Genomic DNA, 144,179 nt, shown 5'->3' on the forward strand with positions numbered 1-144,179 from the left:
CATGTATGGTGCACGTGTGTGTGCACCAGAGAAGTGTGTGTTTGACTTTGAAATGCCATGGATGCATGTGATTTTGAAGGCAACATCTTGGTTTACAGGGGCCCTTGTACATGGGTGTTGATGTTGATTGCAGGCGCCGGGAGTGTCTCTGCATGTGTGTTGCATGCATTGACCCATGTGTTGTGGAAGGACAGGATGGAAGTGACATTTGACAGTGCCACTCATGTGTTATTGCTTCCTGTCTAGGGTATTTTGTGCTGTACCCTGATGCTTGTGTTTTATGTCTCCCTCTACGCAGCGTCAAGTGAAGAAGAGGGCGGAGATGGCGCTGTGGAGCCAAGCGGCGGGGATGCCTCCACCGGGCGGCGACGCAAGGCCCAGCCACCCTCCCAGGAATTACCACCATCCGGGAGCGAGGGGGCTGGTGCCGCGTCTGCCACAATGGCTGTGGCGGAAGGGTCGGGTGAGCCCCCACGGGGGCTTCCAATGGCGGAAGACGGTGTGGAGACATCCAGGTTGTTGGTCTTCACAGAGGAGGAAGAGCCCGCTACTGAGCCGCACATGGGGCCTGGTGGGGGTAGTACCACTGGTGCAAGTGGTGCAGTCCAGGGCCAGGGTCAGGAGGCAGCACAGGTCACCGCGGAGGGGCCTGTGCATGTCGCTGTCCTTGACCCTGTGACTGTACCATCATGCACCAGCAGGGAGTCCCTGTCCCAGGCCCGTCCGCAGGTAGGGGAGAGTGCCATATCACCTGCTTCTCCACTACCTGGGGCGAGGGGTCCTGCGACCGTATGGGATCCGTCCTGGTGGGTGTCGCGTTACGCACGCGTGACATTCGTGATGACGTGCGTTGTTCCTGGGCGGAGAACGCATGCCATCACGAAGAGCAGCGTCGTGACGTGGCACTGCTGGGAGGGGCCCTGGTCGGTGGGTCCTAACATGTGACGTGCACTCTGGCGGACATCTCCTCCTCTGTGGAGGCTATGCGCCGGTCATTCTCCACATCGTCTTCCGGCCCAGATTCCACCAGGGCCCCCTGTGGACCTGGCCTGACCAACACAGCCAGCTTGGTGGAGATCCCATCCCTGCCACAGTCGGGAGTTGGCGGTCCAGCAGGGGTGGACACCACAACTGGAGACCAGCAGATGGAGGATGTGCAGGCACCATCGGACAGGGCACATGGACAGCAGCAGCAGGAGCAGGCTGTAGGTGGGAGCAATGATGGCTCAGGGCCATCAACATCAGAGGGGCAGGCATCGGCCATAGGGCAGGAGGACCCAGGAATGGGAGTGTCTTCCGTGTGGCTGCGGTTGGGCCAGCAGATAGGTGCGGAGCGGCGGCGGGCGGAAGAGGCGCGGCTCACGATGGTCAGGGCGGAGAACTCCATGCGTAGGGCCCTGAGGCGGGCCGAGTGCCTCGAGGCCATTCGCAGGGACCTGGAGATCCAGATGTCATTGTCCCTGTGAACCCTTGGGGCCATGGAAGTGGACCGCCTCCGGGACATCGAGCAGGAGTTCGATGATGCCCTGGCCCGGGACATCAACAAGTGAGCTGTTGGACTTGCCCGCTGCCCTTGCAAATAGTTAGTTAGGTAGTATTAGGTTTCCTTTCGTTTTTTCTTTATTTTGGACCGCTTGGACAATGCACCACATTTTTGTATATAGTTTTTTTATTAGGTAGTAGTTTTTGGTAGGTTTCATTCCTTAAGTTGGGCTCATGGACACTGGATTCTTCAATTGTACATAGTTCTACATTGGATTCATCTCTTTTAATATTTTTTTAGTGTTCACCATGGAGCAATGGTTTTTATTTTCCCTTGGATTTGCTTTTTTGGACTGTGACTTTGGACAACATTTCTTTTTGGATTTCTTTTGCTTATGTTTTCTTGATTTTTATTATTTATCGGACATGGACCATTTCTTTTGTTATTCCCATTGTTGGGTGTTTAATTTGATTTACGTTCATGTTATCTTTAATATATATTTTTTTATACTTGCATTTGTGGTATTATCTCATTGGTTTCATGCATGTCATGATATGGGTTTTGACATTCACTTGCACCCATTGTGTGTGTGTGACGGACTGGGTTGTATTATGTTATTGGCATTTCTATGTGGGTGGATGCAATACTTGGGTGGGTCTTTGGCCTGTGGAGGCTGGCCATAAGGGCCAGGGATCTAGATTGTGATGACGTGTTGGCTGGGGGACATGTGTCGGGGCCTGCTGGCAGGTGCCCTGCACTGCTTGGGGGTGGGGGTGCAGGGGACATGTGTGGGGGCCTGCTGGCAGGTGCCCTGCACTGCTGGGGGGTGGGGATGCAAGGGGACATGAGTGGGACATGAGTGGGGGCCTGCTGGCAGGTGCCCTGCACTGCTTGGGGGGTGGGGGTGCAAGGGGACATGAGTGGGGGCCTGCTGGCAGGTGCCCTGCACTGCTTAGGGGTGGGGGTGCAAGGGACATGAGTGGGACATGAGTGGGGGCCTGCTGGCAGGTGCCCCTCAGTGCTGGGGGGTGGGGGTGCGTGCTGGGGGACATGAGTGGGGGCCTGCTGGCAGGTGCCCCTGACTGCTGGGGGGGTTGGGGTGCTGGGGGACATGAGTTGGACATGAGTGGGGGCCTGCTGGCAGGTGCCCCTCAGTGCTGGGGGTGGGGGTGCTGGGGGACATGAGTGGGAAATGATTGGGGGCCTGCTGGCAGGTGCCCCTGACTGCTGGGGGTGGGGGTGCTGGGGGACATGAGTGGGGGCCTGCTGGCAGGTACCCTGCACTGCTTGGGGGTGAGGGTGCAAGGGGACATGATTGGGACATGAGTGGGGGCCTGCTGGCAGGTGCCCTGCACTGCTTGGGGGTGGGGGTGCAGGGGACATGTGTGGGGGCCTGCTGGCAGGTGCCCTGCACTGCTGGGGGGTGGGGATGCAAGGGGACATGAGTGGGACATGAGTGTGGGCCTGCTGGCAGGTGCCCTGCACTGCTTGGGGGGTGGGGGTGCAAGGGGACATGAGTGGGGGCCTGCTGGCAGGAACCCTGCACTGCTTAGGGGTGGGGGTGCAAGGGGACATGAGTGGGACATGAGTGGGGGCCTGCTGGCAGGTGCCCCTCAGTGCTGGGGTGTGGGGATGCTGGGGGACATGAGTTGGACATGAGTGGGGGCCTGCTGGCAGGTACCCCTCAGTGCTGGGGGTGGGGGTGCTGGGGGACATGAGTGGGAAATGAGTGGGGGCCTGCTGGCAGGTACCCTGCACTGCTGGGTTTGGGGGTGCAAGGGGACATGAGTGAGACATGAGTGGGGGCCTGCTGGCAGGTGCCCTGCACTGCTTGGGGGGTGGGGGTGCAGGGGGACATGAGTGGGGGCCTGCTGGCAGGTGCCCCTCAGTGCTGGGGGGTGGAGGTGCAAGGGGACATGAGTGGGACATGAGTGGGGGCCTTCTGGCAGGTGCCCTGCACTGCTGGGGGGTGGGGGTGCAAGGGAACATGAGTGGGGGCCTGCTGGCAGGTGCCCTGAACTGCTGGGGGGTGGGGGTGCAAGGGGACATGAGTGGGGGCCTGCTGGCAGGTCCCCCTCAGTGCTGGGCGGTGGGGGTGCAAGGGGACATGAGTGGGACATGAGTGGGGGCCTGCTGGCAGGTGCCCCTGACTGCTGGGGTGTGGGGGTGCTGGGGGGCATGAGTGGGGGCCTGCCGGCAGGTGCCCTGCACTGCTTGGGGGTGGGGGTGCAAGGGGACATGAGTGGGACATGAGTGGGGGCCTGCTGGCAGGTGCCCTGCACTGCTGGGGGGTGATCACTAGTGCAAGGTGACATGTGGCTTGGCTGGGGGGGCATGCCCATGATGGATGGGCTGCCTGCGGGACATGACCAGGGGTGCAGGGTAGTCCCCTGTGGTGTGGGCTGCCTGCAGGGGCCGTGGAGGGTGTAGAGGGAACACCTGGGAGGACCCACACTGGCAATTCACGTGTAGGACTCCCCTGCACCCCCGAAATACACGTACTCCACTTGCACAGGGTCTATCATGTGTGAAACTTCATGCGCACCCCAGTAATACACGTACCCTGCTGAAATCGCGTGTGGAACTTCCCGCGCACCCGAGTAATACACATACCCTGCTGAAATCACGTGTTAAACTTCCCCGCACCCCAGAAATACACGCACCCTGCTGAAATCGCGTGTGGAACTTCCCGCGCACCCCAGTAATACACGTACCCTGCTGAAATCACGTGTTAAACTTCCCCGCACCCCAGAAATACACGTACCCTGCTGAAATCGTGTGTGGAACTTCCCGCGCACCCCAGTAATACACATACCCTGCTGAAATCGCGTGTTAAACTTCCCCGCACCCCAGTAATACACATACCCTGCTGAAATCGCGTGTTAAACTTCCCCGCACCCCAGAAATACACCTACCCTTATGAAATTGTGTGTGGAACTTCCCGCGCACCCCAGAAATACACGTACCCTGCTGAAATCGCGTGTGGAACTTCCCGCACACCCCAGTAATACACATTCCCCGCTTGGCGTTTGCTGTTTGGCAGCCCTGTATACTGGTCCAGGGTTAGCGCAGCCCTTTGCGCTGAATTGGGAATTTTGATGGCTTTTCCTTGCGCGAGGGCATTCTTGGGGGCGTAACTGGCGCTGCTGCAGGGTCGCTGCGCCACTCTGCACCACGGCTGGTTTTGGAGGCTAAAATCCATGAATACGCTGTGCGCGGAAATTGATTTTAGCGCACGCGGCTGGCGCAGACGTTCGCACGCACACACTGTGCGCCAGCCACGTGCGCCACTTTTGTGCGAAATTCTATAAATTACCCTGAAAATCCGTTAATTACACAAGGCTGTACATTCTACTAATAGTTGACGTAGGTTCTCCATTTGCGTTTTCGTTTTGCAAAATCGGCAGAATTGATTTGTGGTGAAATAGTTTTGCATCTCAACAATATTTCCTGGGTTGGCCATAAATTAAATCTCAACCTTAGAAACTCCGATCTATGTTGTTGAGAGGGGCATTTTATCAAATAGGGTTTAGGAATGATATATTTCTTGTGAATAAAAACCGCACCATCAAAGTCTTTGTATAGAAGGCAAGTCGCTCGGTTTCTAGCCCAATCCCATTGGAACAACTTTGTTTTAACATGCATCGGGTTATGCATCAGATTTTCAATTGTCACATCAGCATAGGCTAAAGCATTTATAGCTGCATGTCGCCAATTGCAAGCAAACCTATCTTCGGAAAGAAGAATATGTTGAGCAAGGGTACCTATAAGCATATTCGATTTTTTTGCTAGAAGACACTTCCTACATAGAGATATTAAATGCCACAAGTATTGCGCATACAAAGATATTAGCCCTAGCTCATTGTGAATCAGAGCAATAGGTACGCAATTAGGGAGACCAAGAATTATATTCCTGAATTTGGTTTCGAATTTACACCACACCGATTCAGGCAAAATCAGCAATGTTTCCGCTCCATACAACATAATTGAAGTCACCTTTTGCCGGAAGTATGTCAAAACTGGATGAATCGAACATTATCCATACTTTGCCTGAATAGTTTTGGATTGAGAAATTGCCATCTCAAGTTTTATATTCAAATTGATCATTTGGGCTTCATTCTTAACACCAGAAAATATAACCCCCAAGTGCGTAAATTGTTGTACACTCTCTACTTGTTCATTTTGTATGGACCATTTAATGTTCTTAATTCTTGAGCTCAAGCTTAGATTACATGCCATTGCCTTTGTTTTATCCAGATTGATAGTTAACAGATTTTTGCTCACATAAATGGAAAGAGCATCTAACAGGTTTTGTAGACCAACCGGTGTCTTGGATATAAGCACAAGATCGTCGGCATACAGTAATGCCGGACTTTTTATGGTACCTAATCTCGGAGCATCTGATATAATATCACTGAAGAGCTTGCAAATATCTGCTATAAAAAACTAAACAATGCAGAGGCCAGAATGCAGCCTTGTCATAACCCTCTGTAGTTCTTTATAGGTGGTTGGAAAGAGGCCTTCTAGGTTTAGTCTAATTTAGATACTAGAGTGAGTATAAAGTGCATTAATTAATGCAATGATGTAGGCAGGACATTCTTCATAGATGAATTATTCTAACAACAGCTCACGAGAGACTGAGTCATAAGCTGAATGCAGGTCAACGAACACGATATACAGAGGTTGTTTTTACATTTGATGATGTTGTATTGTAAGTGATTTCAATCCAGCACTCCAACTAAATCAATGCCTAGTATGGGATGCCCAATGGGAATCCTTATTTATATATTTTTATGTCAAAGTTCTTTTAATTCTGGATGATATACCCTTATATAACGCCCCTCTCTTTGAATTCCCCGGTCTCACTGAACCAAGAAATAGGTTTGTTTTGCAAATTAAAAGGTGTATTTGAAGAATTGAACAATATATAGATTACGCTTTTATGAATATGAATAATATCTGAATATCACACTTATGAATATGAACAATGATCAGTAATGGGTAATATTACAATATCAACAATCTCTTTAATCAGTTAGGAGTAGGAATAGGAAAAATAATATATCAGAGAATACTTTGTATGGTTCAAGGAAATGCAATGATAGGAAAGAATGCACACAGAAATAAAACTTGATATGACTTCAATCAAAAGACAGTATAATCACTCTTTCCCCTGTTATTACTCACTCCCCCAGTATGCAAAATGAAGAGGTGGAAGAGAGCACACAGGTTTCAGGAATAACAAGCAACAATTGAAATTTCAATCCCACTTCCCCCCCAGCAAGCTTAGAGAGAACAGGTATGATTTAAAAACAGGTCAAAATGCTTTTGAATGTGATTTGCAATGAATGGGAAAATGCTAAAATGACTTTAATTCGCTAAAGAAGATTCAGAATTAGTGAAAGTTACTTTGGATTGGTTCATGTCAACACTAGCAATGATGTATGAATGATTATCAGATGGAAAACAAAATTCAGAAGTTGAAAGCAAGAAATAGCTGTTTTTCTATGCAGTGAAATTGAGCCAAATGCGAAATTGCTGCAACTTTTCCGCGTGCGGGAAACGTGATTACAGAAAAACTATAAGGAATTGGAATGTCATTTCTAGGACTTATGGTTCAAAAGTTACAGAGGGTTTAGTGAAGGTCGATTTTTCACAAACAGAGTCAAGATTTCTAAAATGAAAGATTGCTCTTTAAAGATTCGGAACCAATATGGACGTATACTAAGGGGCTATGAAAGTACAAGATACCCAACGGGACAACCACCAGAACAGGGCGCCTTCCACTCTGGTTGTTGTGCGCCAAGACACTTGACTTTCTTTAAAATATCAGCGCATAGATGGTTATCTCTACAGTTATCACAGACAATATAATGAGACGAATTCAGGATGGACACAAGATTCTATAATGCAGTTCTGGATAGGTTGAAATGGATTGAATAGGATTACTTTAAACTAAGAGATGACTATAGACAGTTCTATAATAAATACTCACTCCTATGACTTTGGAATGGAATGGACCCGTCAAAGAACTGGTCAAGTGTTTGGCTGGGATTCTCTCGCCACCGGACAGGTCTCAGGCACTGGGTTCTGCTCTCACCAAGGCCCTCTGGTCTGCACGGCCTCTTGGACTGGATCTGACAGGTTGGTTCTGGGTACAGCTCTGCTCTATAGGTCTGGATCTCGGTTCTAGCACGGGGTTGTTGGCCAGAAGCAAAACAGCTCAGCCAGGCTGTTGAATGGTTTAGTTAGGCTCCGTGGAAGTTTAGGGGTTAGAATCAGGTTGCAAAAGATTCTGAGGCCTGCTGAAAAAGGGTTCAGGTTCTTGGGTTAGGCCTCTCTGCTTCAAAGTTCTAGAGTTTGGTTCTAGAGTCTGGTCTCTGGATCTATGTCTGGAGCCTGGATCTTCCTGCAGGGTGCTTCACCAAGAAATCAGTTGAGGAGTGTAAAGTGTGTGTCTGCCTGTTCTCAGCAGTCCCTAATTATGTATTTCCAAAGTGGGTGGGGAGGCTGATTATCTATGCCCAACCCTCTAAGGATCTCATAGGTCAGAGAATTTCCCCTCTCCTGATTTGAGAAAGGAGCAGTGTGTCATATGTGTCAGAGTGACACAGTGTTTATGGCCCAAAGGAAATCCCTCCCCTTTACTTTTACATAGAAACTCTATTTTTGCCAAAAAACATATTTCCAAGATACTGTCATGCGCCGTCTCCCGTGGACATTATGGTCCAGGGTGCGGCTTGGGGGCCGCCATTGCAGCGTCCCACCACGTTTTCGGACGTCGCTGTAGCGGTCTAGCGTTTCCTTCACTGCGAGCTGGGAAGCTTAACAGCCACGCCCGCCCCGGCTCACAGTGCGTTGCAAAGCGCTTGGTCAGCTCCCTGACTGCTTTCTTTTGGTTGCTGTTACGCTAGTCTCTTTCCTTTTTCCTCTCTCTCCTCTGCCGCCCCTCGGGCCGTTTCCAGCCTCCCTGTTTTTTCCCCGGTCCTCTTGTTTTCTTTTCCCTCTTCCTCCTGCTCCCTTGGTACTCTTCGTTGTTTCCTCCCCTTCTCTGGCTCCCTTTCTGTTCTTTCTCCGTGCTGTTGACTTCCGCTGGCCGTCATTATCGGCTACCTTACGGTTCCTTCGGAGCCCACTTTCCACCCGGAATCCGTACGACGGACCTCCGCTGCTGCTGTTCTGCCTCGGGGGTTTTTTGTGCCGACAGGCTTTTTCCCCAGATTGTCCCTCTCGGAAGAGGGGCAGCAGGTAGTGCTATTCACAGCAGTACACTGTGGCTTCCTTTCGTGAGAAAGACACTTTCCCAGAAAAAAAAGAAAGGAGAAAGAAGGAGAAGGATTATTGCGCTAGAAGACCACAGATATCATCCATTCAAGACCAATCTTCAGGTGAGGAGGAGGAAAGGGGAGAAAGGTTAAGGGTGGAGATTGAACAGTCTCAGAGGGCTGACAGTTTGCAACGCCCAGTAGTCAGGATGGCGATCCCTGAACAATTGCAAGAGATGGTGGCTGCTGTTCAAAACCTCTCAGCAGAGGTTCGGAATTTATCTATGGAAGTGCAAACCTTAAGGACTGAAAATAACATGTTAAAACAACTGGTTTCTAATTGTGAACTCAAATCAGTGGACTTGCCTCCCATGGCACTCCCATCAGGGAAATATGACTAGGCTTCAAAGAAGCTCAAGGAATTCTTGGAATCTTGTAGCATCCATTTCGCCTTTAGACCTCATACATTTCCCACCGGTCACACCCGGGTGGGATTCATGATTTCCAACATGTCGGGTAATGCCCTGGCCTGGGCCACTCCGCTAGTGTTGGGAACTGATCCCATACTGCAAGACTACGAGGCTTTTGTAGGCCGACTGAAACAAGAGTTTGAGAGGCCTGAGATTTCGTTTTCCGCAAGCGAAGACCTGTTAGACATACGTCAAGGCCAGACGGATGTGCACACCTATCTTACCACATTCAAATGCTTAGCCACAGAAGCTGGTTGGCAGGAGCAGACCCAATATGTCATCTTCAGAAGAGGATTGCGGGAAGATATTAAAGATGAGTTAGCCCGATCACCCCGGCCTACATCCTTTCCGGAATTGACAACCTCAGCTTCACAAATTGAATATCGACTCTACGAACGCCAAATAGAAAAGCGACGGAATCGGAATCCTACCTTTCCCGCCCACATTCCTCCTCCTCCAGTTTCAGCATCAGCACGATCAGAAGAACCTATGCAGATTGGAACCACACGTTCGTCCTTAACTCCAGAGGAAAGAAAGCGAAGAAGAGACTTGAGGTTATGCGCCTATTGTGGATCCGACCAGCATCAAATAAAGAATTGCTCCGGAATTCCTTCACGAGGAGCGGAAAACGAGAACCCTCGGTCCTAGGAGGGACGGCAATCCGAGGGGAAGTAACCAGTCCCTATGTGTCATTATCAGTGGGTCCAGTGAATCCACAGGAAGATTCGAGGCTAATGGTATTTAAGGTACTATTGTTTATAGACCACCGCAAGATTGAAGCATTGGCCCTACTGGATTGTGGGGCCGCCGGCAACTTTGTGGACACCATCTGGGCCGATTCCGTCGGCTTACGACGGATGGACCGCAAGGAGGACCAGAAGGTCGAGGGGGTGGATGGTAGTCCCCTCAGTTCAGGCCTTATTACGCAGACTACTGAGTTTCTTCAAATGTTCATACAACAACATTCAGAAACCATTCAGTTCGATATCATCCGTGCGGCCCATTTTCCACTCATTTTGGGCATTACCTGGCTGCACAAACACAATACGCAGATTAATTGGTCCACCAACAGTATTACCTTTGAATCAGGGTTTTGTCGACAGACCTGTTTAAAGGACCTACGGTTTATGGAAGCCAAGGCCCATACCGTTCCTCAAGCCAGTACCGTGGGTGTCCACTCCCTTCCCATGGACTTCTCGGCTTTCAAAGATATCTTTGCAGAAAAAAACCCTTTGAAACTACCTCCTAACAGGCCAGAGGACTGCGCCATTGATCTCCTTCCTAACGCCCTAGTTCCTTTTGGTCGAATGTTCTCCCTATCACAAACAGAAAAGAGGGCCCTCAGGACTTATTTGGACGACAACTTGCAGAATGGTCTGATCCGGCCCTCCAAGTGCCCTGCAGGAGCTCCCTTGTTTTTCATACCAAAAAGGGATTCTCCTGAACTCAGACCATGTATCGATTATCCCCTTATGCCCCTTATCTCTGACATAATATAGGCTGTACAAGGAGCTACTATTTTTTCCAAATTAGATCTACGCAGTGCCTATCACCTTTTGCGCATACAATCAGGGGACGAATGGTAGACGGCGTTCCGTACACCATTCAGGCTATTCGAATACCATGTTATGCCGTTTGGACTAGTCAACGTGCCGGCAGTGTTTCAGAGATTTATCGACCGGGTCTTCTCAGATCTTATGTTTGTTTCAGTTATAGTCTATCTGGACGATATACTTGTTTTCTCTAGAGATTCCGAACAGCATCAGAAACACCTCACCGAAGTCTTAATACGTCTGAAGACACACAAGCTTTTGATAAAGAAGGAGAAATGTCTGTTCGGGGTCAGCACCGTGCCCTATCTGGGGTATGTACTCTCATCACAGGGGGTTCTGAAGGATCAAAGAAAGGTGGACGCCATTCTAAGCTGGCACTCTCCCAGATCAGTCAAGGAAGTACAGAAGTTTCTGGGAGTAGCCAATTTCTATAGGTGTTTCATTCCCTCCTTTTCTGAGGTTGTGTTACCCATTACTCAGTTGCTAAAAAAGTCCTCGTTATCATTCTTTTGGAATGACCAAGCTGAAAGAAATTTCAAACACTTGAAGGAACTGTTTTGTCAAGCTCCCATTCTGCGGCACCCAGACCAAACTAAACCCTTTATCCTAGAGACTGACGCCTCTGCTGCCGCCGTAGGAGCAGTCCTACTCCAGGAACATAACGGAAATGAACATCCCATAGCCTATCTCTCACGCACCCTCACTTCCAGTCAACAGAATTATTCGGTCATTGAGAGGGAACTCTTGGCCAAGAAACTCGCGTGTGAGGAATGGCGACACCTGCTGCAGGGAAGTAACTGTCGGTTCACCATTCGAACAGACCACAAGAACTTACAAGTCCTTCAGTCTATGGACTGTGTCAATTCTCGCCAAGCCCGATGGGCCCATTTCTTTTCCCAGTATGATTTCCGCATTACGTACATCCCTGGAAGTCAGAATCTTCTTGCTGATGCACTATCTCGGAAGGGTGGATTGGAAGTATCCCATTTACCACTGACAGAAAGACTGTTTCCCAGAAATCGGGTTTTCCTGCATGTTATCAGTTTTCTCCAGCAGGTTAAAGAAGCTACGATTCTGGATACCCCCAAGGAGAAGGTAGCTTTAATTGAGAGAGAAGGACTTTTGTTTCAGGACCATCAGTAATTTATTCCCCCAGGTCCCCTTCAATGACAAGTCATTCAATGGGGTCATGATCACCAGACGGCCGGACATAGAGGTCAGGCTGGCACACTAGATCTTGTCAAAAGATATTTCTACTGGGCCGGAATGCAGTCCGGAATCAGACATTATGTCCAATCCTGCAGGATCTGCAACAGCAGTAAGAATCGCACCACCAAACCTTTAGGTTTACTTGAACAGAGTGCAATACCCTTACGTCCGTGGAGTCACATCTCCACTGATTTTGTGGTGGACCTACCAGTTTCTAGTGCTTGTACCTGCATCATGGTAACAGTGGATTATATGTCCAAGATGGCTCATTTCTCCCCTCTTCCCGGATTGCCCACAGCATCAGAAAAAGCAGAAGTATTTCTCAAGGATATTTTCCGTCTTCATGGTCTCCCCGACAAGATTACGTCAGATAGAGGCAGCCAAAAATGTCTCCAAATTTTGGACAGCCTTATGTCATTGGTTGGGCATTGAACGGGCATTGTCATCCGGTTTTCACCCTCAGACCAACGGGAAAACTGAGCGATTAAATGGCACTCTCGAACAATACCTACGCTGTTACATAAATCAGGAACAGGACAATTGGGTGTCTCTTCTTCCCACGGCAGAGTTTTCCTACAACAACACTCGTCATTCCGCTTCTGGGCTTACTCCATTCTACTGTACCTATGGGTTTCATCCTCGCACCATTTTCCCTGTTCTCTCCATTGAATCCAACCTACCCGCCATAGAAGGTGTGTTGTCCAAGATTCAGGAGGCTCACAAGACTGCCCAGTCCAGTCTTTAGGACAGTCAAGTGGCAAATATAGCTCAAGCGGATCGACACCGTCAGACGGTGCCAGAGTGGAAGGTGGGCACCCGGGTGTGGCTTTCCACAAAATATCTTCCCCGGTGGACTCGTCCCTCCAAACTTTCCCCCCGTTTCATTGGACCTTCTCCTATCATGTCTAAAATCAACCCAGTGGCTTTTCGCCTGAAATTGCCTCCCTGTTTGCACAGGGTCCATCCTGTCTTTCATTCCTCTCTTCTTAGGGAGGCTCCCTTGGGATCCTCTAACCATTCGGTTCCACTAAGTCCACCGCCCCGGGAGGAAGCAGAGTTTGAGGTATCTCAAATATGTGATTCTCGATACAGGCGAGGTCGCTTGGAATACTTGATACACTGGAAGGGATACTCGAGGGCGGAAGATTCATGGGAACCCTCTACCTTTGTTCATGCTCCAAGTTATTGTGGAAGTTTCACAGGGCTCACCCTGGAAAGCCAGGGGGTTGCAACATTGGAAGGGGGCATACTGTCATGCTGTAACGCTCACCTGATTCCCGTAGAGGCGCCGGTCTTGACTGGGCGTATACCGTATCTTCAAAGGTGATGTGTAACACACGGCTGGCTCTTTGGGCTAGACCTCTGTGCACTGTATGTCTGACTCGAAGGGTAAGATGTCTGCAGATAGAAAATATGGATTAAGGAACTAGGTTATTGAATGTCTCTCTCTTCTTCCCTTTCTCTTCTCCTGTAGAACCCCAAAGGTTAACGCTCTCACCTTAGGTAAGTGAACGCCGTGCTCTCCATCTGCCTCGGGGCAGGGTGCTGTAACCAGTTTCTTCACTGGATAAGGGGAGCAGGCCTCTTGACTTCAGAGGACTGCTGTCCGTCGTTTACTGCACGAACGGTAAGTTTCGAGTAATTCTAATGTCTTTAAAGTCTTTAGTAATGATGTCTCTTGTTTTGCAGGGTTCCGGCGATGGCGGGTGACGGGCTGAAGTGAGTTGAAAATGGAGCCTGTGTGATGAATAGAAGCGCCTGGAAGCAAGTAAGTGAGCGCTTGTTGCCTGCTTCCCGATGCGCTCTAACTGTCTTTTTATTTTGCAGGTACAAGTTCGGAGCGGCTGCAGGATGCCGGAATACCCACTGGGTTAGATGTGGAAAGGAGTAATGGCACGTGAGTATTAAAGTTCCCCAATGTCTTTAAACGCACCTTGTTTTGTCTTTCAGATGCGGGATGCAGCGCCGAAGGCCTCCGGAGCGTGCGAAGAGTTGGTAAGCTTTTGTCTTTCAGATGCCGGAATGCAGAGTGAAGACCTCCGGAGCGCACGAAGAGTAGGTAAGCCTTTGTCTTTCAGATGCTGGAATGCAGCGCGAGGCGTTGGTGACAGCCGATGGACCAGGTAAGTGGAGAGCTGTCACTGAAGACCGTAATGCTAACCTGTTCTTTCTTGTCTTTATAGGTGTTGCTGAAGACTGGATTCAGGATGGTAAGCCTTTTCCCTTAGGCCCAGGATCAGATGCAGAAGACACGATGAGCGTTCTGCTGCAGAGGATGCAGAATAACGCAAAGCAAGATTCATCCATCGGGTGTGGTTTAAATAGCCTCCTGTAGTGCTTAGGTGTCTCCTTCCACAGCCACGCCTAGGTAAGAAAAGAGTTCCTGCTTTCCAGAAGAGTTCCAGTGTTCTGAATCTAGGGAGTGGCTCCTGCCCCACCCAACAGGAAAAGTAGTTCCAAACAGAAGAGAATCAGAGGCTCAACTGGCAGGCAAGTAAGCAGCATGGTCTGCTGCAGGTAAGTCCACCCAAGCATTATGAGCCCGGCGCTTCCAGCGCTGGCACTGGGCATATTTATGAGCCTGGTGCCACTGGCGCCAGGACTGGGTCCAAAAGGTCCCAATTGGGACTGGTTGGCACTCGGAACCTGGGTTATGGATCTGCTTCCAAGGGAGTTGGGAAAACCCTGACCTTTTGGAAGCAGAGATCATGACAGTACCCCCCCTCAAGGCCCCTCCCAAACCGGGCTTCTTCGGGGGTTTTGGCTTGTCAGGAAATGTTCGGTGAAATCTTTTGATTAGGCGAGGAGCGTGGACATATTCAGCAGGTTCCCAGGATCTCTCTTGGGGGCCGTAGCCTTTCCAGTCAATTAGGTAAAATAGTTTAGATTTGGAGATCTTGGAGTCCAGAATGCTTTTGACTTCAAACTCGAGTTCTCCATCAACTAGGATAGGTTTTGGAGATGTAGTTAGTCGGGTTTGAGGTTGCATGGGTTTTAATAGAGAGACGTGGAAGACCGGATGTATCTTCATGTGCGGGGGCAAGTCCAACTTGACCGCTACTGGGTTTACTATGGTAGTGATGGAATAGGGACCAAGATATCTTGGGTTGAATGTGCGTGGCCCTTTTAGAGGTAGATACTTGGTGGATAACCAGACTTGATCCCCTACTTGATATTGAGGGGCTTCCTTCCGATGTTGATCTGCTCCTTTCTTGTATTGTTCTTTAGCCCTTTGAAGGTGAGAAACAGCTTCCTTAAAGGCTTGGGTGATTGTAGAATGCAGGTAGTCTACTGCTGGTGTTTCAAGATCTTGGAGGGGATCCAACTCCGAGGTTCGAGGGTGACTGCCGTACAAAAGAAAAAACGGGGTTTTCCCAGTTCCCGAATGGACAGAGTTATTGTAGGCATATTCGGCTATCCAAAGGATGTCTTTCCAAGTTTTTTCAGTTTGTTGCAGCATGTAGCGTAAATACTGTTCCAGAGTTTGATTGGTCCTCTCGGTTTGTCCGTCGGTCTGAGGGTGGTGACTGGTCGATAGTCTCACATCAATTTGAGCCGACCGACAGCAACTTCGCCAAAAATGAGAAATAAATTGACTACCTCGATCCGAAATTAGAACCGAAGGAAAACTGTGCAGTCGGACGATGTTTTCGAGAAATTCTCGGGCCAGAGTTGCTGCTGTTGGCAAGCCTTTGAGCGGAATGAAATGCGCCATCTTGGAGAATAAGTCCACGATTACTAGAATCGTATTGTATCCGGAGCATGGAGGTAGATCGGTGATGAAGTCCATAGAAAGCGTATGCCAAGGGTGAGGTGGGATGTCAAGGGCGTAAGAGGCCTGCTGGTCTTTCCTTTTGACTCTTGTTTTGGGCGCATACTCCACAAGACATTATAAAGTCTCTGATATCTTTTTTCCAAGACGGCCACCAGAAGTAGCGTTTGATCTTTTCTGAGGTCTTGGCCATACCGGGATGTCCTTCCATTAAAGAATCGTGATAACAAGAGATTACTTTTTTCTGTAAATCTGTGCTGGGTAGGTATAATCGTTCTTGGAAATACAATAAGTTGTCCTTTACTGCAAAGTCCTTTCCCTGCAGATGCCAATTCTGTATGTCTGCTGGAGTTACAAGTTGCCTGGCTTTATCCTTAACTTCCTCTATGGATTCTGTGGCGATTACACCCAGAATTCTTTGTTCGGGAATGATTGGTACAGGTTTAGGGTTGATCAAGTGTTCTTCCACTCCCATCCGAGAAAGGGCATCAGCTTTACCGTTCTTTGTACCAGGTCGATAGGTAATTATGAAGTCAAACTCGGCAAAGAATAATGCCCAACGGAGTTGTCTAGAGGATTGGGCTTTTGCGGTTTTCAAATATTGCAGGTTTCGGTGATCCGTAATCACAGTAACGGTGTGTCGGGCCCCCAGCAGATAATGCCGCCAAGCCTTAAAGGCAGACTTGATAGCCAGAAGTTCCTTGTCAGTAATCGTGTAATTGATTTCAGGAGGCGAGAATTTGCGGGACCAAAATGCCACGGGATGCAACTGATTGGTTACCGGGTCCTTTTGTGATAGAACTGCCCCCATGGCAAGGCTTGAAGCATCAGTTTCCACGATGTAGGGGAGTTCGGGGCGAGGGTGTTTTAAGATTGGTGCAGAGATAAATTTAGTCTTCAAATCCTGGAAAGCTTGTTCCGCCTCGGTAGACCATTCAAAACGTTTGTTTTTCTTTAACAAGGCAGTGATGGGCTGGACTATTCGAGAGAATTCGGGGATAAACCTGCGGTAAAAGTTAGCGAAGCCTAACATGCTTTGCACACCTTTTACGGAGGATGGTGATGGCCATTTGAGAACTGCATCGACCTTCTTTGAATCCATACGCACTCCGCCAGGTGATAATATGAATCCCAAGAATTCAACTTCAGTCACGTTGAAAACACATTTTTCCAACTTAGCGAAAAGTTTGTGTTGATGCAATCGTTCGAGGACCATTTTCACGTGTTTACGATGTTCAGATTCCGATGAAGAATAAACGAGGATGTCGTCAATGTAAACAACAACACACACATCTATGAGCTCTCTGAGGACATCGTTCATAAAATATTGAAAGGCGGCCGGGGCATTGCAAAGTCCGAAGGGCATGACCTGATTTTCAAATAGCCCATACTTGGTGCGGAAGGCCGTCTTCCATTCATCGCCCTCTTTTACTCGTACCAAGTGGTAAGCTCCTCTAAGATCCAGCTTTGTATATATGCATGCTTTTCTGACTTGGTCCAGGAGTTCAGGGATCAAAGGTAACGGATATCTATTCTTAACGGTGATCTGGTTCAGGGAGCGATAATCTATACAAGTTCTAAGGTCTCCTTCCTTTTTTGGAACGAAGAACAAAGCTGAAGAAGCAGGGGACTTGGAAGGACGAATAAACCCATTTGCCAGGTATTGATCCAGGCATTGTCGAAGGTGAAGGTTCTCAGGCTCGGTGAGGGCATAAATTCTACTACAAGGAGGAGTAGATCCAGGTATCAGGTCTATCTGGCAGTCATAAGACCTATGAGGAGGTAGAGAGTTAGCCTGATCCTTCCGGAAAACATCTTGGTATTCTAGGTATTCGGGAGGTAACTGGGGAGTCTCTGAAGAAATTGCTGCCAGTGCAACACCAGGTGGAGGATGACAAGTAGAGACACATTCTGGAAACTGGACCGTTCTTGCTCGCCAATCGATCAGAGGATTGTGTTTCTCTAACCAAGGTATTCCTAGAATAATCTGAAACTGAGGGGCCTTGATCACATCGAACACGATCTTCTCATGGTGTCCATCTTGACTTACTAGCGTCACTTCTTGAGTGGTATGCGTTACTGGCCCGGAGGCTATCTCCGTACCATCCACCGTAGTAATGACGTCCTTTACAGCCTTGGGACAAAGAGTTAGATTCATCCTCAAAACCATTTCATGATCCACATAATTGCCGATGGCACCGCTGTCGACGTAAGCTTCAATTGCATGTAATCGATCCGGATTATCAGGGCTAATGAGGACCATAGGTATCACGAAATGCGAGGTCACGGAACTGGTTTTCACGCTTGTCGGGCGAGGTCGTTTCCCTGCTCAGAGTTTGTAACTTTGGTAACTGCAGCTCCTACTGCCTTCTTGGCAGGTTTCACCGGACAGTCTCGAAGAAAGTGCCCTGAGTTTCCGCAATAGAGGCATAATTGCAACAGTTTTCTCCTTTCCCGCTCCTTTTGTGTTAGAGGACCTTTCAGACCCCCTATTTGCATGGGTTCCCCGGAGTCTACTCCTTTGGAAGGAGTTGGCGGTTTGGAAAATACTTGAGCATCAAACTTGGAACGATCGGCCTTCCTGTTCTGCAGTCTGTGATCTATTTGAACGACTAAGTCTATATAGTCCGAACAATCTTGTGGGGGATTCACTACTTGGGCTAACACATCTTTGAGCTCTTCACGTAGACCTCTATAAAACAGCGTAACCCTTTTGTCCTCAGGCCATTGAGTTTCCACTATCAGTCTGTTGAAAGACGCAATATAAGCCAAAAGGTCTTGATTACCTTGTTGCAACGAAAGAAGCTCATTGTCCAAGGCCTGCCCCTGTGAATGTCTTGCGAACAGTTTTTCCATACTGAGCTGAAAAGCTTGAAAATCATGGAGGACCGGATCATCTTGATTTACTAGAGGGATCGACCAGTCTGCCGCATTGCCACTAAGGTACGAAAGCACGAAAGCTACTTTAGCTTGATCAGTTGGAAAGGCTGCTGGCCGGCATAAGAAATGCAACCGGCACTGATTGATAAATACTGCAAACCTCTTTGGGTCACCAGAAAATCGTTCGGGCGGAGCCAGAGGTACATTCCCAGGTAGGTTGATCTGCACTGGATTCATAGAGGATGTAGAAGGAAGATTTCCCCCAGATGCGGGTAACGGGGTCTGTCCGGCTTGTGACTGTAGCAATTGTCTAGCGAGATCATCTGTTCGCTCCTTGGAAATAATCAGTTCCCTTCTTAGAGCGTTCGTTTCCTGACGGGCTGCATGCACTTCTGCCCTTAGTTCCCCAAGTAACTGGGCTAGCTGGTCGGTATCCGGGGTTTCCATAGCGCCTGGACGGGAGTTTTGTGGTAGGCTTTGCGTTCTGTAACGCTCACCTGATTCCCGTAGAGGCGCCGGTCTTGACTGGGCGTATACCGTATCTTCAAAGGTGATGTGTAACACACGGCTGGCTCTTTGGGCTGGACCTCTGTGCACTGTATGTCTGACTCGAAGGGTAAGATGTCTGCAGATAGAAAATATGGATTAAGGAACTGGGTTATTGAATGTCTCTCTCTTCTTCCCTTTCTCTTCTCCTGTAGAACCCCAAAGGTTAACGCTCTCACCTTAGGTAAGTGAACGCCATGCTCTCCATCTGCTTCGGGGCAGGGTGCTGTAACCAGTTTCTTCACTGGATAAGGGGAGCAGGCCTCTTGACTTCAGAGGACTGCTGTCCGTCGTTTACTGCACGAACGGTAAGTTTCGAGTAATTCAAAATGTCTTTAAAGTCTTTAGTAATGATGTCTCTTGTTTTGCAGGGTTCCGGCAATGGCGGATGACGGGCTGAAGTGAGTTGAAAATGGATCCCGTGTGATGAATAGAAGCGCCTGGAAGCACGTAAGTAAGCGCTTGTTGCCTGCTTCCCGATGCGCTCTAACTGTCTTTTTATTTTGCAAGTACAAGTTCGGAGCGGCTGCAGGATGCCGGAATACCCACTGGGTTAGATGTGGAAAGGAGTAATGGCACGTGAGTATTAAAGTTCCCCAATGTCTTTAAACACCCCTTGTTTTGTCTTTCAGATGCGGGATGCAGCGCCGAAGGCCTCCGGAGCGTGCGAAGAGTTGGTAAGCTTTTGTCTTTCAGATGCCGGAATGCAGAGTGAAGACCTCCGGAGCGCACGAAGAGTAGGTAAGCCTTTGTCTTTCAGATGCTGGAATGCAGCGCGAGGCGTTGGTGACAGCCGATGGACCAGGTAAGTGGAGAGCTGTCACTGAAGACCGTAATGCTAACCTGTTCTTTCTTGTCTTTATAGGTGTTGCTGAAGACTGGATTCAGGATGGTAAGCCTTTTCCCTTAGGCCCAGGATCAGATGCAGAAGACACGATGAGCGTTCTGCTGCAGAGGATGCAGAATAACGCAAAGCAAGATTCATCCATCGGGTGTGGTTTAAATAGCCTCCTGTAGTGCTTAGGTGTCTCCTTCCACAGCCACGCCTAGGTAAGAAAAGAGTTTCTGCTTTCCAGAAGAGTTCCAGTGTTCTGAATCTAGGGAGTGGCTCCTGCCCCACCCAACAGGAAAAGTAGTTCCAAACAGAAGAGAATCAGAGGCTCAACTGGCAGGCAAGTAAGCAGCATGGTCTGCTGCAGGTAAGTCCACCCAAGCATTATGAGCCCGGCGCTTCCAGCGCTGGGACTGGGCATATTTATGAGCCTGGTGCCACTGGCGCCAGGACTGGGTCCAAAAGGTCCCAATTGGGACTGGTTGGCACTCGGAACCTGGGTTATGGATCTGCTTCCAAGGGAGTTGGGAAAACCCTGACCTTTTGGAAGCAGAGATCATGACAGTACCCCCCCCTCAAGGCCCCTCCCAAACCGGGCTTCTCCGGGGGTTTTGGCTTGTCAGGAAATGTTCGGTGAAATCTTTTGATTAGGCGAGGAGCGTGGACATATTCAGCAGGTTCCCAGGGTCTCTCTTGGGGGCCGTAGCTTTTCCAGTCAATTAGGTAAAATAGTTTAGATTTGGAGATCTTGGAGTCCAGAATGCTTTTGACTTCAAACTCGAGTTCTCCATCAACTAGGATAGGTTTTGGAGATGTAGTTAGTCGGGTTTGAGGTTGCACGGGTTTTAATAGAGAGACGTGGAAGACCGGATGTATCTTCATGTGCGGGGGCAAGTCCAACTTGACCGCTACTGGGTTTACTATGGTAGTGATGGAATAGGGACCAAGGTATCTTGGGTTGAATGTGCGTGGCCCTTTTAGAGGTAGATACTTGGTGGATAACCAGACTTGATCCCCTACTTGATATTGAGGGGCTTCCTTCCGATGTTGATCTGCTCCTTTCTTGTATTGTTCTTTAGCCCTTTGAAGGTGAGAAACAGCTTCCTTAAAGGCTTCGGTGATTGTAGAATGCAGGTAGTCTACTGCTGGTGTTTCAAGATCTTGGAGGGGATCCAACTCCGAGGTTCGAGGGTGACTGCCGTACAAAAGAAAAAACGGGGTTTTCCCAGTTCCCGAATGGACAGAGTTATTGTAGGCATATTCGGCTATCCAAAGGATGTCTTTCCAAGTTTTTTCAGTTTGTTGCAGCATGTAGCGTAAATACTGTTCCAGAGTTTGATTGGTCCTCTCGGTTTGTCCGTCGGTCTGAGGGTGGTGACTGGTCGATAGTCTCACATCAATTTGAGCCGACCGACAGCAACTTCGCCAAAAATGAGAAATAAATTGACTACCTCGATCCGAAATTCGAACCGAAGGAAAACCGTGCAGTCGGACGATGTTTTCGAGAAATTCTCGGGCCAGAGTTGCTGCTGTTGGCAAGCCTTTGAGCGGAATGAAATGCGCCATCTTGGAGAATAAGTCCACGATTACTAGAATCGTATTGTATCCGGAGCATGGAGGTAGATCGGTGATGAAGTCCATAGAAAGCGTATGCCAAGGGTGAGGTGGGATGTCAAGGGCGTAAGAGGCCTGCTGGTCTTTCCTTTTGACTCTTGTTTTGGGCGCATACTCCACAAGACATTATAAAGTCTCTGATATCTTTTTTCCAAGACGGCCACCAGAAGTAGCGTTTGATCTTTTCTGAGGTCTTGGCCATACCGGGATGTCCTTCCATTAAAGAATCGTGATAACAAGAGATTACTTTTTTCTGTAAATCTGTGCTGGGTAGGTATAATCGTTCTTGGAAATACAATAAGTTGTCCTTTACTGCAAAGTCCTTTCCCTGCAGATGCCAATTCTGTATGTCTGCTGGAGTTACAAGTTGCCTGGCTTTATCCTTAACTTCCTCTATGGATTCTGTGGCGATTACACCCAGAATTCTTTGTTCGGGAATGATTGGTACAGGTTTAGGGTTGATCAAGTGTTCTTCCACTCCCATCCGAGAAAGGGCATCAGCTTTACCGTTCTTTGTACCAGGCCGATAGGTAATTATGAAGTCAAACTCGGCAAAGAATAATGCCCAACGGAGTTGTCTAGAGGATTGGGCTTTTGCGGTTTTCAAATATTGCAGGTTTCGGTGATCCGTAATCACAGTAACGGTGTGTCGGGCCCCCAGCAGATAATGCCGCCAAGCCTTAAAGGCAGACTTGATAGCCAGAAGTTCCTTGTCAGTAATCGTGTAATTGATTTCAGGAGGCGAGAATTTGCGGGACCAAAATGCCACGGGATGCAACTGATTGGTTACCGGGTCCTTTTGTGATAGAACTGCCCCCATGGCAAGGCTTGAAGCATCAGTTTCCACGATGTAGGGGAGTTCGGGGCGAGGGTGTTTTAAGATTGGTGCAGAGATAAATTTAGTCTTCAAATCCTGGAAAGCTTGTTCCGCCTCGGTAGACCATTCAAAACGTTTGTTTTTCTTTAACAAGGCAGTGATGGGCTGGACTATTCGAGAGAATTCGGGGATAAACCTGCGGTAAAAATTAGCGAAGCCTAACATGCTTTGCACACCTTTTACGGAGGATGGTGATGGCCATTTGAGAACTGCATCGACCTTCTTGAATCCATACGCACTCCGCCAGGTGATAATATGAATCCCAAGAATTCAACTTCAGTCACGTTGAAAACACATTTTTCCAACTTAGCGAAAAGTTTGTGTTGATGCAATCGTTCGAGGACCATTTTCACGTGTTTACGATGTTCAGATTCCGATGAAGAATAAACGAGGATGTCGTCAATGTAAACAACAACACACACATCTATGAGCTCTCTGAGGACATTGTTCATAAAATATTGAAAGGCGGCCGGGGCATTGCAAAGTCCGAAGGGCATGACCTGATTTTCAAATAGCCCATACTTGGTGCGGAAGGCCGTCTTCCATTCATCGCCCTCTTTTACTCGTACCAAGTGGTAAGCTCCTCTAAGATCCAGCTTTGTATATATGCATGCTTTTCTGACTTGATCCAGGAGTTCAGGGATCAAAGGTAACGGATATCTATTCTTAACGGTGATCTGGTTCAGGGAGCGATAATCTATACAAGTTCTAAGGTCTCCTTCCTTTTTTGGAACGAAGAACAAAGCTGAAGAAGCAGGGGACTTGGAAGGACGAATAAACCCATTTGCCAGGTATTGATCCAGGTATTGTCGAAGGTGAAGGTTCTCAGGCTCGGTGAGGGCATAAATTCTACTACAAGGAGGAGTAGATCCAGGTATCAGGTCTATATGGCAGTCATAAGACCTATGAGGAGGTAGAGAGTTAGCCTGATCCTTCCGGAAAACATCTTGGTATTCTAGGTATTCGGGAGGTAACTGGGGAGTCTCTGAAGAAATTGCTGCCAGTGCAACACCAGGTGGAGGATGACAAGTAGAGACACATTCTGGAAACTGGACCGTTCTTGCTCGCCAATCGATCAGAGGATTGTGTTTCTCTAACGAAGGTATTCCTAGAATAATCTGAAACTGAGGGGCCTTGATCACATCGAACACGATCTTCTCATGGTGTCCATCTTGACTTACTAGCGTCACTTCTTGAGTGGTATGCGTTACTGGCCCGGAGGCTATCTCCGTACCATCCACCGTAGTAATGACGTCCTTTACAGCCTTGGGACAAAGAGTTAGATTCATCCTCAAAACCATTTCATGATCCACATAATTGCCGATGGCACCGCTGTCGACGTAAGCTTCAATTGCATGTAATCGATCCGGATTATCAGGGCTAATGAGGACCATAGGTATCACGAAATGCGAGGTCACGGAACTGGTTTTCACGCTCGGCAAGAGGACCTCTATTCTTGTCGGGCGAGGTCGTTTCCCTGCTCAGAGTTTGTAACTTTGGTAACTGCAGCTCCTACTGCCTTCTTGGCAGGTTTCACCGGACAGTCTCGAAGAAAGTGCCCTGAGTTTCCGCAATAGAGGCATAATTGCAACTGTTTTCTCCTTTTTCGCTCCTTTTGTGTTAGAGGACCTTTCAGACCCCCTATTTGCATGGGTTCCCCGGAGTCTACTCCTTTGGAAGGAGTTGGCGGTTTGGAAAATACTTGAGCATCAAACTTGGAACGATCGGCCTTCCTGTTCTGCAGTCTGTGATCTATTTGAACGACTAAGTCTATATAGTCCGAACAATCTTGTGGGGGATTCACTACTTGGGCTAACACATCTTTGAGCTCTCCACGTAGACCTCTATAAAACAGCGTAACCCTTTTGTCCTCAGGCCATTGAGTTTCCACTATCAGTCTGTTGAAAGACGCAATATAAGCCAAAAGGTCTTGATTACCTTGTCGCAACGAAAGAAGCTCATTGTCCAAGGCCTGCCCCTGTGAATGTCTTGCGAACAGTTTTTCCATACTGAGCTGAAAAGCTTGAAAATCATGGAGGACCGGATCATCTTGATTTACTAGAGGGATCGACCAGTCTGCCGCATTGCCACTAAGGTACGAAAGCACGAAAGCTACTTTAGCTTGATCAGTTGGAAAGGCTGCTGGCCGGCATAAGAAATGCAACCGGCACTGATTGATAAATACTGCAAACCTCTTTGGGTCACCAGAAAATCGTTCGGGCGGAGCCAGAGGTACATTCCCAGGTAGGTTGATCTGCACTGGATTCATAGAGGATGTAGAAGGAAGATTTCCCCCAGATGCGGGTAACGGGGTCTGTCCGGCTTGTGACTGTAGCAATTGTCTAGCGAGATCATCTGTTCGCTCCTTGGAAATAATCAGTTCCCTTCTTAGAGCGTTCGTTTCCTGACGGGCTGCATGCACTTCTGCCCTTAGTTCCCCAAGTAACTGGGCTAGCTGGTCGGTATCCGGGGTTTCCATAGCGCCTGGACGGGAGTTTTGTGGTAGGCTTTGCGTTCTGTAACGCTCACCTGATTCCCGTAGAGGCGCCGGTCTTGACTGGGCATATACCGTATCTTCAAAGGTGATGTGTAACACACGGCTGGCTCTTTGGGCTGGACCTCTGTGCACTGTATGTCTGACTCGAAGGGTAAGATGTCTGCAGATAGAAAATATGGATTAAGGAACTGGGTTATTGAATGTCTCTCTCTTCTTCCCTTTCTCTTCTCCTGTAGAACCCCAAAGGTTAACGCTCTCACCTTAGGTAAGTGAACACCGTGCTCTCCATCTGCCTCGGGGCAGGGTGCTGTAACCAGTTTCTTCACTGGATAAGGGGAGCAGGCCTCTTGACTTCAGAGGACTGTTGTCCGTCGTTTACTGCACGAACGGTAAGTTTCGAGTAATTCTAATGTCTTTAAAGTCTTTAGTAATGATGTCTCTTGTTTTGCAGGGTTCCGGCAATGGCGGATGACGGGCTGAAGTGAGTTGAAAATGGAGCCCGTGTGATGAATAGAAGCGCCTGGAAGCACGTAAGTAAGCGCTTGTTGCCTGCTTCCCGATGCGCTCTAACTGTCTTTTTATTTTGCAAGTACAAGTTCGGAGCGGCTGCAGGATGCCGGAATACCCACTGGGTTAGATGTGGAAAGGAGTAATGGCACGTGAGTATTAAAGTTCCCCAATGTCTTTAAACGCACCTTGTTTTGTCTTTCAGATGCGGGATGCAGGGCCGAAGGCCTCCGGAGCGTGCGAAGAGTTGGTAAGCTTTTGTCTTTCAGATGCCGGAATGCAGAGTGAAGACCTCCGGAGCGCACGAAGAGTAGGTAAGCCTTTGTCTTTGAGATGCTGGAATGCAGCGCGAGGCGTTGGTGACAGCCGATGGACCAGGTAAGTGGAGAGCTGTCACTGAAGACCGTAATGCTAACCTGTTCTTTCTTGTCTTTATAGGTGTTGCTGAAGACTGGATTCAGGATGGTAAGCCTTTTCCCTTAGGCCCAGGATCAGATGCAGAAGACACGATGAGCGTTCTGCTGCAGAGGATGCAGAATAACGCAAAGCAAGATTCATCCATCGGGTGTGGTTTAAATAGCCTCCTGTAGTGCTTAGGTGTCTCCTTCCACAGCCACGCCTAGGTAAGAAAAGAGTTCCTGCTTTCCAGAAGAGTTCCAGTGTTCTGAATCTAGGGAGTGGCTCCTGCCCCACCCAACAGGAAAAGTAGTTCCAAACAGAAGAGAATCAGAGGCTCAACTGGCAGGCAAGTAAGCAGCATGGTCTGCTGCAGGTAAATCCAACCAAGCATTATGAGCCCGGCGCTTCCAGTGCTGGGACTGGGCATATTTATGAGCCTGGTGCCACTGGCGCCAGGACTGGGTCCAAAAGGTCCCAATTGGGACTGGTTGGCACTCGGAACCTGGGTTATGGATCTGCTTCCAAGGGAGTTGGGAAAACCCTGACCTTTTGGAAGCAGAGATCATGACACATGCGCCGCCTCCCGTGGACGTTATGGTCCAGGGTGCGGCTTGGGGGCCGCCATTGCAGCGTCCCACCATGTTTTCGGACGTCGCTGTAGCGGTCTAGCATTTCCTTCACTGCGAGCCGGGAAGCTTATCAGCCATGCCCCCCCGGCTCACAGTGCGTTGCAACCCGCTTGGTCATCTCCCTGACTGCTTTGTTTCGGTTGCTGTTACGCTAGTCTCTTTCCTTTTTCCTCTCTCTCCTCTGCCGCCCCTCGGGCCGCTTCCAGCCTCCCCGTTTTTTCCCCGGTGCTCTTGTTTTCTTTTCCCTCTTCCTCCTGCTCCCTTGGTACTCTTCGTTGTTTCCTCCCCTTCTCTGGCTCCCTTTCTGCTCTTTCTCCGTGCTGTCGACTTCCGCTGGCCGTCATTATCGGCTACCTTACGGTTCCTTCGGAGCCCACTTTCCACCCGGAATCCTTACGACGGACCTCCGCTGCTGCTGTTCTGCCTCTGGGATTTTTTGTGCCAACAGGCTTTTTCCCCAGATTGTCCCTCTCGGAAGAGGGGCCGCAGGTAGTGCTATTCACAGCAGTACACTGTGGCTTCCTTTCGTGAGAAAGACACTTTCCCAGAAAAAAAAGAAAGGAGAAAGAAGGAGATGGATTATTGCGCTAGAAGACCACAGATATCATCCATTCAAGACCAATCTTCAGGTGAGGAGGAGGAAAGGGGAGAAAGTTTAAGGGTGGAGATTGAACAGTCTCAGAGGGCTGACAGATACACAAGTTGTTCATAATACATAATTACATAACAAATTGCCCAAGGTACATCTCTGTTCAAGTCCCATCTTCCTACGAGCTTTGGTTCAGAAATGACAACTTTTTTGCGCTTTTGCTGGGTTTCTCAATGTTAGTTCTGCACCAATTTTTATACATGCATGCACATACCATCTGGGCACATTTCTGTAATTTTTCATGTTCCTAACATAAACACAATGGCTGGAATATGAATAATTTCCGGGGTTCAGTCTCAGAACATCGCACAGATTCCAGCTTAGTCTTAAAGTGTGAGAAAATTTCTCATTTTAACAATCTCTAAGTTTCATATTTTTGTTAGTTCAGTACACTTTGCTATAAGCATTTTTCTAAACATACATTTACTTCCAATTCAATCCACATTTTCAGTTGGCCTGCCCCCAGAGCTGGGCTGAGTCAGAGGGTCACATGGCTTGCCTTCCTGCCAGAGCAGTTGTTGTGAGTTACACCCGAATTAGCATTTTCTATTCAGCCCAAGGAACCCATTGTTTCTTTCTCCGGGCAGCAGAGGAAATCTCCTCCCCTCCTGATTAACATGCCAATGCGATATCCTCCTTTTGGTGGGAATGAACAAGGTGTGAGTTTTTCTGGGGAAGAAAGCTTCTTGGAAGTTTTAACTGAATCAGGTTACCTTCTGGTCAGTTGTAACATAGTTCCTTGTGAAAATAAATATGTTTATAAATTTAAAATAAGCAAACATATTCTTTAATTCCAGTCTTTTTCAATATGAAATCAATGTGGCCCTTTTATATGGCATTTTGATGGAATTCTCTTCTTTGGCATATTTAACTTCTGAAACACCAGTTCTCCTGTCAGAATTAGAGATCGACAGCATCTGTCGGAGGCGAGTAACGGTACTGCACCCATTTTTGACAGCTTTCTTTCCATCAAGTATCTTTAAAAGAGGCTTTTGTTCTGATAACATATGATTCTTGCTGACATTGTATTTATGTGGATTCTTGCAGTAGAATAATGTGGAACACCCAACAAGGAGGTTGGATCTTTTAGGTGGTCTGTGAGCCATGATTTTTGCACATTTTTGAGAATCAAGAAAACGGATTTCCAAACAGCTCTGTGTTTCTTTTTGGCAATCAGCATTGCTTTTTCAAGTGATTTCAGGCTACTTTGTGGGTAGCCCAATGGTGGGTTTTGGCAGTGATCTCCTGTGCTCACTAAGTTAGGCAAAATTGGATGGCGGCCTATTTTTCAGATTTTTACTGTGCAATTTTGGGTGATTTTTAGCAAGCAGCATGCTTTCCAGTGGCCATTTCTGAGGGTTCTGCTGCCAGCAATGCACAATAATGTTCCAGGGCCTGGACCAGTGGGTTGAGACATCCCACAGTATAATTGATGCTATCATTAGTAAGTTCACCGAGGTCCCCAGCCCAGCAATAACTCCTGTCTGACAAGGATCTCTCTTAAAATTGTCAATCACCCATTTATTAAAATCTCTTAGGATAAACCTCGCAAAAATGTTGCAAGCAGCATCCAACATGGCAATCGGTCTGTAGTTAAAGGGGCATGACCAATTGCCCTTTTAAAAAATCGGGACTATGATAGATTTACGCCATGATGCTGAGATCATGCCAGAACTTAGGACCTGGAAGAAGACAGTATAAAGAATTCTTGCCCATAGCTCTGGGTGTTGTTTGAGCATATGGTTATTAAGACCATCGGGTCCAGGTCCAGGCTCACTTCATCTCAAAAACTCAGGACACCCTGTCCTCACTCTCCTCCTATCACCTCCCTCCCTCTCTTCCCGGCTCTTCCTCTGGCCCTTCTGCAGCCACCCGTCCTCCCTCCTTCTCTGCCTTTCCACTTTTTTCTGCTGACGAGGTTTCCAGACAAGTCCGATCTATGAAAGTCTTGTCTAAACAGGTTCACCCCTGTTCCTCCAAAACTATCAAGGACCACATCGACTCCCTGGCTCCTGCCCTGGCTGACTTTTTCAACCACTCCTTCGCCTCTGGGGTCTTCCCATCCCCCCTCAAGCACTCCCTTGTGCACCCTCTTCTTAAGAAACCCTCTTCCGACCCCTCCTGCCCGGCTATCGCCCAATCTCCATCACTCCCTTCCTGGGCAAGCTCCTGGAGAAACTTGCCATCTCCCAGCTTAACCTCCATGCTGAAACTGTTGGTAGTCTCCATGACCATCAATCTGGCTTCAGAGCGGCCAGAAGCACAGAAACTGCTCTCCTGAACATCCGTGAGGACCTGCTCTTGAACCTCGACTCCAACACTCTGTGTGTTCTCATTCTGCTCGATCTCTCTTCTGCCTTTGACACTGTCAACCATGCCATCCTGCTCAACCGTCTCCATGATAACCTGGGTATCACTGGTCAGGCTCTGGCGTAGCTGACCTCTTTCCTTTCCAATCGACCCTCCCAGGTCCAACTTGGGTCCTTCCTCTCTGACATCTTTTTCTCCACCTGTGGTGTTCCCCAGGGATCTAATCTCTCTCCCTGGCTGTTCAACCAGTATCTGGCACTCCTTGCCCACCGCATCGCCGCTCTCTGCCCCTACTTTCAGTGCTATGCGGACGACACCCAGCTCATTTTCAGGCTACCCTCGGCCTCCTCCTCTCCTTCCCTCATCTCTGACTGTCTGTCTGCCATCCAGGAATGGTGTGCCGCCAATGACCTCTGCCTTAAAGCTAGTAAGACTGAGATTCTACTCATCGGCACACCCACTCCCTCCTTCCCTGTAGCTCTCTGGCCAGCCTCGCTTGGCCCTCCTCCTGCTCCTACCTGCAAGGCAAAAAACCTCGGGGTCATCTTCGACCCCACACTCTCCTTCTCTCCTCATATATCTGACGTCTCTAAGAAGTCACACTACCAGCTGCACCTCCTCAGAGGTATTCTTCCTTTCCTCTCCTTCCCCCAGAAGCTCACTGTCTCCCGAGCCCTGGTTCTCTCGAAGCTGGACTACTGTAACAGCCTCTATCTTAATCTGCCTGCCTCCACTCTCCGCCCCCTGCAACTCATCCAGAACAGAACTGCGAGACTTGTCCTTGGCCTCAAGCCCAGGGACCGTATCTCTCCAGGACTGAAATCTCTACACTGGCTCCCAGTGGCTGCGAGGATTAAGTTCAAAACCCTCTGCATTGTGCACAAGGCCTTCTGGGGCCTGGGGCCTAAATACCTTCAACTCTCTCTTCCTAAATATCTTCCTTCCCGAGCCCTTCGCTCATCCATCTCCAACTCCCTCAGGGTCAGCCGCTTCTCGAAGCAACGAGCTGGTGGTAGATCTCTCGCCGTGGCAGGGGCCTCCCTCTGGAACAGCCTTCCTGCCTCCCTGAAACTTGAGGAGAACCATCTCCGCTTCCGGAAGCACCTCAAAACCTTCCTCTTTGCTTCTGCTTTCGCTCTCCCTCTCCCCTGCTAAATTCTTGACTGAATCTGCACCGAATCTGCAACTGGGCCACTCTCACCGACCTCGGTCCTGGGCCCAGCCACTCTCCTCTTGCACTGCCTCCCTGGCAACCCCTGCACTGAGGGACTGTCTCTGTATCCCTACAGCCCCCCCTTTCCCAGCACTTGTCTGCACTTACCTTGCACTTGCCACCAGCTGGCCCTATTTATTTACTTTATTCTACTTACTTGTACTGCAATTCCCCCCTCCCCTTTCCCTTTCACTTTTCCCTTCCCCCTACCCCTGCACTTGCGCGGTCCGAATGACACCTGGCCTAGTAGGATTGTTGTCTGTCTTCCCCTTGTTCCCCCCCTCCCTGCCTCGTCGCGCCTTGAAACACTTGTGTATAGGCACGTTACAAATGCCATATCATATCATATCAGGTGCCCTTGACCCACTTGATTTAAGTATAAAGTCTAAGCCATCCTCTTCCATTATTTGTAATTGACCTAGGTCACAAGTTGACTGTGTATCCCTTGGTGTCTCTAGGCCCGTATTAGCGTACAATGTTGTATAATGTCGTACCCAGTCAGCCTCTAATACACCATTTATTTGCACCGGTAACTGACATGATTGGTTAGCAATGTTAAATAGGGCCCAGATCTCAGATATATTCTTAGAACCAATTGCTTCACCCTCCTTTTGATATAACCATGCTTTATGCACCTTGATCCAATTCTTGTAGTTGTTTTTTAATGACTTAATAACTTTGAATCTAGTATCACTCGGCAGCAGTAGGACCAATCTTTTTTGTCATCGATGTATAGTATTACGCTCCTGCACCTTTTTGTCAAAGGTGTACCTGGGTGCATAATGATTGTGAGTATTGGTGCTAGTAGTCAGCTTAAAGACCTGTAGGGATATGGTCTAAGATTCCCTGGCCCATCCTCCTCTGGTCCCAGCTTCCTCAATATCTCTATCTCTATTAAGATTTTGTAGAAGTGAAGCGTTCCATCTGATCCTAGTTCTGGCGTTATTAACTGTCAGAACCGGACTATATCCTGACGTACCCCACTCCCCCACTGGATACCCTACTATCAATGGCAGTATGCATATCGTGATCACTATATGTTTGGTGCTGCACCTCACATTTGGTTACTTGATTAAAGGTGTTAGCATCAACATATATGTAGTCAATTATTGACTTAGAGGATCCCCTGCACCATGTATGACGAGCTGGTATATCCCCTTTGGATGAACCATTAAGCAATAATAACTTCTGATTTTTCATAATATTCTCCCATCTTGTGCATGCTTTGTTTTTCTCCGTGATCACCGTAGTTTAAATTACCTGCAAACATAGTATTTGTTATTTCGCTGGATAAAGATATTCTTTTTAGCAGCTCCTCTAGATCACTAACAAATTTAGTATCTGCTATTCCCATCGGATTGCAGTAAACATTATTCAGGGCAATAGCACCACTGGAGTGCAAAATTTTGACCATCTGTAAGAAGGGGTTAGGGACTTCCCAAGGAAGCAGTTTAAAATCCTGCCCACTTTTAACTGCCACCAACATCCCTGAGGCAGGTCTTCCTTTTGTTCTATTGATGGCTGGAGATAATAAAATGTCATACCCATTCCAAACTGGTGTTGTAAAGAGCCATGTTTCTTGTAACACTATTATACTATAAGTTGTAAGGTTAGTGCAATCATTTAATAAGTGCAAATGTCCACAGGTGTTCCAGCTAGCGATGGAATGTAGGCTTGTGGGTGGATGTGGAGGCAGTTATAGTGGAGTATTGTGATTTTGTTGGTCTAAGATGTTCCTTTGAGGCCTTTAATTTGAGGGGTTTCATTGAAGATGGTGATGATCATCTGTGTTATACAAATTCATCGCTTGATGAGCAATACACATTTTTCGAATATTATCAGGGCATGTCTTTATTTCATCATCATAGTTCACGGGGTCAATGGCCAGCAAAAAGCCTGGGGCCAAGATTTCTAATCAAGCTTGCCACAGGACATTGCGGACCATATTTGAAGTTATCCATAATCTAACGACCGAAAGACAGTCGTCATTTAAAAATTCTACCTGTGCAATATCACTTGACGTTATATCACCCAAACAAGGTATATCACTGCAAATGGCCAAGATACTGGCCCTACACAAATCGAACTGCGGAAAAGGCGCAGCACGACATTCTAAAATGAAGCGTTGATGCGTATTCAGATCCAATTTACATTTAGATTCCCTAGAAGTAGAGACCTTAAACTTCAACTCAGAAGGCCTATCAGTGTCTCTCACTTGTCGTGAACCAGTACTTATAACGCTCTTCTCCACACACACCTCAGGTCTCTTATGAATCTCATTATCTCTCAAACATCATTCCTATTTGGTTAGAGTGTAAATAACTATCCATTACTCTATAGATCTGCGCTTGGAGATTTTGGGGGATGTAATCAGGTTTGCTGGATATATCGGTAGTCAAGTTAATACTATCAAAGTTCTCACCGCACTTTGGGAGTGTATTGTCCGACTGCTAGGAAGATTGCAATACTTTGACATTACTACTGGTTTGAGTTATTCTTGCCAGGGGAGTATTTTCTACTCGTATGTCTATGTTGTCCCCTACTGGGACCAGTACTTGCTTAGGAACAGGGTTTCAGTCTTTGAATTTCATGAATTCATCTATAGATCTCCTTATCTCAGCCTTGCATCCTTCAAAATTTCATCCGTGTATGGGGATTTGTTAAAGTCACTGTAAGCAGTTTTGGAGGTAGTCAGGCCTAAGGTGGGTTTATTTATCAGTGACTGTCCACTACTCTGTTGTTATAAATCAGGTAGTTTGGGTTTTGCTAATGCCACCTCCACAATTTGTTGAGCGATTGGAAGCAGGACTTGAGTTTGCAGCAGCATTTCAATCATAGTCATTAAATCGTTAAGAGGTGGATAATCTTCATCCGAAATAACTTTTTTAACAGATCCACTCTGTCTTTGTTTTGTTAAATGCTTGAGTCTGTTTATGGTCCTATTATCACCACTCGGTCCGGAGGACTTAAAATATTTCAGTCGTTGGACAAACTGCTTCACATTTGCTCTCTTTCTTGGTGTCAGGTTCTTCAGATTTTTCACTTTATGAGTTAATATATTAATACTGTTTTTTTAGTCATATTAGACTGCTCAGTTGGTCGTTTTTCGAACATGTCATATGTAGTCACTTTATTTATGCTTATATTGGGTTCGGGGGAGATGGGGGATCTAGCGTGGAGCCGATTGCCTCTCAATTTCAGATGTTACCGGACGAATTATATTTTCAAAAAAGGGAAGACCCTTTTCATGCATATCCCAAACTTTTTCGGAGTTTAACTCTATAGCCGGCATTTTGGGAGCAGAGTTTTCAGTGCAACAGATCTTTCCATCTCTATTCTGTGTAGCGTCCATTCCACTTTTCTCATATCTCGCATTCATCCATCTAACAATACCATCAATCTTTTTCTCTTGTTTCGTTATTTTTAATTCAAGTATATCGAATAGTTTAACTATTGTCATTATAGTCGTGTTCATTGCTTTTAAGGTAATTTCAAGCAAAGGGCCATCCTTCTGAGAAGCGCCACAAAGCATAGAAGAATCAGAGGAAGCTCAGGGAGCAGGACATTTCCGCGGCATTGGGCGTGCAAAAGATCTAGAGAATTCAACTGAAATATCATCTGTGTGATCGAATAGACTCGGGGATTGGTAAAGACTTGTTTCAACCTCAGGTGCAAGCGCCTCACCCGGCAAAGTAACTTCTACCAAAGTATTCAAATCAATATGGGTTTTCACAGGGTAGTTTTAGTTTCATCTTGCATTACATCATCATAAGCGTTCTGTAGTTCATTCCCAATAGCATTCACATGCACTCTTACTTGTTCGTCACAACAGAGATCATCAGCAGGTGTCTGAGGAGCCGACTTAGTATTATCTTGCGAAATTAAGTCTACTATAGGAGGGTCATACGATACATCTACAATCTCATTCATAATATTTGTATCAGAGATAGTGACATTAGATATGGGCATCGCATTATTACATTTGCACAATTCAGGAGACTTTTAATTATCACAGTTTAAACTAGTTGCACAGTCAATAGGCGCAAGTAGCGTACAGAACTCAAGAATGCCACCAACAGCCAGTCTTTTGTCTGGCGCCATTGCAGGGTGACCGCTGATTTTTATTTTTAAGGCAATCGAAGGTGAAGGTTTCGCTGGTTGTAATATTACTGAAGCACGGGTGACAACCATGCGGGGCGGCATAGTAGTTCACAAGGTGTAGCTATGCCTTTTCCTGCCCTCTCAAATTACTTTGCAATACGATGATTAAACGAAAAAAGTAAAAATAATTATTATCATCAGCAAATGTATAGCCAATGGAAAAAGGCTCGAGAAAAGGCTACAAGAGAGAAGTCACGTCACGCTACGTTGTTCGCTGGCCGCTGATCAGCTGATCAGCTTAACAGAGTAACAGCGACTTCTCAAAGCGCGCGCGCAGAAGCGCGCATACTGCTCTTTTTGTAGACACTTAGGCAAAAGGGGAGGAGCCACTTCTAAAAACAAAAAAATAAACATATTTAGACTATTTAGACTTGTGTTAAAGTAAGTAACAAGTATTAGAAGTCTCCAATGTTCATTGAGTCTTTGCATACCCAAGCCAATGAACTTGGGGGAAACTGTGGATGTTCTCTATTTTCACAGAGCTGAACACTGTATTTGAGAGTAGCCGGCAGCGTAACAGCGACTTCCAAGTGACTTATCAAAGCACACGCACAGAAGTGCGCAGACTGCTTCACTTGTAGACACTGAGGCGAAAGGGGAGGAGCCACTTCCAAGCCAATGAACTTTGGGGAAACTGTGGACTTCCAAGCGACTTCTCGAAGCATGAGGGCCTATACTAATAAATTGCCAATCCTTACTTCCAAAAACAAAATGGTGTGGGATAACAATGTATGCAAAAGAGAAGTGGTCAAGAAATGATATGTCAGGATAGGTGAGCCGTTAGCTTTCCTTCCCCAAATTTTCAGCACGGGGCAAGGCAGCACATGTGGGCTTCGCACATAATCTAGCTTCTTGGCCACGAGGTAACAGTTCAACATATAGGCATCAGGGCCTTCTGACAAAGTCTCTCTCACAATGACAGTCTCTTAATTCAGAGGGCCTGATGCAGCAAACAAAACACAAAAGCTCCTTTCCTTTATCAAGGTTTCACTGTCGCAAGTTTAAGACTGGTCTCTCTCCTTCAGGCTCGGACCACGCTTTTACGCTGGAGGACTGCAGGATTCTTAAGCCTTGTTTCCTGGTCTTATGTGTTGTGCCTTGAAGGTTTCTTGAAAGTAACAGCTTCCTGTCAACGAGGTCAAGGGTGTTGCACCTCTCGTGAACCTTTCTACCCTTGTTCAACTGCCATCTCAAATCTGCTGTGCCTTTGTTTGTTTTGCCTCGCTCAGAGTGTTCTCTTCATGCTCCGACTTTTATTGTATGACGGAAATATAATGGAAGTCAGGTGTGAGTGAATGTCGATAATGAACTGACCTCACCTGACAATAGTATTGGGACATGTCATGTACACGGCTTGGATGTGAGTCTGTTTTCTCCCAGAATGGGCTGTCTGTGAGAAAGTGGTTGTGCCAGAAAAAGGGGAGGGCTCTAAATATCCCATCGGGTAGGATGGGATAAAGGTGTTACAGGGAAGAGAGGGATACTGTTACGCTCACCTGGTATCCACGGGGGCGCCACCCAGCCAGTTGGTCATTGGTGCCCTTCCCAATGATTCCCTGGTGTGGTCTTGGTGTCGATGGGATTCCCGCCTGGTTGTCGGAATCGGTGGGCTCTCCGTCCTGCTCTCTGGGCAGGGGCACGTTGTCTTTTGTCGGTGCGGGTGGTCCAGTTACTTCACTGACTGCTGCTCTTGTAGTGTCTTTCAGGTAGGTCTTATTGCGTAGCGCAGCGATGTCTTGTCCTCACTGACATGTGCCTTTCTCTTTTCGTAGGTCGCAGTGAGTTGCCAGCGCAGATGGAGTTCTGGAGCTATGCTGGCCGAAAAGCAACCAACCAGGTAAGTCTTTAAGTGCTTTGTGGTTGTAATGTCTCCACTACCTCCTTTACCGATGTCTTCCTCCTTTTCTCAGGTCCTTCGATCCGGGCGGTGATCTCCACCAACAGAGCTGCTCAGGAGCTGCGAGCAGTGAAGGATGATGAATGCAGGTAAGATTCTGCTGCTAACGATGTTCTTGGTTTTTCTGCAGGTCCGTAATTCAACAGGCTCGTGAGAAAGCTGGGCACGGTGAGCGTCACGTTGCTAGAAGCAAAGTAACGCGAAGCGTGTTGTCTTGTTCGGGTGTAGTTTAAATAGCCACTGTAAAGTAGTCCAGGTAAAGTAGTCCCTAGGCCACCACACCCAAAAGACTAGACCGCATAGCTTGGTTCTAGGAATTAAGCTATGTGGATGCCTCCATGTTGGCTGAAAGCCTAAATAAAGTAGTTCCTCAAGCAGATGTCTTTCCTTACTGATGAGCCTGGCACCAAAGGCACCAGGACTGGCCACAAGAGGGCCTGAGAAGTGGATGCCAGGCTTTATTAGTGATCCGATCCCTGATTCTACCTGGCCAATGGGCTTGCCAGTGGGGATCAGGGCTCGAGGGTCGTGACAGCACTCCCCCACAAGGCCCATCCCAAGGTGTGTCTCCTGCCTGGGCCAGGTTTAGTTGGGAATTTCTGATGAAACCTCTTGATCAGACGTGGTGCATGGATGTTCTCACTGGGTTCCCAGGATCTATCTTGAGGCCCAAACCCCTTCCAATCGACGAGATAGTACAACTTGGCTCTAGAGTACTTAGAGTCCAGGATGCCCTTGACTTCGAATTCTGGTTCTCCATCTATTAGTATAGGTTGAGGTGGTGTCTTGATTCGTGTACTGGGTTGCATTGGTTTTATGAGGGTCACATGGAATACCGGATGGATTTGTAGATTAGGTGGTAAGTCCAATTTGACGGCTGCTGGGTTGATAATTGCCTTGATGGTATAGGGTCCCAAATATCGAGGATGGAAGGTCCGGGTCCCTTTGATGGGTACGTATTTGGCAGCTAACCAAACCTGGTCTCCTACTTGATAGTCTGGGGCCTTTTTCCGATGCTGGTCGGCGAAGTGCTTTTGTTTTTCTTTAGCATGAATAAGATGTTCCTTCGCCTTTCTGAATGCCTGAGTGATGGTTGTATGAAGAGTCTTTACTGCAGGCATTTCCAAGCTGGCAGAAAGGTCAAGTTCTGATGTTCGTGGATGTCTGCCATACAAGGTGTAAAAAGATGTTTGGCCCGTGCTAGAATGTACATAGTTGTTATATGCGTACTCGGCTATCCACAGTAAGTCCTTCCAATCTCTCAATTCATGGTGCAGCATGCACCGTAAATACTGCTCGAGGGTCTGGTTGGTCCTCTCGGTTTGGCCGTCTGTCTGTGGGTGGTGACTGGTGGATAGCCGGACATCAATCTGTGCCATTGCGCAACATTTTCTCCAAAAATTGGATACAAATTGGCTGCCTCGAATGGAGACCAGAACTGATGGAAAGCCATGCAGCTTGGCAATGTTTGCCAGAAATACTTCTGCTAAGGTGGATGCGTCCGGGAGACCCTTGAGAGGAATAAAATGTGCCATCTTTGAGAACAAATCCACGATTACAAGAATGGTGTTAAAGCCTTGACTCGGTGGCAATCAGGGATAAAGTCGAGGGAAAGAGTGTGCCATGGAGCGGGAAGGATGTCCACTGGTTGTAGGAGACCCGATGGTTTCTGTTTCTGTGATTTATTTTGTGCACTGATGCCGCAGGACTGAACATACTGGACAATGTCCTTACGCCAGGTAGGCCACCAAAAGTTATTTTTTACCTTGGCTAAAGTTTTAGCGGTTCCAGGGTGTCCTTCGATCAGAGAGTCATGATAACCTGAAATGATATGCTGTTGTAACTCCTTCTCGGGTACATATAGCTGGTCCCTAAAATAACTTAACTGATCCTTGATGCAATATTGTTCTCCTTGAGTTTGCCATGCGAGGAAACATCCGGGTTCATTGACTGTCGAATTTTGTGTTGTAATTCAGCTTGTGATAAAGCTGTTGTGATACCCAAGAGTTTGTCTTCAGGTATGATGGGTGCCGGGTCTGGAGTTGCATACACCGTTTCATCGATGCCCATTCGAGATAAGGCGTCAGCTTTCCCATTCTTGACCCCTGGTTGAAAGGTGATCATGTAGTCATATTCGGCGAAGAAGAGGGCCCACCGTAACTGGCGTGAAGACTGGGCTTTGGCTGTTTTGATATATTGCAGGTTCCGGTGGTCTGTGATCACTGTAATGGTGTGTCTAGCTCCCAGAAGATAGTGTCGCCATGCCTTGAAAGCAGACTTGATGGCTAGGAGTTCTTTGTCCGTGATAGCGTAATTAATTTCCAGGGGTGAGAGTTATTTTGACCAGAAGGCCACAGGATGCAACTGGCCAGTTTCTGGGTCCCTTTGTGAAAGGAACGCTCCCATTGCCATACTGGAAGCATCAGTTTCTACGACATAAGGGAGGTCTGGACGCGGGTGCCGGAGGATTGGAGCGGAGGTGAACCTTTGTTTCAGTTCCTGAAAGGCTCTTTCTGCTTCCTCAGTCCAAGCAAACTTTTTATTGCTTTTTCGTAGCAGTACTGTGATCGGGTGCACAACCTGAGAGAAGTCTGGGATAAACCAGCGGTAAAAGTTCGCAAAGCTTAGCATGCTCTGTATCCCCTTCAGAGATGTTGGTGATGGCCATTTTAGCGTCATCCTTATGGACGTCCATTCTGATGCCTTTCGGCAAAAGGATGAAACCAAGGAATTCTACTTCGGTGACGTGAAAAAAACATTTCTCCAGCTTTGCATACAAACGATGTTGGCGGAGCTTGGTGAGGACTGAACGAACATGCCTGATATGATCTTGTTTTGAGGCTGAGTAGACCAAGATGTCATCAATGTACACTAAGGCGCAAACCTCAATCCGTTCTCTCAAGACATCATTCATGAAATATTGAAATGCTGCGGGAGCGTTACATAAGCCAAAAGGCATGACTTGATATTCAAACAAGCCATATTTGGTACAGAAAGCGGTTTTCCACTCATCTCCGCTTCTGACCCGGACCAGGTGGTATGCTCCCCGAAGGTCTAATTTGGTATAGATCTGGGCATCTTTGACTTGGTGTAGCATTTCCGGGATAAGAGACAAGGGGTAGCGGTTCTTCACGGTTATCTGGTTTATTGCGTGGTAATCAATACAGGTCCTCAAGTCGCCTTCCTTTTTCGGTACGAAGAACAAAGGACTGGCTGCTGGGGACTTAGATGGGCGGATAAATCCATTTGCAAGGTACTGGTCCAAATAGGATTTCAGGTGAAGGTTTTCTGGTTCAGTAAGAGCGTAGATCCTGCCGCAAGGGATTTGTGCCCCAGGAACAAAGTCAATTTGACAATCATGAGGCCTATGCGGCGGCAATGTGTTAGCCTGGTCTTTTTGGAATACGTCCTGAAAGTCACGATAGTCATCTGGCAAAGTATTAGTTACTCCCAGAGTAGAGGCTCTAGTATTGGAAGTCTTGGAGACACAGGAGTCGGGTTCCGGGTCAGGAGAGTAGCAAGTTAGGGAGCAGTTGCTGGAGAAGGTTAATTTCCGTGCCCGCCAGTCTATGAAACGGTTGTGAGCAACCAACCATGGCATCCCTAGTATCAACCGGAACTGAGGTGCCTTTATAAGATCGAACGAAATACACTCCCGATATACATCCTGGCATAGCAAGGTTACTACTGCTGTGCACTGGGTTACTGGTCCGGAGGCGATTTCCGTCCCATCCACGGTAGTCACCTTGTCCATGGAAGACTTAGAACATAAAGGGAGCCCCATCTCTGCTGCCAACTCTTGATCTATATAGTTCCCAACTGCTCCGCTGTCGATGTACGCTTCTACAGCAGGCATCTTTGACGATTGTTGGTGATTTATTAAGATCAAGGCTATTGCAAAGTGTGTGGTCAGTGGCTCTTTCTCATCACTCGACAAACTGACCTCTACGGTTGCCGAGCTTGGTAGTTTTCTGATTCCTTAACTTCATCCTTTTCAGTGGCCCCGAATGTCCTCCTTGGGGGTTCTATTGGGCAGTCTTTCAGAAAATGTCCTGGTTTTCCACAATACAAACAAAGTTGCTGTTGTCTTCTTTTATCTTGCTCTTGTTTTGTTAATGGAGGTCGTATCCCTCCGATCTGCATGGTTTCTACAGCGTTGTCTGGCCCCCGTGGCGCAATGTCTTTAGGCCGAACATAAACTACTCGAGAGTCTGCTTTGGACCGGTCTGCTTTTCGGCCTTGCAACCGATGGTCTAGCTGCACGACCAGATTTATGAATTCGGTACAGTCTCTGGGGGGATCAACTACCTGGGCCAAGACGTCCTTTAATCCGCCTCGTAAGCCTCGATGGAATAACGTGGTTCTTTTGTTTTTTGGCCACCTGGCTTCAGCAACCAGTCTATTGAAAGTCGCAATCTATGTTAACAAGTCTTGGTTCCCCTGCCAGAGGGATAAAAGTTTGTTATCCACTGCTTGTTCCTGGGTATGGCGAGCAAACAGTTTTTCCATTTCTCTCTGGAACCCCCCATAGTCCTGTAACAACGGATCATTATGGGTCACCAACGGCACCGACCAATCGGCTGCACTTCCACTCAAGTATGATAGGATGAAAGCTACCCGAGCTTGGTCATTTGGAAATGCCCCACGGCGACAAAGGAAGTAAAGGCGACACTGATTTATGAATGCTGCATACTTCCGTGGGTCGCCGGAAAACCTTTCTGGTGGTGCCAGGGGAACTGTTCCAGGCAGCATGATCTGTACTGGTGTGGGGGTATAAGATGGTGAGATAGGATTTTGCATCAATGGATTTCCTCCAGGCAGAGGAATCTGCCCTGCCTGCGATTGCAAGAATTGTCTGCTGATTTCGTCGGTGCGCTACTTGGTCACTATTAGGTCTCTCCGGAGTGCATTAGTCTCTTGTCGGGCTGAATGAACCTCAGCACAAAGGTCCCCCAACAATTGGGCCAATTGGTCAATTTCTGAGGTTTCCATGGCGCCCAGGTGGATTATTTATGTGAGGCTTTGCGTTCTGTTACGCTCATCTGGTATCCACGGGGACGCCACCGAGCAAGTTGGTCGTTGGTGCCCTTCCCAAAGATTCCCTGGTGTGGTCTTGGTGTCGATGGGATTCTGCCTGGTTGTCGGAATCGGTGGGCTCTCCGTCCTGCTCTCTGGGCAGGGGCGCGTTGTCTTTTGTGGGTGCGGGCGGTCCAGTTACTTCACTGACTCCTGCCCTTGTAGTGTCTTTCAGGTAGGTCTTATTGCGATTGATGGCGTTGTAATTCTTGCATGCCTTTTCTCTGTTCTAAATGTCTTGTTTTTTATCTCCCTAGGAGCGCGGAGTGTCTGCTTGGAGAACTGGATATGCTGGTTCTCACTGGGAGATGATGGCACGCTATAGCGCTATGATGCGGTAAGGAGGTGCTTTGCGTAGCGCAGCGATGTCTTGTCCTCACTGACATGTGCCTTTTCTCTTTTCGTAGGTCGCGGTGAGTTGCCAACGCAGATGAGTTCCGGAGCTATGCCGGCCGAAAAGCAACCAACCAGGTAAGTCTTTAAGCGCTTTGTGGTTGTAATGTCTCCACTACCTCCTTTAACAATGTCTTCCTCCTTTTCTCAGGTCCTTCGATCCGGGCAGTGAACTTCACCAACAGAGCTGCTCAGGAGCTGCGAGCAGTGAAGGATGATGAATGCAGGTAGGATTCTGCTGTTAACGATGTTCTTGGTTTTTCTGCAGGTCCGGAATTCACCAGGCTCGTGAGAAAGCTGGACACGGTGAGCGTCACGTTGCTAGAAGCAAAGTAACGTGAAGTGTGTTGTCTTGTTCGGGTGTGGTTTAAATAGCCACTGTAAAGTAGTCCAGGTAAAGTAGTCCCTAGGCCACCACACCCAAAACAGTAGACCGCATAGCTTGGTTCTAGGAATCAAGCTATGTGGATGCCTCCATGTTGGCTGAAAGCCTAAATAAAGTAGTTCCTCAAGCAGATGTCTTTCCTTACTGATGAGCCTGGCACCAAAGGCGCCAGGACTGGCCCCAAGAGGGCCTGAGAAGTGGATGCCAGGCCTTATTAGTGATCCGAGCCCTGATTCCACCTGGCCAATGGGCTTGCCAGTGGGGATCAGTGCTGAGGGTCATGACAGGTACCGCGTCCCAAACCCACTCCCCGAGGACCCCTCCCCCAGGTGATCCTCCCGCACTTGTCCACCCCCAGGAACTGGATCCAAAATTGATGGCCATGTCCTGGCCACCTGGATGATGTTAGTCCCAAATATGAGGCTGCTACTGCAAGTAAATGAAGACACACAAGTCACGAGGAACAAATATATGGAAAACAGTTTCTTAGTGCTTAAGCGGACCCAAATTTGTCAATGCATGTTTACAGGCATAGAGAAGGTGAGCAAAAACATGGGGAGCTAGCATACTTCTACAGTTTGAACAACATGGCAAATTCGTTCTAACCCATCATGTGATGAGGGTTCATGACCTACAGACATGGGCATTTTACTATGGCAACACATGATGAAGTACTTTACGTCATCTTTCAGACAATTTAATCTCTGGGAGCAGAGCAGAGTGGGTGTAGGAGTAGATCTTGTTCCTAACACAAGGTAACATTCCTCACGCTACATTATCTATGTTATTTCTAGAGTAAAAGGTCAGTCTGCATTTAGACTCAGTAGCTCAGCTTTTAGGAATACATATGCCGTGATTTGTGCTTCTTTTAATTGTCTAGATGCACATTCATAATTAGCTACGCAAAAGCAAGAGAATCCGGAAGACAGGAAGGCACCAAATTTACAGATTAGCTATGTTTGTTCCAGTTCTTCAAAGCTCTAAGTTAAAGACAAACAATGTACTCAGCAGATTTAGCATTCCTGTGCAGGGGCATGTCTTGTCTGGAGAGCTTTCGGAGTGGTAACTTTGTGAATCCCTACCGCGTTCGGAATGAAAACCCAGAAAGTGAGCAAAACAACCAAGATGGAGTTCGAAAGGCGCGATGGCGCAATTCAATGTGTATGTGCTTAGGCCAATATTACAATACAGAAATGTATGTATTTTTACAAACCCTCCTTTTGGCCTAAGCCAACACATTTCTAGTATTATGTGACCATGTATCATCATCAGAACAGCCAGAGTCATCATTGTCATATACATCGATAGCCATAAACTGTTTGATGGCAACATCTTGCATGATCAGGCATTAGTCATATTTACAGGAAGATGAGGACCAGGTTTTAGTCTTATTAGAGATCTAGAACAGAAATAACCTAGTGCAGAACCCAGAACAGGCAAGCATGGTATGAAAAAGCAGCAGAACAGAATTGCCCCAATGAAAATAGCAAGTGCTGAGAATATTTTGCAACCCCAAGTTCTAAGCATGTTCCAAGCCCATGTTTCAATGTCCCAATCCCCTTCAGGGACGTGAACTTCAGAGCTCAATATATGTAACCTTTTGATTGCTTGAAACACAGTAGGGGAGGAGTCAGGAACGTACACGCACCACGCAGACCCGACCATTTTGCATACACCACCATGTTCAGCTAACATGACGTCTAAAACCATCCTATTCCGAAGAGCTACTAACCTAATGTTACGCTCACCTGATATCCCCAGGGGCGTCTGGAAGGCTCTGAGATCTGGAACCCTGGATGCGTAGGAGCCCAGTGCTGAATAATGAATCTGAAATTACAGAAGGGAGGATTTGTGATAACTGTCTCTAATGGGTGAATCTCCCACCTCCATCTGACCGATACCCTTCCTACTGGGTTCTTTTCTCACCTTTGTTATTTGTAGGGTGAGCTAGCCGTCCTGCGTTTCTTGTGCAGGGGCGCTTGATGTTTGTTGGCGAGCTGGCCGAGTTGCTTCACTGGTGCAGTACGCCTTCCTTGGGCTCAGGCCTGCTGTGACCCTGAATCTTCTGGTAGCAGGTAGGTTTGTTAATTGTAAGTCTTTCTTCTGTTTATGGTGGTAATTCATTAATGTCTTTATCTCCTTCTTTTCGGGTGCGAAGGTCTAGATGCTGGCGTGCCGGATGGAGAGGCAAGTTTCTAGGTAAGAGAAAGCACGAAGCGCAGCGCCTTTATTGTCTTTTGAAGCTAACCTGTGTTTTCTTCTTCTTCTCCTCACAGGCCACTGTGGTGCTGCGAGTGGATGAGAGCGCGATGAAAAACATGGGCCCCCGGAATCCGTTAAGGTAGTACAGCGCTGTGCGGTTGTTTAATATTGAAAGGGAACCTGAATATGTCTCTTTTCCTTTGCAGATGTTGCTGTGGTGCTCTGGGTGGAAGCGTGGCATAGCACGATGGAATTCAGGTAAGACTGATGGAATTCAATGTTTTGGAAGCACGCGTTCTAATATTGTTTTTCCCTTTCTCGTTATTGCAGGTCGCAATGTTCAAACAGCAGCTGTGGTAGCGGTTCGCCGGAAGTCCTTAAGCTAGTACTCACAGGTGAGTGATGTTTCTTCTTCTCTCGGTTTCCACAGATTGCAGCCCAGTTGAGATGCTGAGTGCTGGATCGTGTTTTGTCAGGTAAGATAGACAAATCTTGTTCTTGTTCTTGCAGGATTATAGGAAGATTCTGAAAACTAGGAGCTGGACACCGTGAGCGTCACGCTGCTGGTTGCAGAATAACACAAAGCATGTTCTGCAGTCAGGGTGTGGTTTATATAGCCCAGGTAAAGTAGCACCAGGGAAAGTAGTTCCAGGCCTGTCACACCCAAAACACTAGACCGCATGGCTTGGTTCTTAGAACTAGACTGTGTGGGTGCTTCCATGTTGGATTTAAAGGCCCATGTACATAAATGTTTGAACAGCCCTTCCTTCCTACATATGAGCCTGGTGCCAAAGGCGCCAGGACTGGCTCCAGGAAGCCTTTTGCAGTGGTTTTAAGGCCCTCAGGGTTCTGGTGGGAGCCTGCTTGTGGCACAACTTGTGCCTCCTCACAGTGGTCATGACACCTAATCACTCTTTGTTCTAATGTCATGTTGAACAGTATGTCAGTAGTTTCATTAATAGTGTTTTCTAATACTGTAGCCAGTCTCCTAATATCCAGTGAGTTTATGATTTGGCCCCAAAAAGGAACCATGGCTTTTGCTACATCTTCCAAAACCTAGAGAGGGGAATCATCGCATATTCTGCTCCTAGGTCGATGCTTCAGTATGTCTGCAGTGATTGTCACATAAACTCCTGGCAATAGTATCCCAGATAACAAGTTCCCTTCCAATCTTCAGGTAACCATGGATAGGCTTTCTTTCCACAAACAAAGTAAATGGGTCCCCAATGTATAAGGGCCTATTCTCGTTCACCAGAACTGCAGCGTTTACACATTTAACATAAGTGCCTATATACCGGGAACCTTCTTTTCGCAGACATAATGGAACTGTGTCAGGATCATGGTTAATGGTGTAGGATGGAGGAATTGCTTCCCTGGTTCCTACTGGTGACATTCTAAATGTGATCACTGATTGATAAGACCTAGCATGCTAATCAGTACTTTTAGTGGAGGCAGTATTGGTCGTACTTTTATTCACAAAGACAGAGCACCCTAGAGGTAACAATACTATCTGGTCAAATTAATTAATGTTAGTTCCATCAAAGTAACAAGTGGCACTATCATTCCATTTCCCAAAAAATAAGGCTCTAAAGGATGCATAATAAGAAGTTAATAGGGGGAGTGGATAAATGTACCACCCCTGACCTTTCTCAATGTGTTGTGGTAGGTCAAAACATACCCAGCAATTAGTTTCGTTCAAGATCACATGAGTAGCATTCATTATCTGTATGCGTGTATTATTATGATATCCTTCTCTGTGTTTGAGATCAAGTGAGCGTAGAGTGTGAGAGTGTACATAGAGGATTACAACACATGCTACAATGGCTATTAATATGAGCTTCTCCTTTGTGGACCATAGCCCTCTAGATATGAGCTTTCCAGTATCAATACTTTCCAAATCCACGTTTCTACGTGCCCCTAATGTAGGCACTGTTATCAGGTTCTGTTAAGAAGCCTTACTGAAACAGGCTTTATAGGTTCATCCATAGGTGGCACCGGACCATGTGGCCGATCTTGCTTGTAGTCTTCTTCTTGCCCTGCCCCCCTCTGGAACTCCTTGAAGCATCTTTAGGGGGAATTGGAGGGAAGGTCGTTGGTTTCTTGGTGCAGTATACACACTACACTTTCCTAGTCTACAAAAATGTAATTCTCTAACTATTTCCGTGGTTGAAGATTGTACCTCGTTACTACAGATACAGAGTGGTCCGTGAACAAGGGATCAGAATCTGAAGAAAGTGATTAATTCTCAAGTTGTTTGGGTGCAAAATTAGGATCAGAATGGGTGCCCTCATTCAAAGGCACACACTTGTTTTCAGGATCATCAACCCCCTCCTTAATCCATCGGGCAAAAGGCAAGGGCACTCGTTTCAGGTGTGCCACATGTATCCAATGCTTTTTCCCATCGACCCGAACAGCCGTCTGAGTAGCCAGCAGCACCTGGTAGGGTCCTTTCCAACGAGCTACAAGGCAGGACTTCCTCTCAAAGTCCTTTATCAGCACAGTGTCCCCAGGTTGAATACATTGACCAGGTCCTTCGTATTTCTCGGGCAGAGCAGCTTGAACCTGTTGGTGAATCAAACGCAGGTTTTGAGTCAATTGGTCGCAGTATTCTGTCAATAATGGGTACTCTATCTCAGACAGTTTCTTGGGTCTAGGTGCATTCCATATATTAGCAGGTCTACCTATAACAATTTCATAGGGAGAAAGTCCTGTTCTTGACTGAGTCGAGTTCTCATTGAGGGTAAGGCGTCAGGCCATTTCAGTTTACTATGTGCACACACCTTTGCTAGTTTATCCTTAAAGATACCGTTATGAAGTTCTATCAAACGAGCGCTCTGAGGATGCCGCGCTGAATGAAATTGCTTATCATTTTGTAGCGCCTCGCATACATGTAGTATGATAGCCGCTATAAAGTGTGGTCCATTATCAGACCAAATTACTCTGGGTAACCCAAACCTAGGGAAATACTCTTTCAACATGGCTTTTGTAGTGGATGTGGCAGTGTTATCTCTCAAAGGGAAAGCCTCAACCCACTTACTGAAGGCGCATATTATTACTAACACATACTTGTAGTTTTGTCCTTGCTCCATCTTGATGAAGACAAAATGAATCACTTAAAATGGCATAGAGGGAGGTCCAGAACGACCCTTGGGTGCTGGTGTTATCAATGTTGTGTTGTAGACAAATCAGGCAGTTCTCAACGAATCATTCTGCAATTTTGGGAATGTTGTCATTGTACCATACTGGGTCTAAGTGTTTACAAATACTCTTCACACTAATGTGGGCTGGCCCATGTGCCATAGTAACTACAGCTGTGACACATGCATTGGGCTGCATCCACCTCTGTTTCTCATGGTCTACCCAACACCCCTCATTATCCAACACTGCAGGTCCAGAAGCACAAGATTCAGTCTCTTCCTTTGTGGCTTCAGCCTGAATCTCCTTCACATTATTAACACCCTCCTCTATCATACCAGCTTCAGCAGCCCACCTAGCAGAATCTAAGACATACATTCTTGAGTGTGGGTCGGTGGCAGTTTGTTTTGCTATTTTGTTTGCAAATGCATTTCTTTTTCCAATGTCGTCAGTCACCCTCTGGTGTGCTGCACATTTCATTATAGCTAGTTGTTTGGGAAGTGCTAATGCAGATAACAATTGCACTATGAAGGGACCATGCTGAATCTTTGTACCATGAGATGTTAAAAATCCCGTTTCAGCCCATAGTCTGCCAATGTTGTGAGCTACTCCAAAGGCATACTGACTATCAGTATAAACATTTACGCTGGGATATCTCACAAGCTCTAGTCGAGGCAACTATCTCAGCTGCCTGGGTGGAGTTGTGTGGAATTCTCTTGATTTCGATAATATTGTCTAATGTGATGATTTCATAGGCAGCAGTGTAGGTGCCATCAGGCAGTTTAAAACAAGAGCCATCACAGATTAGCTCTTCATCAGGAGATGTCAATGGTGTATCATTCAAATCGATCCTGCCTTTGTATCCTGTTCAGCAACGTACATGCAGTCATGGGATGCATTATTAGTGCAATCCACATTCAGAGGAGGCCAAAATTCAGCCGGATTCAAAGAACAGCATCTCTTAATTTTGATATGAGGTGCAAATAGGATCAACTCATACCTAGTGAGTCAAGCAGATGTGAGATGCTGAGTTTTTGTTCTATTTAACAGAACATCTACTGAGTGAGGTACCATTACGATTAAGGAGAGACCCAAAACCATACCCTGACTTTGTTTCATTGAGTCGGCAGAAGCAGCTGCAGCTGCAGCCCTGAGACATTTTGGCAAAGCACATGCAACAGGGTCTAATGTGGAGGGAAAATAGCTGCATGGTCTGCTTCTTCCCCCATGCCCCTGTTTCAAAACAGCCAAAGCACATCCTTCCTCTCATGCACGAACAAAACAAGTTATTTGCTATAGTTTGGTGTGTCCAATACTGGCGCGGAACATAACGCCTTTTTGAGAAGATCAAAAGCTTCTTGACAATCCGTATCCCAAGGTAACGGTAAAGCTACATCCTTCCATGTTAATGTCAACATTGGCTAAATCAAAAGTGAAAAATTCGGAATCCATTGTCTACAATATGAAGCCATGCCGATAGGGGCCTAACTTCTTTCTGCATATTTGGAACAGTCATGCCAGAGATGCTTTGTATGCGTTCAGGTGCAAGGCGCCTACCCTCCTTCGACAGGATATTGATAATATTGGAATTCTTTCAAAGATGCTTTATGGCCATGCTCAGCCAGATGCTTCAATAACAACACAGTGCCCTCCTTGCAAGAGCTCTCTAAATCAGCAGTAATAAGTAGGTCATCAATGTACTGTATCAATGTGCAAGAGGAAGGCAATTCAAGCATATCAAGTTGTTCCTTAAGGGCTCTGCTGTAAATACTCTCAGTGCATCCTTGTGGTATTCGTGTGAAAGTGAAAGAGCGTCCACAAGGGAAAATGCGAACAAGTATCTACTGTCTGGGTGAATGGGTATGCTAAAAATGCATTCTTCAAATCAATGACAGCCAAATGCATAGCCACAGCAGGAACCATAATCAAGATGGTAGTGATGTCAGGGACAATGGGAAACTGTGGTGCTACTACCTTGTTATTCGTGACAAGATCAATAAGAAAACAGGAGGGTAATGCACTGTCGCCTTTCTTATAAACAGGCAAAGCCGGGCTATTACATGCACTACCAGAAATCTCCTTGATAACACCTTGATGCATTAAATCAGAGACAATACTTTTAAGTGCTTGTTCACCTTAAGCCGATATTGTATACTGTGGGATACGTGGTAGTGTAATACTAGGCTTTAACCCTATTTGTGCAGATTCAACATTCAGTATCCCTACATCATTGTCGTTTACTGCCCATAAATGCGTCGGCACTTGAAATTCACTCGGCAAAGCGATAAATTGTGAAGTGGAATTCAGCTGGGGTGAAATGGTCAAATACACTCCATCTGGCGAAAAGTAAATCACTGCATGCAATTTCTTTAACAGATTTAATCCCAGCATATTATCACCACCATTCGTGGTCAATTCAAATGGACATGAGTCAGTGAATGGGCCCAAAGCTATTGGCACTGGTCGAGAAACCGGACTTAATAGTGGAGTATCAGAAAACCCTACAGAAATATTATTCTGCCCTGACAGTGGGATACCTGGAACCCACAGATGGTCAATGTAGCACTTCTGTGCTCCTGTGTCCACTAGAAAAACGTGTGCACTATTCCCAACCTTCATTTCTACGTAGGGTCCTTTCTGATCTACGGGAATAGGAATAGGTTCCAGATTCTGCTTCGGGCTGTCCTAGCAAAACAAAACATTGTCAGATGTGAAATCGTCAGTGAAAGAAGAATGTATAGGATTGTCAAAAATATTTGTATTCCAAGTATTTTGTTGGAGGCACCCCTAATTACCTGTATTATTATCCTGTGGTTGGTTCTGTTGATTCTGGGCAAACTGATTCCTATTCGGTCCTGGCATGCCATTGCAACCTCTCGATCTTCTACCAATCGTACTATTTGTACCATTCACTCTCTAGTGGAGGACCGGACACTGTGTCCTCCAGTGACCTTCTTTTTACAATATGTACATTGGTTCATATGGACAGGCCCTGCTTGCAGTATGAACTGGACTCTCTGTTGTGCATTCCCACAATTTGTTGCAAAGGTACTCTAGTTTTTAAATCTCCCTTTTTCTTCTCTATTTTCTCTTTCTCATTGTTAACTCTGTTCTCGTAATACTGAGCCATAGCGAGAACCTCAGATTGCGACTAACCTGCCATGCACTTTCAGAGGCAGTGATTTTGGACTGAATGCCAGGCAATAACTCTTGTACAAATTTGTCAACTAACAATCTCTTTCCGGGTTCCGTACTCAAATCGTGGCCACTGAAATCTGAAAATACCTGTTCAAACCTATTGTAAAATTCGTTTTTTCTTCTCAAACATTCATCCTGTAAATATTCTACCATAACCTGTAATACCTTTCTTTGCATAGGTGGAGAATGTTCTCTAAACGTGCCATGAACCTCAATAGGCGAAAGGGAGGCATCTGAGATCCATCTAAGAGCGTCTCTTGTGCATATGCACATTTCTTCAATAACTGGTTTCGGTTGAGGCAAAAATCATCTCTTCACATATGATGTCTGTCGTATACCCTCGTCCAATGCTATTTGATGCAAGCAATCAAGTTCATGTTTAAAGAAATATAATTTCGATAAATGTTCATGTATTTTTAGTTCTGAATCTCTAGTACAAGACAAGAAATTCAGATCCCGCAATCCTTGTGGAACTGCTGAATCAGTTAAATCACCCCAAACCTCAGCTAGGTATAATCCCATCTGTTCTATCAATATTTTCTGTTCAGGGATATCCCCATGGTCTGATAGAGAAATCGAAGTGGCTGCTTTGTCACCCCTTCTATATATGTTTGTGCCCAATCCCGCAATTCCCTCTTATGTGCTGGAGGTATCGCACTACGTGTTACAATCCTCTGATCGCGAGCGGTATTGTCATGTGTCATAAGTGGAGTATCAGAAGTAGTCGGTAGCGAAAATAGAAGTAAGTCACGTGCACTAGGCGGCAAAGGAAAATCATCGGAACTTTTGACTAGTACAGGTAATGGTGGCTGTGCTTGCTGTGCTTGTGGCTGTGGCGATACACATGGAGGCGGTGCAGTAGGGGACGTTTGTCTTTCATTCAATAACTTATTTATTAATTCATTGGATGCATGCAAGTTTTTTGATGGGTATATTTGGTGCACTTTTACTAATTGAAACCCCCTATCCATACTCCTAATAGCTTCTTCTGGCTTTTGCTGATCATCCGATAAAGCTTTTCCAGCTTGTGTAATGTGTCTATGTGCATGTGTCTCTCTGCTTTTGAGGTGTTGGGTGGCTTCCTTTCACCAAGCTCTAACAACGTCAAATGCAGCAGGCCCTGCTTTCTTGTGCAACAATACGGCCTCCAAATGCTGAATTCTAGCCAACTAAAAACTCCCTAGTTCTGGCCCTTCAAGTTCTGGTTCATGTCTGGTTTGAGGATGCCAAATACTTTTGAACACTATAGCTCATAAACCAAATTTTAGATACATCTCATATGCCAGCGACCCTTCGGGTGGCGCTGGTTGACTATGTTCCAAACCATTTGGTTGTCTTCTTCTGCAACAAAGCGTTGCCCAACAAGATGACAACTTACTTAAACCAGGCATTTATCTGAAAATGACAGTTTTACCTGGCCAATATGTTACACGTAAAAAATTTACCAAAACAAAACAAATATCAAGTTCTGTCAGTTTCAAACAGACTCACCTGATTCCTATCAAAATATCAAAGAAAGTTGCCCCATCAAATCAAAGAAACCCACGTTGTGGCTGGTGCTCTTCCCAAAAAGCATCTAGTCCGGGAATCTCGCTGTGACGACCTCTGGGTGAAGCGTGGCGAACGGAGACCGTAAGCAGCAGTCTGCGAGTAAATGCATCTCTAGGTGCAGGGACCCCCGATACTCACTGATCTCGGTTCGTTAACTTCGTCCTCGCAATGCGACGGGGAGTTATCGGAAGAGCCCACGTTCCGGATGCCATCTGTTAGTCCCAAATATGGGGCTGCTACTGCAAGTAAATGATGACACACCAGCCACGAGGAACAAATATATAAATAACAGTTTATTAGCGCTTAAGCTGACCCAACTTCGTCAATGGATGTGTACAGGCATAGAGAAGGTGAGCAAAAATATGGGGGACCGAGCATACTTTATATAGTTTGAACAACATGACGAATTAGTTCGAACCCATCATGTGATGAGGGTTCATGACCTACAGATGTGGGCATTTTACTAAGGCAACCCATGCTGAAGTACTTTACGTCATCTCTCAGACAATTTACTGTCTTGGAACAGAGCAGAGTGGGTTTAGCTAACTAGAGTTTGTTCCTAACACAAGGTAGCATTCCTTGTACTACATTATCTATGTTATTTCTAGACTAAAAAGTCAGTCTGCATTTTGACTCAGCAGCTCGGCTTTTAGGAATACATGTGCTGTGATTTGTGCTTCTTTTAATCGTCTAAATGCACATTCACAATTAGCTATGCAAAAGCAAGAGAGTCAGGAAGACAGGAAGGCACCTAATTTACAGATTAGCTGTGTTCGTGCCAGTTCTTCAAGGCTCTAAGTTAAAGACAAACAATGTACTCAGCAGATTTAGCATTCCTGTGCAGGGGCATGTCTGAAGAGCTTTTGGAGAGGTGACTTTGTGAATCTCTAGTGCGCTCGGAATGAAAACCCAGGAAAGTGAGCAAAACAACCAAGATGGAGTTCGAAAGGCGCAATGGCGTGATTCAATGTGTATGTGCTTAGGCCAATATTACAATACAGAAATTGATGTATTTTTACAATGACAAGTCCCCGGGAACTGGCGGGTGAGACACCTTCTGGTTTCTCACACATCCTTTCCCTATGCAAGGTGGATAGGCTTAGTCTTTTTCAAGGTCCTCTAAATTTAGGACTGTGGAGAGAGCAAGGAGAAGATGTATCCAGGTGCTCTTGAATATTTTGTGAGTTTTGTTTCCTCTGGTCTAGTAGAGGCGGGTCTTTGGTTTGTCGCCCGAAGATATCCTAACAATTGAGACAGGGGTGGTGATTTTGTCATTAGATCATTTTGAGGTTCAAAGGGTACCTCTTGGCTAATGGTAGGTTAATGAAATTCGGTTTCCATCCACTCTCACACCAGAGAGGTTTGGGAGCAACCTTCAGGTTGCCAACAAGCCTGGGGTACAAACTCTCTAGGGGAATTTGGGAGATTTTGTAAGAGAGTAGAAAATGTGGGAACGTCTCTTCCCACGATGACTTCTTTGGGGAGTCCAGGAACAATGGCGGATCACACCAGCCATGATTCCCCCCTGATGTTAATGTACACAGGTATCTTGGGATAGATTTCATTATCTCTGTGAACGCATTTGTGACTCTAATTAAACAAGCCTTTTCTAGGTCTGCTGTCACCCATTACAGTGGTCTGTTTGCTGCCTGAATCAATTAGCGCTTTTACTGGCCTTCCATTTACTAGGGCCTTTTCATATGTAAAGTCAGTTGAAGACTGGCATAGACGTATACTGAAGATTTCAAGATCTCATGTTTCTTCCCACTCGTCTCCTCAGAGACACCCTATTTCCACTGGTTCTTCATTTAGAATTTTCGGGCAATGTCGTGCCAGATGGTGCGATTCCTCACATGAAAATCAAATAGGGGGTGACGGTTTAAACCCTTTAAATTCTTCTCTTCTGCCTTCCTCTCTACCCTTTGGAGCGGGCCTTCTGATTTATATTCTTTCTTTCGAGGTCCATTCTTTGGTTTTAGGGAGCCCTCTATTTAGTACCTGGGTTTCAGAATGGTATGTGGGTTTGTGATTCTTCCACTCTTCACTTCTGTGTACAGAGTGAAAATGTTTTGCTGCGTCTGAGTGATTTTGGGCAGTTTCAATAGCCATGACTAGGGTAGGTCGGTTTAGCTGTAATACTGCTTTCTGTAAAAAAGGAGGTAGAGAATTGGTAAACTGCTCCAGAATTACATTTTGACCACTTCTTCCACGGTCTTGTTTTTAATCAAAAGGGCTACTGTGTTCTTAATTTGTTCCCCAAATTTGAGGAGAGTTTCCCCAGGGTTTCATCTAATAGCCCTTAGTTTCTGTCAATAGCTGTTACAGGTTTGGTGACTCTTCTAAGAAGTCATTATTTTATGGATATAAAGGTAGCTCCCTGGGCAAGGTTAAGTAGCTGGTCTGTAGCTCACCTTTCAATAGAGGTCCTAAATAACATTTTCTTCCCACGCCAATTGCTCAGCTAACCGCTCGAAATTCAAAAAGAAATTCTCTAGATCTTCACCCTCCTGATAAGGTTGTAGTATCCCTTGAGGTAGTATGGGTCTGGCCTGTAACTCAACTCATTTTGTTAAATTTTCTTGAAGATGGGTTTCGCCCTGCATTTGATGGGTGGCCAGTTGGCCCATCACATCTTCAAGGTCGGACATATCTTTCAGGGGAGTAGGGGTTCCCTGCGTGACATTGTCTGAATTGAAAAAAGGGTGTCAACTTCCGAAAAGGGTTTTAAAGGCATGTGATTCTTCGGAACTAGATCTTGATGGAGGAGAAGATCTGGGTGGGTGGATCTTAACACATGATGGGCCAGGAACTGAAACTAGTCCGGTACCAATGGAAAAAGGTTTAGGGAAAGGCGGATTCAGGGCGCTAGGTCTAATGAAGATCTGCACAGGCCTTATGTGTAAGACTATTTGATCCCATTGTTGGATATTATATGGGAGAGCAGAAGGGTATGTAACAAGACTTGGGTTTTGAAAAACAAATATTATTGGCAAATTAGGATTTGAAGCTCGGAGTAAAAAGTCTCTTTTATGGTATATATTCTATCAGACTCAAGGAGTTCAATAATCCTATTTTCTCCTTCTGGTGGTATGACGATTATTAGCATGGGTTTTAGATTTTCAGCAGTTGAATCATATCCCACTTCTGACACCACATGTAAGGAAGTCATTGTATCAAACAGTGAAGACAGAGACAAGTGATCACAGTTCAACAGTGTTTATTGAACTTCAAAGGGTTGGTAAGACTCCTATCTAGAGCTATATATAAAGATGAGATCAAGCTATGACCATCAAATAATAATAACGCAGTCCTAGTGAAGTCTGTTAAAATAAAAGTGCCTATACTAATAAACCTATTGCCAATCCTTACTTCTTTGGAAGCAAGATGACACATAGCAACACAGGATCGATACTCGGGTCCACGCGCAGACACCTCTGGGTATTAAGAGCGTCATAAATTGTTTAGGCCAAAATGTTCACAAAAAAATGTGTGAATGCGTGATTTGGCCAATTTTCAGGCATTCAAAAAGTTTGACCAGATCACGCATTTGGTGCTGGGGGCTGCAAGGGTGTCCCCTGCACCCTTGCTCACTATATTGTGAGCGGGGGTTGTGGGGTTGTCCCCTGCAGCCATCCCAACAAAACAAACAAAAAAGGCTGCAGGGGTGTCCCCTGCAACATCCTGCTCACTATACTGTATAGTATAGTGAGCAGGGGTTGCGGGAGACACCCCTGCAGCTTTCCCACAGTTCCAAAAAAATATAAAAATAAAAAAGGGCTGGAGGGGTGTCCCTCGCAACTGTCCAGTCACTGGAAAACACACAAAAAAAACAAAAAAGGCAAAGGACCCTGCGGTGTCCGTTCCCGATCACGAAAGGTAAGTAGGGGGTGGGGGTGTTTTGGGGGTGTGGGTGTGGGCAGGGGTTTGGCCAAGTGTGAAATGTTCAGGGGAGAAAAGACCAAAAGTTATTTCTAACAAATAACTCGGTCATTTCTCCCTCGAACATTTTTAACTTGTTCATTCAACCCCAAATCTTATAAATAAGCTATCATATCATATCATAAATAAATAATTGTGTGGGATAACAATGTATGGAAAAGAAAAGTGTTCAAGAAATGATATGTCAGGATAGTTGAGCCGTTAGCTTCCCTTTCCCATGTTTTCAGCATGGGCCAAGGCAGCACGTGCGGGCTTCGCACTCACCCTAGGTTCTTGGCCACAAGGTAACAGTTCAACACATAGGCATCAGGGCCTTTCACCAAAGTCTCTCTCACAATGACAGTCTCTTAATGCAGAGGGCTTGATTTCTTCTGCAGGAAAGGGTGTAGGGGTTGAGTTTCTAAATATCCCATCGGGTAGGATGGGATAAAGGTGTTACAGGGAAGAGGGGGATACCACGTCTCACCATCCAGTGTCCTGCTTCAATCCACCTGGAGAATGGGCATACTACTACAATCATATACCTATTTCCTTGACATACGTTGATCATATCGACATAGTCAATATGTATATGTAGGAAGGGTCCTTCTGGCCGGGGTATAGTACCTTTGATCACCTTCAGAGTGTGACCGGCCGTGAACTGTTGGCATGTAAGACAATTGCTGATGAAGTTTGTCACATGGGAGTTTAGCTCGGGGCAGAACCAGTCTTCCCTAATTCGTGCTGCAATTACTTCCTTGCCAGTGTGAGCTGGGTGGTGTAATTGGCTCAGAGCGGTGTTCAATAGGGCCAGTGGCATTACCATCTTCCCACTGTTATCCTGGCGCCATAGGGCGTCAGTTGGTGACATTGTACATCCTCTTTTTACCCATATCTCCTTTTCTGCCATTGGTGCTGCTGCTTGTAGTTCCATTATCTGGGTGGCTGGGAGGTGGGTGTACCCTTCTCTTATTAACATCTCTTTTGCTATTCCCCTCCCACTTCCTCTTTCTGACTCCGGGGGGTTCCAAATCTCACCAAAGTACGCAGCATACTTCGCATAGGCGTCTGCAGCCGCATTTCCTTTGGAGACATGATCGTCGCCATTGGTATGTGCCGCGCATTTGACTAAAGCTAACTCTTGGGGGTCATGTATTACTTCAATTAGTTCAGCCAGCAAGAGAGCATGTTGCACTGGAGTGCCGTCAGCTCTCCTGAAACCTCTTCTTCTCCATTTAGACAACCCTGAATGGACAGTGGATGTGACATATGCACTGTCAGAATATATGGTCACTCGCTTGTTAAAGCTTTCCTTCAACGCCAAGATCAGTGCAACCAATTCGGCCGCTTGAGCAGAGTAATGTTGTGGTAATTGTACACATTTCATCGCCACACACACAGGTACTTCTGTCATTTTCACCACAGCCGCCCCCGTTCGTCGAATCCCGTCGGATTGGTCAATTGTTGATGACCCATCAATGAACAAAAGCTCACCTCCCTCTAGTGCGTTCTCCTCAACTTTCCTGGTACATGAGTACATTTCAGTGGTTTGTGTACAGTCGTGTACATAGTCCCCCTCCTCAATTTCTTCTGCTATGAACCTTGCAGGGTTAACCGTGTTGCATCTAACTATTGATAATTCCGGTCTGGACAAGATGATCTCATACCCTGACGCCCTTTGCGTTGTTAATGTAGATTTAGGCTTGTTTAATATTGAAAATAGTGCATGTTCCACAAACAAGGTGGTTGGGCACCCCATGGTTATTGCTGATGCCTTTTCCACCGCGAAGGCAGCCGTGGCGAGGCCTTGTTCGCAAGGAAAATGTCCTAACATGACAGGGTCTAGGTGACCGCTGTAGAATGCTACTGGCTTGTAACCCATGCTTGTTTTTTGTGCCAGTACTGCTTTTCATCACGGCTGAGTCACAATGTGAAAATATGAAGAATTGGCGCTCATAGTTTGGGGAGGCTAGTACTGGGGCAGTGGATATTGCGTCTTTTAGCTCATCAAAAGCTTCTCTCATTTCCATTGTCCACCCCAACTTATTCCCCCCTCTGTTAGCTTCTTTTAGTCCCTCAAGCAGGGGCCCTATGTATGAGCTATAGTCAAATACCCATGCTCGGCAGTAGTTGCATAGTCCCAGGAACTGTTGCAGTTCCCTTACTGTTTGTGGTAGGGGTGTTTTGGAAATGGCCTGTGCCCTTTGTGGTGCAATCTTTCTTCCGTGTTGTGATATGAGTTGGCCAATATAAAGTACCTGTTCCTGACAGTACTGTAGTTTTTCTTTGTCTACTTTATACCCTTTTTCTGCCAATGTCATTTGTGCTGCAAATAATTATGTCATCAACATATTGTAGTACTGTACTTTCCACGTCAATGTTACCCAAGTCCATTTGTATTACCCTGTTAAATATTGAGGGTGACTCACAGTAACCTTGTGGCAGTCTGGTGTGTTTCCATTTTGAGTTCCTGTAGGTGAAGCTAGTCAGGTCTTGTGAGTCTGGGTGTAGGGGTATCGAGAAAAAGGCATTTTTGAGGTCTATCACCGTAAATCGCGATGCCTCTGCTGGAATGCCACACAAAATTGTGGCCGGGTTTGCTGCTATTGGGTACTCTGCTTCTACTATGTTGTTCAAGGGCCTGAGATCCTGTATGAAGCGCCAAGAACCCCCTTTAGCCTTGCGTACTGGGTAAACGGCAGTGTTACATGGTGATTCCGATGGGACCAATATGCCATTGTGTATGAGGGCTGTAATTGTTTCATATATGCCCTCATCTGCCTCTTTTGACAGTGGGTATTGTTTCACTCTGGGTAGTATTGCACCTTTTTTCAATTTTATCCTCACTCCCCCAATGCTTTTTATGCACCCCACGTCATAGGGACTGATAGTCCATAATGATGTAGGTACAGTTGCCATATCTTCTTCAAAAAATGGGACTGGGGTGGATGTGGGTGCCTCAAGTGCCATTGCCATTTTTTGTGCTACTTGTTTGTAATTAATTTTTAACCAAATGTCCACACTCATCATAAACACCATTTCACCTTCTTCCTTCCCTTCTGAAAACAGCTCCTCATCTGACACCTGGGTTAGTCTGCACCCTTCTGCTAGAGCTATCACCGCCCTCCATGCTCTTCCTTCTCTGTCTTGGGCATGTACTGTTATGTAATCGGCAGTGGCCAATATGCTCTCTATGCTCACTGAAATCACTTTTTCTTCTTGTTCATTTGTTGGTGTCTCAGGTCTAAACAAGTAAGCTGCTGGTCTCCTCCAAACTTTTCCTTCAATTCCCGGTAACCATGCAATTGCCATGTCTGTCCCGTATTGGAATAGTTCACCATCCATTGGCTCGGCCCTAACCACTGTCTGTCCACAGTACGCTTGCATTATTTGTCGCGCAGTGAGCATGTTAATTCCTGGGGTTGAGCATATTATGCCATCCTCCGTGAAGGAGATCATCATATTTAGTCTGCTCATGATATCCCTTCCCATTATATTCACCGGTGAGGCCCTAGAGTACAATAGTGGGACTGATATATCGTAATCCCCTATTGATAAGGGAACGTTATCAGTAAAAGGAACCAATCCTCTAGCCCCAGAGAACCCTTGTGTGTTCATAGCTTCACCTGACATCTTAAATTTACCCTCCCTTATGCATGACCGGGTTGCCCCAGTGTCAACAAGGAATGATAATTTTTTGTCACCTATCGTCACCTCTATGCGTGGCTCCTCCGCACTATTGGGTGTTACTGACAGGATGGGACACACCAAGGCCGTCTGTGGGCTGTCCTATTGGGGGTATACCGACTGGCCACTTCCCGTGTAAGGGTTGTGTCCTAAAACCGTCACCCTACCGAGTTGTGTTTGCTGTGGTTGTATGCTGGTAGAAGGCACGATATTGTTTTGTATTTGTGCTGGTTGTTGCACTTGCTGTGTTTGGGGTTGTTGTGGTGACACCATCTGTTGTTGTTGTGGTGAATATGTCTGTGGTTGAGGTACCAGATGTCGTTGGCCATTCCCCATTGGAAATGTCTGCTGTCTTTGGGTGTTCTGTTGTTCCTGCAGGGATCCCTTGTTGCCCTTGCTCGTTCCAATATTGTGTGCTTGGTCTTATTCTACATGTACGTGACATGTGCCCTACCATTCCACATATCCAACACACTGGTGGCTCCCTACTCTGCCATGGGAAATTTCCTGTGTTATCCTGATATACTGGTTGTCCGGTAGGGTAGTAGTTTCTAAACCCTCCCCCCTGCTGTTGTGTGTTATATCCAAATCCTCTTCCTCTCAACATTCCTCCTCGCCCCCTGCTGTAGTTATAATATCCGGTTCCACTCATGTTGGTTGTGTACGGTGGGGGCTGCGAGTGTTGTTGTGCTATGGTCAGTGATTGTTGAATTTGAGTGGGGTCCTGTGCAGCCACTACTTGTGTGGGGCTTTGAGTCATTGTTGGAGGTGTGGTTATTAATGAACCTTCCATTGTATATTTATTCAGTTTTTTCTGAACTAATTTAGCCTCTTCCGCTTTTCTATCCTCTTCCTTTTGTCTTACCTTCTCTCGCCATGTTCTGCAATGATGCACTATCGTCAGCTGTATCTCTGGCCAGGCTTTAGCTTCCATCCCCACTACTTTCTTCAGTTGTTTCTGTACTACCTCTGGGAGTCCTTGTACTAGTATGTGGTAAAATATTGCTGGTGTCTTGTCCCACGGCTCTCTAGTTTCCATGCGCCATTTCTCTTGAATTTCCTGGATATAATCAACAGGATCTTCATTGTCCCTCATCTTGCGTGAGGTAATTGCTCCTATGTCTGATGTGTCTGGGTACTGTACCCTTAAAGCTTGCCATAATGCATGTCTGCAGTTCGCAAATGGTGCCCCATCATGTGACGTGTTTGTTATTGTTACCCCGGGAAAGCCCGCCCTCTTCCAGATATCATCTGCTGCATCCCCTAATATTGATATCAACAATCCCTTTACGTCCCCCACTGCCAACTTCTGTCCTGCAGTGTGTTTTTCCATTTCGTATATCCATTTACCTGCACCTCCACTTAGTGATGGGAGTCTGCACTTTATATTTTCTTTGTCTGCATGTTTCCAGGGGACGTATTGTGGTCTGACCCCTCCCCTCTCCAGAAGTGGCATCAAGTTATGTCCTTGTTTGCCCTTTGGGTCCCACACAATCGCATCTGTACACCCCTCTTCCTCTTCTCTTACGTTTTCATCATCAGTTTTTCTCATATCGTATTTATCTTGTTCACCTCCCTCCCGTCCGTTTCTTATATTTATTACTTTATCTATTATGGGCGTGTGTTGGTGTTCTCTCATCCTCCGTCCAGGAAGGTCCCTAAGCTTCCCTGCATAAGGGGTCAGGTCACGCGGGAAGGGCGCTAAGTTAGACCGTGCTGCTGTACGTAAGGAGCGTAGGGTGGTGGAGCATGTTGGGCCGGGGGGTGATGGTGTAACTGCACGTGTCTCATTAACTACTGACCCTTTATCATTCTCCTCACTTCCCTCCTCCTCTTCCATTTTCCTACATATCCATGGCGATTCTCTGTTTGTCCTAGTTATATATAGTTTATCTAAACTCTCCCTTCTGCTATCTCCCCCTTCTTCTTCCTCACTACAAAATCCTTCTAGCCCTCCCCACTCCGTTTTTTTTCCTTTTATTGTTACTGTTCGCAAGTCTATTAAATCTAATTCTTCATTCCTTGCTTTGTCAGTTGTTCCCCTTTGTTGTGATGTCGTTGCTTCTTCCTGGTCTCTGTATAGGTATTTACTTACTGCGCCTCCTCCCCATTTTCCTCCTCTCTCTCCTTTATTGCTTACAACTTTACTTCTACCAATTTCTTCTCTTTCCTTTATATATTCCTCTAATGTTTTTATGTCCGCTCTTCCCATTACTCTTTCTTCCTCTTGCTGTTTTTCCCATCTCGCCCTTTCTTTCTCTAATATTTCCTCTATCAGTTTCCGTTCTTCGTATTTCCTTGTTGTTTCTGATAGCAACCTCCTTCTATATGTTTCCAGTTTTCCTTCTTCCTCTTCTCCTCCCCTTTTTTTGTCGCGCAGTACTGCTCTTGACTCTCTGTCTGCTGCTCTCTTCACCCTTTCTGCCTCTCTCCTTTTCTCTTCATTTTGTTCTCTTATTTTGTCCAGCTCATCCTTGCTTTCTTTCCTCTTCCGTGCGCTCTCTCTCTCCTCTCTTTCTAGTTGTTTGATCAATGTGCTCTGCTCATCTCTTAGTTCTGCTAGTCGCTCCTCCAACACCTCCTCCTTCTCCCTTAACAGCTCTTCTCCCTTTATTTTACCCTCTACCCCTATCCCCTTACTCCCCTTCCTTTCATCCTCTTCCACTTTCCTCACTACCTCCTCCTCCTTTCCTGTCAATGATCCTCGTAATTTTAATAATACCTGCGCAGCTACCCACTCATCCTGCCCTATTCCAGGTATCTGTTCTTCGCTGTACCCTCCTTCTCTTGCCTGCCCTTTTGTGCAGGCTGATCCTGCTGCGCCACTCTATCCCCCTCCCGTGGAGGTACCCGTAGCCGCATATGGTGGTGGGCTGTATGTCGGGTTCGAGTATCCTTCAGCCGCCCTTAATTCAACCATTCTTCGTAGTTCCGTTAGAGGATATAACCCCCCTTCTTCTTGTTTGACCACCTTCACTATGGGTATATCTTCTGACTGTTCCCGTTTTATTTCTTTTTCACTTATATTGCTATTCCTCTCTTCTCCTCCTCCTCCATTCCCCGTTCCCTTTTCAGTTTCACTCTCTTTTTCCCCCTCTTCCTTTATCTTTTCTTCCTCCATCGTTCCACTCATAACAAACATTCCGTTTGGTCCTGGTCGGGACCCTTGGAACATTCTCCATAAGTTAAACATTTCGACATGGTTAGTCAACTTCTTCCCCTTGTAGGTGTTGTGCAAATGAGTCAATAGCGAATGTTGGGTATATGGGTCGAAACTACCGTTAGGTGGCCATGGTGTTGTCATTTTGTTGTCCGTCCCCTGTGTCCATTCAATGCTATACTTGATAAGTTTCTCTCTATGGGGCGATAGTGTTTTGCATATGTGTTGTAGTGGGGTGGTGAGAGTGTTCCCCCACCCTCCCGATCCTGTTCCGTATGACATGGTAGCTGGGGCTCCTACACTCGTTGTCCCTCCCCTGGTTGATACTCGTTACCTTCCTTACACCCTATAATATATAGGCTCCGGTGTTAATCCAACAACAATTAATATCTTCCACATTTTTATATTCTTTTTCTCTTTTTCCCACCTTTACGGCCCCCTGCGGCCGAAGCTCACGCAGCCCCCTGCGGCTGCGTGCTCCTTTATTTACGTTCCTATACCCCCGCTAATCTTATTTCTTTTCCTCCCCTTCGTACCTCCCGTGGCCGGCGTTCTCCGTGCGCAGCCACGCCCCCTTCTTCTCCTTTCCCTCCCCTCGCCAATTCAGTACCGTTCGCCTCCGCTTCCGCTCTCTTTCACCTTTGAAACAATAAATGTGCCTTTTATTTGAAATGTCCTATGAGAAAGCCCTACGGGTGACGTCACCAGTCCTTTTCAAACTGCTAATAAATTCTTCTAAACCTTAAAATATATTTTCAATCCACTCCCATTATCCCCACAGCTGTCTTCCTGTCACACCTGGAACAAGGTAATCAACAATATAATCGGACTGCGCACGTTGCGTCGCCTCGCGTGTGATACGCCCCTCGACAGGAGGGCTTAACCAGCCAATTATCTTCCGTATTAGGCAACCAGCTAGCTACCGCGTACAGGGAACCGTCATCTACCTATCGAGTATCTTGCTCGATCAATAGGGATCCTTATCTACTCATTGATCAATAATCACCAAATCGTAGGAAACCGCGCATGTACACACACCCTTACACGTGATCGCGACCTCTGCCAATCAGTGTCTCCGAGCGGCCGCACGTGATGTTTTCGTGCTCCGCCCCCTTCTATCCCGTAACATAGCGGACTGCTCTCGCACTTGTCCGGCTACCAATCATTCATTGTCAACACTAATGTGTCAAACCTTCGCCGCGCACCTGTGTAACACCTCCCACCTCCCGCGTTCAATTCCTCCCCCCTCCCTCACAATTTCACATTGTTTGTTGTGCGTGGCATACTCACCAAGTGCTCCTGATGGGGGTCGTCCGACCGCGTGCACCCCTCCAAGCGGCTCGCCACCTCCCCTCGTCTGGACCACGTCTGGACACTCGCCAACCGCGGGCGGGATACTTCTCAACCGGCTCCCGAAGGCCAATATCCGGATTGCGCTGTCCGGTCTTCTCGCAGTTCCGCGATGGTCCTGTAGTCCTCAAAAGGGGGCAGCGGCAGAGGGAGCCGCGCCGCCGGGCCTCCCAGCAACAGGGGCACTCGGAAAAATAAAAATAAAAGTAGACCTCAAACAGATCTCAGCAGTGCCTCCAACTTGTCGGGGGGAAATTCTGCCGGGGCCGGCAGAGCCGTCTGCGGACCTCCGGGCAGGGAGGCCCCAACTCCTCCCGTGTATCCCAAAAATGAGTATGAGGCACACACAAGAAGCAAGGTGGTTCTGCTGTTTATTGAACAAATGGCAGGGATGGGTCAAGGAACGTACGCGTCCGTCCTGACACTCTCTCAATTCACCATGGGCGCGCAGGCCCTTTTTACCTTAGTATGACGCGCTACTTGCGTCACCTGGGAAAGTTAGCAAAAAACCTATCGCCACTCTGGATTGGCTCCTCGAGTGGTAGGGTTAGTATAGCACACATATAGAGAGCTCTATTAGTGGTTGAGGGTTAGTCAGGTGGTATACATGGGTTGTCCCTTCAAATTGATACATGAAAATTGTTACATGGAAGCCCCTGAGGATTGGTTAGTGCTAGTGGCGTCAGTGATAGGAGCCCCATGTTCTAATTGGTCCACGCACGAGCTCCCCAGTGTGGGACCATCGCTGTTCCCAGCTCGCGGTGCACCTGTCATTTGCAACAATGTTTCACTAGTGATATGCGTAGACAATGTAAGACTTATTCATATGCTGGAAGGCCGGTTACTCCCGCCGCTGCAGATGTCCTTTGAGACGTTCGCCTGTATCTGCCTGGCCTTTGAAGCGGGGTACCCAGGCGCCTCTCTCTCCTCCCGGATCTGGCACTCTGTCAGGTTCGGCTTGGTCACGTGAGGTGGGACCGTGTTTGAGGCATAATTCTGCACAATTAATATTGTATTTTCCACTGTGCGCTTTACTTAATTGGGGAGGCGACCTTGATGTTGGCTTGTGGTATGTCAGTTTAGCAACATCGTGTCCTTGACTGTCTGCTTTAGCCGGGCTCATTCTGCGGGATCAGCGACTTTACTTTTACTCATTGCAATGTTCATGGAGACTCTTGCTTGAGGCCTACTTGGGCCTGGTGTATAGGTGGAACCGTTTGGTACACAGGCGCTTTAGGTTATGGTGCCGTATTGCTTTGTCCATGTTGTCGTGTCTTCATACAGGTTCTTCTGTAGTTGCACATGGGTTTAGGAGAAGCGTAAGCAAGCTTTTAGATGAGTTTGTTGTGCATCTTGCGTTTCTGCATTTTAAGGAGCCTAAGTGAAAAATAATAAAGATGCGCGTCTATGGGTGTGTCTGTCACCTACGTCATAGCACTGAATATGTTCTTCGTGCGGATTGGTGTGGGAATGTCCAGTGTATATGTTGCGCGGGCATTCTGTCTGCTGGCTGGGTCGTCATGGCATCTCTAACGATGAGTCGGCATAGAGCTTGATGATTCAATCGAGTCCCTCCATGCCGCAGGCGCCGGCAAAGGTACGGCAGGCTGGTGGGCACGCGGGTGGGCACATCCGTATGTTTCTGTACCAAGGCACTTGATCAGCTGGGATGTGGGCGAACTCCTCTCTTGGTGGGTGTCTGGGCCGTGATCCTCTAGGCCAAGGGTGGGACAGGACTGTTGGGAGCCGTTTTCTCCATTCTCCCACTTCAGTCCCACTCCCAGAGGACCCCTCAGCCTGATCCTACCGCACTGGTCCACCCCCGAGGAACTGGGTCCAAAAGTGATGGCTGTGTCCTGGCCACCTGGATGACAAATCCTGGCGGATTAGCCGGTGAGACATCTCCTGGTTTCTCACACACCCAGCAGATTCTTGCCCAGGTTGTAGTCACATTTATATAGAGCCCAATTGCTTATATTAAGGGGTAGTGTGTCCTTCTTACCAAAATTGGATATGGTACTCAACTATTACGAAAAGTGCATCGTACTTCCCTCGCTTTTTGTACCCTTAAGCTTGAAACCCTTTCCTTGTAGTCCTATCCACTATAAGTGGACTCAGAACAACTTTGTCCTGGAAAACCTGCACGTTTTGATCAGAATACTTACTAGATCTCCACTCCTGCAAACATGCTTGAGGTGTCTCCACACAATCTTGATCCTTTCCCCTAGTCACGTCCAGACCTCTTTGACATCTTCCTGCAGCCTCTCTGTCCTACTGATAGCCTCAGTGCACAAGTTCTACTCTGCTGCTTCTCCTCGGCTCTCTCAATAGCGTCTCTCACTCTCAACTTTCATTCTTCAGCACCCTAGTCTCCAACCTCCTTCTAAGCGCACTTCTATATGTCCGATCCGTGTACCTTACATAGGTCCCTGATTATGCTCTTGGTTGTTTCCCACTTGAAAGGTGATTAGCCTGTTCTGATTCCTCTTTGTGTTGGGCTAATTGATTGACTGGTGGGGCTTGGTGGCACTCTCATCTTGTCCCCTCCCTGTAGGCTTGAAGGTATAAAATGCCTGGTGGCCACTTTCAGATCAGGCAGAAGACCCTTTCCACCGCCACTTCTGGTGCATCCCTTCTTTGAGTAATAGACTGGGCTCCCCAAGTTCAATCCACTTTCGGGGATTTCCCCCACTTGTATCCATTACTTCTTGCCTGTGGCGAACACCAAACATCACTTGGGGCAGCAGAATTGCCCACAGATTACAGAAAACACACAGAAACGCCGTGACAGCGAAGGGGGGAGAAATTAATTCACGCAGATCTTGTTAATCCTGATCGATGATCAGGATTAACAAGGATCTGTGTAAAAGCACTGAGTAACCTCACGGATTGGAACACATGGGTAATCACTGGCTAGAACGAAATAAAAGAGCATGCATGTGTATTTTGGGGTTTTATAGACCACCTAAACGTTCACCTCGAGAGGCATTTTGGTGCTGCGAGGAAGAAGAGGAAACCATAGGCATGTTTAGAAGACAGGACAATGCAGGAATTGGGGATAACGTAGGAATGTAGGTTAGTGTCCATCCCAGCGGATCGAAGATGATTCAACATTTATAAACACCTCTCAATAAACAGACGGGCATCAGGGCAGCAATGGCAGAACAAATAACCCCCGCCACCTCCAAACCCCTAACCAAGAGGTCTGCACCATTGGATCTTCAGCTGGCATAGGCAATGGTTAAGGGGTCGTGGAAGCCACAGTCCAAAACATCTGGAGAGGCACCATTGCCCTAACAAATCTCAGAGGAAAGAAAACAGAAAGAGGACTGGAATGAAAAAGGATTACAAGGAAGCGAATGCCCAGCAAAAAGTACAAGCTTATGAACATTGACCCTGCCAAACAAAGCTGGTTCAAAGAGTAGCACTAGACAGAAGCAGTCGGACATGATGAAAGCTCCCAAATTAACTAATGGCCCAGCTGTGATAAATCAGGGCTACCATCGGCCAGCCACAAGTCTTCTGCACCCCTTTCCTGATCCTTGGCCTACAAGGGTGTAGTCAGCTGTGTGCAGGGGATTCTGGCAAATGTAGTCTGTTAGCAAGAGCGTGCTGGCTGCAATTATGGGTCCAGATTGGTAGAGAACTATTTTACTTAATCCTAGAGCCTGCAGCTCACTTAAGCCATATGCCACGGGCCCCAGAAGCAAAGGGCCTAGGTCATGCCCCCGCGTGATAGTCGTGAGAGCAAACGTGACGAGTGCATTACCTTATTTGTGGGTTTTGTAGTTTTAATTCCCATAAAAGAGTATCATTCCACTTACAAGACTTTTGCTGGAATCGCAATCATTGGTGGTAAAGAATATCCGGGCATGGACCACCATCCTTGTTCTAAGCAGGCCCTCATTGCATGCCCTGTGCACCACCCACTGTTTGTAAAGGGGGAAGCGTGCAATGCTGCGGTTGGTACCGTGCTGCACAACACTTTTTGCCGTCTCTGAGGGCGAATGCACTTCTATTGCTTGTGTTTAACTAAGCACAGCTGTTTGTTGTTAGTGCCCCTTTTACCTCTTAACCACTGGTAGCTCGATCGCCCCACTTGTTTAAATCCTGGACAATGATTGCAGTAGGAACGTATTCGTAGTGATGTTACCTCCTTACCTCTCTTCTCTCAATCTATAGCCCCTCTTGCTCCCTGCGTTCTGCTGATCTCTTCTTACTTTCTGTTCCCCCACCACCATGTGCCTCTTCTCGTTTCTGCTCCTTTCAGATTCTTGCCCCCTTACACTGGAACTCCCTACCTCTCTCTATCCGCTTCTCCCCCACCTATTACTCTTTCCGCTCCTCACTGAAAGAACTTCTTCTTCACTCCCCTCCCTGATACCTTCCCCCTCTCTCTATCCCCTCCCTCCTATTATCCTCTCTCTGTTCTCCTTATCTTTATCTGTCCCCATCTCTCCTATGATCTCCTCTCTTTTGTTGCTCACTTCACTCATTACTCTCTCCCTCTCGGTCCTTCACTACCTCCTCTTCTCCTCTCCCTTCTTACTTGCAAATTGTTCTAAATACCGATATTATGGTTTGATTCTTGTTTACTGTTTTGCTTCTACTGTTCCATGTTTTATGTGTTACTTGTTAACTGTAAAGCGCCTTGGATTAAGGCGCTATATAAAACAATAAAAATACAAATACAAATACATGGGGGTGGCCCGGCCTAAATGTTTTATATTCAAGGCGGGCCTTGAGGGCAACTTGGCTTACAGAGAGGCAAATGTACAAGCATTCCATTAGAGGCTTTGGGAAATCAATGCAGTGTGCCTGGAGGCTGGTAGGGCTGGTGTGGAGTCTGCCACGGTCCTGACTCTGCCCTAGTCCTGGCAGAACTGTGCTAGGAAATGCCCCAGCTAAGGAGGCGGCTGTCTTGAAACACACCTGCAATGCCTGCAGGCTGACTGGCGTGACCATGAGGGCAATAATTATGCATCATGTATTGCCAGCGAGCAGAGAGTGAAATATGCCCGCCGTAGTCATTATGCACAGCTGTGCTAGATGCTCTGCAGGTGTGTCATGGAAGCGCACAAGATACTGAGCATTGCTAACCACTGACCCCATTGAGAAAAGAAATAGTGTAACTGTTTGCACAGACAGAACTTGCAACGACGTTGACCACCACTACTGATTTAACATGTGTTCAGTGGAAGATCATATTCTTTTCAGGGGTAAATAATGCCTTCGACTTCCACCATCATAAGGCACATGTACAAATCATCAAAATACATGTCTTTGTTGCTTTTTCTTCTTCTTTGACTTTATCTCCATCCTCTTTTTTTCTTCCTCTTCTCCCTCCTCTTTTCCTGCGGGCTAGATCGGCTGATAACGGGCAAAAGCCCAAGTTCTCTTGAGGGCCTTAACGAGCGACAGAGCCCCCGAGATGCTAGTAGCAAGCGCACCCACCTCCTGTGCGCAGGCGGGTCGGAGTCGGGCGGGTCATGGAGAAGATCTGCCATGTCCTTGTCCGTCTGGCGGCAGATCCCGGGGAAGCCCAGGACCAGAGGAGGCAGGGAGGGTGGTGAAGTGAGGGGAAGAGGGGAGAGAAGAATTGGGAGGGATTGGGAGGGTGGGGGCTTGCAGAGGAAGGGGACATCCACAGGAAGAAATGCAGGCTTGGATGATAGGATTCAGCCTACGTTCCTCAACACCTTATTTGCTGGCGCTTTCTCCCTGGGTGCTAATTGTTCTTCTTTTTCTTCTCCCTCTTCTTATACTTTTTCGTCTTCTTCATCGTCCTCTACTTTTTCTTCGTTCTTTATCTTTTTCTTCTTTTGCTCCTTCTTCTCCCCTCTTGTCCTTCCTCCATTCTTCTTCTTCTCCTTCTACCTCTTCTTCTTCCTTTTTCTCCTTCTTTCCCCTCTTCTTCTTCTTCTTCTCATCTTCTTGTTCTTTTTCTTCTTCTTCATCACCCCTTTCTCCTCCTTCTTCTCCTCCTTCTTTTCCTTCTTATTCTCTTTCTCCCTCTTCTCCTACTGCTTATCCCGTCTATTCTCCTTCTTTTACTTCTTTTTCTCCTTTTGCTCCTTGTTCTCCGCCTTCTTCTTCTTCTTTCTTTTTCTTCTTTTACTTCTTCGTCTTCTCTTCTTATTTTCTCCTTCTTCCCACTCTTGTTCCTCTCCCTTCTTCTTCTTCTTCTTCTTCTTCTTCTTGTTCTTCTTGTTCTTCTTCTTTTTCTTTTCTCCTTCTTCACCTCTTCTTATTCTCCCTTCTTCTTCTTGTCCTTCCTCTTCTTCTTCTCCTTTTTGTTCACCTTTTTCTTTTTCTCTTTCTTCCCCTTCTTGTTCCTCTCCTCTCATCTTCTTCTTCTTCTTTTTCTTCTTCCTCCCCTTCTTGTTCTTCTCAAGGTTCTTCTTCTTCTTCTGCTTCCTTTTCTTCTTCTTCTTATTTTCCTCTTGTTCTTCACCCTTATTTTTCTTCTTGCTCTTCGCCATCTTGTCCTTCCTCTTCTTCTTCTTCTTCTTCTTCTTCTTCTTTTCCTCCTACTTCTCCCCATTCTTCTTCTTCTTCTCCTTCTTCTTCTTCTTCTTCTTCTTCTTCTTCTTCTTCTTCTTCTTCTTCTTCTTCTTCTTCTTCTTCTTCTTCTTCTTTTTCTTTTCTCCTTCTTCACCTCTTCTTATTCTCCCTTCTTCTTCTTCGTCTTCTTGCCCTTCCTCTTCTTCTTCTCCTTCTTGTTCACCTTTTTCTTTTTCTCTTTCTTCCCCTTCTTGTTCCTCTCCTCTCATCTTCTTCTGCTTCTTTTTCTTCTTCTTCTTATTTTCCTCTCGTTCTTCAGCCTTCTTTTTCTTCTTGCTCTTCGCCATCTTGTCCTTCCTCTTCTTCTTCTTCTTTTCCTCCTACTTCTCCTCATTCTTCTCCTTCTTCTTCTTCTTCTTCTTCTTCTTCTTCTTCTTCTTCTTCTTCTTCTTCTTCTTCTTCTTCTTTTCCTCCTACTTCTGCTCATTCTTCTTCTTCTTCTTCTTCTCCTTTGTCCCCCTTTTATGCTTCTCTGACTGCAGTAATGGAAGACAGACTCCTGAGAGGGACTTCCTGAGGCACCTGCTCCTGTTAACAATCACTCCATATCAAGATGCTGCACCCTCCCGTTTGCAATCAAGATAGTTTAACAACGCTCACCAAGGCCCATCGTTGGGGCAAAGGTCATGTGATGCTCTTCCTGTGCGGTTACGGACTGGGCCGTGTGATGCCACTTTGACTACCCTTATAATTGCGCGAATTGGCACCACTGCTCGGTGAGTAGGGCTGTAGAGAGAACTATTGATGCGCATGCCCCAAATGCCACACATATTTTGCCAGATGAAAGACCGCCTTTACATGCAGACAGTTCACAAACCGTATAAACATAACCATCATTAGTCCTAATAATTAAGTTTCAGTAAATATGACTTGGCTCCATAATTGTATTCGCTGTATGTAGAATACAGTGCACAAGAGTTGCTATCCTGCGTTATGGCCATCAGTCTATGGCAATCCATTTCAAACAAAACCTGTGCTGCAACTTATGCTAAATTGTCACCATGCATGTTAGAGCATGCAACTCTGTGTAGGCCCATGTTGCTGACCCTACAGCCCAGCAGCATTAAAACGTTTAATGTGCGGCCCTCCATTCTGCATCCATTACAGACATATGTAAACTGTTCTCGATTATCCTCGTGTGACTCGTAGCTTAAAAACATGTCAACTATAGACTGTATAAGATTCACTCACACTGAGTGGATTTTCTAGGGCCCTCCCATGCATATTTATTTAAACACATTGATGTAGTCGCCAGTTTTCCCTTAGAGAACAGATATCTACTTGTAAACGCATCGCTATCACCTGCATGAATGATTGCATCGTTTTATTTGTGCAATAAGACAAGATTAGGGCCGAGGAGAGCCCTTCACAATGTATCATTAGTAGCCTTGACTTCGGTCCCCTGCAGATTTGAAGAACGTGTTTTCTGCAAGTCAAATCTTTCATTGATGCTTTGTGATCATAGTTCACAGAACGAAATCTTTCTTTTGAAATCAAAAGCACTCTTTCTCCACTGGCTTCTGCTTTATCGATATTTTTTATCGGGTGCACATTTTCCTGATGGACACATACATGTTCTCGCTACCACAGAGTAATAATGCTCATGAGTACTCTGGCAGACCTTGAAGCATTGAGTAATTCTATAATCTCCCTCTACGAAATGATTCTAGAACCTATAGATGTTTAGACAATGATTTTGGAATGATAGATGTATTAAAATATATCACTGGCCCTAATGTGTCATCATTATTTTGGGCCTCCCTCCCCACTGGCTAGAAACCAGTTTTCAGGGAAAGTCGGCTTGCTGGCCCCATTAGGAGCGGCTGGTGCTTATGCCAGAGCCCCTGCCTCCAGAATCTTGGTGAATAATATACACCTTTCATGAATGCATTCTGCAGGCAGGTGCATCTTGGGTACTGAATTGAGCTCCACATTCTGCCACGCTGACCTCCACTTTAATGACACTCCCCCCAAAAATGGGTGATCTCGACACAATGAAAAATCGCCTCCACCAATTGTTTCTCTGTTTCTTCTTGTATTTCCTGTAAGTAGCTGCAGAGACGTCTAAGAGGCGGGCGAATAGGGAACATGCCCTGAGGAGCCCCCTCTCTAGGAAGGAAACCTGCATGGCTGCCTGATGTGCAGAATAGCATATTTTTTAATGTTTAATGGAGTGCTGCTGATCCTCTGAGTCTGCTGCCTGGCTGTTGCAACAGCCCAGTCCCAATCTGATTAATTAAACCTGTCAGGTGTTTTGTTCACTGTAGTAAGCACTGTGCATGTGCTCAGAATCACACAGTGCCGTGCCTAGTGTTTTCCTCTTTGGGGAATATATTGATCAGGTGTACAGTACCTGCATTTGAAATGCCTATTGATAACGTTGAGTGCCACAGTGTTTAAGACAATAGCCCATTGTATTGAGCACTTGCTGGAGAAATCTGTGCCAGACCACAGTGCCAAATCCGGCAAGGCTGACTCAGCCTTTCCTCTCTCTGAGATTGGTAAACTTGAAAATATAAACCTTAGTGCTAGTAACACCCACCTTGTTACAAAACAATACATCAGCTCCAGGAAGCGCTGGTTAGGAAAACTAACATATCATCAGAATTAATTTGGTCCAGAGCTCGGTCCCTCCAAAATAGGGTTACAAGAACTGGTCAGCATGGTCCAGCAAGGCAATATATACACCCCCACGCCTCGTATGTACTCACCTCCAAGTGTCGGATGGCCTTGAGACTTTCCCCTTCTGCACCTGAAATAACTCTTAACGACTAGTGAGACTATCAAGTATTTTTTGATTGCTGAAACAACCTTCATAGGTTCAATTCTCTATCTTCACTGTTTTGCCCCCCATCCCCACCTTTGTATCAATATATACACCTCCCTCAATGGAAAACTACCAGGTCATACTGGGATACTGGCCAGATCATTATTTTCCATTGTATGTGCAGCAGGAATAGTGCAGTCTTTGGTGAAAGGTTTTGCCTTCTCACATTCACGGGGTGTACTTTATCCCATTGCCGGCTCTTTCTTTTCATCTCCTTCTCAACTCTTGACCATGAGAATGGGTCCTGCGCTCCTCATCCATTCTTGAGGCACCTGGTGAGCATTCCTTCCCGCCCACCATCCTTCATTTTCATTTTCTTTTCCTTCCCAATCCGCTCGCCAACCTCCATTTCCCTTTCATTTATTTTCCCCCAAGTGTTCTCTGTGCTGCCTCCATTGCCTTCCATTCTCCCTCCCTTCCCTGTCCTCTTCCAGCCCACCAGCCCTGTGATTGACCACTCCATCCCGGAACGAGCCCTCTTAACGTAGCGCCCAAGGCAGCGCTGTTCAGGAAACCCTCCACTAAGGGCCAGAGGCAAAGGGCAGCTCCCCACTCCCTAACACCCCTTGCATCCTCATCCTGCTTGATCTATCCTCTGCCTTTGACACTGTCAACCATGCCATCCTGCTCAACCGTCTCCGTGATAACCTGGGTATCACTGGTCAGGCTCTGGCGTGGCTGACTTCTTTCCTCTCTGACCGTCCCTCCCAGGTCCAACTTGGGTCCTTCCTCTCCGCTGTCTTTTTCTCTAACTGCGGTGTCGCCCAGGGCTCTAACCTCTCTCCCTGGCTGTTCAACCAATACCTGGCACTCGTGGCCCACCGCATCGCTGCTCTCTGCCCCAACTTTCAGTGTTATGCGGATGACACCCAGCTCACCTTTAGGCTGCCCTCAGCCTCCCCCTCTACTTTCCTCATCTCTGACTGTCTGTCTGCTATCCAGGAATGGTGTGCTGCCAATGACCTCTCCCATAATGTCAGTAAGACTGAGATTCACCTCATCGCCACACACGCTCCCTCCTTTCCTGCAGCTCTCTGGCCGGCTTCCCTTTGCCCTCTTCCTGTTCCCACCTGCAAGGCTAAAAACCTCGGGGTCATCTTCGACTCTACACTCTCCTTCTCTCCTCACATCTCTGATGTCTCTAAGAAGTCACGCTACCTGCTGCACCTCCTCAGAGGTATTCTTCCTTTCCTCTCCTTCCCCCAGAAGCTCACTGACTCCAGAGCTCTCGTTCTCTCTAGGCTGGACTACTGTAACAGACTCTTTCTAAATCTGCCTGCTTCTACCCTCCGCCCCATGCAACATATCCAGAACAGGACTGCAAGACTTGTCCTTGGCCTCAGGCCCAGGGATTGTATCTCTCCAGGACTGAAATCTCTGCACTGGCTCCCAGTGGCTGCGAGGATTAAGTTCAAAACCCTCTGCATCGTCCACAAGGCCTTTTGGGGCCTGGGGCCTCAATACCTTCACCTCTCTCTTCCTAAATACCTTCCTTCTCGACCTCTTTGCTCATCTGCCTCAAACTCCCCCAGGGTCAATCGCTTCTCCAAGCAACGAGTTGGTGGTAGATCTCTTTCTTCGGGTGGGAGGCGGCCTCCCTCTGGAACAGCCTCCCTGCCCCCCTGAAACTTGAGGAGAATCATCTTCGGTTCCGGAAGCACCTCAAAACCTTTCTCTTTGCTTCTGCTTTTTCTCCTCCTCTCCCTTGCTGACTTCCTGGCTGACATTGAAATTGCACTGGTTACCTGGCCACTCTCTGATCTCGGGCCCAGGTCCCCCCCTCCTCCAGTCGCACTCCTGCACTGCCTTCCTGGCAACCCCAGCACTTGGGGACTGTTTCTGTATCCCTACAGTCCCACTACCAGCACTTGACACCTGATGTCTGCACTTACCCTGCACTTGCCACCGGCTGGCCGTACTTTTCCTTATTGTTATTTTTCTATCCCTTGTACAGCACTGTCCTCTCCCACTTCCCCCTTGCACTTCTCCACCCTCCCCTTCCCATGCACTTGCACGATCTGAAAGACACCTGGCCTAGTAAGATCGTTGTCTGTCTTCCCTCTGTCTCCCTCCCTTGCCTCGTCGCGCCTCGAAACACTTGTGTATAGGCGCGTTATAAATGCCATATCATATCATATCATACTGAGTAGCTCCGCTCCATGTTTGCCCGTTTTCACCTGGGTCACCTGAAGCAGACAACCTACAGTGACTGATAAGGTAAGTGTGGCGTGGGCGGGGAGTGCAGTCATTACTGCACACCATTAAAACCCCACCACTCTTATTCCCTTTAACAAGATAGTCCAATTGTGTTAGCCTTATTTGGCGTTTAGCCTAATTGTTTAAGGTAGCCATATTTTGCATTTAGCCTAATTGTCTAAGGTAGTGTGAAGTAGTAGGCCTGGCAAGTTTATAAATAAATAAACTAAACTAAACTAAACTATGGGAGTAAATCAGGTGTGATTGAAGTAGTAGGCCTGGCATGAAAGTAAACCAGGTAGAAGTGGATGAAGTGCTGTGAAGTGGTGTTAACAAATAATTCTGCAAACTGTTATTCTGTTACTGCTGAAGCATGAACTGTATAAAACTGCTGCAGAAGCGTTGTTTACCTTCAGAAATAATAGGTTGTTGCAAAAGATCCTGACAAAGACAATGTACTTTGCGACTGATGACCTGTGTTTATGTTTATGTGAAGAAGATTACTTTGAATCTAACTATTACAAGATGAAGAGAATGAACTTTCTTTGTTGAATCACTGACGTGTTGGAACTTTCTGTTGTCAAGTTGGAGTTACAAAGAACTGTTTTGGAACTTTGTTGTAAATCAGGATTTTCTTGTTTCTTTTTGGAACTGTCGAGCAGGCTCCTGCTTGAATCTGGAGAAGGGGAATTCACCAAGATTATAAGGTGAGACTGTTGTCAGGTGGTGAACTTAACTATTATATCATTTTGTTGTCTTTTCAAGTGCCATGCATTACTGTGTTGAATTATTGTATGTATACGTGTGAGGGACAGATATCCTTTGTTAGAGTGTTTCCTTTAGTTTATTTTAGGCAGCAAAATCCTTATCAGGGTAGGCATAGTGAGGAGGTTATCCAACCTTTTGAGTTAATTCAACAGCATCTTTTGAAAAACCTTTACACAGTTGTTCACCTCACATTTCTGACCCCTCTACATGGTGTCAGATGTGGGATGTGAATCAGTTGATACAAACTAGGGATCCACTAAGAATGTAATGGCTACGAGCCCCTCAGTTGTTATATCTGAGAATGAAGAAAATAACCTCACCTCTCCCAGTGGAGAGTCCAATCCCATACCATATATAGGAAAGGTTTAAACCAGTTATGTGTTCTATCAGTGGGCTGGAACCTCTAGAAAGAAGGCGTGAAACCCTTCTCTATCCACATTCTAGGATGGGGCTTGTTTTTCAACCACTAACCAAACAAGTCAATACTCCCCACTAGGAAACATGTGGAGGGTAACACTTATAACCTTTTCTTTCTACAGTCTGATGAAATATCCAATAGGGACAACATCATAATTTCCCTGCAGCTTATTTTAGAAGTTTTATCTGGCTCTGCTATATCTCTTATGTCCTTAGGTGGGAGAAGACAAAAGGGGAGGTTAAGAGTGTTACCTCTTCTGTTCAGTGGAAAACAAATAAAGACCTCCCTATTGGATTTGTCATACAAACCAATTCACATAAAGAGGACGAGCTGGTGGGACCTTTGGAGCTTGAAACCCCATGGGAATCTTTGTCCCGGTCTGACAATAGGCAGGGAGATGAAGGGAACCCTGGAAAGCAATTTGGTGGGAAGTGGGACCCAGACATTTTTTTACCTGACTAAAAGTGGGAGGCAGGGAAAAACTCTGACTCAGGTTAGGTACAGACTGAGTCAAGCCTAATAAAGGAAGAAAGCAAAGCTCCAGAAATCCCCATGTCTCAGGAGGATAGCTCAGTGGCAACATGCACGCCTTGGAAGCAAGACGACCCAGAGCCACACAGGTTCGATCCCCTGGTCCGCACTTTGAAACATCTAGGTATTACGCACGTTATAAATAACCTATCATATCATATCATATCCCTCTTCCCAGGAAAATAGGAAATTGTAATACACTTAAAACTACGGTTGTACCACTTGATGCTTTAGAAAATGATAGAACATATGAACGGTTAGTAAAGGTCTCTTTAGCAGAGATACTCAATAAAGAAAAAAACAACTTTTACGACTTCCTACCAACTAGAAACGTTTCTTATATATTAGAGACAGAAAACTGTGAAATTTCCCAGTTTAAACATTTTCTGGCCTCCCTGATGGGCGGCATGGGAGCACAACCGGAGACTTCTGACGTAGTGAATAACCTAGGAATACTCATGGACTATGGACTATCCCTGCAACCGCAAGTCAATGCAGTCACCTAAAATGCCTTATTCTTCCTAAGACTGCTCAGAGGACTACTCCCCTATCCACTACCCTCCTTCCCTCACACAACACTCACAATCAAATCCCTGATACTTACTAGAATTGACTATGCAAACAGCCTCTAGCTAGGAATGCCAGAAAGACTCACCAAGAAACTCAAAAGGGCGCAAAATACAGCAGCCAGGATCCTATTAAGATTAAACAGAAGAGACCACATCACTCCAGCACTTAACAATCCTACACTGATTACCAGTAAAAAAAAACTAATTAAATTCAAAGCACTCTGCATCACCCACAAAGCCTTGCACAGACAAGGAGTTGAATTCCTCCAAGACAAAAACAGCCAATCCTGCTCAAGAAGGGATCTAAGATCAAGCGACGACCTAAAAATAGAGACATAACAATACGCAAAAAAGAAATTGCAAACCTCTGGAATGCCATGCCCAAAGAAATTAGAACCTTAGAAGACAACATTGCCTTAAGGAAACGGCTTAAAAACTGGGTTATTCAGAAGAAAATGATAACCACAAAGTGATATTGGCACACCACACACCAAAATTAAAAAAAGGGACACAGTTTCACAGATAACAGCGGCAATAGCTTAGAGGCCCCGAACACTGCACCACCCCACCTCCTGCCTACACCTCATCCAGGCCCAACAACTAGACAGAGCTACAAAAGAAGGCTGCTCAACCTAAAGAAAGATTTTAGGGATAGCACCATGCACAATTGTACACCAGGGGAATTCAGACCGGTAAACCACTACAATTTTAGTACCCCCACAACCGGCCCACCCACAACTTTCCCACCTATAACCAGGGCTGCCAGACAGAGCACCCTCTCCTCTATACTTAGAACTCCTGCTGCACACTCTTTCCGGAACCAATAGGACATCAGGTCTGCACCCAATTACCTGAACTGACCTGGACAAACAACACACAACATATTAGGGTCAACCATCAACATGCGACCATGACAACAAGGGAAGTCAGCCCAGACCTAGAGTGAAAAGGAGATGGGCAGACGAACCGCACCAAGAACGCTGGTACATACCATCAAGCAGCAACCAAAGAGTCACATCAGAGGCTCCACCAAACCGACCGACTTACTAACCCACTTCCCCTTCATGCTCCTCCAACATAACCTAAGCCACTTCACTAGACATTGGGTTAGCCACACTACACATGAATCCACCAAAATCAATTCAATGTCCACACCACACCATCCCTCTGAGATTCTGGAAGCACACCTAGAGTGAACCACCCAACACATAGTCCATAAAGGACTACAAGTACACACCTACACAACAGATAGTCATACACCAACATCCACCCGCAAATCTGGTTCCCTTATGGACAAAACTAACAAGTGCACACAACCACAACCTACCCCAGCATCAACATACAATGTAACTTTGTCATTAGGGACTTCAAGTCCCATAACAACTGAAGTACTGGGACGAAGAAGAGGGCTAGAGAGGAAAAAAACTGCAGAAATTGTCAGCTTGTTAGTGGTAATGACCCACACCTGAGGGGGACTGGGAGGCTTAAAAGGCCCCCTCGGTTGCAGGCCATTGGTGAGCAGGCAGAGCAGCATGACCAGTGTAAGCAGCCAGCATCACACGACACACACACCAACACAAACACTAGCACACACACGAGGCACTGAGTCTTACCGATACGGTTACAACGCACAGTTTCAGGTTTCGTCAGAGTTGGTTTCTTTGGCACCGGTAGAGAATGAGTGTGCCATTCCGAAAAAGGCGCTCTGCATCCATTGCAGTTGCCCATTCCAAGTTGGCCGCTGGTTCAAGGACACTCGTGGTGACACACACAGACCGGAAGCATTTCAGTACTTGCGTACAGCTGTTTACTGGTAAGCAGGCGCATCGCAACTGTTCCCCTTGTTGCACTGGCGCTGTAAATTTTCTGCCTTGCTTACGCTTGTTTGTGCCTTGCGTAGCCTGCTGCCACTCCTTCTTCGGATTCCGACTTGCTGAACACTGAGTTGCCTTTTCCATCTGGACTTTCACGCACGCAAGGAACCCAGAAGTGTTTTTTCCTCTATTGAGGTTTTTCCCTTATCTTGGGCTGTTTCTCCACAGTAGCCTCCCTGTTTCTCTGTACCTTTGGAGTACAGGGTGGCTGCCTGGGAGGACAGACCCAACCTCTCCCCAGAAAGGACAAAGTAGGGGTAAGAGGTAAGGCGCAAGTCTGATACACAGGCCTTCCCAGACCAACTCCCACCTGCAAAACAACACTCATACACCAGTTCCTGCTGGTTCTGAACCTATCCTCTCACCTTGTTCTCACTAACACCACCAGCCCCCCTCTCTTGCAGAGCCACGTGAGAGCCTGGAGACTGCCTGTGGGTGGTAGCAGTTTGTGGTATAAATCAACATAACATATTTCCGCTCGGCCTGAGGAAGATACTCTATTAATGTTATCAACTCCCTCTGACGATGAGGAGACCCTTGAAGTAGAATTAGAAGAGGTAGAAACCTGTTTTACAGACAAAACTGAGGATGAACTTGATCCTTCATGTCAGGAATTTGGATTCCCTGTAGAGTACCGACCAGAACAGGAGTGTTTTGCTTGTGGGAAACTGGGTCACCTCACCAAACATTGGCCATCGAATAGACTGGAAAATTCAAATGTTACCTCAAAACAAAAATGAGAAGAAAGAGGAAAATCAAACATTGAGTTTTCCTATGCCAAAATTTTGTTTACCGATCCTAGTGAAAGTATCATCTGTTTACAGCCTAAAAGAACAGTTGCACGTTGGGAAATCTGATGTTATGCTTTGTACTGGGGAAAAGAATAGTTATGGCGTACCTGTCGTACTACAAGGGAAATAAATCTGGGCTCAGTTAGATACCCGAAGCAGAGGTTCCACGATACAAGCTGACATTCTTCCATCACATTGGGAAAACCTAGGTAAAAAGACTATAGGTTGTGTTCATGGACAGATAGAGGGACACCCCTTGACCAAAATCAATATTACCCTTCTGGGAAAACCCATGTAGGTATTAGTAGCAGTAATACCTAATCTTCCTACCCCATTGATTTTAGGCAGTGAAATTCCACATTTTGATGAATGGGTTTGTCGAGTGGCACAGATAAAAGTGAAGTCATTTAAAAGCTGTGACCAGCAACGTAGAAAATATATTCCCTCTATTGTCCTCAAAATTCTTGGGTTTCAGATGAAACAATAATAGAGGATTCAGTCTGGGACTGGAATGCATGTGAATCCACTAAAAGGCGGGAAGCCAAAAGAGCACAGAGAGGAGGGAGAGACAGGTGCGAACTTGGGGAAGGCAACCCCAGCCTTTCTACTGTGAATTATTCTGAACTTGTGGAAGGGAACCCCAGCACTTCTACTGTGAATTGTTTTGAACTTGGGAAAGGGAACCCCAGTGCTTCTACTGTAAACTATTTTGAACTTGGGGAAGAGAACCCCCAGTGCTTCTGTTGTGAACTGCCTTTAACCTGGGGACGAAACCCTGGGTCCTGATTTAAACCATTTTCCCTTTTGTCTACGACGGATAATTTTGACACTATGTTACAAAACTACTTTAACACTTGGGGAATGGCCAGAACTTTGGGGTAAACACTGTTTTCGTTTGGTTGCTGATATCCCTACACATTGTATGAAGTTAGTTGTGAGGGCAAGTATAGACTTTGGACACAGACAGATTCTTCAGTCAAACTCTTTGACTCAGACATTCCTTAGTTTTCTTTAGGTAGGGAAATCCCACCTTAGATTAGGGCAAGTTAGGCCTTTTTTCCATCATGACATTTCAGTTAATAAAAAGTGTTTATTTTGAGATTTGAATCTGTTGTCTGTGTTCTTCTTCATGATGCATTAACAGTATGTGAATCCTACGGACTCCTCATGAAGCCCCTGTCTAAAGTCTCCTGCCACATGGCCAGGGAAAGGTCCACGCTTTCTGATCCTGGCCTTGGGGGTGGTGTTCTGTGAGAGGGTCACCTGGGAGGAGAAAGGGCCCAGTGGAATAGGAGGACTCTGTGGAGTGAGGCGCAGTATTTGTCTCCCTCTAGGAAGACATCTCCTCCATACCAAAATATGTAATGGCTTGTTATCATAACAATCTTCTTGCTCCACAAGTTAAACATCTTAATGTGGGTAAAAACAATCAGAAACGGTTAGGCATTGAGAGAAATAAAAACCCTTCTGAAACCCTAAAGACTTATAAAGCTAGAAGCTCCCCTGACTCCCAAAGGTACAGTGAAAATAAGTCTATGAATAATTGGAACTCTAAAGAACTGTATTCCTCTATACAATCCAGTATTGTGATTGACCTTTATGATTTTCCTTTAAAGAATATTATGCAGAACAGAATTGAGTTTGGGACCAAAAACTAGGTGAGAAAATGTAATTTTGTCATTAAGGACTTCAAGTCCCATAACTCCTGAAGTACTGGGACGAAGAAGAGGGCTAGAGAGGAACAAAGCTGCAGAAATTGTCAGCTTGTTAGTGGTAATGACGCACACCTGAGGGGGACTGCGAGGCTTAAAAGGCCCCCTCGGGTGCAGGCCATTGGTGAGCAGACAGAGCAGCGTGACCAGTGTAAGCAGCCGAAGCAGAAAGTTCCAAAGGTTGTAAAGCTTATTGCCCATATTTGAAGACGCATATAACAAAGGCTGGCATAATCCACATTGCCAAACCAAGGAAGCAAAATAGAATCATATCCCTGCAGTGGTTGGTTGATAACACAGTGGGGGAACAAGTGTGGCAAGAAGGCTGCTCTTCTGGGAAAGGTTCTACAGAAGGAGAGGAGCATAACCACAGAGGCTTTTGGAAAGTACACAAGAGCACCAATGTGAATCTTGCCTTCCCTGAATAATAGGTTAATGTTTGATGTTGTAAAGTGATGAACACTGCAAAGCTGGTATAAGATGATCTTAACCGCAGAGACACTTGTTCTTTATAAATATTCAGGCAGGAGAGTAAATTCGAATACTGAACTTGAAGTAGTAGGCCTGGCATGGGAGTAACCCAGGTGAGATTGAAGTAGTAGGCCTGCCATGGGAGTAAACCAGGTGAGATTAAAGTAGTCGGCCTGGCATGGGAGCAAACCAGGTGAGACTGAAGTAGTAGGCTGGTATGGGAGTAAACCAGGTGAGATTGAAGTAGTAGGCTGGCATGGGAGTAAACCAGGTGAGATTGAAGTAGTATGCCTAGCATGGAAGTAAACCAGGTAGAAGTGGATGAAGTGCTGTTAACAAATCATTCTGGCAAACTGTTACTGCTGAAGCAAGAACTGTATAAAACTGCTGCAGAAGCGTTGTTTACCTTCAGAAATAATAGGTTTTTGCAAAAGATCCTGACAAAGACAATGGCCCTCATTACGAGTCGGGCGGTACAGGGTTAACGGCACCGGTAAAGGTGCCGGTGCCGTCAACCCCATACCGCCTAATTCCGAGTTCCCCTCGCGGGACCCGCTCTGCACGTCTGGTCTCACCAGACGTGCAGAGCGGGTCCCGCGTGGGGAAGAGGGAGCAAACAATGGGCCAACTCGTAATGGCCTGTTGTTTGCTCCCTCTTCCATACCCATTCAGCCCTATAGGGACTGAAATGGGAATGGGGAAGAACCGGGTCCGGGTCCTCGGAGGGAGTAATTACCAGGCCTTCCGACCTCGGAATGGCCCGGTAAGTCCTCATTCCGAGGACCCGGACCCCAACGCGATTTCGCCGGCAGCCATGCCGCCAATAGCGGCATGGTTACCGCCGAACTCGTAATGAGGGCCAATGTATGTTGCTACTGATGACCTGAGGAACTATTCTGTGTTTATGTGAAGAGAATTACTTTGAATGTAACTATTACAAGATGAAGAGAAGAACTTTCTTTGTTTTGTTAAATCACTGACGTGTTGGAACTTTCTGTTGTCAAGTTGGAGTTACAAAGAACTGTGTTGGAACATTGTTGCAAACCAGGATTTTATTATTTCTTTTTGGAACTGTCGAGCAGAATCCTGCTTGGATCTGGGGAAGGGGTGTTCACCCAGCTTATAAGGAGAGACTGTTATCATATGGCGAATTAACTATTATTTTATTTTGTTGTCTTTTGAACTGTCACATACTACCTTGTCGAATTATTGTATGTATAAGTGTGAGGGGCAGATATCCTGTGTTTAGAGTGTTTCCTTTAGTTTATTTTAGGCAGGGAAATACTCGTCAGGGTAGGGATAGTGAGACCTTCATCCAACCTTTTGAGTTAATAAAATGGCACCTTTTGAAAATCCTTCACAAGTTGTCTGCCTAACATTTCTTACCCCTCACAGTAGCCATATTTTGCATTTAGCCTAACTGTGTAAGGTAGCCATGTTTTACATTTAGCTTCATTCTGTACAGTAGCCATACTTAACATCCAAATTGTTCTTATAGGCTAGTTATACTCCCCTGCTGCGCTCTGAGATAAAACTGTGCTGTGCCCTATCGTTAGCCATTGTTTTCTGCCCCATAGTTAGCCTGTGTTGTACTATGCAATGCCCTATAATTAGCCACTGTGTCTGAACTGTTCTGCGCTCTATAGTTAGCCATTGTGCTGAACTGTGCTGCGCCGGATAGTTAGACATTGTGTTTTGCCTCATAGTCAGCTTGTGCTGAACTGCGTTGCACCCTATAGCTAGCCACTGTGTTGAAATGTGCTGCGCCCGATAGTTAGACATTGTGTTTCGCCCCATAGTCAACTTGTGCTGAGCTGCGCTGTGCCCTATAGCTCGCCACTGTGTTGAAATGTGCTGCGCCTGATAGTTAGACATTGTATTTCGCCTCATAGTCAGCTTGTGCTGAGCTGCGCCCTATAGCTAGCCACTGTGTTGAAATGTGCTGCGCCCGATAGTTAGACATTGTATTTCGCCTCATAGTCAGCTTGTGCTGAGCTGCGCTGCGCCTTATAGCTAGCCACTGTGTTGAACTGTGCTGCATCCGATAGTTGGCTATTGTGAGTCACATATGGATAGAATTGTGAAGATTATCCGTGCATCACATTTAGATTTGTGAACATTAGCCATGCACATCTAGGCACAGGAAGGCAATCAGGGACATAGCGTCCTCCCTCAGCTCCATGGATACTCACACATACGTTCCACTACCCTGACGTTCCGCTCAGCACCTACAACACTAGAATGCAGCTATCCCCCAGGATAAATTCGGCCTAGCTGCACACATAATTATATACCACTTGCACACTGCAATGACCTTTAGAAAGCAGCTATCCCCCACGATAAATCCAGCCTAGCTGCACACATATTCACACATACTTCCTACACCTGGAACAGCACCACCTCCACTAGAATGCAACTATCCCCCACAAATAATTAGTTCTAGCTGCACACATACATAGTGCACACATGCACTATTTACTTCTCTGACTATCTCCACTTACCGGGACTCCGGTCGCCAAGTGCGTTCAACCTACAGTGCGCTGAGCCCATAACAATGGTGAAAGGTGCTATACAAACGCCCATTAACATAACATAATGTGTAGGACATTTGAGAGGAGGGGGCACCAGACAGTAGAGAGCAGACCAAACGTCACCGGCCTCAGACCAGCCAACTTTCAGATCTGCTTATTCGACACAAACACGTTTGTTCTTCTTTCCAGAATTGTATGTGTCCTACCTCAAAACATGAATAACAATTTACAAGCCAGTTTCAAACAATGACTAAAAGCAGTTGCCCATATCACACTGTTTATTTTGTTGGGTGTATTTACATCTTCAAAACACAGTTGTAAAAATCAGGTGAGATGTTTAAGGATATCATCAATTAGGATTATGGTACTTGTAGACTTCTATTTTTGATGAAGGAAATAAAGCACCCATCATGTTCCTTCTGGCCAACATGTTTTATAAGGATTTATAAAAAAGTATTGTCAAGTTTTTTTATTGTGTTTTGTGTACTTTCCAAGTCACGTCTACAAAACAGATTATTGTTTTAGTTCTTGAAATTCAAGCATTCACAAATATTTGCATCTTGCTGTGTGACGTGAACCGGGAAATAATGTGGCCAATTGCCAGAATTGCACACTTGGCTGAAATCCCAGCTTGACCAATTAACCAAACTGTGAGATCTTGGGCAACCCATTTAACCTCATAGTTCCCAACCTGTTAAAATTGCAAGGCCCTAAATACTTCAAAATTCTCAAGTCCTTGCGACTTAAACCGCAAGCAGACGTCACCGGAAGTCACTAAAAGTTGCATTTGTATGAGTTTTTGCATGAATCCTAATTGATGAGTATTTTTTGCACCATCCTTTCTACTTTTATTTTCTTTTCATTTTTCTAGCTTCACTGCGAGGCACTTATTTCATGTTTATTTTCGGTTATGATTCACCATGAGTACTACTGGAACCAAGAAGAGGAATTATGTCTTGTTTTCTGTATAAAATCAATGTATAATGTACTGGTTGTTGGTGCACAGGAAAAAGTGGTTAATAAAGTTAAATGGTAAAAAAAAAATGGTCAAGTCCTAAGAATAATTTAGCTCTCATAGTATTAAAAAAAGTTGAAATCAATGGATTAGCGATCTAGTGTTGCTTCTTATATATAAAAATAGTAAACATTCCTATACTGCACCTCAGTCATTTGTCTTTTGCCTCACTCATGGCAACACCACTTGAAAACCATGGCCTCTTCTAATTTCAGTCTTTCTCTGATCCATCCCTGCTACGTTTACTTTCCTCATTGCTTCCAATCGGATCCTGCAACCATGCTTATGCCTCATTGCTTCCAATCGGATCCTGCATCCATGCTTATGCACTTGCCCATTCTTTCAGGATGCTAACCTGTGTACTTTCCTCATTGCTTCCAATCAGACCCTGCAACCATGCTCATGCCCTTGCCAATTCTTTCAGGATGCTAACCTGTGTACTTTCCTCACTGCTTCGAATCGGATCCTGCATCCATGCTCATACCTTTGCCCATTCTTTTAGGATGCTAACCTGTGTACTTTCCTCACTGCTTCCAATCGGACCCTGCAACCATGCGTATGCACTTGCCCATTCTTTCAGGATGCTAACCTGTGTACTTTCCTCATTGCTTCGAATTGGAACCTGCATCCATGCTCATGCCCTTGCCAATTCTTTCAGGATGCTAACCTGTGTACTTTCCTCACTGCTTCGAATCGGATCCTGAATCCATGCTCATACCTTTGCACATTCTTTCAGGCTGCTAACCTGGGTACTTTCCTCACTGCTTGGAATCGGATCCTGCATCCATGCTCATGCCCTTGCCCATTCTTTCAGGGTGCTAACCTGTGTACTTTCCTCACTGCTTCGAATCGGATCCTGCATCCATGCTCATTCCCTTGCCCATTCTTTCAGGGTGCTAACCTGTGTACTTTCCTCACTGCTTGGAATTGGATCCTGCATCCATGCTCATGCCCTTGCCCATTCTTTCAGGGTGCTAACCTGTGTACTTTCCTCACTGCTTGGAATCGGATCCTGCATCCATGCTCATGCCCCTGCCCATTCTTTCAGGATGCTAACCTGTGTACTTTCCTCACTGCTTCGAATCGGATCCTGCATCCATGCTCATGCCCATTCTTTCAGGATGCTAACCTGTGTACTTTCCTCATTGCTTCGAACCGTAGCTTGCATCCATACTCATGCCCTTGCCAATTCTTTCAGGATGCTAACCTGTGTACTTTTCTCATTGCTTCGAATCAGATCATGCATCCATGCTCATGCACTTGCCCATTCTTTCAGGATGCTAACCTGTATACTTCCCTCACTGCTTGGAATCGGATCCTGCATCCATGCTCATGCCCTTGCCCATTCTTTCAGGATGCTAACCTGTGTACTTTCCTCACTGCTTCGAATCGGATACTCTATCCTTGCTCATGCACTTGCCCATTCTTTCAGAATGCTAACCTGTGTACTTTCCTCACTGCTTGGAATCGGATCCTGCATCCATGCTCATGCCCTTGCCCATTCTTTCAGGATGCTAACCTGTGTACTTTCCTCACTGCTTGCAATCGGATACTCTATCCATGCTCATGCCCTTGCCCATTCTTTCAGAATGCTAACCTGTGTACTTTCCTCACTGCTTCGAATCGGATCCTGCATCCATGCTCATGCACTTGCCCATTCTTTCAGGGTGCTAACCTGTGTACTTTCCTCACTGCTTCGAATCGGATCCTGCATCCATGATCATTCCCTTGCCCATTCTTTCAGGGTGCTAACCTGTGTACTTTCCTCACTGCTTGGAATCGGATCCTGCATCCATGCTCATGCCCTTGCCCATTCTTTCAGGGCGCTAACCTGTGTACTTTCCTCACTGCTTGGAATCGGATCCTGCATCCATGCTCATGCCCTTGCCCATTCTTTCAGGGTGCTAACCTGTGTACTTTGTTCACTGCTTGGAATCGGATCCTGCATCCATGCTCATGCACTTGCCCATTCTTTCAGGGTGCTAACCTGTGTACTTTCCTCACTGCTTGGAATCGGATCCTGCATCCATGCTCATGCCCTTGCCCATTCTTTCAGGATGCTAACCTGTGTACTTTCCTCACTGCTTGCAATCGGATACTCTATCCATGCTCATGCCCTTGCCCATTCTTTCAGAATGCTAACCTGTGTACTTTCCTCACTGCTTCGAATCGGATCCTGCATCCATGCTCATGCACTTGCCCATTCTTTCAGGGTGCTAACCTGTGTACTTTCCTCACTGCTTCGAATCGGATCCTGCATCCATGATCATGCACTTGCCCATTCTTTCAGGATGCTAACATTCAGTTTTCTATACCTTTGTCTTGCGGCTACTGACCTGCCCCACCCATCTACGCTACAGATTGTATAGCCTTGTAGCTGCTTTTGTTAAAACGTCTCCAGTCCCTATGCTAGAAAACAAGTACCCTCATCCAGACTGATAATGTTGCCCTTGAAATGCTACTTGTTTGTTATTCTGATTCCAGCACAGAGGAAAAAGAGGCTCTGGGGAGTGCAGGTGAGTGCCCATGCTTATTTTGATCAATGCCAAGGCAGCATAGCCAGTTGTGGGTTGTGACTGAGAGGAAGGAGGGGTGGGGAAGGGGCATGTGGAGAGAGATATGGGATGGTGTCATTTTATTTCTGGTTTGGCTGCGAGTTTCTCTGTATGCTCGATTTTTTTGCTCTTTTCCGCAAAATCTAATACTGCAGAACGCAGAGCGACTCACACGACTTCCCCGAAGTGACGATGATTTACCACCCACCCCACCGCTACCAATACTGTCTGACTCCAACCCATCTACATTTTGGTGGTAAAAAATGGTAAAAGGATGTGAGCCAAAAACATTCGAGCAGTCGGGCGTCAAGCAATAAATCCAATACAATTTGTTTGTGCCACAGACCTGAAAAAGAGCAGGTGGGTAAGTGCAAGCTTAGTGTCAGGAAACAGGTAGGCAAGGACTGGTGGCATACCAGGGAATAATTAGAACAAATGCCTAGATCCAGCAAGGATGGTTGGCAAATCCAAGCCTTTAAAATAGTTATTAAAATCCGCATTCTATCTCCATGCCATTGCAGTTGCACTAAACCAGGCAGCGGCTGTCATCAGGTCAGTTTAAAAGGGACTCCTTTGTTGTGAGGCTTAATTCTGCTCCAATTGTTCCGGTGCCTGGCGTGCTAATGAATCAGCTATTGTATGGGAAGCCGTTCAAGTCAAAATTACACCTCTGTGAATGTGACATATTGAAATGAATACAACATGCAGTGAAATGAGTAAGGCATACACTGAGATGACTATAATACGTATCAAAATGAGTATAACATGTATTGAAATGAGTATGACATGTATTGAAATGAGTATGACATACACTGAAATTCAATGAATAAGACATGCATTGAAATGAATAGGACACATATTGAAATGAATATGACACCCATTGAAGTGAATATGACACAAGTTGTAGTGAATATGACATGCAATGGAATTAATATGGCACTCATTGAAATGAATATGACACACGTTGAAATAAATATGACACATGTTGAAATAAATATGACACCCATTGAAATTAATATGACACGCATTGAAGTGAATAGGACATGCAATGGAATGAATATGATACCCACTGAAATGAATATGACACACGTTGAAATAAATATGACTCACGTTGAAATAAATATAACACCCATTGAAATGAAAATGACACACGTTAAAGTGAATAGGACACGCATTGGAATGAATATGACACCCATTGAAATGAATATGACACACGTTGAAATAAATATGAAACCCATTGAAATGAATATGACACACGTTGAAGTGAATAGGACATGCAATGGAATGAATATGACACCCATTGAAATGAATATGGCAGGCGTTGAAGTGAATAGGACACGCAATGGAATGAATATCACACCCATTGAAATGAATATGACACACGTTGAAGTGAATAGGACATGCAATGGAATGAATATGACACCGATTGAAATGAATATGACACACGTTGAAATAAATAAGACACACGTTGAAATAAATATGACACCCATTGAAATTAATATGACACATGTTGAAGTGAATAGGGCATGCAATGGAATGAATATGACACCTATTGAAATGAATATGACACACGTTGAAGTGAATGGGACATGCAATGGAATGAATATGACACCCATTGAAATGAATATGACACACGTTGAAATAAATATGACACACGTTGAAGTAAATGGGGCATGCAATGGAATGACTATGACACCTATTGAAATTAATATGACACACGTTGAAGTGAATAGGACATGCAATGGAATGAATATAACAGCCATTGAAATGAATAGGAAACAGGTGGAAGTGAATATAACATTCATTGGAATGAATATGACACCCATTGAAATGAATATGACACACATTGAAGTGAATATAACATGCATTGAGATACATATGACATTCATTGAAATGAATATGACACACATTGAAGTGAATAGGATATGCAATGGAATGAATATAACATCCATTGAAATGAATATGACACACGTTGAAGTGAATATAACATTCATTTGAATTAATATACCATGCAGTGGAATGAATAAGACATGCGTTGAAATGAATAGGACATGCATGGAAATAAATATGACACCCATTGAAATGAATATGACGCATGTTGAAGTGAATAGGACATGCAATGGAATGAATATGAAACCCATCAAAATGAATATGGCACACATTGAAGTGAATGTAATATGTATTAAAATTAATATAACATCCATTTGAATGAATAAGACATTACCTCCACGTCCCTCTTCCTCTTCCCAGTACTTACCTTTGAGTATGTTCCGTGCTCACTGGAACTCTTTTCTTTTCAAGCTGGCCTCCTCCAATTGGAAGGAGTTGTCAGGTGTTCTAAGGGCTTTGGTGGTCTTCAGGTATTCAATCTAGTGGAATGATGTTATGGTTCGGAAAGACAACACCTTGGCTCTTGCTTCCATCAACCATCAGGGGGCTACGGGGTCCTGCTCTCTGGAGGATCTGGCTTTGTCCATTTGGACCTGGGCCACAGCACACCTGGTCTCCTTGAGAGTGGTCCATATCCGGGGGGTGGACAATGTGACTGTGGACCGGCTCAGCAGGGTGCTTCCGGTCTCAGGAGAGATATCTCTTTGTCCCAAGGTTTTTCAGGATGTGTGTCAGTGGTTCGACATCCCTGGATGGACCGCTTTGCCTCCCCCTGCCACTCTCAATTTTCCTGGTTTTGCTTGAGGACTGTGCCCCCCCAGGGGTTGGTGGGGGGTGGACGTTCCTCCCTTGACTTGGCCCCTCAGAGCTTCTTTATGCCTTTCCGCCAAATCCCCTGATTCTGCAGGTCATCAGCACAATTAGATCATCTCTGCATGTGTTCATCCTGGTGATCCCTTACTGGCCTCAGAGGGGGTGGTTCCCGGGTCTTCTGGAGATGCAGTTAGCTTCTCCTTGGGTGTTGCTCAGATGGCCATCTCCATTGCGGTTGGTCAATGTCCCCCTTCTCCTCTCTCATCCATTGGTGGGGGGTCTGGAAACTGATAGGAGGAATCTCCTGGCATTAGGCCTTTCTGCTGCAATGGCTGGGATGGTCCAGAGGGTGCACCAGTCCTCTACACTTAAGTCCTCTGACCGTCATTGGGCTAATTGTCTGGCTTGGTGTTCCCTGAAGTGTGTCCTGGCACTGGAGTGTGGCCTCCCAGACATTTATCAATTTCTTCATGAAGGGGCAGAGAAGGGGTTGGTAGTCTCTACTCTCCATTCTCAGTGGTCGGCCATTCGGGCTTTCCAAGTTTCCTGGTCCCCTCCGGTATGTGGGGAGGCTCTGGTCTCAACCCTCTTGAAAGGGGTAGCAGATACTCATCCCTTGGGCCCAGTTGGGGTTCCCCGTGGGACCTTCGTCTGGTCCTGTCCATATTGCAGAAGCCTCTATTTTAGCCCCAGGAAGAGGTGGAGATGAAATGGTTGACGCTGAAGACTACCTTCCTGATTGCCATTACTTTGGCTCAGTATTTGGGGGAAATCAGGGCCCTCTTGCGTAGGCCACTGTTTCTGGTGGTCCAGGAGGAGTCTTTGGTGCTGGGCTGTGAACCCTCGTTTGTGCCCAAGGTCGCCTCCTGGTTCCATCGGTCTCAGGAGGTGGTTCTCTCGGCTTTCTTTCTTGCTCCATCCTCTCCTAAGGAGGAGGCTTGGCATTGTCTGGATGCCAAGTGGCTGGTCTTAAATTATCTGTCCCAGAGAGCGTCCTTTTGTCTGACTGATGAGGGGGCAGGGGGACGTGGTCGTCAGGTGTCCACTCCAAGGATTAGCCAGTGGATTAAATCTTTGATTCTATGAGTCTGTGGGCCTCTGTGCTGAAGCGTGGGTCCAGGGTCGGTCCACAAGAGGGGTGACCGCCTCCTAGGCATGCCTGCGGAGGGTTCCTTTGTTGGACATCTGCCGAGCTGCCACATGGGCTACACCTAATACATAAATTCTGCATTACCAACTCAATGTGGAGGTGCTCCAGTCTACTTCCTTTGGTGTGGGTGGTCTGGAGGCTGTGTCTGGTTGATGTGGTGATAGGAGTCATGGTCAGCATGCCTTTTGCTTTTTGCTGTATGAATAAATTGTTGCTGGGGGAGTTTTACATTACCCTTGGTGTCTGTGTCTTTTGTGGTGGGCATGGGCGTCCTTCCTAACTCAAAGGTATGTACTTAGAGAAGAAAGAGGGACGTGGGGGTAATACTCAGATTACTTTCTGGTAATATTCATCCTCCTCCTCCTCTGTCACACCCACCCTGGACCTTTGCTCAGCCCTGGCTGCACACTTCACGGAAAAAACCCAAGACATCCTTTTCTCTCTCACTTCCACACCACGTCATACACCAACACTTCTGGAGCCTGCCTTTGCCCCTCCACCACTTCTCCTCTCTTCTCTCACTCCCACTACACCTGATGAGGTCACCGGACAAGTCCGATCTATGAAGGCCTCATCCAAACAGGCCCCTGCCTCTATAAAACCATTAAGGGCAACATTGGGCCTCATTACGAGCATATGGCAGGCACGGCTACCGCCATGCTCGCTACCGGCACTTCCTCCCGCGATTGGGCAATAACCGCCCCATTATGAGATGAATGGGCCGGTAATTGCCCATTCACAGGTGGCGGTATTGCCGTGCTCCCGATCCCCATTCTGCCCTATAGGGCAGAATGGGGTTGGGGAGCATGGCTGATCGCGGTGCCGGCGCAATTGCAAGTTCTGCTTGCGGGTGCCGCACAGCCCACCAGGTAAGACCTGGCGGGCTGTCAGGAACCCGCGATCAGAACTCGTAATGCGGCAGGACGGTATGAACGGGGCCAGTGCCTTACTGGCACCATTCATACCGTCACTGCCACCCTTATAATGAGGCCCATTGACTCTCTTGCTCCAGCCTTGGCTGATCTCTGCAATCTCTCTTTTGCCACTGGAGTTTTCCCATCTTCTCTTAAGCACTCCATTGTGCACCCTCTGCTTAAGAAACACTGTGCGGACCCCTCCATTCCGGCAAACTACCGCCCTATCTCTATCACCATCTTCCTGGACAAATTCGTAGAGAAGCTGGCTATCTCTCAGCTCACCCTCCACACTGAATCTGCTGGTTGCCTCCACGAGCATCCAGAGGCACGAGAACTGCTCCTCTGAATACCTGTGAAGACTTGCTATCAAATCTCGACACTAACACCCCCCTGTCCTCATTCTTCTTGACCTCTCCTCTGCCAAGGATTGGCCATCACTTCACTAATGTGCAAAGACTTCACTACAAAACATCAGAACTTGGCTTGTCTAACCAAATTGCATGTAACCAGACTGTGCACTTTCTAAATAATGCCACATTTTGTGATATGTGTTTTTCTTCCCCTGACCTTAATGTCGTGTACATAATGGCGCCCACAGAACACAATGTACTTAACTTTCTGTGAGCATTTTCTGTTTGGGTTAATTGAAATACATTCTGATGCCATACATACTGATTGCATTCAAGAACACTGTAGCTCTGTCAGTAGATTACAGTAGCAATATTAATGTACAGATTTACGCTGTAAAAACTTACAGTTCATGTACTAGGAACCAACCCTCCTCTGCAGACAGGCTCATGTATAAGAGATATCCTTCTAACTAAAATATAAATGTTGGTCGCAGTCCTAAATACAGAATCTTCGTTTTGCTTTAAAAATGGACAATCCTAGTGTTTAACATTGTCTACTATCTCATTGATTTATACACCATGGTAAAATGTAGCATAATGAGTTTGCTTTGCCTAAAGATGTGTATATGATTTTCTTTTAGACCACATGTAAATAAACACATGTTCCCTGATTAAAAAGGGCACACAAAGAACTGTAATGATTTAATCTGCTTTGCTATTTTCTAGATAAATGCGAGTTCATGTTCAAGTTCTTGCAGGTTTGGAATAGGGTGATCACTTCTAAACACCACTACAGTTCCCTCTAAACACAACTTTATATACTCTAAGAATGGTTCAAATTTGAGCGGCGGTAACCACCCCCCTTGTTATACACTCTCCTCTGCCTTTGACACAGTAGACCACAACATTCTGATTGCACGTTTCCGTGACACCCTGGGAATTACAGGTCAGGCTCTGGCGTGGGTAACCTCATTCCTTTCTGACTGTCCGTCCAAGGTTCAACTTGGGTCCTTTCTTTCTACTATCACTCTTTCAACCTGTGGTATTTCCCAGGGTTCTAACCTAGCCCCCTGGCTCTTCAACGTCTACATGGCTGCCCTGGCATGTGTGATTGCCACTTTCATCTCTAACATCCAGTGTGACGCGGATGACACGCAACTCTCCTTCAGCCTACCCTGAGCAACCTCTTCTACGTTGCTTAAATCTGACTGTCTGTCTGCAATTCAGCCATGGCGTGCTGCAAACTACCTCTGCCTCAGTGCTAGTAAGACTGAGATCATTCGCATCAGGACTTCTGCTCCTGCGTTCCCACTCTCTCTCTGGCCGGCCTCCCTTGGCCCTGCACCTGCACCCACCTTTGAGGCAAAAAACCTTGGAGTCATCTTCTGTTCCACTCTCTCCTTCTTCACTCACATTTAGGACATCTCTAAAAAGCCCAACTACCAGCTGCACCTCCTCAGAGATATTTTTCCTTTTCTTACCTTCCCCCAGCAACTCACTGTCTCCAGAGCCCTGGTTCTCTCAAGGCTCGACTACTGCAATAGCCTCTTTCTCAACCTCCCTGCCTGTGTTCTGTGCCTTCTGCAACTCATCCAGAACAGAAACGCAAGAGTTATCCTTAGCCTTAAGCCCAGGGACCGCATCTCTCTGGCGCTGAAATCCCTCCACTGGCTCTCTTTGTCTGCAAGGATCAAGTTCAAGACCCTCTGCATTGTCCATAAGGCTTTTTGGTGCCTGGGACCTACCTATCTGCAACAATCCCTACCTAAATACTGTCCTTCCCGAGCCCTCCCCTCATCTACCTCCAACTTCTGCGAGTGAGCCGGTTCTCCAAGCAGAGATTTGGAGCGAGATCTTTATCCTCAGCAGGGGCCTCCATATGGAATAGCCTCCCTGCTGCCCCCCGTCTTGAGCCTGATCTTACTTGCCTTCGGCCCTTACACTGCCTCATCGTTATTGCACTTGGTCAATGACATATGCGAGTGGCATTTCTCAGCACTTACCTGAGCTTCTTACTGACTCGGCGCAATTGGAGTCCCCCTCCCCACTGCACTTGTCCTCCCACACCCACCTCCCCTCTCCTGTACCATCTTGCAATTGCATGATCTGAATGTACCATGCCTTGAAGATTTGTCTATCTGTCTCCCCTTATCCCCTCCTCCTTGCATGGTGGCGCCTCAATGCACTTGGAAAAACTGCAGAATCATCGTCAGACCTATTTGCTGTCATCTACACTGTTAATTGCATTATATGCAATTACTCTGCCTGTGCAGATTTGTATCGTTCAGAAATTCAAGGCCTCTGAATGACTGTTGCTTTTTCCCCTTGTCCCCTCCCTCCTTGAGCGCTTTGAAACACTTGCTTTGTGTATAGGTGCTTTACAAATAAACATTACCATACTATATTATACCATACCTAGTCTTATTCAGGGGTCAAGTCCTAAAAATAAAAATGGGGGGACTCCTCAACAAACGCAATGGGATGTGACGTCGCCAGAAATTAGCATGTCAAGGTGAAATATGCACATTTCGTTAAATTGGCTTTGCATAACCACCCACATTGCACAGGACGAATGGCATTTGCTTTTCATAAAGTCAACACACCAGTGCCTTAAGTGGCACTACAAATTGAGCCGGGGCTCATCAAGGGGGCGTGGCCTAACAGCTTGGATCCTGTTGGCCCTTTAGGTCACGCCCCCCTGACGAGCCACTTGCTCAATGGGCTACATTGCACCCCTGCCAGGCAGCCTTTTGTAGAGATCAGCACCCTCTCCCCAGGGGGGAGAAAGTGCCGATCTCTGCATTTATTTTTTATAGGCTTGCCTGGCAGGGGACAGCGACTCGCCTATTCAGCCTTAATGGTGGCGCTGCCCCTCGCCAGCTGAGGTGGGGCAGCGTCACCATTAAGGCTGAAAGGGTGAGGCCGCTGGAAGCAGAGGCCTTTTTCCTAAAGACTGAAACTCCCGCAAATCCACGCAAGCTTCAGTATTTAGAAAACAAGGCCTCTGCTTCCAGGGCCTCACGTTTTCTCCATAATGGTGGCGCCGGCCCACAGTCATCACTTAATTAAAGGGATGCCTCGCAGGTGCGGCGCCACCATTATGGCTGAAAGGTATTTTTTTCTGAAGCCTGAAGCTCTCGCACACGAGCGAGAGCTTCAGGCTGTAGAAAAAAAAGCCTTTTTGTGTAGTGGCTGGGGCTGCCAGGGGAGATTAGTGGGCCCCGGCAGGGCCCTGTCTCAAAACGAAATTTCAGAGCCTGCCGAGGCCCAGCCCTGGCAGGCCCCAGCCCACTTAAAGCCCTGCAACACACACACAAAACCAAGAAAGGATATTTTCTTCTAATAGTGTTTTTGAAAATGTTAAAAGTTGTGCATGTTTTACAATCCAAGAACCAACAACAATGTTTTCCCTAGAACTTGCAGTACTGAAATGGGAAATTTCACCTTTAGCTGTTTACTCTTTTCATCACGTTATGGTACAGTGGTGAAGTGTCCTGCCTGCAAACCTGACAACTGAGGTTCCTTCCCCAATGTCGGCTTTAATTCAAAACTCAAAGAAGACATTACATGTATTCAAAGAAGACATTAAATGTGTCCCAATTTAGCTGGGGGGGACATAGTCCACCCTCTCAAAAAAGTGGGGGGACTCCATCCACCCACGTGTACCCTCAACTTGAGCCCTGGTCTTACTCTTCCTCGCCCCAGTATGGACTTCCCCTTCCCTCCCGTCCGTTGAATGAAGGTTCCCATGCCCGGGCTATGGATTACTGCCGTAGGCTGGTTGGTTAGGAAGTTATACCTCGTGGGAGGGGCAGCCAGTGGAGGGCTTGAAAAGAGAAGAGTTCCAGTGAGCACGGAACATACTCAAAGGTAAGTACTGGGATGAGGAAGAGTGAGACTAGGAGTAATGAAGATTACCAGTAGTAATCTGAGCATGCATTGAAATTAATAGGACATGCAGTGAAATAAATATCACACCCACTGAAATGAATGTAACATCGATGGATGTGAATATAACACTGATATAAATTGATGTAATATGCATTTAAAAGGATATGACTGCATTGAAATGATTATGACAATCATTGAAATGAATATAGCCTGGGTGGAAATTGTTATAACACAGATTGAAATGAATATAACATGCAGTGAAATGGATAAAATGTACTGAGTTGTGAGTATAACACATGCTGAAAAGCACATGACATAGCCAATGAAGATTCCCCCTGCTAATAGCGCAGGGAGCTCTTGATTCTATTAAAGACAAGGAGGCGAGCATTAAGCTTTCTCTTCTCTTTAATTCACTCTCCAGCAGTTTCAACAAACATCATATTTTGTGAAAACATTAAAATATATATATATATATATATTTATTTTTTTTCCAGAAACTTCATATCCCATCATTCTCTGTAGTCCTGGCCTCTAGCCTCTGTGCCTTAGTCCTTCCTGTTCCTGTGTTCCTCCTCTTCTTTGACTGCTTAACTGTAAACCTTTGTAACCTTAACTAGCCAACGGGCTCAACCAGTTCACTTTCCCTGCTTCCTGCAGACTTCGACCTCTTGCTTCGGAACTTGCAATCCGATCGGAACAATTCCTTACTGCACTAGCTTTCACCCGTTCTTTTGGTCATCTCCTAGTGTCAGAAATGAAACAATAGAAATATGTTAGGGCTGGGAATACACACCCTATTTTCAGGAGAAAACGGACATCATGATTATGCACAATTCATATATCTTTCATTACAATATTCTTCCCGTTTTCAGTGTATTTGGGTCGGGAATTTAATGCTCGCCTCCTTGTCTTTAATAGAATCAAGAGCTCCGTGCGCTATTAGCAGGGGGAATCTTCATTCTATGTCAAGACGGAGGCGAGCATTAAGCTTGTTCAAAGCTTCTTGCTACTGCACTTGCTACCGTGCTGATTGGTCTAAAGTAAAAAGTCCTAAAGGTCTTATCATTAGACCAATCTGCTGCCTTCATGATATCTTGTAAGGTCGCGCCTTGCCCTAGTGCTTTAGACGCCATCGCTCCTCTAACTGAGTGTGCCCCGAATGCTGACACATCAATGCCTGCTAGACTCATGATACCTCTGACCCATCTAGCTATCGTGGCTGCTGCCACGCCTTTGTGCGGCTTCCTGCGCGCTATAAGTAGCTGTGTAGTTCCTACCGGTCTCATTTCTGCTGTCCTATTCTCATACTCCTTAATGCATGATGCCACGCACCATTTCGGATAGTCCTGCATGTATGGGTATGAGATTGTAGCTGAGTCTGTCTTAGTTCTTTCTGCCAGATAAAAGGTTACTCCTTCCGGGCCATATGTTTTCCTATCTAATTCTAGCGCCTTCACGTCTGCTACTCTCCTGCACGACACCATACACAGTAACATGGCCAGTTTCCCTGACAATTGTTCTAAAGATAGATATCTGTCGCCGGGCCAGTCTGATAGCAGTTTTAGCACCACTGATATGTCCCAAAGCACTTTGTACTTAGGTTGCGGCGGTTGTCTAAATCTTATTCCTTTCAAGAGTCTAATCACCGCTGTATTCTCCCCTACTGGTGTGCCGTCTAGCGGTGCATGCCCTGCCGAAATTGCAGATCTGTAGACTCCAATCGTCCTATACGCTTTGCCATCTTGCAGAAGTTCTGCCAGAAAATTCAGTATCTCGACTAAAGGTGCAGAAACGGGATGAAGATCTCTCCTTCTGCACCATGCCGACCACTTATTCCAAGCTGCGTCGTAGCTCCTTCTGGTCGAGGGAGCCCAAGATTCGGCGATGAGACTTGCAGCTTGCGCCGAAATACCTGGGAGGTTCCAGCGCCTCCTGCTATACTGCACGCCATCAATGGCAGCGTCCCCCTCACTCTCAGAGGGTGAAATGACCCAACTGGGTCCGTGAGCAGGTCCACTCTTCGCGGTAACATTCTCGGATAGTCTACTAGCATTTCCATGAGTGCCGGAAACCAGACTTGTGATTTCCATATAGGGGCTATCAGTATCAGATTCGCCACTTCCCTGCGCGCTTTCGCTAGCACTCTGCTCAACATTAAGAATGGAGGGAAAGCGTAAAGGATCTGTTCTCTCCAGTCTTGCAGGAACGCGTCTACTCCTGCTGCTGCTGGGTCTAATCTCCAACTGAAGAACCTCTTCGTCTGTGCGTTCAGTCTGGACGCAAACAGATCTGTATAAATCGGCCCCCAGCGCTCCTCCAGCTGTCGGAATACTAATTTGTCCAACTTCCAGTCGCTGGAGTCCGAGAGGTATCTGGAGTTCCAGTCCGCTATCACATTTTGCGCTCCTGGCAGATATTCTGCCACTACCGAAATCCCAGATTCCAGGCAGGAGTGCCAAAAATCTTTGGCTATCTCCGCTAGGAGCTTGGATCTCGTTCCTCCTAAATGATTGATATATTTCACTGCTGAAATGTTGTCCATTTTCAACAGAATACAGGAGTTCACTTTTTCTTTCGTAAACGCCTTGATCGCAAATGACCCTGCTAGTAATTCTAGACAATTGATGTGAAGCTTGAGTTCTTCCGAACTCCACTTCCCTCCTGTCTGCAGTTTTCCGCAGCGGGCTCCCCAGCCTGCTCTGCTGGCGTCTGACTCTATTATCAGGTCCGGCCGCTCGCCAAAAATGGTTCTCCCGTTCCACGCTTCCATATTCGCTAACCACCATTCCAGTTCTGTTCTGGCTTCCTGTTCGATGTGCACTAGCTGATGATATTGTAGACCTTGCTGAAGGTGCCTTATCTTTAGTCTCTGCATGGCCCGATAGTGTAGGGGACCCGGAAATATGGCTTGTATGGAGGCTGCTAGGAGCCCTACTACTCGCGCTAGGGCACGCAGTGATATAACCGTACTGCTGAGACATGTCTTTATCTCTCTTTTTATGTCTCGTATTTTCTTGTTTGGAAGTTCTAGTGTTGCTGATCTGGTATCTACTACGAAACCTAGAAACTCTATTCTCCTGACTGGCTTCGTTTCGGATTTTTCTCGATTCACTAGGAACCCTAGTGATGTCAGGAGATTCACTACCCAGTCGGTCTGATAGTGGAGAGTTTCCCTGCAATTGGCCATCAGAAGGATATCATCCAGATAGATAATCATGCGAATCCCCTTCTCCCTGATCGCTGCCGCTACTGGTTTCATAATTTTTGTGAAGGCCCAAGGTGCTGATGCTAGGCCGAATGGCATGGTGGCAAACTGCCATAATCACTCACCCCAATAAAATGCTAGGAATGGTCGGAAGTCTGCTCGGACGGGTATCGTTAGATAGGCGCCCTTGAGGTCTATCCTCACTAACCAGTCGTCTTGCCGAAGTGTGTCTCTGAGGTGATGAGTTCCTTCCATTTTGAAATGGTTGTAAGTCCCCCATCTGTTCATGTCTTTTAGGTTTATCACGGGTCGCACCTTGTCCTTCCGGTGGACCAAAAACATGTTGCTCACAAACTTGGGCGGGCCCCTGCAAGGCTCTATCGCCTGTTTTCTCGCTAACTGCAGCAGTTCTGTATGCAGGAGATCTATCTCTCTTTGAGATTTCGCTAGGGGGCGAGGTGTCTGCTTCTGAGTGGGAAATTCTATGAGCATGCCTTTTACTGTCTGCAGCACCCATGCATCGCTGGAAAGCGCTTGCCAGTTTTCCCAGAAAATAGCTGTCCTCCCCCCAACTGGAGGATAGTCTGTGACTCTCACCTGCGGGGAAGTTGTGGCCTCTCCCCTGTCCTCTGCTACGTCTTCCTCTCGGGAAGCGACCCCTCGGAGGGAAGAAAGTGTCTGGTTGTCTACTTTCCCAGTAGTTATTCCTGTTTCCTTGAGGCCTCCTGAATGATTGGTATCGACCGGCCGATCGGCCTCTAGAGCGACCGGTCCCTCCAAAAATTCGCGTCGGGAAGATCTTTTTCATGGACGCCTGTGCCTTTTCTAGGGACGTATATGTTCCCACGAACCTTCCCATTTCTTTTCCGAAGGTTTCCCCAAATAGCAAGCCTTGTGCTGCTTCGCCCGCTTCGTAGGATGACAGATCCCCTAATTTCTGATCAATCTTTAACAGGAGCCCTTTCCTGCGTTCAGAAGAAATTGCGCAGTTTGCATTGCCTAACAGGCATACCGCTCTTTGGGCCCAGTTTGCCAGAACTCCTGGGTCCACCTCCTCTCCTGTGTCCTTAGCACGTTCGGCCAGGTCCATGATTTTTGCCAATGGTCCCGCTATGTCCAGAAGCTTCTCCTGGCAGCTTTTCCAAGAGCGGTCAATACCTTTTCTCGGGTCTTTGTTCGCTTTCGAGATGAAAGACAACATTTTCGGGTCCAGCTCCGGAGCCTCTGCTACCTTGCCTGGTAATTCTGGCTTACGGCATTCTGCCCTCATTCTTTGCCTGACCTCTTTTTCTAGGGCTTTACGCAGTCTCTGCGACATATATTTTGTCACTCTTGGTGATGGCACCCATTCGGATGATCTCGGGTTTCTGATCTCCTCGGGGTTAAACATATCGGATGTCTCATCCTCCTCTAGGTTATTGAGCTTCCTGAGCCTCTTCCTCGGCGGAGGTTGGCTGCTCTCGTCCCCTTCATTATCCGCCTCTTCTTGCGAGGAGGTAGGGGATCCTGGGGTCTCCTCTTCGGGAAAACCTCCTTCCATGTTGCCCATATTATCATCCCCTGGGTAGGGGGTCTCGAGGCTTGGCACCTGTGTTCTTTTTATGAACGCTTCTCTGAGCTTACTAAAAGCGTCTACAGCCTCTGGGGCCTCAGTAATTGCCCCCTCTGATTGGCCCGGGGGGTCAGAAGAGTCTTTGCTCTTCCGGGCCTTGCTACACCCCTTGGGGTCCTTTACAGTGACCCTGGTGGACGTGCTGTCTTCGGTGCATTTATTTGGAGTACTCAGATATAGCTCGATAGTATGCAGCCTGTCTTGTAGGGGTCTCACCCCCTGTGCTACTGCCTCTGTGAGCGAGTCTCCCAGCACTTCCTTAAAGCTGTAGACTAAATCCTCTGGGTAGGTAGCCTCTTCTTCGTCACTCCATTCGAAGTTAGACATTGTTGTGCTGTACAGGTGCCTCTCAATACCTTGTTAGGTGTAGGTGCACGTCCACTGCTCTGCTCTGTGAGGCTGCACCTGACTGCTTTTGTACTGCTGTGCAGTGTCTCTCAATAAGGCTTTCTGCCCGAATTTTGAAGGTAACTGTGCAGTTCACATTAGTTTCCGGAGCTTATCTCTGCTCCGTGGCACGAACTCGGTGAAAATCCTTTCAAATTCGGACTCCGTCCGATGCTCCGTGTGTTTAGCTCCTCCCCCCCAAGGGTGGGGGCCCTGAGGAGCTGAGCGCTACGCTCTTATGGGTCTGTGAGCGCATGTGATCGTGTGATCTCGCAGAAAGGGGAGGACTCACCTCCCTCTTAAGCGCGAGCTTCCGTGTGCTCGCGCTCCGCCCCCGCAAGGGTGGGGGCTTTGATAATTTCGTAACGCGAGCGAGAAGGGAAAACTTCCCGCTCGCGTTGTTGGCCCCGCCCCTCCAAAGGTGGGGGCCGCGAGCCCCGATCGCGCTAGCGAGCGCTGCGGGCTGACTGAAAAGGCTCGGCAGGCCCCTAACGAGCCGAGTAATGCGGCACGGGGCCGCCGAGTCCTTCCACCTCTAAACTACAACGTTCGCGCTGCGTACAAAATAGAGCAAATGAAACGTTAATACTAAACTCTACTGCAGCTAGCATTAGTTCACGCCACTTGCATAAACACACACAAACTTTACGGAGCTCTACCGAAACGATGTTACTTATCTGGAGAGCAGGAAAAGAAGAGGAGGAACACAGGAACAGGAAGGACTAAGGCACAGAGGCTAGAGGCCAGGACTACAGAGAATGATGGGATATGAAGTTTCTGAAAAAAAAAAAATATATATATATATATATATTTTAATGTTTTCACAAAATATGATGTTTGTTGAAACTGCTGGAGAGTGAATTAAAGAGAAGAGAAAGCTTAATGCTCGCCTCCGTCTTGACATAGAATCGTATGAGTCCTCCTTCGCCTGCATTTACAGCGAGGAAGCCAAGAGCAGAGCCAGGGCTGGATTGGCCCACCAGGATTTTCCTTGGTCATCATCCATCCAGGCTTGGTGTGTGTGAGTTGCACGCAGTGATTCTGCCTGTGGTGCCCGAAATCAACTGCACGTGCCCTTGTGTGCTCGCATGCGCAGGTAGGGCCCCACACATGCCATTGCCAGTGCTCCTCAGGTTCGTTCCAGGTCCAGAGCAAAGGAAGGTGAGTCATGTGTGTATGATGATGTAATGTGCTGTGTGGCTGTGCACAGGGCAGATTATGTGATCTAATCTGCCCTGTGCACAGCCAGAGAGCACATCACATTAGCGTTGGGTATATTTGCTTACATTATACAAAGCACTTTTCGTTGTTGCTTACCAGTGACTGGAGCGTTTTTTTTTTTTTTAAACAAGCGCTCCATTCAATGGTAAGCAACACAACGAAAAGTAACGTAAGCAGATATAACCGACAGTATTGTAATGTGCTGTGTGGCTGTGCACAGGGCAGATAATGTGATCTAATCTGGCCTGTGCACAGCCACAGAGCACATTACATTACCTTTGGGTATATTTGCTTAAATTATGCAAAGCGCTTTTCGTTGCGTTGCTTACCAGTGACTGTTAAGCAACGAAAAGCGCTTTGTATAATTTAAGCAAATACTACTGACGGTAATGTAATGTGCTCTGTGGCTGTGCACAGGGTAGATTTGGTGATCTAATCCACCCTGTGCCACAGAGCACCAGGGGAGTATCCAGCATTGCAAGAGTGGGGGAAGGGGGAGATATGGTCTCATTCTCACTCACCACTGCCCCAATCTACTTTTTTGGTAAGATAAGTGGTAGATGGCATTTTAACACATAACACAAATGAAACTGGAGAATCATTACAGATGCAGGAAACTCATCTATTAGAGCTCTGTCCAGGCGCTCTGGGGCAAAATACATACACACCTCCTAATTAGCATATTGATTGCACCAACAGAAATGGCTTCATAGAAAAGGTAATTGCAAGGAGCATCATTGGTCTTTGATATTTGGAGGCACCATGGAAGCGACTTTAGAACAAGTTCCCTTAAGTCAGCCAAATGGCAAATAACATTGTGGTGCAAACACATAAATTGCACTATTATTATTTATGGAACTCTATAGGCAGGCTTTTTTAAAAATAAAACCATGATATAAGCTCTGAAGAGAATCACAGAGCTGCAGATGAGACACAGTGGGCCTCATTCCGACCCTGGCGGTAAGGGGATAACGGCGCCGGTAAGGGTGTTGGTGCCGTTAACCCCTTACTGTAGCATTACGAGGTCCTTTAGCGGGTCCCGCTAAAGGCGGCTGGTTTCACCAGGCGCCCTTAGTGGGAGCCGCTAAAGGACCACAGAGCTAATAACGGGCCGGTTATTAACAGGCCCGTTATTAGCTCCCTCCCCGTTCCCATTGAGCCCTATGGGGGCTCGCATGGGGATGGGTATTTTGAATGAGGAATTACAGGATCATCCAACGTTGGAATGGCCCGGTGATTCCTCATTCAAGGGACCAGGACCCGGTATGTGGTATGGGGGTAGCCATGACGCTAATAGCACCATGGCTACCTGCATACTCGTAATGACCCCCAGTGTGATCAAATGATCTGCACAGGATCACACACTTTGGTTAAATGGTGAAACTGGGAAGTGGACAATGTAAGCAACTGAGCACATCTTCACAGGTTTAGTTGATATAGATATTTTTTAAGGTTTCCCTTTGCTTTTCATGTGCTTAAATACTACTTTATTTAAAGCAATGCCTTGGAAGCAAAGCACATTACACCATTTACAAATCACCACCATAAACATTGTTTCAATAGTATCTGTGGTGGCATTTTTTGCGACTATTTGTTACAAATTGAACATTTTGAAATCTCTTTGTTGTCTCAGTATTTTCCACAATAGATATTCTCAGTGGCTCTTAGACTACTTTTTGTCACCACACTAAATCCTACGCAATTAATGGCTTGCATGCCCAAATTCCCCATTTTTATGGGAGATGACCTTATGAAGGTGCGCAGTGTTTTGGTTTAGTAGTTTGCACACTCATGATGTGCAATGTTAGAGAGGTTTATGTTTGTAAAGATGCAGATGTGTGTTTATCACAGTACTGGTAGGTGAGCAGAAGGGAATGGAAGTAGAGGATGTGTAGAGCTTTACAGCGGAGAGCTTCTGTGGAGCTGGTTAAAAAAGGCATGGGATGGAAGGTAGTTGCCCAGTTTGTTCTGACACGTGTAAAACAGCTTTTGATTGCTTCCGACTTGAATTTTAATATTTCAAATTGTTTCTTGGTATTAAATCATTGCCAGTGTTTGTGTGCAACTATCCAAAGCGGCTCCCATAAGGATTTATAGCAATTTTAGCAATTGTGACCATATTTATTGTTTTACCCAGTCCATTCTAAGATAACTTTAAAAGCCATTCTGACAGCTTGACAGTCAATTCTGTTTTTCTCTTGAGTTTGCTTGGGAAAAGTGGGATTGATATCTTGTTTGATTCTGCCATTCCTGAATACCTGCTCTCTCCTCCTATCTCTTTACATTGCCCATTGGGGGTTGAGGGGTCTGCAGGAGGAACCTCTAACCACAGTGGTATCTGATCTGAACACACACACAAAAGTGTTATTTCTGTGCTGAATTGTTTGCTCACTATGACTCCTTGTGCATTAAAGAGATTATTCAGTGTTACATCACCCCATTGGTGATTGTTGTGTACCCATTAAAACATAGTGGGGGTCATTCCGAGGTTGGAGGTAAGGGTTAACGGTCACCGTTAATGGCAACGGTGACCGTTAACACTTACCACCATATTCCGAGTTCCCTTTTGCAGGTTGGCATTTAACGCCTGCTTTTAGCAGGCGTTAAAAATCCAACCCGCAAAGGGACCTTGGAGTAAATTACGGCACCGTAATTTACGGTGCCGTAATTTACTCCTTCCCCATTCCCATTGAGCCCTATGGGGGCAGGAATGGGGATGGGGAACCGGTATGGTGAATGGGGAATTACCGGTCCCTCCAACCTTGGAATGGACCGGTAATTACTCCATTCACCATGCCGGATTTCCATGGAGTAAATAGCTCCATGGTTGCTTTCCATGGTGCTATTTACTCCATGGATAGCGCCAGCCTCGGAATGAGGCCCAGTGTGTTTAAATTGTAAATACATACATAAATATTTTAACTTTGCAAACCAGCCTGATTCCTGGTTCAGTGGGACCGGGGGTGTTCCAGGAGAGGGGCGTGATATGAGTGGTATATCATTCAGAATAAAGAACTTTTAGAAAAAAAAAAATAAGGATTTCAGTTGTGCATTAAACGCTAGGCATTGACTTGGGAGTGTGCCGGATTGAAATCACTTACATATCCATGTAATACAATGGTAGGTCTCTAGTATCTCCACTTGACAAGTTTGGTGCATACAGGCAGGTGATTTAAATGAAGCAAACTCCAACATAAATATATGTTCTGACTTGAGTGTCGTGTAGACCGATGAGACCTCCGTCCCCAAGTGACGCACAGGGGAACTAATAGAAACCCGCTGTGCGACCTTTGAGGCCACAGGTGAGAGATGACTTCCCAGATCCACGGAACCTCTGGAACACCGATGCTGCTGTCAGAAAGGAACGAGGTTAAGTACCAGGCAATCACAGTACATATCAAGTAAACCAAAGGATCTAAAAGGTCTTACCTATCTGGTGTCAGAAAAACCCAGGAAACCTAGTAGAGGTTCGAGACTCAGATGATGAGGCGGTCCCTGAATAGTAGAACCGTGAGTTAGCGTGGATGTAGGATCTGCCACCTGTAGGAGTGGAGGCGTGACTTGAATCCCCAGAAGGGAAATGGCGTAGAAGTTCAGCAAGGTACCAAGGGATAATCCAAAGAGAAGTCAGGATACAGTCCAAAATCCGGCAACAGGTAAACAGTTCCAAGTGAAAGTACAAGGGGGTATCCGAAGGAGTCCGAGGTAGAGTTCCGTGATCAAAGGTAACAGTGGAGCAATGCGTAACGCCAAACAGGGTCTGAAGACAGCTGAGAAGCAATGAGTGTTCTGTCTCTCAGACCTTTATACTGTGTGTCTCTGGGTCATGTGACGTCTCTGGGTCATGTGACGTCCACATTGGACCACGTGATCGACGTGGAGACGTAACACCGCCCCTTCTGCTATATGTTCTCCAAGGCAATTGCCAATGCAGAAAGGGTTGCAATCGAGCCCGTACACCCAAGCTGGTACGGAGTTTTCGGTCCTTTGGGTTCACCGAATCACTTGAGCCTCGAACCGTGGGAGGAGATGTTGGGGGAATGTATGCAGTGTTCTGATGTGTAGTGGACTGGTGTGCAGGGGATCGCCTAACAATATACTTCTTTGTCATGCTGCTCTTCATCCTTCCCAACTGGCTACGAGTGCCTTCATTTTCAGGAGGGCCTGTAAAGCTTGCGGCAAAAGACACCCACTTTAGGAAACATAACTTGCAATTCGAAAGGGATGATACATGTGTGGCTTGCTACACGGGCTGACCTCACCACCTCTTCCCACTGATAACCAACTTTAATACCCCAGTTACTGGTGTTATACCAACAATGCATGGCGGTATTGCCTTCAATCAATGGTACTTCCTTTTTTGGGTGTCTGCCTTTTAACTGTCACCTCCCACCTTTGTAGGAACGTAATTCCTTCAAAAATGTGTTCCTTCTGTTTGTGCCTCTATCTACGGTTCATTACACAGCAGGCAACTTTTATCAACTGGTTGATCCTGCCATTTTACAGTAACAGCTTTCAATGGCGCTGCATTAAAACGTGCTTTCATAGTCAACCATCTATAATGGAATGTACTATTCCATGTCAGATAGGTCTGCACGGTACCTGAACTCGAAAGCACTGCAATTCTATGATTAGAAGTAATTACAAGCTCTGTCGATTCCCGTCTGCCTTTCGACTGCACAATTAAAATCTTTGTATAATACTGATGTGACTTTACATCTAATATCGTGCTTTGTGAAAAAAGTGTGTGTGCATTCAGTCTCGTAAAAGCCTGCTTAATATAATGTGCTCTAGCACCTTGAAGCGTCTTCTTTGTGCTAGATGGAATTACCAATAATTATCACAGAGCAAATAATCGGACATACCTAAGAAAGATGGTAAAATACTGCTTTAATCTCAATGAAAGAAAGCATGGAGAAATACAGCTATCAAAAGTAGATGCTTGTTTTTTCACACCAAAGTTTGCTTGCTTAGAGTTTATATAGTTTTATGTATGTCACTCGTGATGTTATCGTACGTGGCATTTCACAAAAACCTAACACTGGGAGGAATTGGATTAGGGGAACATATCTACTTATAGAATAACATAAGTGTTAATATCTCATTGGTTGCCCCTTGTCTGTAGGACACGCCTGAGTTACTTCTATCCATGTCACATAATGATTATAGCATAGAATATGGCAGTGGACTGATAATTGCAACATTCTATATGAAAATGCACGGCAGGCCTTATTTGATTGTTTGGCAACCCTATCCAATATTGGACTTTCAGCTTGTTTAGCAGCACGTGAACAAAGTAAAACCTAGGTGTTAAAGCTGCATCAATTTGTTTTTTGTTTACCAATTAGTCTATCGTATGTCATCAACCAGTTCCTTAGCTAAGGTTTATCGTTTGTAGTTAACCTCATAGTCTGTTCACTGTTCTGGGACATTCGAGGGAGTGTGAGCTTGCCACTATCTTAACTTGAAGCTCCAATGAATAGCCTTTGTTTTGAGTTCTTCATCACGTGTCAGGCGGCCACGATTTTGTCAATTTCTGCCTCTCAATTTCTGTTATTTGATTTAATTAACCAGGGTGTCATTACGGTCTCTTGCCTCTAGATACATGCTCACTCCACCTCACATAGGATTTTACTTTCGGGGGTTGTTCAATACTTGGCATCAGGAAATGTCCTTGCCTACCTAATCTTTGTAGAAATATGTCTCATGCACGAGGTCTATTCATTCGCCTCTCTCTGTGCCTTGCGCCCATCACTCGAAATAGCCTCCTTGACTTCAGGCCAACGTACTCCCTTATTCCGCACATGAAAACAGCTTTTTCATCAATTCTTCAATTTACAATCCTAGGCATGTTTTTGAGGTAGCTGGGACTATTCTTCAACACGAGCCGTTGTCCATTTTCTTCCAATGGCCATCCTAAACGTTATATATATACCTCTTGTTAGCAAGCCTCTATATGCTTCTTCTACCTTGTGGTACAGCGTATTTACAGTTATTGGTCCGCACGTTACTGAATTTTCTTATTTTTCATGATAACTTCATCTTTTGTATATGTTTCTCTTAGCGCTTCTGTTACATAATCAGTTTTAAGTATTTTCATATTGTTTCGACTTCGGCTTGTGTGTCTTCTTTATGACATCATATCATCGTCATTAGATTCTTATTTAACATTCATTCATGATTCTTAGAGCCACTGTTACGCTCACCTGGTATCCACGGGGACGCCACCCAGCCCTGATTGGATGATTTGCACTCTCGAACACTCTCCCGGTCCCTTGGTAAGGCCTCTGGTTAAAGATGGGTCTGCAATATAGGGGAGCTGGATTCAATACCAGATTGTCTTTATGTTTTCCCACCTCCCTTGGCCTCAACTCCTTCCTCCTCCTTGGGCCCTCTCCTCACCTTAATATTGTAGAAGGTGGATTCTCCATCCTGCTCCTCGTGGCAGGGGCGCGTAGATGTGGGGGGCGAGCAGCAACCAAGTTACTTCACTGGTGCAAGCTCCCCCTGTGGGAATCCAGGCCTGCTGCGACTCTGTAGGTTTGCTGCTTTACAGTCTTTATATGCAGTTCTTATGTTCCTCTTAGTTTGAATAATAATGTCTTGCTTCTTTCCTTTTAGGTATGGAAAGGTATTTTGGAGTTGTGATGCAGTTTGAAGATGAGCATGGGCCGGTAGGCGAAAGCGCGGTGTGCACAATGCTGTCCGGTGAGTAATGCACGATGCGTGGCGCTGTTTCGCCTTTTATATTGCTAACCTGTGTCTTTTCTCTCCTTGCAGATTGCGATGTTCCTCGCCGAGCACCGTAATGTTCCAGCAATGATACTGACCAGGAGATGACTACACAGGTAAGAATTGTGTGGCTTTCTTCATTCGGAAGGAAACGTGAGTAAACGCTTACTAATGCTGTCTTTCTTTCTCCTCTTTCCAGGTTATGGTATTCCAGGATGCTTGCGGTGCCGGATGATGGAGTTCGTACCTTCAGGTGAGTGGAACTGAAGTCGGCGATGGATTGAAGAAAGGATACTGTTCCAGGTAAGTTTTGTAGTGTTCTTCCTCTCTCTGCAGGTCCTTGGTTTCAGGTAAGCTGGCATCAAAGAACTAGACACGGTGAGCGTTACGCTGCCCACAGCAGAATAAGGCAAAGCATGTTCTGCTGTTTGAGTGTGGTTTAAATAGTCTCAGGTAAAGTAGTCCAGGTAAAATAGTCCCAGGCCTGCCACACCCAAAAGACTAGACCGCATAGCTCAGTTCCTTGTAACTGAGCTATGTGTGTGCCTCCATGTTGGCTGAACCCCCCCCACAAGTTAAATTGTCCCAAGTAAATAGTCCATTCTAATGTTGGTCTTCATGATGGGTTTGAGCCTGGTGCCAAAGGCCCCAGTACTGACTCCAAGAGAGTCTTGGATGAGGTTTTAAGGCCTTTGTAAGGTAATTGACATCCTTCTTGGTAACTTCCCTCCATTGACTCAACGCGAGGATATCTCCTGAATGGCTGTCTGAGTGCATATCGTCTTTCATACATTCAATGGCATAGACATATCACATTAACTCACGCATGGATTCCCAATGGTATCCCTTTGTCTGCTACTCCAATAGGACGGTGGTGAAAGGGCGGCGACTAGAGGCCTCCACCTGCTCCTCTACAAAAATGTAACCATGGTATTTTAAGGGCCTCCTCTTTTTTTTTTACAAGTGCTGTAATAATATACTGTGTAAGCGTAGCCCTATCATTAGCCCACACCCTTAGCCAGTGCAACACTGGTTCCAGCTGTAATTCCTCTTCTATGAAACTTTGAGTTAGTTGTGATGAAAACGTGGGTGCTGAACTGGGCAAGCCTAACAGTTTCTTGGCTTTCCAGTGTTTGTAATCTGGAGATTTTACCATATCCCCATAATGACGCTTCATATTTTACTGCGACTTCTGCTTAGGTATTATAGACCCTCACAATCAAGTCAAGCGGCTACCCCTTACACATTGTCATACATCTGGAGACCACCCCCAACTTTTGTCTGATTCTTAAGAGCTCTTTACCAATGTGGCTATGCCCTTTAAGTATGACAAAAAACATACACCCAAATAATCAAACTCCTCTCATATTTTTGGAAAAAAAACATAATAGCAGATTTTTGCGTATTTTATTTTTAGATCAAGGAAGTTCTTAAACAGTGTATAGCCATCTATTCGTTTTTGTAAGGCTTTGGGTTTACGTCCCACCAGTACCACATCATCGGCATACGCTAATACAGGGAAGAACCTCAGCCCTAACTGCGGAACATCTGCTTTTAATGCAATCAATGCACTATGCAGGACATTAATATCGATTTAAAACATCAGGCTGTTTCCCAGCTTAAATCAGCTTCCCCTGCAGATCCCCTGCCTTTGGCAGTTTTTAAGGACATCACTCTGGGCTTAATTTCCTGGGTTTCCCAGGCAGTTAATCTGTCTTGTCAGTCAGGGGTTATACCAGTGGAGTTGAAACAGGCCATAGTCATCCCCCTTCTTAAAAATCCCTCATTGGATCCTACTCTGCCTGCCAACTTCTGTCCTACCTCACTTCTACTGTGAAGTATGTGATTGAGTTTATTTAATAATTTAGCAAAAATATCTATTTGCCTATTGCTGTGCCTCAGTTTGTTCCTCGTGATCCTACGATGAACCGCCCAGATTAACATGATTCCAGTAGAGGTAGCACTCTACTAACTGGGAGTACCTTGAACATATATATACCTTACATTTATTGAATGTGAACGTGATTTTCTTATTTACCCATCAATCTGGACTCGTGTGCACCTCCACATACCCATTCCTATCTCACTTCTACCTCTAGTCATGAAGCTCCTGGAATCTCTGGTTTCTCCTCTTCTCTTGTCCTTCTTGGAAAGCACTGTTTTTATTTACCCTTTTCAGTCAGGTTTTCATCTGGGACGAGGCACGGAGAGTGTCCTGGTTTCTGTCATTGATGATCTGGCTCGATTGGTGGATGGTGGTGGAATGGTTGCGCTGATATTGTTAGATATTTTGGCGGCCTTTGAGGCAATCGACCATCCAGTCTTGCTGTCCCATTTGGCATCAGCAGGCCTCTCCGGGTCTGTCTTGGCCTGGTTTTCCTCCTTCCTGACAGACAGGGGCCAATCTATTTCCTCTTTTACTTCTGCTCTTTATCTTGTGGTGGCCCTCAGGGTTCTTCCTTGTTCTCTTCATTTTTTAATTTGTACATCCAGCCTTTGGTCCGCCTCATCTGCTCCCTCGGCTTCAGGTGCTACTCTTATGCCGACAACACCAAATCATGGTTCCATTAGATCTGACCCAGGCGGAGTTCTCATCGCGCTTGAGTGAGTGCCTGGTGGCCGTGGGGGACTGGATTGGTAGGAATTGGCTGAAGCTGAATGGGGACAAGACAGATGTCTTGGTGGTGGGCACCCGTCCACTCGTCCCAACCCTGCTCTTTGGTCCTCATCTTTCTGGCCCATGGCACTGGGTGATTTTCCTCTCCCTATGTCGGTGGTTAAAAATCTGGGGGTTACTTTTGTAAGGGTGTCTCTAATTATGCTCACATCAGAATAAATACACCCCTCAAGGGGAGTAAGGCCAAAAAGTGATCCTGTAAGGATGAAAAGTGTAATCTTACAAAATGAGGATGGTAGCAAAGGACTCTGCTGCCTGAACGGTCTTCTCCTGAAGGGGCCCCTGAGGGACCCTCAGATGTGGAAACAAGGCACAGTCACCACACACGAATAGATACGCCAGACACGAGGTTCTGTTCCCAAAATCTAGGGTTTATTGCAATACAAAATAGTCCCAGTTGGCCAAGTGGTCCCACGCCCTGCGACGTGTGTCTAACAGACCTCGGGGGACGCAAGAGAGTACGAAAGGTACATCAGTTACATATATACAAACGGAGCATCTTACAATCAGTAATGACACATTTGATGCAACCCCCAATTAATTTCCCTTTGAATTAGAGGCGATGATTGACCATCTTGACAGATATGACACCTTAGACCACCATATTTAGTAACAGTTTGCATTCTCCAATTTTACAGGCACCATTCTTTGTTTGCGAGAACACAGCGTTTCTGTTTTTCATGGGCAAGCTGCGCGTAGGAGACTGGCACATACCAGGCCTCACTATCTCTAAGTTTCAATTCTCGCTCTAGAAGTCAGCCCGCTCTCTGGGGCCTCACTGGGCTCAGAAAGGGGGGTCATAAAGAAGATCATAATTCAACTCTTTAAATGCTAGTTTCGTACATTGCTATTCTTTCAGGGGACTCGCTGGCATTCGTATACTGATTAAATGCCTTGCTTCCTGTCTTCAAGGATACGTGAGGGAGGGAATTGGGCATTCCTGTCTGGCTCTCCAGTGTAATCTTTCAACATGTTTCTTAGCCTTGGACCATTGAAGTGAAGTAATATCTACAGCAAAGCAGTTTTACATGAGGCAAAGTGGCAACGTTAGAGAGAGTAGAGAGAAAACAAAATGGCGATTCTGGTCATCTTAAAATGGCTTCACTCTAGTTAAACTAATAGCTACGTAATAACTAATGACGCGGAGTTGGCTGCAGAGTTGCAGTCTGTGGCAGTCACTCCAACCCTTTCGTCAGAGACAGGAGTCTCTCTACTGTGTCTACCCTTACACGTGGGAGGAACCATAAAACCCCCATCCAGCCGCGGAGCGGCCGCGGAGTTGGCTGCAGAGTTGCAGTCTGTGGCAGTCACTCCAACCCTTTCGTCAGAGACAGGAGTCTCTCTACTGTGTCTACCCTTACACGTGGGAGGAACCATAAAACCCCCATCCAGCCGCGGAGCGGCCGCGGAGTTGGCTGCAGAGTTGCAGTCTGTGGCAGTCACTCCAACCCTTTCGTCAGAGACAGGAGTCTCTCTACTGTGTCTACCCTTACACGTGGGAGGAACCATAAAACCCCCATCCAGCCGCGGAGCGGCCGCGGAGTTGGCTGCAGAGTTGCAGTCTGTGGCAGTCACTCCAACCCTTTCGTCAGAGACAGGAGTCTCTCTACTGTGTCTACCCTTACACGTGGGAGGAACCATAAAACCCCCATCCAGCCGCGGAGCGGCCGCGGAGTTGGCTGCAGAGTTGCAGTCTGTGGCAGTCACTCCAACCCTTTCGTCAGAGACAGGAGTCTCTCTACTGTGTCTACCCTTACACGTGGGAGGAACCATAAAACCCCCATCCAGCCGCGGAGCGGCCGCGGAGTTGGCTGCAGAGTTGCAGTCTGTGGCAGTCTGTGCACGTCTGAAACAACAGAAATGGCTGCACCATCAGCAGACTCCACCTCCATTGACATAGACACAGCCACGGACCGCGAACCCATGGATTCACAGGATTCACAGGAGGGTCGCCAGCTCCGAAGCGCATACCCACGCCCCGCCGTTGAACAAAGCCTCCAATATCGCAGTGGACAACCTCACCACCCGCTGGGTCCACGCCACAAAGACTTAAAAACTCCAACAGCAACAACGGCAAACGTCCGTTTGAAACAGGACCATCCTGAAAAACCTGGACCAACCATACCAAAACCTGTAATAACTTGTCAAAAAGCAAACCCAGAGGAAGCAGAGGACCAGCATCAGCAGACACCTGAGGCCGTGTCTCCAGCGCCGGACCCATCGAGCCCGGTCCTTGAAGGCGTCTCATCGGCGCTCCGGCGCCCGCGCCAACGCCTCCCTGCTCTGGCCATGGCATCCACCAGCACCACGGCCAGCGCACCTTCGCCTGCGGCCCCCACCCCCACAGCTCCGAGACCCGATGGCCTCCGGAGGGAGGATCGAGGACCGTGAGCGGGGGGAGAGGCCCGCACTAGCGGACAGCGCGGACCAGACGCCGCGAGTTAGCCTGGAGGGAGAACGAAGCCCTGCTCCCTCGACATCGACCCTCCCGGAAATGGCCCCGAAAGAGGCTGCGTATCCGCGGGCCTTTCCGAGGGAGGAGCCAGGTTCCATCGCTCATCCCCCGGTAGGACGCGACAAACAATGGGAAGGGCTTGACGGCCCCAAGACCACGCCCCCCACTGAGGAAGACCCGCAGCCAACTCGCCAGCCACAAAACGGTCCAACAGACCTTCCAGCAGAGAATAAAGGTCTCGAAAGCAACGCTGATTCGTCCAAGGTAAACCAAGATACCAACGCGCTACTTCAAACCGAAGCTCAAGTGCATTCCAGCAAGCCAACAACATTTTCCCCTCGTCACTCAACAGACGAGCACAGAGCTTCAGGGACTACAGGAAACGAAGACCAGGCCTCTGGCCTGGAAAAGTCCACGCCAACACTGCCAACGTCTATGGCAGAGTCGAATAACAAAAAAAAACGCACCAGGAAAGAGGCGGAGTCCCCCGACACAGAAACCTCAAGACCCAACTGGAAGAAAGCTCCTCCAAAATCTACAAACAAAACACAAAAAAGCGCAACCAGGCCACAGACGTCAAAAAAACAAAAAAGTGTTCAAGCGAAAAAAAAAACCAGGGGCTCGAAATCAACAAAAACATCGGTCGCCACCCTTGTAACCGATTTTTTCCACGCTTTCGCGCCAGAGCCTCACTCCAGGCAAGCTGACCTTACCGATGAGGAAATACTGGAGGCAATAAAAACGTGCCAACCCCCAGATAAAGCGAGGAAAATAATCCCACCGTCAAACCCGTGTGTCCAACATGAAATCTCTGCAAACGACATACAATCTGCTTCGCCTTTGAAACAGGTCCCACAGGGAAAATCAGTAAAGCAAACTGACCTGACTCCATCTCGAGCACCGGGGTCCCAAAACACATTAAACAGGGAAAATACGCCGAAACAAATCGCAGAATCCAATCAAGCTATTGTACCCACAGAAAAACTCGTCGGCACGAAGCAAACAGCCTCACCCAGGAAAAACTCGGCTATGGTCAATCTCAAAACCTCACAACCAGTCAGTAAAGACTCCTCACAACCAACCCAACAGAACCCAAACGCTTCCTCTGAACCTCCAGAGCAGACAGGGCCACAGTCAGCTCAAGTTCAAGCCACTGAAACACAGAGACCAACCCCCCCGCAAACCAATCATAAGTCTGAAACTTCCTCAAATAAGGCAGACGTGCCCAGACAAAATAAGGAACGACCGTTCGGCATACGTCAGGACGAGGCTTCAGTCGTCCCACCACCAAAATCACATCTACCAGGACGACTCAGTGGTGGCCCACTGGATCTACCTCCGTCGCCTGTAGTTAGACGGATCTTAAACGAGTCTAACTCATTTTCGCCAGCCCCTAAACAGCGCCCTCAACCCCAGGGTTCGCCAATGGAGCCTGCAACGCAACACAAGAAAGACCTCCTTTCAATAATGTCAGCAGTCACCATTGCAATGAACCCGTTCACCAAATTATATGAAGGCAACGAAAACCTGAAAGACAACACATCGATTCAAGCTACAATGCTCACGAAACTAACTTTTCTGGAGGGATACATTACAGCCTTAGACGACAAATTCAAAACCCTAAAGCGGGTCATGGAAAAAGGCCAAAAAGAGTCGGCAAACCTCTCCACTTCATCCTCCGCAGGGGATAAACAGGGAGGCCAAAGCTCCCCAATCCAACAATCAATCTCACCCTCCAGCATAGTCTCCAACAAGCTATCGGACCTTGGCTTACCAACTTCTGACACACAAGACATGATTATTATCACAGATGAAATAGCCAACGCTTCGCTCGCATCGAAACATACAGTGAGGGCGATTGAACCCTTGTTTCCCTTGTTTTCAAGCAAGAGATCAGAAAAACAACCCCCGGGGGGAAAACCTGAAAGTCAACATCCAAACTCAGCAAAGCTACAAAGTTCACGGCCAACAAAAAAGAAAGAGAAAGAAAGACCTCTGGCTCGGAGTCTGGCCGCAATCCAACAAACATCAAACGCCTCCCCCAGAACACCAGAGGACTTCCTAGTAGACGAGGTCCTGATGAATATCTCTCAACACCTTGAAGACACCGAAGATTCACCACCAGACAAAAACGAGAAAACTCCTCAGCCACTAAACCCGCAGACTCCTTCACCTAAAGTGGATCAAAATGCAAAAAAAGAAAACCTAAAGGAATCGTCAGAAGAGGACTCACCATACAACTTCACCACTCTGGAAGAACGTAGGAAAATCCTCCATTGTCGAAAATCCGCTACCACCCGCAGCCCCACGAGCTCCAGAGCAGTGTCATTCACCTATCCACCAGTACTCGAAGGGCAAACTTACAAAAAGTCAGCCTCTAGCGCCCAACACAGCCCCCAGCGAACGCGACGCACCAAGGACTCCCATCAAAAGTACAAAGAAGACACATACCTGGAGCCAAGAAAAACCGAAAAAAGGGGGCAACACCTGCGAACTCACTTCATTTCAAGGACTGAACAACATCGGAAAAGACACGATTCCGCGAGGGAGTGCCCGATCAAGCTCGAGCAACACGCGGAAAACGACGACGACATCATACTGAATAGAAGAGGGATTCTCACGCTATTCAGTCTGATTCCAACTCTCCGGAAGATAAAGTCCTCTGATCTAAAAATTATCGACCCATACCACTCTAACGAAAGAGCGAAAGCCTATATCTACCCAGTCTCAAAGTCCACAAAGATGAAAATCGCGGATGCCACAAACGATCTGGCTGAGCTAGGTTATATAGTGCAAAGAGACCCTCAGAATTCAGAAAGGGGGGAGAAAACAAACCCAGAAAGAAAAACGGGCCGAAAGGACAAAACCTCTGGGAAAGAGCACAAAGCGGAGCCACGAATACTTCCAGAACTCACCCGAACAGTAGTAAACGCATCCTCAAAGACACACGAGAGCCATCGAGAAATTAAACATGCCACCCCCAGGTGCGACAAGCCGAAAAAGTTCATAGAAGCGACGTTCTCGAAGCATCAACAGCCAAAAGTAGACCGACTCAATTTGACTAAGACCGAGTCTATGGCGCAAAGAAACAGGACGAACATCGGAGCCAAAACAGATAGATCCTCTCCTCTCTTAAAAACAGCCACGAAACTACAGGGGCTATGGGCCTGGCTCCCGAAGGCCCTATCCCATGGGACAAAATAGCAATTCGCAGGTCGGCCTGCCGAACTCATGGGAAAACGGAATGTCGACCGCCTCATCTCTTCACTACACCTCTGCTCATGGAACACGAGAGGACACACACATCTCACCACAACGGGTGACGCAAACTTAGCCTCATTCGACATCATTTGCCTCCAAGAGACTTGGCTCAGACAAAAGCCAGCCATGGATGGTTACGATATAATCTTGGCCCCAGCCAACAGAGGAGCCCTAGGTCGGCCAACATCAGGTCTTCTTTTGGCCTGCCGACAGGGAATCGGGCTGACCCTCAAGTCTACCCTCCAAGCAAACCTCTCAATACTAGCTGTACTCCTCGAATGGGCCGAAAAACCCTCCTCCAGTCCATCACAAATAGTGGTGATTAACACCTACTGGAACCCAGCGGCAATAAATCACCAGTCCTACCTTTCAATGATGGAAAACCTGGTCGACGAAATCCAAGCTACACGACAGGTCTCTTCAATCATCATTTGTGGGGACTTGAATGCCAAATGCTCCAAGGAAGTGCGAACACTGGACGCATCCTCGCATACTACAACAGCAGTGAAAAGAGGTCACCTATGGTCTTCCCTGATGTCTTCCAGAAAATTCGAAAACCTGAATTTCGTCTTCCCACACGAAAACCGTCTACCGACCTGGGAACAAGGCTCACTAAAAGCGACCATAGACTACATCTACGTATCCAGAACACTTCTGAGCAAAGTACAAAACTTTGAAGTCCGACAGACCACAGCCAGCGATCACAACCAGCTGATGATGTCCCTGGCAAACCACCACAAAGCGCCTGAACCCTACACCATGGAAGTAGAATCAAACGCCCGCGGAAACCGCCTAAACTTGACAACCCGAGCGGTCAAAACTCTGTTGGCAAGCTACACCGGGGAAGAAAGACCAAAGGGCGTAAAGAATCTCGATTATGTACCTCTGCTGTTAAAACATAGGATGAACGAAAAACAGAAAGCCCCAGGCGCGGCATGCCCAAAGCATGCCTACGATTCCACCCTGGTGACAAAACGAAGGGAGCTCCGAAAACTCAAAAGGCAGCTAGGTAACGATCCGTCAAACAAAGAAAAACTAAAATCAGCAATCGTAACCTATAAATCATGGGTGAAAGAACACCGTCACCGACTATACCAACAAGATGCCGAAATCATGCTAAAAGCCATCAATGGCAACAAAGCTAAAGAATTCTGGTCATTGCTGAAATCTACGGCGCCTTCAATAAACAACTCCACAATCAACGCCATGCCAGAGCACAAATGGATCGCGCACTTCTCTTCGGTCTTCCAAGCCCCCGCACATACCACGTGCCGGGACACCACGGGCCAGTTGTCACCCTGGGTCCAACTGGACGACCGACAAGAAATCAGCAACCACATTAAAAAACTGAAGACCTCCAGAGCAGCGGGCCCGGACGGGATCTCAAACATCGACCTGAAAAACAATCGTCAGGAATGGGCAACACTGCTAGCCACCATCTTTCAGAAATGCTCCGAGCAGAAATCCCTGCCGCCGTCCTGGACAACAGCTATCATAGTCCCCATTTACAAAAATGGGGACATCACCGAGCCCCGAAATTATCGCCCAATTGCCCTGTTGGATTGCATAGGCAAAGTCTTCGGAAGCTTACTTCTGAACCGATTTCAGTCGTGGGCTGAATCTGCACCATGCAATGACAAATACCAATCGGGCTTCAAGAAAAACATGGGCACGACGGCGAACATCATGGCGATCAGCACTCTAAAAAGCAAAGCTTGGGAAAAAAAATCTCGAATCTTCATCGCCTTTATCGATCTCTCACAGGCTTTTGACCTTGTAGACAGACACCGTCTATGGGAAAAACTGGAGAGGTGGAGTTGCCCACAAGAAATATTACAACCAATCAAAGCTCTCCACACGGACACTTCCCTCAGGGTTCGACTTTCCCAAAGAGGAGCCCTATCAGACGTAATTCAGATCGGGCGAGGGGTAAAACAGGGATGCCCGCTAGCTCCTGCACTGTTTCTTGCATACATCGGCGATTATGGGGAATCAGTAGATCTGAAACACACCTTTCCACCAGCTCTTGCATCTTCGAAAATAAGCCACCTGTTGTATGCAGACGACCTAATTCTCCTGGATCAGACCCAGATTGGTCTCCAAAGACAATTATCTATCCTCCTGAGCTACACAGCTGAAAACAACTTAAAAATAAACCAAGAAAAAACAAAAATAATGATACTGGAAGGAGGCAAGAAGAAAAACAAATCCTCTGAAAAATTCAAATGGTGTCTTGAGGGAAAAGAGATTGAGAGGGTCTCCGACTACAAATATCTAGGCGTCCAGATCGACTCCTCAAAAAACGAATCATCAATGCAAATCGCCCTGGAAACAAAGCTAATGAAACTAGCTTCCCAAACCAAGGCGATTGACTCAAAATTCGGTAAATTTTCGTGCATCCCGGCAATAGACTTCTACAAGAAAAAAGTCGTTCTTTCAATCACCTACGGAGCCGAGGCTATGCCAACAATCCCAGAAAGAACCTGGCAAAAACTAGAGAGCAGGTTCTGGAAAACAGTCTTGGGACTCCCAAATTCCACATCCATTGCTGCAATTCGTCGGGAGCTAGGTTTATTGTCACTCACAGCAACAGTCAACCTCAACTCACTCAGGCTATTCAGGAAATGCATCATGACCAACAGTGACCAAATCCTCGGCCTGTTGAATAAAGAACTACAAAGTGGCAAAGTCAAAATGCTAAAAACATGGAAAGACAAAAATACGTCCCTCCTAGATTCAGTGACGTGTTCGGAAGCTGACCTCATCACAAATCCGCTGAGAGTTTACAAGAAACTGAAAGAACTAGACTGGATCCAGACCCAAGACCTAGCCACCAAAAACAAACTTCTTCTCCACCTCCCCCCGTCGTTTTCTAAACTAAATGAGCCGATGCATTACCTCCAAAAATTTCCAAATAGGAGGGCAAGAAACTACATGCTGAGAATCAGGCTGAACCTACTGGAAACAAACGAGATTCTAAACATCCGAGACCTGTCGGACTCCAACATATGTCGTCTGTGTAACATCAAAACAGAATCCATCAGGCACCTACTGCTCTCATGCCCAGCAACCCTAGTCCTGAGATCGGCCTACATAAAGCACTTTAGCTCAGAGGAATATGGGTGGGATGAAGACACCTGCTGGAACAGACTGATAGGAGGGGATCGAATCTCCTGGTTATTAGCATCAATCAAAATACTGCAACACACTTTGCAGAGATTTGAGGGCTGACGGTCCCACCCTTGTGCAGCCACGGGTCTTTGTTTTCGTTTCTCAGCGCTAGAAAAACTTCTCGTCTTTTGTAAAGTTCTAAATGAACAGACACAAATAAAACAAAAAAACAAAAAAAAAATAACTAATGACTAATGAATATATATTCTTACACTGTAAATGAGGCGGTTGGTCTTCGGCTAACCAATTATCATTCATTTCTGGACCCTCAAGGGGTGCTTAGTTTTTCTGGACTGACACTCCTGTCCATCTTCTGTTCCTTCCTGCCAAAGTGGTTTGAGGCAGGGGTTTATATAGGCCTGGCTAGCTGTAGTGGTGTCACTGGATATGGATAATGGCTTCATCCCCATCCGTCCTTTTTCCATAATAGGGATGCTCCAAAGCCTTCTTTCTTCGTTGTCAGAGGTTTTGTCAGGGCATTCAGTTCTGCATTTGGCTTTCCTCCTATGCAAAAACATACTGCAGCTCTGCAGACCTTTACAAACATTGAGGTCTAGCCCAAGGGAAAAACTAAACATTTGTATTAACAATTTTCAATTATTCTATCCATATTTTACTCCTCCTGCTAACGTTATCTGGGCCCTGTGGTCTCCTTCACACTTGATTTTCATAATTTGTCCCATTCTGCATTTTGTCACGCAGAACATGTAATTCCTATTTTTAACCTGCATGGAGCCTTTGACAGACAGTAGACAGCTGGTGAGTCAGTTTGTGCTACCAGTGCTTAGCCATAGTGACAAACGCTGCATACTCACCTGTGGTCCATTTTTAGAATCCCACAGGCCACATTCCTTCTGGGAAGGAGCTTGACTCCTCTATAGTTTTTTTTACAATGCCTAGGATCTTACATTACAAATGTATCCAGCTAATAGTTAATTGCACCTTATATTTAGACAATAACAACCTTCTCCAGAGCTTGCCCATGTCTGTGATTATAATATGATGAGCTGTGACTAACCTATGGAGAATGTAGTATAGCATGGGCACTGTAGAAACTGCATTATGTTGGTTTAGAAAAATTACAGCAGGCCACAGTCCTCCCAGCAAGAGCTGAGCTGAGCTGAATTCAGGCTGGACAGAGAGCAAGACATGTGAGACAGGACCAGCTGCTAATGACACAGGATACGGATGACATTCCATTCCTTGGATGACAAAAGCACCAGTTACAGTAAATACAAATAATTCCTCATAATTCAGAGATGCACAGCTCAAATTTGTGGTCTCTGTTCACCTGACCCAGCTGACGCAGACAATGGATAGCCACCAGCGCTGGGAAAGGGAGGCAATCTCAGGCTACCAGATGGAAGACTGCAACAAAGATGCTACAATGTGAGACAAGTGTTGCACCGAGCAAAAGAGCACTCTCATAGACTAAGGTGGTACATACAAGTTACAATGCAGACACATAGTCCTTATTAACTTGAAAAGGAATACAGAGAGCTGAGAATCTTTGCAGATGCCAGGCCTGGGGACATCAGCTCTAGCCAACCACAGTTCAGTGTTCTATGGGTGGGTAGCATCGGGCAAGAACCAATGTTCAGACCCCTACACTGCAAGATTATTATAGATAGTGACTTAGGGATGGACCTGGCCAGCCACCTGAAATGGGAGAGCCAGTAGAATAACACATATAGGTGACCATATAGGTTATTAGGCTCCTGACAGCCAATCCCGCACGTCGATAGGTTTTTGGAGAGAGACCCAAGTAGTGATGGAGCAGTGACATCATTTTGTATCAAAACTGGCCTGCCGGCCAGGAGAAGTTAAATTGCACCTCGATTTTCCTTATCCCTGTTGGTTTTGTTTGTAATAAACCGCCGTTTGAACTTACCATTGACTGAGTCCTCCATTTATCCCAAGGAAGGTGTTGGCCTTCCAAGTGTCTGCAAACTCCTAGTGGCCCTCTAGCATACCTGGGAGTTTGTCCCAACAATGTAAACTCCAAGACAATATTTATTTGGCTCCTTGCAAATTCTCCTCCATTTCCTTTATAGAGTGCAGAGAAATGGGATACCCGTAACCTGTCCTCCACACTTGTTACATTCCCCTTTGGCTGCAATATATGCATGGGCCTTTTTGCCACCATCCCCCTGAATTTGCTGGAGTTTGTATTTGCAGCAGCCTTCAACAATTCATCCCATGCCCTTTGCTCTAACTTGGCTGGTGGTCAATAAAACCATCATTAATGTCCTTACAATCATCACTCATCATCCATTTGTTAACAGAAAGAAGAAGCACTCAGTGGTGGTTGCCCGTTGATAGTTTAAAAAAGTAAACTAACCAAGATTGTCAGAGGGGAATCAGTCATTAATAGAGCGTAATCCCCATTCAACAATCCAAGTAAAACTGTAGTCTGTTAACACATGACCGGTAGTCCAACATTGTGGGTTCTTTTATCTGCAATCACATTTCCTCATTCTCATCAAGCAGCTGCGGAGGCCAGTCATTATCAATTTTTGAATTAAAATCACCACCTACTATCAATAAACTATCCAAAGTAAACCTCCACAATACTGTGTCTGTCATGAATGGGGTTAAATTGGTCATACAGGGGTCTTGTAAAATCCTCTGTATAGTCGAATGTCTTTGACCAACAGATGAAGATTGTGATTGTGAAGATAAGGGAAATGAATCTCGCATCGTAAGAGTTGAATGAGAAAGGCATGATTGACAAGATTGGCAAGAGTGAACCCGAAAGAAGGATGCCAATAAAAAGGGGACGAAGTCTAAAGTCCCGAAATACAGTGTGTTGACAAGAGTGAACCCGGCTGAGGGATGTCCACAGTGAACTGTTTAAAATGACATTAAGATTTGTGAATGACACAAAGAAGATTGTGTTGAAAGCCATAGTTAACCCGACGGAGGGAGGCTAATAATAGAGAAGGGTCCGAGCCCGGAAGAGGGCGATCCAGTGGTGGAAAGGGCATCACCCAAAGTATATGTGAAAAAGGAACCATTTTTTTACATTATTTTGATACAGCAGGTCTACGGAGGCAAGAGACTCTTTTTGTAGAAAAAGAGACTTAACCACCGAAGGCCCCCGATTGCTGAAAGCGGAACTGTTTGCTCGTGCTGGGAAAGCTCGAGCATGTGCTGTGTTCCAAAGTCATACCTTGTCCCGTGCTGAAAACGTGGGGAAGGGAGACCCCGCCTACCACATCCTGACTTATTATTTGTGAACACTTTCTTCTTTCATAGGAACATTATCCCACACTTCTTTTTGTATTTAGCGTAAGGATTAGCAATATTTTCTTTTTAGTATTGGCCCTTTTATTTGACAAAGACACCACTAGGACTGCCTTGTGATTATTTGATGGTTGAAGCTTGCTCCCCTCTTAGATTTAGGTTTAGATTAGGCATCTTTCCAACCTACCTATATCGTTTAATAAACACCCTTGAAGTGTGATCACTTGTGTCTGTCCTTACTGTTGCCACTATGAGTTCCTTACAAGTATCACAAGTCTGCTACAAGGGAAGACATATCATAAGGGCTCACTAATGTGATGCCGCTGGTGGTGTGGGCCAGAATTGTATTTCTTTTATTCATTCATCTTTATTCATTTTGGTTTACCCATCTCCCAGAGAACAATAAATGAAATTGAAGAACTTTCTTTGAAAATCTGGCAAAATCTCCTGCGGCATCCATTAGGGATCATCCCCTTTTCTCAGCCATCATCATCATTTAATATATACATAATCCAATTAATGGGGCTGCTAAATGACCAATGCTACCCTTCTATTCCTATGCTAAAGACACTCAAATAGGCTTAAGTGTCACAAGCCCTTAGGAACACATTTCCACTATATTGAACGGAAAGGGGCATTGGGAAATTAATGGGGATAGTTATCTGAACACAAAGATAGAAATTCTTTGTACTTTGCTGACAATACTTTCTGAAATCCCTTATTTTATCCATTTACCAATCTATTTTGGTGATCCTTTTGAATACACAAACTCAGTTAAAAGTCTAGCCCTGAGCGTGACATCAACTTAGATATGAACATGCAAGTCGCTCATGTCACTAAAGAAGGATTGTTACAATTGAAAGTGCTCACAACAATGTTTTTGCTACATGAAAATCAGAAAGTAGCTGTAGCTTATAACCGATGGCGGGGGTGAACCTTGTCTTTGTAGATGCTCTCTAGTCTGGTCTTCACAAAAAGCCACTAGCCAGACTCCAAAAGGTGCAAAACATGTCAGGCTGAATACCTGTGACCTCAGAACCACTGAATTCATCACTCCCGTGAAATAGGTCCTCTGAATCCGCCTATGGACCCCATTGATGCATACATCAATCAAACACATATGAAAGTGCACTGTTATTGCATGTTGCTACGCATCTCTAATCTACCTCATAAATGGTATATGTACCTCTGATTTTGTACGTAATCTATTTTAACACATCCTGGAACCTGCGTTCAGCATTTCTGATCAAAGCACTCATGATTCGTTTTTGAAAATCTGAACACGAAGGACCATTACTGCAGTAGGCCACATGACCTGCCTGAAGAACAATTCGAAATGCACTGACCCTACGTATGTGAAGCTGGTGTGCCAATGTGCCATATTGGTGGTGCCTGGCGCTCTCAGCTCTGGGTGAGAGTGGCTAACTCGGGGGTCTGCAACCTTTGGCTCTCCAGATGTTTTGGTGTACGACTCCTATCATCCCTAGCCACCACAATCATTAGCAATGTATCATGGATATTGTAGTCCAAATCATCTAGAGAGCCAAAGGTTGCAGACCCCTGGGCTAGCTGAACAGCACCATAGATCCCCCATTATATGCACATCCTCTGTAGTCTCTGCATATAATATAAAATACATGCCAAAAAGATACAAATGAAGTAAAGTTTAAGAAAACATGTACACAACGGTTATACTACACCCCTACAATACTGTACTAAATGGGAGTCGCACACTCAAACAAACGCTGGAGGGAGTGTGGATCCCTAGGCACGATGGGCCACTTACTATGGCACTGCTCCAAACTCTCTCAATACTGGAGGGGAGTCCACAGACAGATTGAGGGCATGAACAGGGCCACAGTCGCATTCACACCTGAGGTGATGCTGCTGGGGACAGAGGCAGACGAATGGCACGAAGACCATTTAACCCGCAGAATCATAGGGATACTACTATTCGCAGCTAGGAAATTACTGACCACCCATTGGAAGGCTAAGACACCTCCCTGACACTCCAAACGCACAGAGCTAGTAGCGAAAACATGCAGACTGGAACTAGCGGCTATGGCTAGAAGACAAAAATACAACCCCACTAGGGTGGCAATATTCCGGGCACTCATAGACCAGTACACCTAAGATAGGAGGGGTATGATTGAACGAAAGGGGAAAAACAAACAAACACTTGCAAAAATCAGGGCACACAACCTGCAAAGGGGCTTGGACAACGAGATCGAGAGCCAATGTCTTTGGAACATTAGCCTCAAGGGCAATGAGAGCTCTATACCACGGAGCAACTCACAGTTTAGGGGGGTTGAGCGGGATGTTATATTGGGGTTTTAAAGCTCATCTGAATTCACCAAATTAGGGGCAGCGGACATTGAAGGAGGGGAGGAGGATGGGGCGACAACAGTCCGATGCTGCATGGAGAATAAGAATACTCAACCCGTGTGGGAGTATGCGAATGAAACAACATGCTACTGTAAACCCAACCCCCCAATGCATTGTTTTGTACTATTTTGTACTGTACCATGATTTGTGATGGCTCTACCAATAGGCTCAAGGAGGCGAAGTCTATTTCTCACTCTCCATCTTTGAATTCTTAGTCCCCTGCTCCTTAGACTTCCACATAAATAGCGTTCGCCACAATTAGGTGTTGAACTTAAAATGTTTATAATGTTCTGATCAAGGTTTGCATCATTGATATCTGTGAATCTAGACTCAGAAGATGTAGACAAGCCCAGTTCGACTCTTCTCCTGTAAAGCGTAGATGGACTTATACTTAAACAAGCTGCTATTGATGTCCAGGAAAATCCAATCTGCCATAGGTATTCAATATTTACTTTTGAAACAATAAACCTGCAGAATGAGAATTTAAAAGAGTTGCTCAGTATTCTGCCGCACAACTATAGGAAGGAAAAACATATAAAACGTAACTCACCTTGGTCTTCCTACACCTTGAATTGTGGTGGGCGTACACAACATGCTTGCAGGAATGTTTGATAAAATGGTAATCTTGCTTTCAATATTTGTAATAGAAACATATGTACATTTACAGAGTTCTTCTAAAATAAAGGTTCCTATGGAGCCCATATTTTCAGAAAGATTGCAGACTGTTAAAATAGCAAGTAATATTTCCAAATGACTTTCAAGTTTTCTCTGCAGATGTTCCAAAAGGTTAATATCAACAGACAACAAAGCTCGTTCTAAAGATTTGAAGCATGAGTTTATTTTTCCTGTTTCCTCTGAACTGCAATTTCATTGGTTTAAAAGTATCACATGCTTTTCAATGCAACAATTTTAGTAAGCTATTATGTTAAAATCACTTCAATGCGTGTCATATTCATTTCAATGGGTGTCATATTCATTCCAATCCATTACCTACTCATTTCAATGCATGTCTTATACATGTAGTTGTATGTTGTATTCATTTCAATCAGTTTGTTATTCATTTGGATGCATGTTACATCCATTTTAATGCTTGGTCTATTCACTTCAACATGTGTCACATTAATTTCAATGGGTGTCATATTCATTTCAATGCATGCCCTATTCATTTCAATACATGTCTTATTCATGCCAATGCATGTTATATTCACTTCAATTTTTGTGAAATTCATTTCAATGGGTATCATATTCATTCCATTGCATGCCCTATTCACTTCAACGTGTGTCATATTCATTTCAATGGGTGTCATATTCATTTCACTGCATGTCCTATTCATTTCACTGCATGTTTTATTCAATCCAATGCATGTTATTTTCACTTCAACGTTTGTCATATTAATTTCAATAGGTGTCATATTTATTTCAATGCATGTCTTATTCATTCCAATGCATGGTCTATTCATTTCAATGCATGTTACATGCCCTTCAATGTAAGTCATATTCATTCCATTGTATGTCGTATTCACTTCAACGTGTGTCATATTCATTTCAATGGGTGTCATATTCATTCCATTGCATGTCCTATTCACTTCAATGTGTGTCATATTCATTTCAATGGGTGTCATATTCATTTCAATGGGTGTCATATTCATTCCATTGCATGCCCTATTCACTTCAACGTGTGTCATATTCATTTCAATGGGTGTCATATTCATTTCAACGCATGTCCTATTAATTTCACTGAATGTCGTATTAATTCCAATGCATGCTATATTCACTCCAATAGGTGTCATATTCATTCCAATGCATGTCCTATTCACTTCAATGTGTGTCATATTCATGTCAATGGGTGTCATATTCATTCCAATCCATTACCTACTCATTTCAATGCATGTCTTATACATGTAGTTGTATGTTGTATTCATTTCAATCAGTTTGTTATTCATTTGGATGCATGTTACATCCATTTTAATGCTTGGTCTATTCACTTCAACATGTGTCACATTAATTTCAATGGGTGTCATATTCATTTCACTGCATGTCCTATTCATTTCACTGCATGTTTTATTCAATCCAATGCATGTTATTTTCACTTCAACGTTTGTCATATTAATTTCAATAGGTGTCATATTTATTTCAATGCATGTCTTATTCATTCCAATGCATGGTCTATTCATTTCAATGCATGTTACATGCCCTTCAATGTAAGTCATATTCATTTCAATGGGTGTCATATTCATTCCATTGTATGTCGTATTCACTTCAACGTGTGTCATATTCATTTCAATGGGTGTCATATTCATTCCATTGCATGTCCTATTCACTTCAATGTGTGTCATATTCATTTCAATGGGTGTCATATCCATTTCAATGGGTGTCATATTCATTCCATTGCGTGTCCTATTCACTTCAACGTGTGTCATATTCATTTCAATGGGTGTCATATTCATTCCATTTCATGACATATTCACTTCAACGTGTGTCCTATTCATTTCAATGCATCTCTTATCCATTCCAATGCATGTTATATTCACTTCAACCTGTCATATTCATTCATTTCAATTGGTGTCATATTTATTTCAATGTGTGTCATATTAATTTCAATGGGTGTCATATTCCTTCCATTGCATGTCGTATTCACTTCAACGTGTGTCATATTCACTTCAATGGGTGTCATATTCATTTCATTGCATGTCTTATTCATTCCAATGCATGTTATATTCACTTCAATGTTTATCATATTCATTTCAATGGGTGTCATATTCATTCCATTGTATGTCGTATTCACTTCAACGTGTGTCATATTCACTTCAATGGGTGTCATATTCATTCCATTGCATGTCCTATTTACTTCAACGTGTGTCATATTCATTTCAATGGGTGTCCTATTCATTTCATTGCATGTCTTATTCATTCCAATGCATGTTATATTAACTTCAATGTTTATCATATTCATTTCAATGGGTGTCATATTCATTCCATTGCATGTCCTATTTACTTCAACGTGTGTCATATTCATTTCAATGGGTGTCATATTTATTTCAATGCATGTCTTATTCATTCCAATGCATGGTCTATTCATTTCAATGCATGTTACATGCCCTTCAATGTTTATCATATTCATTTCAATGGGTGTCATATTCATTCCATTGCATGTCCTATTCACTTTAACGTGTGCCATATTCACTTCAACGTGTCTCATATTCATTTCGAAGGGTGTCATATTCATTCCATTGCATGTCCTATTCACTTCAACGTGTGTCATATTCATTTCAATGGGTGTCATATTCATTCCATTGCGTGTCCTATTCACTTCAATGTGTGTCATATTCATTTCAATGGGTGTCATATTAATTCCATTTCATGACATATTCACTTCAACGTGTGTCCTATTCATTTCAATGCATCTCTTATTCATTCCAATGCATGTTATATTCACTTCAACCTGTCATATTCATTCATTTCAATTGGTGTCATATTTATTTCAATGTGTGTCATATTAATTTCAATGGGTGTCATATTCATTCCATTGTATGTCGTATTCACTTCAACGTGTGTCATATTCACTTCAATGGGTGTCATATTCATTCCATTGCATGTCCTATTTACTTCAACGTGTGTCATATTCATTTCAATGGGTGTCATATTTATTTCAATGCATGTCTTATTCATTCCAATGCATGGTCTATTCATTTCAATGCATGTTACATGCCCTTCAATGTGAGTCATATTCATTTCAATGGGTGTCATATTCATTCCATTGCATGTCCTATTCACTTTAACGTGTGCCATATTCACTTCAACGTGTGTCATATTCATTTCGAAGGGTGTCATATTCATTCCATTGCATGTCCTATTAACTTTAACGTGTGCCATATTCACTTCAACGTGTGTCATATTAATTTCGAAGGGTGTCATATTCATTCCATTGCATGTCCTATTAACTTTAACGTGTGTCATATTCACTTCAATGTGTGTCATATTTATTTCAACGTGTGTCATATTTATTTCAACGTGTGTCATATTCATTTCAATGGGTGCCAGAATCATTCCATTGCATGTCATATTCACTTCAACGTGTGCCATATTCATTTCAATGTGTGTCCTATTCATTTCAATGCATGTCTTATTTATTGAATTTCCGTGTATGTCATACTCATTTCAATACATGTCATACTCATTTCAGAACATGTTATACTCATTTCGATAAGTATTATAGTCATCTCAGTATATGCCTTACTCATTTCACTGCATGTTGTCTTAATTTCAATATGTCACATTCACTTAGGTGTAATTTTGACTTGAACAGCTTCCCATACTATTGGTCCTCATGTGCAGCAGATGTGTCTGACAACCAATCACCATCATGAATCTGTGTCATCAAGGGCCTCTTCGCTTACTATGTTGCGAGCAGAGTTCAGCTGGCCGCAGCCCGCTTCCTGGCTCTGGCCTGGAAGCCGCAGCAAGCCACCGAACCAGATGAGGCCCTTCTTCAGTCGAAGGCGCATATCCCTGCTCCTCAGGGCATATACAAGCGGATTGACCATGCAGTTCAGTAGACAAAGGTTACAGCAGAAGGCAAAGGCTCTCTTGATGTCCCCGGTCAGATTGTGAAGCAAACTGTACATCATGAGAAGCAAAACCGGAGACCAGCATAACAAAATCACCGACAGAAGAAGGGCTAATGTTTTAGCAAGCAGTATGTCCATTCTCATATTGGGCTGACCATGTGCCTGTGCGGCCTGTTGCCTCCACTGTTCCATGTGACAAACATGTTTATGGGCCTTCCACAAGATATGACTGTAGCTGTAGATGATGGCAATGAGCAACACCAGGACAATGCACAACCAACATGTCAAATACCTGTTGTCAATCAGGGGAAACAATTCTGAACAGAAAGCGTTCCTTTGACAACAATCCCACCCCATCCAAGGCAGGTAAGCTATGACCAGGGTGATGACCCAAGTCCCCGCCAGAGACACCAGGGCTCTCTTCCTAGTGACGATGGCCTTGTAGACTGATGGCCTGTGAATACAGATGTACCTGTCGAAAGCGGTCAGCAGCAGGCTGCCAAGTGAGGCTGTGAAGCAGGCGATGACACCACCAAGCTTCCACAAGAACAGCCCACGCGAGCTGGTTCCCTTGAACACGTGGAAATCCACAAAGCTGTAGGTGAAGATGATGCTGGCCAGGAAGTCTGCCAGGGCCACACTGCCAAGAAACAAGTAGGAGGGCCTCCCCCTGAGACGCAACGACGAGATTATGATACACAGCACCACAGCATTTTCCAGAATACACAAGGCTCCGACCGTGCAGCTCAAGGCAGCGAGGGCGCTTTTCTGGAAAGTGTTGTTCAGCACCATGTAGCACTCCAGGTCTTGGAAGCCTGCACCACATCCAGTGGCGTTATGCACCCCGCATCGCCCCATCCTTCTCCGGAGAAGACGGGCCTCTGCCTCACGCTGTCCTTTCACTTCAAAACTTTCATTTACTTCTGGAAAAAGAGAACAGAAATAAGTATTAACTCGTAAATTCATGCTGTTCAAGTTAAGATGAACATAAATCCAAAAAAAGGACTGCACTCAAAAGTGCAAGTTAATGTCAAATATGTCCAACATGCTCTATACACACTTTTTAAATTCAATGGTGTCTTTGGATCATACTTGTATAACATAAGACTTAATGTCAATCTGCATTGCAATATCACCACGATTGGTGACATCTGCTCACCAGGCTCAGCCCAGTCCATTTACAAATTGTTTAAACCTTCTTTGCTATTTATTCCATTAGGTGAACTAGGTTTGCGCATGAGCATCCATCCTTTCATTGGACCAATCAGGTCCTTGGTTTTCAAAGTGAGATTGAGCAAGATACCTTGAAATTCTTGTCTGCTTAATGGTCAAAGCAAAGAACCCCTTTCTTGCACTCACTCAAACAGCATGGGTAATCAATCTTCGGCACACCAGGGGCCAGGTGACTAAAACTTTGAATGGTAATTGCACTAGGGCAAAGTTTGCCCTGGGAATAAGACCTCTTCTTTCAATACATTTTTCCACTAGGGCACAGTATGTCCTATTGCTAATACTGAATGGTATTAGCACTCGGGCAAAGTTGGACCTTGTGCAAAAATGCATCGACAGTATACATTTTTTGCACATAGGCAGTTTTCGCCCTAGTGCTAATACCAGGAAAAACTGCACTTGCTATGGAGCAAAGGTTTCCTAATGTGCCCCAATTGTTTTAGCCCTAGGGCAAACTTTCCCGTAGTGCTAATACCATGCAAATTGCACTTGTACCAGTGCAAGGTTTCTGTAAACTGGTCCCAAATGTTTTGGTTCACCCTTGTCTACGATGGATAAAGCTGATGAGAGTTGTAGGACACTGTGGCCTTATTGAGAACACCGGAACAACCAAGCAGGGCCTATATGTAGGACTTGTGATCAAATCCCTTGGGTTAGTATGTTAAACATGTCAGTGTTTAGAAATAAATGGCATTACTAGAAAGATAGACTATACAGAAAGGATGGGTGTCCCCTTGACCATGGACATCGGGGAATAGAACATTTAGAAAACTACAATAGGAGATGTTTCAAGGAACTATACTTTCTTTCATTATATCATATTCAGGACTGGGATAATAATGAAGAGAGCGATGAGTCAGTATTATGTTGTAAAAATTATATTATTAATTTTAGCAAATGCGTTTAAAGATTTCATTATATCCAGTAAGTGTCACTCAATTTTTATATAAACCAATAGTATTTCTAAAAAAAAACATGTTTCTCGCATTTACATGGAAACATAGTCTGACAATATATATACATATATACAATGTGCAAAAAACGCCAATTATATTGTATACAAAAATGACTTGTGGAGAATAACAATCACTTCTCCGTTTCCTATACCAATTCTTTTGATAATCTACAAAAGCAACACATTATGTAATGTTTTTGTAGAATCTTGTATCACTATTGTGATTCATTTCAAGTTTTGATCAACTAGAGAAGTATATGGATAACCAACACTTATCTAATTATTACTTTCTGAATATCCCTTTTTACTTAGTTTCAACGAAAATGCCACCTAGTTCTATTCAAGAACTGATGTTCTGATGATGACAAAAAACGTTGACTTTGTAGACTTGATATAATATTTTCTTATTTTCTTTTTTCTTTTTTTCTTTTCCACCACCCAAAATGTTCATGATAAACCTTAATTATCTCTATCTTTATGTATGGGTGTATATTTTCCCTTTTTCATTTTTCTATCCGGGCCAGCAGATGTGTTTCAACAAGAATCGTCCGCCAAAGCCTTCTTGCATCTTCCCTCTTCTATGTTAAACATTTTAGTGTTTAGAAATAAATGACAATACTAGAAAGATAGATCATCTTCCTGATTGATTCATTCTTTTGTTAATTTTTGGGGTTAGGATTTTTAAACCTTGAAACATTCAGAAGCAATAAGAACCCCTCTGTTTGACAGAACACAAATCGAACTTTCACAAGCCACTAGAATGTTATGCATCAAGGTTGCATTAAAAAGAATGGAAGAAAACAGATAGGAAACAAAGTAAGGAGTTCTCTATTCAAGGTGCTTGCTCTGCACGTGGGAGCTGGGCAGCAGGGGAGGAGGTAAGCTATGCACCGTCTGAATTCCATGGCTTTCTGCAATGGCATATTGTAAAGCTGATGATGCTTACCCGGGAGTTCAGAGTGGTGAATGCAAAATATCCGTGTGCTCCAGCATTATTTGACCCATTATGCCATCAGCCCTGAGAAATGGGACCCCGTGGGCAGTGTGGAGTGCCACAAAGAAGAGACAGCCATCTTGGTACATTACAAAAACCAAAAATGCTGCCTGTTCTCAGCTACAATCCCAACCAGCCTGGCATCCGGAACCCAGATAACTTACCTCGCCGATCTCCCTTGCGAGGTTACAAACAGAAGCAAAACATGTAGCTAAGGTAAGTGGTTTTATATAGCATCCTTCTGCAAATAATGTTGGCCTTGTTGCGCGTGGCATGCGCGGTGTTAGATGGTTAGCGGGAGGAAGAGGTGGAAATCTGTGATGTTGATGATTGCAGGTCGGAAGTACCCATTACCTGTGTGCCGATGTGGAAATAAAACTCTGTTCTTTGGCGCAGGGTGTTTAAGGGTGCAAGTTAGCCATGAGGGTGATCGCCTGTTTGCAAAGTAATGATAGAGGTAATTATTGAATTGGATTTTGATAGAAGGGGTACAGGGTAGGAGTTTGTTAGGTACGCTAGACCTGGCGTCGTCTGATAGGACTGAGTGAAGTATAAAGGTGGTAAGGTTTTAGAGATCGAGAGTTAGTAGGGGGTGGTGAAGGGTAGGATGTGGTGGTAGGGACTGTTGTTTTCTAGGTTTCGTGTATGGATTTCATTGAGTGATTGAGGGGTGCTCCAAACGTCACATTGCCTGTGGTCACGGGCCATCAGGGTATTGATGGATGGTGAGAGCGTAGATTTAACTAAATGCAATTTAGAAGTGACCACATTTATTTGACTGAAAATGGTAGGTAATGTGGTAGATGTGTAGTGGATAATAGGTGGGGTCTGGGGTAAGAGTAAAAGTTATGGTAGGGAGAGGGAAATGGGAACTGCAGGTGGTATCCCCCCGCATTATAAAAATATTTTCTTTAAAGTTAATTTCGATGTTCAGTAAAATAGGTAAAATATTTTCAATTAAAACCTACCCCATCCGATGAATGGTAGTCTCCAGTGGTTTGCATTATTAAAATATAGCAATTCGATTTCAAGTTGGGTTTCCATTCGCGTGTACTGCAGATCATCACCTATTGCCGGTAAGGGGTGAGGAGGTGGGTGAGGATAATCTTCACTAAAAAAAACCCAACAAAGACAACTCTCACAGTGTGGGTGTGTTTTCGGGGCAGTTTGGATACCTTGTACATTTACTCTGCGTGGACCACTTGTTCACGGAACCTTGTTTCCGTTACGTGGCGTGGTCCCGGGATTGTGGGGAATTATGCTGCCAAGCTTGTGATTAATTCCCATCTCTTCTGAGGCGGTGAGTTGAAGATCCGTGTCTTGGGCTGTTTTCGGAACGGTTGGAGGATCACTTCCATGTGACGATGCATCGCCAGGTTGTCCCAGAGAACGAGGTGCCTCCCTGTTGCTTTTTATTGATGTTAGGGTCTAAGACTAGTGGAGCGTTGCCGGACCTCAGAATTCTGGAAGGAATGCAGTGTTGGAACTTCCTTCTGTAGGATAGTGAGCCTCTTCCATGGTAGGAGCGATAGGCGATACATAGGGTTCTAAAGTGAATACCTTTCTTGGCGGGCAACCAATGGAGAGTATGACGGGCATGTGCAATGTGTTCAAATCTATTCATCCTGAGGAGTAGTCTGGCTGCTGGCCTATAGACTCTGTAGTCTTCTCATCAGGTAGGCAGGGAGTCTTCAGAGGCTGTTGACATAGTCTTGTTTTGAGCCAGTGATACCACAGCCATAGTTCTGTGGGTGAAGGTTAAGTAAGGTATGATGTGGCGTAGAGCGCAGAGTTGAAAGAAGCATTTTCAGACAAAGGCTTTGAACTTTGGTTCAAGTGTGTGGGCATTGTTCATTGTGGTTCACAGATTTTTTACTCTGGTGGGCGTTGTTGGACAAGGGCCTATCTTGTCCGGCCAAGGGATTGTGGAGGTAGAATTTGCTGGATTGCAGAGCATCAGAGCATAAACACAAGACAGCCTACGCCAGAGGTCACTGGTGGACTGGGCTGACACATTTTGCCTTTATCCCTAACATGTGCGAGTCAGCTCAGGGGATTACATTCTCACCCTCAATATCAATGTTCAAGTCGGTTCGAATCCCGCATAGTCTGCTGCAATTAAGGGACAGAGACAACAGGCCCACAATCGTCATGAGACGGGTAGCGGGCGTACTCTTCCACCACCACCAGGAAGTGAGTGCCCAGCGTGGTGGACCCAAAGTCTGCATGCACCACCTCCCACCGCCGCGTCCCCCGGGGCATGGTTTCAAACACCGGCTCTCGTTGTATCGGGGACGCCGCCTGGCACCAGACACTTGCGGCTACAAAGTCGTAGACCCTCCGTTCCAACTCGGGGAACCACACTTTGTAGTTGGGCCTTGGTGTTCGGGACTTGTGGTTGGCCAGACTTATCACATCTTTGATCTTGGCTTGTGGCAAGACTATCTGGTCACCCCTTAACAGGAGGCCCGTCCTCCCTTACTTTCCACAATTGTTCAAGCCCCACCTTGGCTTCTTGAGTGTGTCCGGACAGTTACTCAAGCACAGTCTTCCATGATCCATGCTGCATTGCGGTCTTCAGGATCTGAAAGCATTCGTCCTGGGCTGCTGCCGCCTCCATGTCCTCGAGGGACATGGCATTCGGGGTGGCCGCTTCCACCACCATCCGAACGTGGTCATCCTCCGCAGCACATGCGTCCGGGTCCTCGTTCCTGTCATCCCCGGATGCCTGGACAAGTAATCAGCCTCATTGTTCACGCCAGGCCTGTACACTAGGGTGACACCGTACTCGACGAGAGCGAGCATCCACCGTTCAATCCTCGCCGGTGGCTTGGACGAGGACCCCGCCAGTATGGGCAGCAGGGGCTTGTGGTCTGTCAGGACCGTTACTGGCCGGCCTAGGACGCAGAGTCTGAAATGCCTGCACCCCCACAGTACTGCCAGAGCCTCCCGTTCGATCTGGGAATAGCGCTGCTCAGTGTCAGACAGCGCCATGCTGGCGTATGCTACGGGCCGATGCCGCCATCCCGGCCAATTTGTGTCAATACGGCCCCCAGGCCGAACGGGCTGGCATTAACGATGATCTCCGAGGGGAGAGTGGGGTCGAAGAACGCCATGGTGTCTTCGGCCACGAGAGTGTTCTTCATGCCCTCGAACGCAGCCTGTTCAAGAGAGCCCCAGTGCCACGTTGTTTCTTTTTTTGTGAGGGCCCTCAGGGGCTCCGACCTGGACGCTAGGTTCTGGAATAACCGACCACAGTATGTCACCATACCAAGAAAACTCTGCACATCCGACACAGACTCAGGCGGTCGGGCCTCTATGATATCTTTCACTTTTCTCAGATCTGGCGACACACCCCCTTCCTTGAACACGAATCCAAAGAATTCGATGGTCGGTCGCAGAAACTCGCACTTGTCCTTGTGGAGCGTGAGGCCTAGTGACTACAGCCTCTAAAAAGTCCTAGCCAGCTTGCGTAAATGGTCCACCTCAGCCTTGGCGAACACCAGGATGTCGTCACTAATATTTAGGACTCCATCCAGGTCAGCGAGGGCACCTCTGATGATGTTTTGAAACACCTCCGCTGCCGATGACATGCCAAAACAGAGTCTCTTGTACCTATAGAGGCCTTGGTGAGTTGTGAAAGTCATGATATACCTTGACTCCGGGTGCAGGACGACCTGGTGGTAACCAGCTCCAAGGTCCAACTTTGAGAAGAAACGAGCCCCTTGTACCTCCGCGATGATGTCGTCGATGTTTGGGGTAAAATGCCTTTCCCTTTTGATGGCCTTGTTGGGTAGCCTCATGTTGACATATATCCGGACAGCGTCAGGTTGCTTCGGTTTCCTCGCCACCACCATCGGTGATACCCATGGTCTGGGACCTTCGACCTTCTCAATAATGTCTAGGTTTGCTAAATTGTCCAGCTCCTTGTCTACCTGCTCCCGGAGATGGAACGGCACCCTCCGGTGTTTCAGGGCTATGGGCTGTACAGACTCATCAATGTGCAGCCTCACTGGGTCACCGGCCATCTGACCAATTCCTTGAAATAAGGTGGAGTACTTGTCCAGCAGGTCATGTATGTCCTCGAGATATACCGAGTAGGCAAAGCCCACAATGCCTAAGGCCTCCAACGCAGCACAGCTCAGGAGGGTATTTGTGCTTACCGCTGTGACATAGAATCGGGCTGTGATCTTTGATCTGTCATGCTCCACCTTTGCCACGAATACGCCGTCCAATAGAATTGGTTCCGACCCTCCGAAGGCGAAGATCCGTGCCTTCGGACTAACCAGCTTCGGTGGTGTGTCCATTGCATCGTAGTGTCCACGGGCCATCATGTTGACCGACGCCCCCGTGTCTATGAGCAGCGGAACGGGTGACTTGTTCACTGTTACCACACATATCGATTGGCATCTGCTCTTTGATTTTAGGGCCCCCACGCTGGACACGAAGAAGATATTCTCTTCCTCTTCTTTCTCTTCCTCCTCTGCTGGGGCACCATCTTCTCCTTGGTCGACCTGTGCCATGTTGGGAGGGCGATTTAGGCGCAGGAACCCCGACCGAACTGGGCCCCTGGGCACCATCACATGCAGGGCCACCTTGCACACATGGGAGTAGTGATCTACAAGTCCGCACCTCCCGCAAGTCCTTCCCGCCGCTGGGCACTCCGCAGGATGGGGGAGGTCATAGCCACACTTCTGGCACGAGTCACCAGCTCTCCCGCCCCTGTTGCGGACACTGATACCTGACCTCCTGACACCTCTGTCACCCTGCCACATGGCACATACCTCTTCCGTCTTCACCGGACGTGCCCCAGCTTCCATCCTGGACGCCCTGGCCTCCGACACCTCGTGGCAGCGCCCAAGTTCAAGTACGCGGGCAAGTGTAGTGCCTGGTTCCCTCAGCACCTGTCGCCTCAGTTTTCCTGACGAACAGGCCTGTACTAGCATAGTTCTGATCATGTCCTCCGAGTCACCCAAGCACACACCAAGGAGAGGCTCCTGAGACGGCCATAAAAAGTGTCCAGTGTCTCGTCTTCCTTCTGTCGGGCTGACAGCATGACGAACCTCTCATAGTCAGCATTGGCGAGTGGCAGGAAATGGTTGTGAAGGGCCGTCTTGGCAGCCCCATACGATACATCAGTGGTCTGAAGTGACTCGAAAGTTTCCTGCACTGCAGGCCCAGCAGCATACAGTAGGGTCGCCAGCTTGCTGTACTCATTTGTCTCCATGGTGGCCCTGAAGTACATGTCCAAACGGTCCACCCACCGTTTCCACCTGGGCCCCATGCTGGATGGGGGGCCTGAGACGTCAAATTCTGGAATGGGCTGTAGCGCCGCAGGGGCCCGCATTTGCGCCATGACTTGGGGAACCGGCTGCACAACTGGTTGTGCCACAGGCTGAGGCTGGACCTGAGGCTGCTGTTGGTCCGCAGGCTGCCCGCCGTCCTGATTACCAGGCGCACTCATGGGTTAGAGCGCACAGGCACTCCCACAGTGAAATGAGGGCCGCAACTCACCCAACCAGCACAGGCCCGATGGGGGCCGTGGAGTTCACCAGTCCAGAACCACAGCGGAATCACTTGTCCAGACCTGATGATGATGATGGTGAGTAGCAGAGACAGCAGGCCACAGAATGTTGCCAGTCCAATTTGTGCCCTTACACACAGCAGCTGGGCATGATGATGAAGGTGACAAAGAAGATGGAGATCCTCAGCTGCAGGATGTCGTGGAGCAACTGTAATTCAGCATGAATGTCCCAAAAATTGAGCCAGGGAGGTGTAGGGGTTAAGCAGGCCCAAGCATAATTTCCCCCTTTCCTCGCCTACACTCGACGTATCTCGCCCAAAAAAAATAAAATTAAAAAAATTCGGGCCTGTGTGGGCAGGTATAGCTGCCCGCTATCAAGTTATTTCCAAAACTTAGGCATGGATGCCCTGCACGGGCCCTACCGGAGCCCCGCGAGTATCCCCTGCCAGGAATTCAAAATGGCTGCTTGCCGCGTGGCGTACACTCGGCCTTCGGCATGGAACGAGTTCACAACGTGATCCTCACTGCATCAAAAATTGAAGAACTCTTCACCGCTGGGCCCGGGCAGCGCACCAACCTCCTCGCCACTGTTGGGGGTCCCTCTGTGACCCATTAGGCGGTTCCTGTGAGCCCCCAACCCCACAGACTCAGGCACACACGTCTGTTCAGCTCGGGCTCCCCGGTCGCACTCTCACGGCCAGGAACACCCCCTTTATTTATAATGCACGTGGTGGCGTGTAACATCACGCCGCTGCGTGCGCATCCCTTAAGGGGGCAGCACCACACTGGGGGTGGTTGGAAGGTTCTACTGGGCACCGATTTAAACTGCTGTGCCCAGGTTTTCATGGGCACAGATTCTGGCGGTAGGTGGCCGGTTCTGCGGGGTAGAGAATCTTTGGTTTGTTGTCGGTTCTACTGGGCACAGATTTAGAATGCCCTGGCCAGGTTCTGCTGGGCACTGATTATTGCAGTGGCTGTCAGGTACTGTTGCCACTGATTTTGGCAGTGGTTGGCAGATTCTGCTGGGCTCATAGCGTAGGGCGCTGGCTCACTGGTTCTACTGTACTCAGATTTCGGCTGCTGCAGGCAGGTTTTCTGGGGAACAGTTTCTGGCAATGGTTGGCAGGTTCTGCTGGGCACGGATTCTGGCGGTGGTTGGCATTTTCTCCACGGTACATATTCTGGTGACGCGCACTGGGCAGGATCTGCTGAGCAGAAACGTTGCTGGGGTTGCAGGGGGGGGGCTGAGGAGCTATACCCCCGGGTCTTTTGGTTGTAGCCCCGAATAGAAGCTCAGGCGCTACAACCAAAAGGCTATAGCTAGCACTGAGTCCCACTCCCGCCAGCCCCGACATTAGCTTAGCCGCTGATCTTTTCCAGACCTAGCAACACCCCTGCTGCTGAGCACAGCCTGTGGGCTGATTTTTCCCAATATATAACACCTCTCCTGGGTTCAGTTCCTAGGGATATATTCTTCTGGGAGCGGGAGATGGGGGTTGGGAGGTCGTTTGAAGGTGATAGGCGGTGCGGACCCTTTTGGAAAATGTTCAATGGAATTCACAAAATGGGGTATACGATGCACTGAGGGCGATCAACTTGGCAATTACAGGAATATTGGGCACCCATTTAAATGTGCTTTGGGGTACATTTAATGAAGTGCTAATAAAGCTTCCCTTTATTTTGCGTATGATGATAAAAGACTGGCACAAATATGGTTTCATTCGGATTCCATGGTGTTTCCGGTGACGTCATTTCACCGGCATCATAGGTTTTGTGGCTTAAATCTGAGCTTTGGGACATGGGAGTCGAAGGAGTTTTTCCAAACCAGAGACCTTTGGATTTTCTTTTTGATATTTTCTCTAGAACAGTCCAAGCGCAAATGTTTGCAGGAGGGATTTTGATGGT

General features: G+C 46.3%; 1 protein-coding gene across 1 annotated transcript; it reads right to left on the reverse strand.

The window, feature by feature from the left end:
- Window positions 1-132,987: 132,987 nt before the first annotated feature.
- CNR2 (cannabinoid receptor 2) lies at window positions 132,988-134,431 on the reverse strand. The gene has a single exon (XM_069625252.1). The coding sequence runs from the start codon at window positions 134,427-134,429 to the stop codon at window positions 133,365-133,367; it is 1,065 nt and encodes a 354-aa protein (XP_069481353.1). The 5' UTR covers window positions 134,430-134,431; the 3' UTR covers window positions 132,988-133,364.
- Between the last annotated feature and the right edge of the window lie 9,748 nt (window positions 134,432-144,179).

The sequence above is a fragment of the Ambystoma mexicanum genome, chromosome 11 (genome assembly GCF_040938575.1).
Source record: "Ambystoma mexicanum isolate Mex_15411 chromosome 11, UKY_AmexF1_1, whole genome shotgun sequence".
In the NCBI taxonomy this organism is placed as follows: Eukaryota; Metazoa; Chordata; class Amphibia; order Caudata; family Ambystomatidae; genus Ambystoma; species Ambystoma mexicanum.

Excerpts from the sequence above, each read along its gene's own strand:
- CNR2 (XM_069625252.1), bottom strand. The coding sequence starts at position 134,429 with ATGGGGCGATGCGGGGTGCATAACGCCACTGGATGTGGTGCAGGCTTC.